The 142813-nt window shown below is 49.6% G+C and overlaps 4 protein-coding genes across 10 annotated transcripts; 1 reads left to right on the forward strand and 3 right to left on the reverse strand.

Annotated features, from left to right (window-relative positions):
• Positions 1-3201: 3201 nt before the first annotated feature.
• Positions 3202-42512, reverse strand: prrg2 (proline rich Gla (G-carboxyglutamic acid) 2). Of its 6 annotated transcripts, none has more exons than XM_063062553.1 (8): positions 42405-42495; positions 24040-24249; positions 21841-21985; positions 20751-20914; positions 14215-14248; positions 9486-9612; positions 8996-9166; positions 3202-5641 (listed from the first exon to the last, which is right to left on the reverse strand). In XM_063062553.1, the coding sequence occupies exons 3-8, from the start codon at positions 21947-21949 to the stop codon at positions 5611-5613; spliced, it is 636 nt and encodes a 211-aa protein (XP_062918623.1). In that variant the 5' UTR covers positions 21950-21985; positions 24040-24249; positions 42405-42495; the 3' UTR covers positions 3202-5610. The 6 variants fall into 6 exon arrangements, with proteins under 6 accessions (XP_062918623.1, XP_062918626.1, XP_062918625.1 ...); XM_063062556.1 differs by lacking the exon at positions 42405-42495 and adding an exon at positions 42272-42391; XM_063062555.1 differs by lacking the exon at positions 42405-42495 and adding an exon at positions 30646-30757.
• A 6123-nt stretch (positions 42513-48635) lies between these two features.
• On the reverse strand, positions 48636-86757 carry LOC134353960 (hornerin-like). 2 transcript variants are annotated; one of them, XM_063062560.1, is made up of 3 exons: positions 86628-86757; positions 74571-74666; positions 48636-59629 (listed from the first exon to the last, which is right to left on the reverse strand). In XM_063062560.1, the coding sequence occupies exons 2-3, from the start codon at positions 74610-74612 to the stop codon at positions 49253-49255; spliced, it is 10419 nt and encodes a 3472-aa protein (XP_062918630.1). In that variant the 5' UTR covers positions 74613-74666; positions 86628-86757; the 3' UTR covers positions 48636-49252. The 2 variants fall into 2 exon arrangements, with proteins under 2 accessions (XP_062918630.1, XP_062918631.1); XM_063062561.1 differs by having other exon boundaries at positions 74571-74663; positions 86628-86751.
• A 13542-nt stretch (positions 86758-100299) lies between these two features.
• On the reverse strand, positions 100300-102695 carry cldni (claudin i). Its single transcript, XM_063063298.1, has 2 exons — positions 102375-102695; positions 100300-101032 (listed from the first exon to the last, which is right to left on the reverse strand). Exon 2 carries the CDS (start codon positions 101026-101028, stop codon positions 100366-100368), a length of 663 nt encoding a protein of 220 aa, XP_062919368.1. The 5' UTR covers positions 101029-101032; positions 102375-102695; the 3' UTR covers positions 100300-100365.
• Positions 102696-108713: 6018 nt separating this feature from the next.
• Positions 108714-139902, forward strand: pelo (pelota mRNA surveillance and ribosome rescue factor). Its single transcript, XM_063062562.1, has 13 exons — positions 108714-108801; positions 110516-110608; positions 112458-112608; positions 115392-115482; positions 122156-122319; positions 122703-122763; positions 123356-123517; positions 125326-125372; positions 126360-126433; positions 130618-130689; positions 132092-132166; positions 139055-139086; positions 139613-139902. The coding sequence occupies exons 1-13, from the start codon at positions 108761-108763 to the stop codon at positions 139705-139707; spliced, it is 1158 nt and encodes a 385-aa protein (XP_062918632.1). The 5' UTR covers positions 108714-108760; the 3' UTR covers positions 139708-139902.
• Positions 139903-142813: the final 2911 nt, after the last annotated feature.

Consider the following 142813-nt stretch of genomic DNA (forward strand, 5'->3'; position numbering starts at 1 on the left):
TTAAAGGGCTGAAGAAGGAATCTGATAGGAGAGGAGAGTGGACCATGGGAGAAATGGAACGAGGAGGGGACTCAGAGGGAAACGATGAGTAGGTGAGAAGAGAAAGGGTGAAGGGAGGACCAGAAAAGACAAGAGAGGCTGGAGAAATGACTGGAAGTTCAATAAATCAGTGTTCATGCCATCAGGTTGGAGGCTACCCAGACAGAATATGAAGTGCTGCTCCAACCGAAGCGTGGCTTCATCGTGGCAATAGAGGAAATCATGGACTGACATGTCGGAATGGGAATAGGAAGTGGAATTAAAATGGGGAGGTGGGGGGGGTCACTGGGAAAGTTCATCTTTTGTGGGGGATACAGCAAAGCTGTTCCGTCTTCCACAAGAAACCCATCTGTGGAGTTTACTGATCAGACTGGCCCACACAATCCCCAGCTGGAAGGTCAGCTAACACTGCTCTCACATTGGTTTTGTGTCCTTAGCTCTTGGTATGTCAACGAGGAGACCCCCACCCGCCCGACCAATAGTTATGGGTGGAGACGTCACGCACTTCCTTATCCATCTCTCAGAAGCCTGATGTATATTATCAGAAAGATTTTAAAGATAAAGATTTATTTGTCACATACACATCGAAACACAAGACTGAGGGGCATTGCTTGTGTCAAAAAAAATTGCACTGGGGCAGCCCAAAAGTGTCACCAACATGTCGTGTTATAGCGCACTAAACCGAACTCACGTGACTTTGGAACGTGGGAGGAAACCGGAGCACCCGGAGGAAGACTTTGCGGTCGGGGGAGAACGCACAAACTCCTTCCGGATGACTGGTGGGAGTCAACCGCGACTGGCGGTCGCTGGCGTTGTAATCTCTGAAGTGTATTGATAATGGATGGGGTCACCAGTCTTGTAAAGTCATTGTGCAGAAGGAGGCAATGGAAAACCAGTTCTGTAGAAAATAATTTGCCAAGAACAATCATGTTAAGACCATGATCGCCCATGTCACAGGACACAGCATAGTGATGATGATAAATTTATTATAACCCGGATTTCCCTGAAGTCAGTCAAGGCCTCACTGCCAAATACTGGATTGATAAGGTGTTTAGAGGGAGTGTGTGGGTGGGGGTAGCTATTAGAGGAGGCTTGAGGTGGGGAGGACCCCAGTTCACTTTGCTTCTGTTCTCCTACATCACGAGCCCAAATGCTTCAGTGGCTGCCCCTGGTTTAATCATGTCCTCAGCAACAATGGCAGTGAGGGTCAGAGAACAGGGAAACAGGCCCTTCGGCCATCAAATCCATGCATGCTGATTACCAACCTCCCATTGATCATGTGGATAGCCAGAGGTTTGACCCAGGGCTGAAGTGGCTAACGTGAGGAAGCAAAGCTTGGAAGCAGGTACAAGGGGGACGTCACAGTTAAGTTTTTCCACACAGAGAGTGGTGGGTGCCTGGAATGTACTGCCAGCAAAGGTGGTAGAGGTGGATACGATAGGGTCTTTTAAGAGACTCTTAGATAGGTATATGGAGCTTAGAAAAATAGAGGGTTATGCGGTATTGCAAGTCTAGGCAGTTTCTAGAGTTGTTTACATGGCACAACATCGTGGGCTGAAGGGCCTGTAATGTGCTGTAGATTTCTATGTTCCATGATTTACACTTATCTCATTTTATTCTCTCCACTTTCTCCTCAACTCCTAACTCCACAGATTTTACCCTCCCCCCTGCCCGAGATGCACTTTACTGTGCTCAATGAATTGGCCAATTAACCAGAGCAACTGAGAAAACCCCATGTACGTCCACACAGAACAAGCAATCTCCACATACACGGGAGGTCAAGATCCAACCCAGGTCTCTGGAGCAGGGGCAGCAGCTCTACTCACTGTGTCACTGTTCCTCCCTAATGGAAACTATTTCAGAAATGCCTGATCTCATTCCCTTCAAACAATGGGCTACCCAACACTCCAATCGGCAATGCAACTCAAGGGGCAGCTGTCCAGCAGAACAGGTTGTGAAGCATCCTTTGTTTTAGGGACTCGACATCAACCCAGGAACAACAGTACGCATGGTGTGTGTGTGTGTGTGTGTGGGGGGGGGGGGGGGTGGTCACAATTACCCATGCCAGGCAGGGATCCCAGTCTAAAGCACGTTCTGATGAAACATAAAACACACGAAATTCTGCAGATGCTGGAAATCCAGAGCAGCACACTCAAAATGGTGGAGGAACTCAGCAGGTCAGGCAGCATCTATGGAATCCTGAGGATGGGTCTCGGCTCGAAACGTCGACTGTTTATTCATTTCCATAGATGCCGAGTCCTGTTAAAATATCTGGGAATGGCTCAGAATGGGCTAATCCTGCTTGAATAATCTATCTGGGATGGATGACAGTCACACAGCATGTACCGGCCCACTAAGTACGCGCCAACCATCAAGAATGCGTCTACACTGATCTCCCCACATTCCCTTGATCTGCCCTCCCCACCCATCCACAAATACTGGGGGCAAACTACAGAAACCAATTAACCCACCGAAGACCCTCAGGTCTTAGGAATGTAGCAGGAAACTGGAGCTCCCCGGGGAAACACACACACTCACAGGGAGAACGTCGGACTCCACATAGACAGCACTCAAGGTCGGGACTGTACTGGATCACAGGATTGGCGAGGAAGGGGTACCACTGTGTCCTGGTCTTGATCAGTAGCAGCATAGGTGAGGCAAGGCTATTCTGATGCTTATCCACAAGTCGTTATTATTGTAAGGATTTATTAACTATGCTGACAAAAAAAAGGAATCTCAGGATTGTGTATGGTGACATGTATGTAGTTTGATAATAACTTTACTTTTGAACTTTGAAGTGCTTCAGGGTTGAATTAGCCATGAAGAAAAATTTAAGTCCTCACCCGGGTCAGGTCCTGGCTGGTTGCAGTTGGGTCAGGTTTTAAGTGTCGGCAAATAAGACTAGCATAGGTGCACATCGTGGTCAGAGTCTGCAAAGCTCTGCAAGTCCACTAGTGAGGTGGAAGCCCAACTGGAAGTCTGAGAGTCCAAGTCCACCAGAGGATGGAGGCCCAAGATGACGATCTGGCTTGGGGTTAGAGGGGTTAGAGGGGTGAGAGAGGGGTGGGAGAGGGGGAGAGGGGGAGAGGGGGAGAGGGGAGAGGGGGAGAGGGGGAGAGGGGGAGAGGGGGAGAGGGGGAGAGGGGGAGAGGGGGAGAGGGGGAGAGGGGGAGAGGGGGAGAGGGGGAGAGGGGGAGAGAGAGAGAACGAGAACGCAGCGGGGATTGTTTTGTCATTGTTGTTTTGTTGCTTGCTGTGTTCTGTTTTGTTTTGCCGAGCATGGTGGGCATGTTACGTTGGTACCTGAACGTGTGGCGACACTCGCGGGCTGCCCACAGCACACCCTCAGGTGTGTTGGTTGTTAATGCAAACACCACACTTCACAGTCTGTTTCGATGTACATGTAATAAACAAATTTGTATTAGACTGGACAAGTTGGGCCAAAATGTCTGCTTCCTATCGGTATTTGACTAAGTGACGTCTACCAGAGTACGATTGTATCCTATGAGGAAGTAATCCTCTTCCAGAGTAACAGGAGTCCACACTCCCAAGACACTCTGTCCAGTTAAATCAGACCATACCCAATGCTCCCTTTACTCAATGCTCACAGAGATTACTAACCCACAATGTTCCCTCTTCCCACTCACAATTCATCCTCATCTTCAACACCAAATCTCAGTGTATTTTTCCCTCCTATTTGAATGATTATCCAATTATCCATACGACTCTTCTCCCCCTCCCGCATCCAACTACAGCCTATTTTTAGAAAAAAAAGGCACCCAGCGCCCGCCTCATTTCACGTGAGCACCCAGGATCAGCCGGAGTAGATTGGGAAGGGATGAGTGCAGTCACAGGCCAAGGCCCGGATACCATAGAAATCCTGGAGGTCTCATGCTGCTGTGGTTTCTGGTACAATCTGTATAGGAGGTTCCTCCTTCCATTGGCTGATAGACTGGGTGGTCACAGGATATGCAGGGAAATCCTGTCTGAATCACAGGCTCTTGGCTGAGAATTAAAATCCAGCATCAAAGAAGTTCTGGCAATTTGAATTCTATCTGCAGGGAATTATTCCATTAAAGCGTGGATTTAGCTGAAGCCCTCTGGTAGACACGAGGTTTGGGTTGCACTTACACCCCATTCAACTCTTTCTCAAACAGGTATTGACATAGAAATAAATCTACGAGAAAACTCCAGCCCCTAATTCACACCTCACCCAGGATCTTTTGATTTTATTTTCCTATACTATTAAGTCATTTAGCAGGAATCAGAAATGTAACCTTCAAACACACTAAGAATATTCACAAAGGAAAGATAGGTGTGGTACCAGGCTTAATCTTGGTTTACTCCAGATGTAGCCAATGAAGGACATTGTGAACCGCAGTCACACCGTACAGAGTGTGGTAGCAAGTTCCCCATCCACTAGCTCTCTGGTTGGGTTAAACATTGGTTATGGACCCAAACCCTCCCCCCCCACCCTCCCCCAACCCATTTCAAGGGTGTGGTGTACATCTTCCGGCCCAGGGAGGAGATTGTGAGCAGAAGAGGCAGAGGAAAGAAGATCAGCTCCCCAGAAATTCGTACACATTAGATAGGTGTTAAGAACAAATAAGGTTACAGGCCGTCCCAGGGTTACAATTGACTGATGTGGGACACGGGCCCGAACCGGGAGCACCGAGAGGACCTCCCTCACTCCGACCCAGCACCCCTTCTTTGTCACCCATCACAACCGTCTCTGGCACCCTCTCCTGTCTGCCCGATTGCGACGCCTGACGTGGGAACGGTTTCTGAGGTACGCACGGTTCTCAGGGACTGGGCCCAGCCGTAACCCGGGGGATTGCCTGTGTTGGCGAGGTGGACTGTTGGGTCCATCCGGTGAGGTTTGGAGAATCAGTAGTGAAACGCACCCAGCCTCTCCCATCAGTGGCATGCCCCCACCTGCACAACCCCCCACCTCAATATCTGCTCAACGGGAGCTCTGTAAAAAGGACATCACCATCGACCTATTTATCTACCTCACCTGCTGGAGTGGTGCTGTCATTACAACAGTTTCACAGGTCTCCCTCTCCACCTCCACCCCTCTCCAAAGTTTCTTGATGGAACGAGAGTCTATTAACTTGCCTCTTGCCACGCTGGAGGACATCAGAAGACCCAATTCAGGCAGAGTGCTCTCAAACGTGACCCGAATGTTCCTTAACAGGTGCTTCCCCCGACGACATGGAGAATGGGGAAAATTGTTCAATCGGCGATTGAATCAGTGGAAAGTAACGTTCAGCTTTGGATGATAATCACCCACAGAGCCCAAAGGATGGAAGTGCTCGCACTGGGGAAAATCCGAGGGTTTGCTGGTTCCTGATGATTCTCCGAGAGAAATACTTAGAAGGACACACCCCAGAAATCCCAAAGACTTTTTCAGGAACTCCCACCCCTTCCCTCACCCTCCCCCCACCCCCCAAATCTTGTCTCGTGATTCTTCAAATACTCTCTGGTACCTTTTCTTCTCCACGTTACAGGACTTTTCCAGTGGATGTAAAAAAAAAACATTCAGGAAAAGTTCCAGTGGAATTCCAAGTTTCAGCTGGGTTGTTGTTCCCGCATGGACCCCCTGTAGAGGTGAGAAGACAGGTTAGAGCACGAGAAAACGGGAAAAGAACTCTCGAGCCTCCCTCACCATTCAGTTTGCCAGTGGCTGATCTAGCCCAACCCTCAACCTTTCTCACGCATATACAAAGACTAAAAGACTAGTAAGTTGAACCACAGCTAATATGAAACTGTGCCTCAGCCACGCTTGGAGTACTGCATGGAGTTCTGGTCTTCCATTACAAGAACGATGTGAAGGCACTGGACAGGGTTCGCCATGATCCTGCCCGGATTAGAGAGCACGAGCTACACGGAGAGACTGGACAAATCTGGGTTGTTTTCTCTGGAGTGTTGGAGGCTGAGGAGAGACCTGATAGAGGCTTATAAAATTATGAGAGGCAGCGAGAGGGTGGGCAGATCCTTCTTCTCAGGGTGGAAATGTCTAGTTCGAGCGGGCATGCATTTACGTTGAGAGGGGAAAGTTCAAAGGAGCTGTGTGGGACAAGGTTTTATTTTTTTTAAAACACACTGAAAGTGGTAGGTGCCTGGAATGAGCTAATGGGAGGCGTAGTGGAAGCCGATACAATACAGTCATCAAGGTTGTCAGTCAGAATCATTCTGCCAGGGTAGAGATGTCCAACACCAGAGGACGTGCAATTCAGAGTGAGAGGAGAAAAATGTACAGGGGGTATGTGGGGCCCAACACACGGAGTGGTGGGGGCCTGGAACAGACTGTCAGGGGTAGTGGAGGGAGCAGACATGACAGCATATTTAGATTTTTAAAACAGGCACGTCAATGTGCAGGGAATGAAGGGATATGCATCATCTTCAGGCAGAAGAGATTTAGTTTCATTCAGTATTGTGTCCAGCACAGATATTGTGGGCTGAAGGGCCTCGTTCTCTACTGTTCTATGTTCCAAGCTCCCTTCAGTCTTGTGAGCTTTGAAGGATTTATCCATTCATTTCCTCGTGACGTGGCCTTCACTCCCCTCCAGGGTAGGCAGGGACAAGGCCACCTTAACTTCCACCTCAGGATAAAACGCAGGAGCTCTCTCAATGACCAACCTGCAAATATTAGTATGCTACGGGAGCCATGGTAACATAGCTATTAGCCCCACGCCATTGTGGCACAGGGCAATGGGAGTTCGATTCCGACATCATCTGTAAGGAGTCTGTACATGGGTTTCCTCCGGGTGCCCCGCTTTCCTCCCACAGTGCCAGTTAGTCGGTTAATTGGTCATTGTAAATTGTCCTGTGATTAGGCTGGGTTGAAACCGAGGGATTGCTGGGCAGCATGACCGGAAGATAGGGTTGCCAACTGTCCCGTATTAGCCGGGACATCCCATATATTGGGCTAAATTGGTTTGTCCCATACGGGACCGCCCTTGTCCCGATCTCCCCCACTAAGGTACAGCGTTCCTATGAAACCGCTCATAAGCCGAAATGGCATAAAGCAAAGAAGCAATTACTATTAATTTATATGGGAAAAATTTTTGAGCATTCCCAGACCCAAAAAATAACCTACCAAATCATACCAATAACACATAAAACCTAACACTAACATATAGTAAAAGCAGGAATGATGTGATAAATACACAGCCTATATAAAGTAGAAATAATGTTATGTACAGTGTAGTCAGGAAGATTAAGCCAAAACCGATTTGTTGAAAAAAATTGGCACGTACACGCATGCACACACAGGTGCCCGCGCAAGGCTTCATGGTCATGGTAGTCTTTCTCGGGGTAAACACAAGTGTCCCGTATTTGACTGCTACTTTTGGGAGTGAGAAAGTTGGCAACTCTACCGGAGGGGCCTATTCCGTACTGTATCTCTAAATAAAATAATATAAAAACAAACAGTTTGGTGGGTAGAAAATGGGAGCTAGGTTAATGTACAGTTACTTAGCCTCCTCATTAATCAATGTGAAGATTTCTCAACCTTACCATCTAAAGGAAAAAGATGAAAGATTATTAGCTTTATTTGTCACATGTACATCAAAACATATAGTGAAACGTGCCGTTTGCATCAACAACCAACACACTCCGAGGATGTGCTGGGGGCAGCCGGCAAGTGTCACCACACTTCCACTGCCCACAACTTACTAACCCTAACTGTACGACTTTGGAATGCGGGAAGAAAGCAGAGCACCCAGAGGAAACCCACGTGGTCACAGGGAGAACGCACAAATTCCTTACAGACAGTGGCAGGAATTGTACCCTGATCACTGATGCTGTAAAGCATTACACCAACTCCTCTGTGGATTTCTGGGATTGAGTTCCCATCATTTCCTACTCACTCTCCCACACTGGTAATCCATCGTTGGTCAGCGGCCCCACCCTCCCAGTACCAGCAACACAGCCGACTTCAGCCAACCAGTGATCAGAGTCCAGACCCAAGGTCATTGCCATGGCAACTATGAATCTGATTGGACACTGAACCTAGACCTTTTAGAAAACTTGCAGTCTCCAAATAATGACCAAAGGTCCATTGAGTCATAGACCAAAACAGCACAGAAACAGGCCCTTCGGCCCAATTCATCCATGCTGACCATTATGCCCGTCTAAGTCACATTGCACATTTAGCTAGAGATGCAACAAAGATTTTTACTCCTCATGTATGTGAAGGATGTAAAAAAAAATGAAGTCAATTCAATTCAATTCTCTGGGGAAAAAAAGATCAACTATATCCACTTTATCTCTGTTCCTCATGATTTTATACACCTCAGTCAGATCATCCCTTACACTCCTACACACTAAGGAATAAAGTCCCAGCCTGTCCAATTTCTCCCTATAACTCAGGCCTTCTAGTCCTGGCAACATCCTTGTAAACCTTCTTTGCATTCTTTCCAGTAATGACATCTTTATTGTAACAGGGTGACCAAAACTATACACAATACTCCAGGTGTGGCCTCACCAATGTCTTATACAACTAGAAAATGTATAAAATGGTAAAAGAGAAACTCTGTTTAATTTTATTTTCTTTGTGCAGATTGCTTATTAAAGTATCTGAGATGGGAATAAAAAATGTTTGATTGACAATCACAATAATATTCTCCACGTGAGTAATAAGCAATTCACTGTGTGTGTGTGTTTCTCTGCATTTTCAGCACCTGCAGAATCTCCTGTGAACAATTCACTCACTTCCTGATTGCCTGTGGGAAGTCATGTTGATTGGCATGTTGAGTGACCAATAGCACAAGGGGGAAGGGTCATGTGACAACACTTCTGGAAATGCCGGCCACAGAGCTGGCTATCCAACAATGTGAGGGGATCACTGTGCCCTTAAGTCACCAGGGAGTGAGGAGGCCTGTGGATTCTCCCAGCTGTACAAAACTTTGTTCAAATTAATGATGGCTTTAAAACAAATGACTGTACAGACCCAGCATACGGAGGGGGTGGGGCATCGTATTGGCCCGATCTCCTCAGAGCCTCCTCGTAGGAAGGCAGCCCAGGGGCTCTGGCCTCCAGTGTGTTCAGGGGCACCACCTCGCTCGGTCTCAGGGCTGGTTGGCTGGCCGTGTTTGGGACTTGCCCTCGGTACTCCGGCGGTCTGGCGGAGAAAACAGCAAGGTGTTAGAAATAGTGCAGCAGTGATCGAGGATATTCTGCCCCTTAGTCGCACTTCCGTTCACTTTTCACCCCCTGCCACCCGCCTCCCCGCACCCATGAGAGCAGGGAGGGGGTGCAAATACATTCAGGAAAGTCAGCCAAACAACTATTTCCACCAGATCAGACGTTACTGAACTGAAAGGGCCTCACCCCACGCCGATCCCACCCGTCTCATCGTCCACTCAAGGGCGCCTTTCAAACGCACAAAGTTCTCATCCAGCCCACTCTCGCTCTGTGGGGGTTTGACGTCTGACACTAACCTCTCCCGCTTCCCACTCTGCTTGAAGAAGTAGGCCACAAGGAGTCCAATCAGGATGAGGAGGATGAAGGCAGTGATGAGGCCTGCCACCAGGCCGGCGACATCAAACTTGTGGGCAGTGGGGCCTCCTAAAGTGGTGGCAAGAGTTACCAGAGAGTTATAGTGGGAATCAGCTCCATTGGCCCATCGAACTTCGAACCATGCCACCCATTAATCTCCCAGCAACCCGAATCCCATTTTAATTCTTCCCACATCCCTATCAAATATCTCCCAGGGTCAGACCTGGTCGTAATATATTGAAGCAGCTATAAAAGCAAGACAGCGGCTACATTTCATTAGGAGATGGAGGTGATTTGGTTTATCACCGAAAACATTTGAAAACTTCTATGGGTGTACCATGCAGAGCTTTCTGACTGGCTGCATCACGGTCTGGTACGGGAGGGAGGACGACTGCACAGTTGCAGAAAGTTGTAAAGTTAGTCAGCTCCATCATGGGCGCTAGTCTCCATAGTATCCAAAACATCTTCAAGGAGCGGTGCCTCAGGAAGGCAGCGTCCATCATTAAGGACCCCCACCACCCAGGACATGCCCTCTTCTCGTTGTTATCGTCAGGAAGGAGGTACAGAAGCCTGAAGGCACACATTCAGTGCTTCGGGAACAGCTTCTTCCCCTCTGCCATACAATTCCTAAATGGACGTTGAACCCATAACACTATCTCACAACATTTTTAAAAATTTAATTTCTGTTCTTGCACTTCTCATTTTAACTTAACTATTTAATATACATATATAATTACTGTAATTCCATTTCTTTTCTATATTTATCAAGTATTGCATTGTACTGCTGCCGCAAAATTAACAAATTTCACAACATATGCTGGTGATATTAAACCTGATTCTGAACTACCAACCCCCACCCCCGCCACAGATGCCCCTCCCCGACACACTAGTGGCTAATGAACCCACTGACTGGCAAGATTTTGAGATGAGGGAGGAAACCAGAGCTCCGGGGGGGAATCCCGTGCTGCCACAAGAAGAATGGGCAAATTCCAGACACGCAGTGGGACTGAACCTGCATTGGCTGGAGGTCGGAAGCAACAGTTCTTCCAGTGCTGCGTCAGCAGAACGGTAACAGCGACGGGGTAATTCCTAAATCCCAAATTATGGCTCCAGGGCCCGAGAGGAATGATCTGAGGTTTGTACGAGTTAAGCAACATGCCAGATCAAAAAGGTCAGGGTGTTGGTGGGGTAGGTTTTAGCTCTCTGTTCTGCAGGGTTTACTCATCTCTGTGCTGAATTGAGGCTGTGGCCTGCAACTGACGGGCTTCTGAATCAGCTGTGACTGCCTTCATGGCTGTGGACTCACCTTCATGAACTTCAGTTCTGAATGCTATTTGCCTACTTTTATGTTTATATAATTTGCTCTTTTCTCCCCGCACATTGGGTGTTTGATGGTCTTTTTTTTTCGATGGGTTCTATTAGATTTCTTTGTTTTGGGGCTGCCTGTAAGGAGACGAATCTCAAAGTTGTATATAGTAAACATACTTTGATAATACATGTACTTTGAACTTTTGATCTGGAATTGGAGTACTGGATTGCTTTTTTAAAAATAAATTCTGGTCCAGAGATTGATCTGAGCTATCTCCTTCATTATCACTGCCTCCCTAACAACGTTGTGAGTTTACCCACACCTCGAGAACCAACATGGTTAAAGAGGCGACTCACCATCACACCTTGAAGGGCAATTAAAGATTAGCTTTACTTGCCACACGTGCACAGAAATGCGACGTTTGCCATCAACGCCGAGCACAGTCTGGGGATGTGCTGGGGGCAGCCTGCAAATGTCGCCATGATGTTCTGGTGTCGACAGAGCCTGCTCACAACTCACTATCTGCACACGTAAACACCAGAGATCCTGCAGATGCTGGAAATCCAGCGCAACACACACACCAAATGCTGGCAGAATGCAGCATCTAGTCAATGTTTCGGGCTGCGACACTTCTTCAGGAATGGAAAGGAAAGGGCGGGTGGGGAAGATGCCAGAATGAAATGGTGGTGGGGGAGGGGAAGGAGGATAGCTAGAAGTTGATTGGTGAAGCCAAGTGGGTGGGAAAGGTGAAGGGCTGCAGAGGAATTAATCTGATAGGGGAGGAGAGTGGACCATGGGTAAAAGGGAAGAAGGCCCTGGCCACAAGGTTTGCTGGAGTTATTTGGGAGAGTTTACACTAGTTTTGCAGGGGGCTGGGAACTGGAACCTCCAGGTCAGTAAGGGAAGATCCAGACTGGATGGCAGATGTCAGGAAAAGTATTGAAGTACAAACAAGAGAAAATCTGCAGATGCTGAAAAGTATTGAAGTGTGTATTTTTTAATACTACGAGTATTATAGGTAAGGGTGATGAACTTAGAGCACGGATCAGTACATGGAACTTTCATGTTGTAGCCATTACTGAAACTTGGTTGAGAGAGGGGGAGGAATAGGTGATTAATTTAACAGGTTTTTGAGGTATGTAATGAGTACTTTGCTTCAGTGTTTACCAAGGAAAAGAACCAGGAGATCAGTGCCTAGTGGATAAATACCTTAGGATGTTTACAGGTCAAAGAGGAGGAAGTGTTGGGCCTCCTAATGAGGATTAAGGTGGATAAGACCCCAGAGCTTGATGGGATTTACCCCAAGTTATTGAAGGAGGCAAGAGATGAGGTTGCTGGGCCCTTGACCAGTATCTTTGTGTCCTCTCTAGCCACAGGTGATGTCCTGGAGGACTGGTGAGTAGCTAATGTTGTACCTCGATTTAAGAAGGGAACAAAGGAAAATGCTGGAGACTACAGACTGCTGAGTCTCACATCAGTTGTAAGGAAATTGCTGGAGAAAATTCTTGGGGATGGGATATATGAGCATTTGGAAACCCTTGGGCTAATTAGGGGGAGCCAGCATGACTTTGTGCGGGGCAGGTCAGGTCTTGTGAAGTTGATTGAGCTTTTGACACGATGATGAGAGGGATTGATGAGGGTAGGGCAGCGAATGCTGTCGACATGGCATTTGACGAAGTCCCTTATGGGAGGATAATCCGGAAGATTAAGATGCGTGGGGTCCACACATCTCAGCTGTTTGGAATCAGAAATGGCTTGCCCACAGAAGTCAGAGGCTGGTAGTTGAAGGGATTTATTTGAGTTGAGGTCTGTAATTAGTGGTGTTCCGCAGGGATCTATGCTGGGACCTCTGCTGTTTGTGATGTGTATAAAATGATCTGGATGAACATGTAGATGGGTGGGTTTAAAAGTTTACAGATGATACCAAGACTGATGGGGGTGTGTGTAGTGCAGAGGACTAGCAAAGAGTAAAGTGAAATGGAGAACAGTAGCAGATATGGGCAGAGAAATGGCAGATGGAGTTTACCCCAGATAAATGAGGTGTTGCACCTTGGCAGGGCAAATGCAAGGAGACAGTACACTGTTGAGGACAAGGTCCTCAAGTGTTGCTGAGCAGAGAGATCTTGGGACCCAAGTTCACAGCTCCTTGAAAGTGGCTACACAGGTCGATAAGGTGGTTAAGAAGGCTTATGGAATGCTTGTACTAGTTGAGGCACTGAGTTCAAAAGTCAAGAGGTTATGTTGCAACTTTATAAAACTCTGGTTAGGCCACATCTGGAGTTTTGTGTACAGTTCTGGTCACCCCACTGTAGGAAGGATATTGAGGCTTTGGAGAGGGTGCAGAAGAGGCTTACCAGGATGCTGCCTGGTTTAGAGAGCATGTGCTATCATGAGAGGCTGGACAAACTTTGGTTGTTTTCTCTGGAGCAGTGGAGGCTGAGGGGAGATCTGATAGCAGTTTACAAGATTATGACAGGTATCGATAGAGTGGACAGAGAGTATCGTTTCCCCAGAGCTGAAATGTCTAATACCAGAGGGCATGCTCTGAAGGTGAGAGGGTAGGTTCAAGGGGGATGTGAGGGGTAAATTTTTTACTCAGAGTGATGGATGCCTGGAATGCACTACCTGGTATGGTGGTAGAGGCAAATACATTAGAGGCTTTTAAGAGACGTTTGGATAGGCACATGGATGCAAGGAAAATGGAGGGACATGGGCATGGTGTAGGTAGGAGGGATTAGTGTTTGGGTGTTATTGGTTTGCTTTTTAGCTAGTTCGGCAAAACACTGTGGGCCAAGTGGCATGTTCCTGTGCTGTACTGTTCTATATTCTATGTCCTAAAGAGGGGACCCGGGGGAGGTGACAGGCAGGTGAGAAAAGGTAAAGAGGCTAGAGTGGGGAATAGGAGAGAACAGCGATTTTTTTTTAAACTGGAAGGAGAAATTGATGTTCATGCCATCAAGTTGGAGGATACCCAGACATAATATGAGGTATCGCTCCTCCACCGTGAGGGTGGCCTCATTGTGGGAGCAGAGGCAGCCATGGACCGACATGTCAGAAGGTGCATAGGAATCAGATTTAAAGTGTTTGGCCACCGGGACATTCTGCTTTTGGTGGCGGATGGTCATTTTGGGCCGAAGGGCCTATACTGTTCTACGTTCCGAAACTCCTGAAAGGTGAATGGAAGGACTCAGAGGACGGACATATTGGAAAAACCACAGGGATCTACAAAGCCTCAAAATTTGGTCAAAGGGGCAAACGTTTGTCCCAGCAGGGGAAATGTTCACATTGAATGGTGCGTTCACAGGCTCAGTAGCTTTACACTGAAATCAGGCACTAGGTGATCACACGGCACAGTCACTTACCCGGCTTCTGCTTGTACTCATTCCAGAATTGAAGCTGGAGGAAGGAAGCACACACACACACTCAGAATTACTCCGAATAATAAGACAGAAAACATAACTGAGGTTAGAGCTAGGTAGATCAGGAGTTGGATTTAGATTTATCATGTGTACATCGAAACATACAGTGAAATGCGCCATTTGTGTTAGCACCCTACACTATGCAGGTGTCACCATACATTCCAGCACCAACATAGCATTCCTTTCAGACTCAGGATGAACTACAGAGGACGGGGAGGAGGTCTGGCCCTGCACTTGCAGCACACAGGCCCACTGGCACGTGGACACGCCCTGGTGCTCGTGTACCAGATCCCCAGCTATGGGTAAGTAGCCCCACTGCCTTGTGGGCAGCCTCGGGAGAGACGAAGGCTACGGGAGTAAACCCAGACAGCAAATCCGGAGTGGAGACCCTAAGGCGGCTGGACGTCATTGAACATCCTTCCGGCAGCTCCTGCACCCAAGCTGGTGCCAAACGTATTGCTTCATAAGCTCTCCTTTGGAGTACAGTGGTGAGGCCGAGAGGGGGGTCTTGATGACTGGGCATCTCAGGGTCTCCATACCTTCCACCCAGGCTTGTGATGATGATCAGCATCACCCACTGTCCTTCGAGACAGACGGATGCCAACCAACCGTTCAATAAAAGTTAATTTCTTGTTTCTCCAAATTCCTACACAATACAAGTAGTCTGATATTGATATTAAAACTTGTGTTCAGCTTCAGTCTATCATAAACAAAAATAAAATTCTGAGAAAGCAACACTTCCGAAAGAAATTTTTGTCCAGTATAATTGCTGACAAAGTGACTCTTAGTAAGAATCCAAACATTGAACATGTGACGATCAACTGCAATTCATCACCTACCCCTCCTAAAGGCATTTTTAAAGTACATCACAATAAAGAGCGCAACTTAGATAAGAGAGAGGTGACTCATTTTGGACAGTCAACCCGGGGTAGGAGTAATACAGTGAACAGCAGAGCACTGACAAGCCGATCAGAAGTACCTGGGAGAACAAATGGCCGCCTAAATAGGCAGGGTGATGAAGACAGCATTTAGCGTATCGACCTTCTGCAGTCTGGACATCCAGCTTAGGAGTAGAGACATTATGCTGCAGTTGTGTTGGTGAGACCTCGCTGGAAGTACCGTGTCCAGTTCTGGTCACCCTCTTACAGGAAAGAGGCATCGCCCAGCTAGACAGTGCAGAAGAGATTTGAGGGCCTGAGTTATAGGGAAAGGTTGTCCATGCTGGGTCTCTATTCCTTGGAGTGTAAAAGCAGTGAAGCTTTTAAAACAGTGGGGGGAGGTGTCTGGAGGTGTCTGGATGGGCTAGACAGTCATTGATTTTTCACCAGGGTGGTGGTGTCCAAAACCAGAGGGCACTGATACAAGATAAAAGGGCAAGTTAAAAAAGACCAGAGACACAACTTCTTTACAGAGAGATGCAGCAGACACTTACAGCAAGGTGGCAGAGGAAGTGACCAATTGAGACATTTGGATAGTTGCACGGAGGGGAAAGGGCTTGGAAGACTACGGGCTGAAAGCAGGCACTCAGGATGAAGGAGGCTACATTTTAGTAGGAGCTTTGAGGAGATTTGGTATGTCAACAAAGACTCAGGCAAATTTCTACAGATGAACGGTGGAGAGCATTCTGACTAGTTGCAACACCGTCTGGTACGGAAGGAGGATGCTGCAGTCAGCATAGGCCAGATGGGCTGAAAGGCTTGTTCCCATGCTGGATGACTCTATGAGTCCATAGTGTGGGCACGTGAATAACATTTGAAATGGAACTACCCAGTTATTTGCAGGTAACCCAGAGCAGGCTGAGAGGAGGAGGGAGCTCAGAGCTGGTAGAAAGGATTAAAACTTGTGGATGTGTATCAAGATAACCTTATCGTGGTGCACAGTCATGGTGCATCTGTCTCATACCAGTGCCCAAGGAGAGCAGGGTGAGCTGCCTCAAAGACCATCACCCAGTGGCGTTCACTTCTACAGCGATGAAGCCCTTTGAGAGGTTGGTCATGATTAGAATCAACTCCTCCCTAAGCAAAGACCAGGACCTGCTGCATTTTGCCTGTCACCACAATAGATCTACAGCAGATGCAATCTCACCGGCTCACTGAATCACCTGGACAATAACAAGACCTACACCAGGCTGCTGTTTACTGACTGCAGCTCAGCGTTCAACACAATCATACCCTCAGTTCCAATCAAAAAGCTCCAAAACTTGGGCCTCTGTATTTCTCTCTACAACTGGATCATTGGGAGACCACTGTCTGTGCAGTTTGAAAATAACCTTGCTGATAATCAACACTGTCACACCTCAAGGATGTGCGTGTAAGCCCTGGTTAAGATCTTACTGCTAATGTTGCAGGGCATTTCATTTTAGATTTAGATTATGAGGACACGCAGTCCTCTTTTATGGTCATTTAGTAATGCATGCATTAAGAAATGATACAAAATTTAATGGCTTTCCGCAGAAGCAGTTTGTTCTACTGGTAGTGTCTGGGTTACCATTAAAGATAAGGGGTTGTGATGTTCATGCTTAGGATTGCCATGTCATCCAATCAGGATGGTGGAGTTGGGAGAAGGTTCTAGAGCACGCTGTGGGAGGAGTTTTGTGATGGACACTGAGGTGGATCGAGGGCTTTTTCAGTGGGAGGGAGAGAGAAGAAACTTGAGGGAACCAGCTGTAGGACTTGATCCGTCTGGAAAGCACAAGAGGAAATTCTACTGGTGAAAGGGAGTTGGCGTGTGAGTACATCGGACACATCAGCTTTTGCAGGAGTTCAGCTCCAACCTCTGCACATTTGACTGTTTTAATAATGATGGGCCCTTTTGTTTTTTTTTCTTTACTCACAGTTTGGTTAAGTTAACATTCATAAATGTACTTTCTTTATAATTGATTGCATCATGGCCTGGTATGGAAACACTAAATGCTCAGGAATGGAAAAGACTGTACATTTCCAAGGGCCCTGCCACAAGAAAGCAGCATCCATCATCAAGTTCACCCCACCATCCTGTCATCTTGGTGTTGCCACTGGGCAGGAGGTATAGGAGCCTCGGGGCACCATACTACCAAGTTCAGGAACAGTTATTACCCAACAACCATCAGGTTCCTGAACCAGCGTGGATAACTTCACTCACCTAAACACTGAACTGATCCACAACCTACAGGCTCATCTTCAAGGACTCTCACAACTCGTTCTCAGCATTATTTACTTTTTACTTGCACAATATGTCTTCTTTTGCACGTTGGTTGTTTTGTCAGTCTTTTTCATAGATTTTATAGTATTTACCTGTTTCCTGTAAATGTTTGCAAGAAGATGCATCTCGAGGTAGCATATAGCAATTTTGATAATAAATTGCCTTTGAACTCTATCTCTGTCCTCTAGTTTTACCTCCTTCTGATATTGGAGGAAGGTTTCCTACAATCTATCTTATCTATACCTCTCATAATTTTGCATACTCAATCACATTCCCTCCGAACACCCTTCATTCCGGGAGAAACAGAGCCAGCCTCTCCTCATAACTCAAATGTGCTATCCAGGGCAACACCCTAGCGAATCTCCTCACAGCCCTTCCCAGCTCCATCACATACTTTAAGCCCAAATACAAGAGATTCTGCAGATGCTGGAAATCCAGAGCACCACACCCACAAAATGCTGGGAGAACTCAGCAGGTCAGGCAGCACCCATGGAGGGAAACAAACAGCTGGCGTTTGGGGACGAAATATTTCATCAAACTGCTCACCTGGCCTCAGCTATCGCCTGCCAGCTCATATTTATTCCCCTCACCCTCACCACCTTTTTCTGGCTTCTGCCTCCTTCTTTTCCAGTCCTGATGCAGGTGGGGCTGGAGTACAAACTGGTAGGCGAAACTAGGTGAGCGGATGGGGGAAGGGTGAAGTAAGATGTTGGGAGATGATTGGTAGAAGGGGTGAAGGAGGAATCTGACAGGAGAGAAGAGCAGACCATGAAGACAGGTAGGAAGGAGGGGTGTCAGAGGGAGGTGATGAGCAGTTGAGGAGAAGGGGAGTAAGGGTAACTAGAATGGGGAACGTAATGAGAGACTCTCCCAGTATGTCCACTCTACCTAAGCCTTTCAATCTTACTCTCACTCAGAAGTGCCCTCTCCCTCTCCTGCTGTCACACGGGAGGACGGATAGAGGGTGACAGGTTGGAACTTGCAGGATGTAGTCCAATCCGAGTTGGCCACACGGCTGCCAGGACCTCGTTCCCCCCGTCCCCCCACAGAGCAGAGGAGTGGGTAGGTCAGCTTAGGCAGCAGGGATCGGATGACCCTGGGGACCTTGTGAGAGGAACTTTGGGGACGGCATGGTATTACAGTGTCAGTGACCCAGGTTCAATTCTGCTGCTGTCCGTAAGGTGTCCGTATGCTCTCCCCGTGACTGTGTGGGTCTCCTCTGGGTGCTCCTCCTCATATCAAGACAGCAAATGCTGTCACCTTCACTGCCTCAGTCCCAAGCTCTGCAATTCTCTTCAAATCCTCTTCTTCACTTCTCTTCATTAAACCTACTCATGTGACGAAGATTTGGTCAGCTACCTTTGCAGCTCTTCCACCGCAACATTCCTGGGAAGTTCCTTGGAATCTATTATAAAGCACTTCCTACATGGCTGCTGGTGTTACTTTCACTATGGGATGAGCATAAGACCATAAGAGGTCATTCAGCCCATCTAGTCTCCTCCGCCATTCCACCTTGGCTGATTTAGTTTCCTTCTAAACCCCATTCTCCTGCCTTCTCCATAAGACCATAAGACATGGGAGCAGAATTAGGCCATCTGGCCCATCAAGTCTGCTCCGCCATTCAATCATGGCTAATCCTTTTCTTTTCCCCCCTCCTCCAGTTCCCGGCCTTCTCCCTGTAACCTTTGATGTCATGTCTTATCAAGAACCTATCAATCTCTGCCTTAAATACACCCAACGACCTGGCCTCCACAGCTGCATGTGGCAACAAATTCCACAAGTTCACCACCCTTTGGCTAAATAAGTTTCTCTGCATCTCTGTTTTGAAAGGGCAACCCCCCTACCCTGGGGCTGGGCACTCTTGTCCTAGACTCACCAAGAATGGGAAACATCCTTTCCACATCTACTCTGTCTAGGCCTTTCAACATTCAAAAGAATTGAATGAGATGCCCCCTCATCCTTCCGAATTCCAGCAAGTACAGACCCAGAGCCATCAAACGTTCCTCGTATGATAACCCTTTCATTCCCGGAATCATCCTTGTGAACCTCCTCTGGACACTCTCCAACGTCAACACATCTTTTCTAAGATGAGGGGCCCAAAACTGTTCACAATACTTAAGGAGAGGCCTCAGCGTCACATCCTAGTTCTTGTATTCTACACCTCTGAAATGAATGCTAGCATTGCATTTGCCTTCCTCACCACCGGCTCAACCTGCAAGTTAACCTTTAGGGTATTCTGCACAAGAACTCCCATGTCCCTTTGCATCTCAAATTTTTAGATTTTCTTCCTGCTTAGAAAATAGTCCACATATTTATTTCTACTACCAAAGTGAATGACCATGCGTTTTCCAACATTGTATTTCATTTACTACTTTGCTTGTCCATTCTCCTAATCCGTCCAAGTCCTTCTGCATCCTACCCATTTCCTCAATACCACCTGCCCCTCCACCAATCTTCAAATCACCTGTACACCTGGCAACAAAGCCATCTATTCCATCATCTAAATCATTTATATACAGCATAAAAAAGAAGTGGTCCCAACACTGGCCCCTGCGGAACACCACTAGTCACAGGCAGCCAACCAGAAAAGGATCCTTTTATTCCCACTCGCTGCCTCCTACCAATCAGCCAATGCTCTAACCATGTTAGTAACTTTCCTGTAATACCATGGACTCTTAACTTGGTAAGCAGCCTCATGTGTGGCACCTTGTTAAAGGCCTTCTCCCCATAACTGTTGCCACCCTAATAATCAAGAATCTATTAATGTCCACTTTAAATACATCTTCCAGAGCCATCTTTGGCAATGAATTCCATAGATCTACCATCCTCTGGCTACAGAAATTGCCCCTCACCTCTGTTCTACAGTGACGTCCTTCTATTCCGAGTCTGCGTCCTCTGGTCCTAGACTCTCACACTATTGGAAACATCCTCTGCACGTCCACTCTATCTCAGCCTGTTTCAATGAGATACCCCCTTATTCTTTTAAACTTTAGGCCCAGAGCCACCAAACATTCATGTTAACCCTTTCATCCCTGGGATCATTCTCGTGAAACTCCTCTGGATCCTCCCCAATGCCAGCACATCCTTTCTTAGATAAGGGGCCCAATATTATTCACAATAGTCCAAGTGCAGTCACTACCTTATAAATCCTCAGCATTACATTTTTGCTTTTATATTCTAGTCCTATCAAAATTAATGCTAACATTGCATTTGCCTTCCTTACCACCGACTCAGCCTGCATGTTAACCTTTAAGGTGTCCTACATTCCTGAAAGCAGATCAAACTGGGAGGATCCCTACCGTCTTATCATCGTCCTCAAAGACTTCACGTGCCTCCTCGTAATTGCACACTTCTTCACAGCATTCGCGTTCAATATTTCCTGGAGTTAAGAGCTCAAAATCCCAGCTGTTGTAGAGCAGCTTCCGGTTTAAGAAGGTAGTCGCTTCACGTTCATCCATAAACACTAAAAGCAATTTTAAAAGGTTTTAATAATCACAACACACATCTGTCCCCACTGTCTCTCCAAAAAAACTCTCTGTTCCTCTGTATCCATGCTTGGGTCACACATTCTCCCCTCAACTGTCTCTCTCTCAAAAAAAGAATATGCTCATGTGCGCCTCAAAATGTCTGACCCCGTCACTCCTTCAATAAAATTTCTGTCACCTTCTCTCTCACTTTTCCTCTTCCCTTTCCAAAGATCTGTGTAAAGCCCTTAAAGTGAAAAGGTTATAAAGGATTCTACTGGATTCTCAGCAGGGGTTTATCAGTGAGCATCCTGTACTTTGGTCTCGTTTAGCAGCAGAAATACTTCCCCTGCACACACTGGTGGAAGCAGCCCGGTCTGTAGTCCTTCTCCACCGAGCCCTCGCGGTGACTGCACCAAGCTTCAGGGCGTCCCTCAGCACACTCCTCCGCAGGCTAGAATATGCCAGCCAGCAGCTTTCCACCACGGACCTCTCGACGTGCTGGTAGACCGACAAGTTTCGAAAAAACTCTGATGATCTTCCATGCCTGTCTCGATGTGTGCCCTTGGGAACAGCCCAGGAGATCGGAGAGACCTCTGATACACAGCTGCCTGGGCAGAGAGGGGCTGAGTCAGAGGGGGAACACCCCCCCCCCACCAAACAACAGGAGATTTAGTGAGTTGTGGGCATGCTATGTTGGCGCCAGAGATGTGGCGACACTTGCGGGCTGCCCCTCCAGCACTATTGGTCTTGATCTGCTTTGACCCAAACGACGCATCTCAGTGTCGGCTTCCATGCTTCAGCGTATGTGTGACAAATAAAACTAATCTTCAATCTTTTCCCAATTTGTGCCCCATTAGACCGCCTCTCCAATGATGTAGTCAAACCTCTCTGGGAGGCATCTTTTTCCAGAGAGTCTACCTACCTTTCTGTCCGGCATCTCCTTGATGGGTCAGTGCACGTGCATCGGTACAGTGAGTATTGGCCAGCACCCACAACAGAAACACGCCGTGCAGGAAGCAGTGGGTGACCATGTTGGCTTGACGTGGTACCAAACAGCACAACGCAACCTAGAAACGAAAACAAAATTCAGTCATCCCCTGTTGGATGCAACTCTTCTCTGTCACTTTTTTAAAGTTGCATTTAGAGACACAGCACAGTAAAAGGCCCTTCCAGCCTAACAAGCCTGTACTGGCCAATTACACCATGTGACTGATTAACCCACATCTTTGGAATGTGGGAGGAAACCAGAGCACCCAGAGGAACACACATAAAAGTTGCTGGTGAACGCAGCAGGCCAGGCAGCATCTCTAGGAAGAGGTGCAGTCGACGTTTCAGGCCGAGACCCTTCGTCAGGACTAACTGAAGGAAGAGTGAGTAAGGGATTTGAAAGTCGGAGGAATCAAATCCCTTACTCACTCTTCCTTCAGTTAGTCCTGACGAAGGGTCTCGGCCTGAAACGTCGACTGTACCTCTTCCTAGAGATGCTGCCTGGCCTGCTGCGTTCACCAGCAACTTTGATGTGTGTTGCTTGAATTTCCAGCATCTGCGGAATTCCTGTTGTGTGCACCCAGAGGAAACCCATGCAGTCATGGGGAGAATGTGCAAACTCCTTACAGACAGCAGAATTGAATCCGGATCAACTATTACGGTAATAATTTTACCCTAACCACGCCGCACCAAAGTTCCTCTCTCAAAGTCTGCAAGGTCAACCGATCCCTCCTACCCAAGCTGACCAATCCACACTTCTGTTCTGTGTGTGTTGGGGGGCAAGCTCCTGGCAGCTGTGTAGCCAATTCTGATTGGATAAATTGTGAGAGAAGATGGCGGCGCGACACAGCTCGCAGCGGCCACTGCGGTGGTGTTGTCTGTTATTTGTCAAGTAGGGGGCCGTGCACAATCCTGATTTGATGGAGACGGATGTGAGAGCACGGAGGAACATCTGGTGAAACTTCTGAAATGCCTGCTTCGCTGCTGCTGCCACTGTGTGGTCCAGAATCTCCGGAGGGGAAGGCCCCGAGTCCTCGGCTTTGCTTGTTGCTCGGCGGCTGGGGCAGGGTCGAAGCGCTCAGCAGAGGATGGTGCTCGGAGAGGCTGTGTCGGAGGGGCTGGTCAGAGGCTTGAAGTTTTCGGACGGACTCAGAGTCTGCTGCCATCGGGTGCTTCCAACGGTACTGCATCGGCAAGTTCGCAGCGCTTGGAGGTTCATGGCGGGGAGTGTTTCTCCCTTCTGCCGCCTGCGTGAGATGATGAGTCTATCGGGACCTTGAGACTTTTTTTTTACCGTGCCCATGGTCTGCTCTTTATCAAATTATGGTATTGCTTTGCACTGTGTAACTATATGTTATAATTATGTGGTTTTGTCAGTTTTAGTCTTGGTTTGTCCTGTGTTTTCTTGTGATATCATTCTGGAGGAATGTTGTATCATTTTTTAATTCATGCATATCTAAATGACAATCAATGAGGACTGAGTGTCCTCATAATCTAAATTAAATCCTGTAAGTTCCAACCTGTCACCTTCTATCCATCCTCCCATGTGACAGCGGGAGAGGGGAGAGCACTTCTCAGCGAACGCAAGATTGAAAGGCCTAGATAGAGTGGATGCACAGAAGATGATTCCAACAGGGAAAGAATTTAGGACCAGAGGGCACAGCTTCAGAACACAAGGACGTCCCTTTAGAACAGAGATGAGGAGGAGTTTCTTCAGTCAGCGGGTGGCAAATCTGAGGAATTCACCGCCACAGACAGTGGCGTGACGCCAAGTGACGTGGAGGCTACGTCACTTGAAATATTTAAAGTGCAAGTTGATGGGTTCTTCATTAGTAAAGGTAAAGGTTATGAGATGTAGGCAGCATAATGGGATTAAGAGGGAAAAATAAATCGGCCATGATTGAACGGTGTAGCAGACTTGATGAGCCAAGTGGCCTCTAATTCTGCTCCTGTGTCTTATGGTCTGATGTAACAGAGAGGAATAACACAATCTCATTTCTAGCCCTGAAGAAGGATCTTGGCCCAAAATGTCGACCGTTTTTATATTTTATCTAGAGATACAGCATGGCAACAGGCCCTGCTGGCCCAGTAAGTCTGTGCCCAATTGCACCCACTGACCAATTAACCTACTTACCTGTACGTTGCTGCAAAGTGGGAGGAAACCGGAGCAGTTGGAGGAAACCCTCAGGGAGAATGTAGGGAGTCACTTCCTTCTGGGATAATGCTCTGTGCTTCCATTATTGCCTTCGATGGATGCTGCTCGACTTTCTGAGTTCCTCTATTGCAACACCTCTTTGCACCACAGACCGATTTAATATTGACAATATTCTTGCAGACCGGCCGACTGCGGGGAGGGGGTGTTAATCACAACCGGAATATAGGTGATAAGTCAACTATAAGTCACTTATAAGTGGCTAATACACTCAATTTTGTTTCTAAAATGGTTTATCTAACAAATTTAATATTAAACACACAGTGCATGAATATAGTGATAAGTCAATTATAAGTCAATAGCATCATAACATTTTAAGTAACGTTTGGATATTACACATAGAGCACATATTTTCCCCGTATGAACATATAAAATCATTGCAACACAGCAATATCGCTGAATCAGTGGGAGCCCTGGGCTTGTTTCCCTGCAAAGAGATGGTCCCATCGAGAGGTGATAGGAGACAGCGATACTCGAATGGGTTCCTTATGTCCAGTCTATTCCGCAATTTAGTTTTCGTTGCATTCATTGCAGAAAACCCCACTTCGCAGAGATATGATGTTGGAAATGGAAGCAACGTTTTCAGTGCTTTCGTGGCCATATTTTATGTACAACTCGTCGTATTTTCTGTCGAAGGACGCTTTCTTTTTTTTTTAAAACAGTCGCAGCCTCAGCTGTCTCTGCGCTATCATCATCATTAGGCCTTTTAAGTCCCCTACCACCTCTTCCAAAGAAACTCTCAAGCGATGTTTGTTTTTTCCTCATCGAGTAGCTGTAGGTTAATGACCAACTGATGACCTTGTGTGAGTAATAACCTCGCGTGCGTTCAAGTTCAACAGTGGGCGTGACAGGGAATGAGGAAAGGTGCGGCTGACTCATATCGTTTCATATCGCCAAATCATATCGTTTCGTCACGGCCTGGTAACCCATGCTTTGCGGCCCAGTGGTTGGGGACCGCTGCTCTATTGTGTCTTATGCCTCTGTTACCCATTTCTAGGGCTTCCTGGTCAAGCTCAGAGACCCGCGACACTTTACAGCTCGTGGTGATATTGGTGTAATTATGGTTATAATAGAACCGGGACAGGAAGATCACAGACACAGCACCAGATGATAGGACTAGGACTGCCAGACTGGGTAACAGCTTCTTCCCTCAGGCAGAGAATAATGAATACCCTGCCACCACCGAGATCTCAGCATCAGGACAGCGCACTAATGCAGTTTGAATTATATTTTATTAACTTACTTGTGGTAATATTTTGTTTTATGCGCTGTGTGTGATACATGTTGTGTATGATATATGCTTTATAGGTGCTCCATAATCCGGATGAACCTTGCTTCGTTTAGTTCCACACATGTACAGTCAGATGAATAAACTTGAACTTTACATCAAGTTATTTTTTTAATTTATTTAGAGATGTGTCACAGTAACAGGTCCTTCAGCCCAATGATCCTGTGCTGCCCAATTGCACCCATGTGACCAACTAACCCCGACATCTTTGGACTGCAGGAGGAAACCCACACGGTCACGGGGAGAAGGTACAAACTCCTTACTGGCAGTGGTGGGAATTGAACCCAAGCCGCTGGCGTTGTACAGCATTATGCTAACCACTACGCTACCGCGCCAAGGGATGTCAAAATAGACAAGAGAAAATCTGCAGAAGCTGGAAATCCAAGCAACACACACACACACACACACACACACACAAATTGCTAGAGGAACTCAGCAGGCCAGGCAGCATCTATGAAAAAGACTACAGTCAGGGCCGGCTGGTGGCACAACGACATCGTTGCCGGACCCGGGAGCGGAGGCTCCTGGGTTCGAAACTAGTTGGGTCCGCCCCCAAGTACGTTTTCCATCCGTGCCGGGTTGAGTGTCAGGAATGCAACTCGACCTCATAAAACACAGGGAAATTACTGCAAAAAATGTCTGTGTGAGGAGTGAGCCACACCGTCTCTCTCTCTTGCTCTGTGCCTTGTAAAAGCCATGAAAAAGACATCATCACGGACGCACGCACGGACACGCAGACACACACACAGACGCGCACGCACACGCCAAAAAAAAGAAAAATAGTACAGTCCACGTTTCGACCCAGACCCTTCATCAGGACTGGAGGGGGAGAAAAAAAAAATGAGCAGTCAGAGTGAGAAAGTGGGGGAAGACAGGTGAAACCGGGAGGGGTGAAGTAAAGAGCTAGAAAGTTGATCGGTGAAAGAGATACAGGAGGGGGAATCTGATAGGAGAGGACAGAAGGCCATGGAAGAAAGAAAAGGGGCAAGTAAGGAGATGAGGTGAGAGGGGGAAATGGGAATGGGGAACAGTGAAGGGGGGGTATTACTGTAAGTTCGAGAAATTGTTGTTCGGGCAATCAGGTTGGAGGCTATCCAGATGGAATAGGTGTTGTTCCTCCAACCTGAGTGTGTTCTCATCACAACAGGAGGCCATGGACTGATATGTTGGAATGGGAATGGGAAGTGGAATTAAAATGGGTGGCCACGGGGAGATCCCGCATTTTCTGACAGATAGAGTGGAAATGTTCGGTGAAACAGTCTCTCCCGGTCTATATAGGGTCTCATCAATATACAGGAGGCCTCACCGGAAGCACCCGATACAGTAGATGACCCCAACAGACTCACAGGTGAAGTGTCGCCTCACCTGGAGGGACTGTTTAGGGCCCTGAATGGTAGTGAGGGAGGAGGTGTGGCACTTGTTCCGCTTGCAAGGAGAAGTGCCAGGAGGGAGATCAGTAGGGAGGGACGGATAGACAAGGGAATTGCGCAGGAAAGCAGAAAGTGGAGGGAGGGAAAGACGTGCTTGGTGGTGAGATCCTGTTGGAGTTGGGATAGGCTTGGTTTAATCTGGCATCATGCCAGACACCGGGGATCAAAGGGCTTGTTTCCGAGCGGCAGTATTCTACGTTCTTTGAAGCACAGGAAGCTGCAAAAGAGGAGCAAACTTAGAATTATCTTCGCCAGTGATAAATTACAGCACAAGACACAAGAGCTTAATGGGCTCCCCGAACAGCCGGATCTCTGTTGAGACTTCCTTCACTGATACACACTTAGTGGAATCTAATAGCGGGACCACAGATACAGAATTAAAATTGAAATACACCACCACTTCCTTCCTACCATACCAGCACACTCGCTCTGGAGGCCTGCAAACCATTCGCTCACTCCTTTTGCCGCACACTGCACAGTTACACGGAAACTTCTGCCCGGGGTTCCACTCTTAACGCCACATGAAACTGGTGCCCATGTTGCCAACATAAAACGTGGGACTGCCCCACCTCAGGATTCGCATTGCTCTTTCGAGGGATGGTGAACATCACTGTCAAAGCCAGCGTTTATCACCCGCCTCTCATCATCTTTGAGAAAAGGTGTGGGTGGGGGTGGGGGGAGGGAGGTGTGTGAACGGCCTACCTGAACCATCTGGTGATGGATGAAACTGTCTGGTGACCTTGAATGATGATGAAACCAGGATGACGCGGGACTCAGGTATGGATCAGGGTGGGGGAGGGGAGAAACATCTCAAATTCAGTAACAAAACACGGAAACGTATTAAAACAAAAAGACAATGCTGAAGCTTTATAAGACACTAGTCAGGCCACACTTGGAGTATTATCAATTGGGCCCCATATCTCAGAAAGGGTGTGCTGTCATCAGAGAGAGTCCAAAGGAGGTTCTTGAAGATGATTCTGGGAATAAAGGGGTTAACATATGAGCAGCATTTGTCAGCTTTGGGCCTGTACTCTCTGGAATTTAGAAGAATGCGTGGGGATCTCATTGAAACCTACCGAATGTTGAAAGGACTTAGATAAGGAGGGTGTGGAGAGGGTGTTTCCTCTGGTGGGGGTATCTAGAACTAGAGTGCACAGCCTCAAAATTGAGGGGCGACCTTTTTGAACAGAAATAAGGAGGATTTTTTTTAGCCAAAGAGTGGTGAATCTGTGGATTGCCTTGCAACAGACTGCATCTGAGGCCAAGTCTGTGGGTATATTCAAAGTGAAGGTTGAAAGTTTCCCGATTGGTCGGGCATAAAAAGGATATGGTGAGAGGGCAGGTGCATGATGTGGAGTGGGATCCGGGATCAGCCATGATGGAATAGTAGAGAAGATTCGACAGGCTGAATGGCCTAATTCTGCTCCTATGCCTTACGGAGGGGCTGCCAGGATTCTGACAAAAATGTTGTTACACGCTCACTGGCTGCTTAAGCAGTCACAGGTCCAAGGGTTAAGCCAGACAGACCATCAACATCTCAACCAACTTCCTGACTCCTACAGAAAAGGCATCCACAAGCTGGAGAAGGCGCAGGTGAGATTTGAGAGCCTATTTCTAGAAGAGGGTGGCTATGCTAGATCTTTATTCCCTGAAGCTTGGGAGATAGAGGGGTCACCTCACAGAAGTTTACATACCCATGAGGGGTCTGGATAAAGCGGACAGTCATAGTCTTTTCCCCAGGGTTGGTGAGTTCAAAATTAGAGAGCCCAAACAAAAGGGAAAATTGCAAAACGTGAAAAACTAAACATTCATAAACTAAAATATCAGCTGTTCAAAAGTATTCATCCCTCAGTTTGCTCAGTACTTAGTTGCACCACCTCTCGCAGCAGCTATTACAGCAGTGGTCTTTTTGAATAAGTCCGTTATTGTTGCACAACATGATGGAGCGAGATTTGCCCATTCTTCCTTGCAAAATTGCTCAAGCTGTGCCAGGTTAGTTGGGGAGCGGCAGTGGACAGCAATCTTGAGGTCTTGACAGAGATGTTCGATTGAGTTAATGTCAGGACTCTGACTGGGCCACTCAAGTACCCTCTGGCGATGTGCTTTGCGTCATTGTCCTGCTGAAAGACAAACTTCCTTGCCAGTTTAAGCTTTGTGGCAGAGGCCAACAGGTTTTTATCCGGGATCTCTCTGTATTTAGCAGCATTCATCTTCCCATCAATCCTGACTAGATTTCCAGTCCCTGCTGCCAAAAGCATCCCCATAGAATGATGCTACCTCACCATACTTTACAGTAGGGATGGTGTTACCTGGCTGATGAGCAGTATTAGATTTACACCACATGTACCACTAAAAAACAAAACATCCTTGAGCAGAAAGACTTTGCAAAGCATCACAAAGACAATGAAAAGATGTGAAAGAAGCTCTTGTGGTCGAATGAGTCTAAAATGGAATTTTTTGGCCTCAATGCTAAGCAGTAAGTGTGGCATAAATCTAATACACTGTGCATTAGCTGGGCTGGGGGCTGGATACTTCAAGGCACTGTGCATCAGTCAGGGGTTCCAGATTAGGAGGAAGTACATCATGTTGCAATTATATATGTCACTAGCGAGACTGCACTAGTAGTATTGTGTACAGTTTTGGTCACCTTGTTATAGGAAGACACTGTCAAGCTGAAGAGGTGCCCTAGAGGGCCGACTGGTGGCGCAATGACATCAGCGCCGGACCCAGGAGCGGAGGTTCCCGGGTTCGAAACCAATTGGGTCTGCTCCTGAGTACACTTTCCATCCGTGCCAGGTTGAGTGTCAAGATCGCAACTCGACCTCGTAAAACAAAGGGAAAACTACTGCGAAAATGTCCGTGTGAGGAGGGGCTCGTCACACGGTCTCCCTTTCGCTCCGCGCCTTGTGAAAAGCATGAAAAAGGCATCATCACGGATGCACGCACGCGTATGCAGACGCACCGACTCGCACGCACACAGGCACACGCCAAAAAAAAGAGGTGCCCTAGAGGTGTGAACATGCTTCTTGGGCTAAAGGTCCTGAGTTATAGGAGAGGCTGACCATGCTGGGTCTTCATTTCTTGGAGAACGGGAGGTTATCTCATTGAAGTTCATAAAACCATGAAGGGTCTGGATGGGGTAGTCTTCTCCCCCCCGCCCCCAGAGCTGCCCGCAGGACAGTCTGATTCCCCCCCAGGGTTGGGCAATCCAAAACTAGAGAGCATAAGTACGAGATAAGAGGGAAGAGATTGAAAAGAGACCAGGTAATTCCTCTCACAGAGGACCTGGATCGAGTTGCCAGACAACGTGGTCGAGGTGGGTACAACTGTGACATTTAAGAAGCAGTTGGACAGGTGCATGAAGGAGAGGAGTTTGGAGGGTTACAGGCCAAACGAGGGTGACCTGGACCAGCAGGGAGGATGCTGTGGTCGGCACAGACCAGGGCCTGTTTCCATTCCGTAATACTCTAAAGTTAGGCTTTGCAAGAAATTTGAACTCAAGAAGTTGCAAACAGTGTGATGTGGCTAATCAGTAAACCGACAGGATGTTGGTTGCAACACCAAAACGTAAAAAATGATTTCAGAGCTCATAACAATCAACCTGGGGATCTCCTGTGCAAGGAGACAGCTTCTAGTTTGTGCTGAATGAGAAAGAAACCTCAGATTTACAACACACATCACGTGACGTCAAGGCAGCCCAGAGTATTTTTGACATTTGGCCACGCTTGTACAGGAGAAAAGGAGACGAACAAACGCCCTCAAGTGACAGTGACTGTCGGGTAAAACATTGCCTTTGCCACAGTAACTCACCAGTTCTATTAAACAGCATTCAGATGGGGTGTAGGGTCAACGTCTCCACTGAAGGACAACTCTTCAAATACTTGCTCAGCGGCCCCCCCCCCACCCCCAAGCGGTGATCTAGACTTTGTGCTCAAGTCTCTGGAGTGGGACTTCAGTCGAGGAGCTGCTGACTCAGGAAATGCCGGAACTCACTGAGTCATCCATTAGCTACCAAGAAAGACTCCAGACCAACAGTAACCCTTTATTGCTGAAGGGCTGACAACAGGTCAAAAGGGTGCCTTAAAGGAACACTACCCATAAACTGGAGACACAAGGGACTGCTGATCGAAACACACAAAAAGCTGGAGGAACTCAGCAGGTTAGACAGCATCTACGGAGGAGAATAAGTGACATTTTTGGCTGAGACACTTCATCAGAACTGGAAAGGAAAGGGCGGAAGCCAATATAAGAATGTTGCTCCAATCTGATAACGTAAACATCAATTTCTCTAACTTATAGTAATTTATAGCTTCTCCATCTTTCTCTTTTTCCATTCCTCATTCTTGTTAAGACATGACACAAAACAAAAGAATGATTCTTGCTCCCACCTCTTCTCCTCGCTGCTCATCACCTTCCCCCGGTGCCCCTCCTCCTTCCCTTTCTTCCATGGTCCACTCTCCTCTCCTATCAGAATCCTTCTTCTTCAACCCTTTCCCTCTTCCACCTATCACCTCCCAGCTTCTTATTTCATCCTCCCACCCCACCCACCTTTCCCCTCACCATCATCTGCCAGCTTGACCTCTTTCCCACCTTCTTATTCCGTCTTCTGCCCCCTTGCTTTCTAGTCGTGCTGAAGAGTCTCTGCCTGATATGCCAGCTGTTTATTCCCCATCCTAGTTGCTGCCTGACCTGCTAAGTTACGAGACCATGACCGCAAGGCAAAGGAGCAGATTTAGGCCACTTGGCCCATCAGGTCTGCTCCACCATGCCATCATCGCTGACTTACTATCCTTCCTGCATTCTCTGCATTCCTACAACGCCTGCATTCTCCCCATAACCTTTGACACCCTGACTAAGTAAGAACCTATTAATCTCTGCTTTAAACATACCCAACAACTTGACCCCCACAGCCGTCTGCGGCAATGAATTCCACAGATTCACCACCCTCTGTCTAAAGAGATTCCTCTGCATATCTGCTCTATATGATGTCTCCCTATTTCGAGGCTGTGCCCTCTGGACTTAAGACTCACCAAACATCCTCCCCACATCCACCCTATCGAATACTGAAAGGCCGAGATGACTGTGAATAAGATCATTCCTCATCCTTCTGAACTCCACCGAGAACAAGTCCAGAACCACCAAATGCTCCTTGTATGTTAGCCCTTTCACTCCCAGAATCATTCTCATGAACCTCATCTGCACCCATACCAATGTCAGCACTTCTTTTCTTAGATAATGGGCCCAAAACTGCTCACAATACTCCAAGAATGGTCTGACCAGTGCCTTATAAAGCCTCAGCATTACATCCTTGCTTTTATATTCTGATCCTCTCAAAATGAATGCTAACATTGTATTTGCCTTCCTTAACTCCAACTAAACCCGCAAGGCAATATTTAGGGAATCCAGTACAAAGTATCCCAAGACCCTTTGAACCTCTGATTTTTTAATTTCCTTCAATCTCTTCAGCTACCTCTTTCAGAGCCCTGAGGTGTAGTCCATCTGGTCCGCATGATTTGTCTACCTTCTGATCTTTCAGCTTCTCAAGCACCTACTCCTTAGTAATATCAACTGCACTCAGTTCTGCCCCCCAACACTCTTGAACTTCTGGCATACCCCTATTTCCTTCCCCAGTGAAGACTGATGCAAAATACTCAACAACTTCATCTGCCATTTCTTTGTCCCCATTACTACCTCTCCAGTGTCACTTTTCAGCAGTCAGATATCCACTCTCATCTCTTTTACTCTTTATAGATCTGAAAAAATCTTTCGATATCCTCCATTATATTATTGGTTAGCTTACCTTCATATTTAATATTTTCTTTCCTATAGTGACAATTTTTGTTGCTTTCTATTGATTTTTAAACTTCCCAATCCTCTAACTTCCCACTAATTTTTGCTATATTATGTGTCCTCTCTTTTGGTTTTATGCTGTCTTTAACTTCCCTCGTCAGCCACGGTTGCCTCCGCCTCCTCCCTTTAGGATACTCTGTCATCTTTGAGCTGCACCTATCCCATGCCTTCTGAATTGCTCCCAGAAACCCCAGCCATTGCTGTCCTACTGCAATCCCTGCTAGTATCCTCTTCCAATTAACTTCGGCCAGCTCATGCCCCTGTAATTCCCTTTACTCCACTGCAATACAAGTACATCTGACTTTATCTTCTCCCTCTCAAACTGCAGGGTGAATTCTATCATATTATCATCACTGCCTCCTTAGTGCTCCTTTACCTTAAACTCCCTAATCAAATCTGGTTCATAGCACAACACCCAATCCAAAATTACCTTTCTCCTAGTGGGCTCAACCACAAGCTGCTCTAAAAAGCTATCTCATAGGCATTCCACAAATTCCCTCTCTTGGGGTCCAACACCAACCTGATTTTCCCAATCTACCTGCGTATTGAAATCCCCCATGACTATCACAACATTGCCCTTTTTATACGACTTTTCTATCTCTCATTGCAAGCTGTATCCTACAACTTGATTTCTGTTTGGAGGTCTGTTTATAACTCCCAGGGTCTTGTTACCCTTGCAGTTTCTTAATTCTATCCACAGGGGTTCTACATCTTTCGATCTACGCCATCTCTTGATCTAATTATTTTACCAACAGAGCCACCCACCCCTCTCCTATCCCTTCAATACAAAGTATATGTTAAGCTCCCAGCTGTGATCATATTTCAGCCATGGTTCAGTGCTGCTCGCAACTTCAAACTTGCCCATCTCTAACTGTGCTACAAGATCATCTGTCTTAGTCCGCATACTGCGTGCATCCAAATGTAACCCCTCCGGTCCTGTATTCATCATCCTTTTCAATTTTGCCTCCATGTTAAACTTCAACTCGTGCCATTGACTGTAATTTTGCCCTGCAATCTGCCTGAACTTCCTCACAGACTCACTACACACTGTGTACCAGCTGCCCCAACCTCAGCCCTATCACTCTGGTTCCCATCCCCCTGCCAAATTAGCTTAAACAGTCCCCAACAGCTCTAACAAACCCGCCCACAAGGACATTAGTCCCCTCAGATTCAAGTGCAATCCAACATTTTTGTGCAGGTCATACCTTCCCCAAAAGAGAGCCAACGATCCCGAAGTCTGAAGCCATGTCCCCTGCACCAATTCATCAGCCACGCATTCACCTGCCAAATCATCCTATTCTCACCCTCACTGGAACGTGGCACAGGCAGCAATCTAGAGATTACTACCTCGGAGGTCCTGCTTTTCAGCATTATACCCAGCTCCCTATATTCTCTCTTCAGGACCTCCTCCCTTTGCCTACCTATGTCACTCGTACCAATACGTCCCACGACTTCCGGCTGTTCACCCTCCCCCTTCAAAATGCTGTGGACTCGATCCGAAGCGTCCCTGATCCTGGCATCTAGGAGGCGACATACCACCCAGATGCCTCTTTCATGTCCTCAAAAATCTCCTGTCTGCTCCAAATATGGAATCCCCTATCACTACTGCACTGGTGACCCAGAGCCAGATCAGTGCCAGAGATCCAGTCACTGCTGCTTCCCCTTGGTAGGTCGTACACCCCACCCCCCAACAGTGCGCAAAGCATTATACAGCGGATTCCAGTTAACTGGGCCATCGGTTAATCAGAGCAGACGCTTACTTAGACAACTTTTAAAGAACAAAAACTAACTGAGGAAATAGCAGTGATTCCCTTCACTTATTTGGGACACTATGCTGCTTATCTGGGACAGGAGACTGTTGCCGAACAATTTCAAACTAGTGTCAGCTGTGTGTACTGTGTGGCTGTTAGATACTACACTGTGCTTTGAGTGAACAACTTTTAAATAGCAACACACATAAAAGTTGCTAGTGAACGCAGCAGGCCAGGCAGCATCTCTAGGAAGAGGTACAGTCGACATTTCAGGCCAAGACCCTTCGTCAGGACTTCGGTTAGTCCTCTTTCAGTTAGTCGACTGTACCTCTTCCTAGAGATGCTGCCTGGCCTGCTGTGTTCGCCAGCAACTTTTATGTGTGTTGCTTGAAATTCCAGCATCTGCAGATTTCCTCGTGTTTGAACTTTTAAATAGTGTCAATTGCATGTTTAAAAAAATACTAGTTGTTGATAGTTGGCGAGAAATAAGTGGTTAGACAATTCAGAACTGTTTTGCTCACTGCAGTTTCAAGCAAACAGGCTTGGAGATGCCAGAAATGGCTGGGAGTCACAAAAGAAACAATTTCATGACCTCAGCAAGTTAGGAACTACAAAGAATTTGAAAGTATTGGCAAACATCATGAATGTTACAATGAAAATTTAGATTTTGAGGACACAATCGTCAAAAGCATTGTATGAAGACATTCCATTATCTGCACTAGGTCTGCACTGATTTTGTTCCTTTACAGTCAAAGTAACATGGCAGTGTACACTGGGTGAATTCCTCTGTTGATAACTTTTAGGAACTAATACACAGTTTTATAGTGCTGTAGAAGTATTGATAGTGTTCTAATTTGTTCTGTGTTTCATTTAAGTACTTAATCTGTTACTGAGTTAAACAGTAGGTTTTTTTTTATACCTTTTTAACTATTTCCATGAAATTTCAGGTAATTGGGGCAGCCGCTTAATTGGGTCAAAACATACCAGTCCTGATGTGTCCCAATTAACCAGAATCCACTGTACTTATTATTGAGGGGAATGGCCACAGGGTTACTCTCCTCTGACTGCCCAGTTCCTTTCCCTCTCCTAACAGTCACCCAGGTACCTGCCTCCTGTAATTTAAGGCGTCTACCTCCCTGTAGCTCCTAACTATCGCTTGCTCATTCTTCTGTACCAGTCTAAAGGTCATCGAGATACAGCTCCATTTCCTTAACACGGTCTCCGAGGAGCTGCAGCTCGATGCACTTCAGGTGAATGTAGTTATTAGGGAGACTGGAGGTCTCCCAAAGTTCCCACATCGCACACAAAGAACCTACCACTAACTCTGGACCCATTCTCAACACAGTGGCTATATACAAACGTTTGTACAATGGGGGGGGGGGTGGAAAACTTACTTAGAAGCTTTGCATGTGCTTGCCCAAGCCTGTTGGGGCAAAGCCTCCCTCTCTAACGCTGGTCCACTCCAACAAAGACCTACAACACACAAAGAGTAGGAAGAACTCAGTGGGTCAAGCAGCAGCTGTGGGCAAAGTATCTCAACCTGAACTGTGGACTGCTTATTTCCCTTCACAGATGCTGCCTGACCTGCTGAGTTTTCTCCAGCATTTTGAGGGCTAATGCCCATCACAGCGATTATAGTAAGTGGAACTCAGGACCTGCATTGACAGAGCTCCTTTCACATCCCTTTTGGAACAACTATACAGCCAATGAAGTACTTTTGAACTGTAACTGCCTTTGTGATGGAGTAAGTGTGGTCATCATTTTATGCACACCTTTCAACGGACAGAGAGCTCCATTGATCTCCCTCTCTGCTGCCAGCCAAGTAGATACCAGGGCAGAGAATGGTCACAAAGCTCCCCATCCAGTAACTACTCATATGCCAGGATCAAAAGTTTTGCTAAAACCGTGGTGAATGTCAGGGTCGAGCACTTATTATAGCAGGGGGTGAGTCGGGTATGGATATGACCAAGACTGGTCTGCTTGTCTGCACATGCTCTCTCTCAAACACACCCATCCCTTGCAACAAAGTTCATCACTCAGAGTAAATTTATTATCAAAGTACATATATGTTATCTCTGCTTTATTATCTTGTACATTATTATTCTGTATTTTATTATTACTCAAGTCTGCACACGGTTAAGTGTGTTTTTAAATGTTGCTCCTGTAACGAAAGAATTTCCTACTCAGGATCAATATTATTATATACTACCTTCAGATTCATTTTCTTGCAGACAATTACAGGGGAAAAAACTAAAAGAATTTACAAAAAACTACATATAAACAAAGACTGTAACGAACAACTTATGTTCAAAAGACAAACTGTGCAAATAAAACATACGACACACAAAATGCTGGAGGAACTCAGCAGTTCAGACAGCATCTAAGGAAATGAATGAACAAACAGTCCATATTTCAGGCTGAAAACCTTCTTCAGATCTGAAAAGGATGGGAAAAGATGCCAGAATAAAAAGGTGGGGGGGGGGTGAGAAAAGGGAAAGGAGGCTAGCTAGAAGGTGATAGGTGAAGCCAGGAGGGTGAGAAAGGTAAAGGGCTGGAGAGGAAGGAATCTGATAGCAGAGGTGACCATCAGAGAAAGGGGAGGAAGAGGGGACCCAGGGGGAGGTGATAAGCGGGAGAGAAGAGGTAAGAGACCATACTGGGGAATAGAAGAGGGGAGGGGGAGGGAATTTTTTTTTAAACCAGAAGGAGAAATCCATATTCATGCCAAGTTGGAGAGTATCTAGGTCGAACACAAGGTGTTGCTCCTCTGCCCCGAGTGTGGCCTCATCTTGGCACAAGAGGCAGCCCACGGACCAACATGTCAGAAAGCATGTGTTGTAAGAAGTCTCCAGTCATAGGGTGAGTTCAGAGCTGAGGTGAGTGAAGTTATCCACAATGGTTCAGGAACCTGATGGATGAAGGGTAATGACTGTTCCTGAACCTGGTGGTGTGGGATGCAAGATCATGTACCTCCCTCATGGCCGTCTGATTGGTTCACTTACACACAATCCAGACACATCACTCTGTACACAAGCAGATGGGACTAGACTGGGTTTCAAAGTATAGGCAGCGTTTCCAAGCCGTGGACTCACAGGACTGTGCTAAAGCCTTAGGCACCCGAGATTTTTTTAATATGGTTTCAAATGGTATGGCCTTCACAGAGCCTTGATCACAGCATGATCGTCTACATCATACAACGCAGCACATAACGATGATGACGACCAGCCCTATGCTGTCTGGCCCACTGTCTCTCTCTAATCCCACCAGTCACTGGGTCGCTGGCCCCACAGGTCTGTCCATGTTCAGGGACTGCTTCACTGTGATTAAGGTTCCTGATGCTGTGCTCTTTTCTTTTGGGGCAAGTAAGTATCTCCTCTTTACTGTAGGTAAGGAATAGAATCTTTTGGAAACCAAATGGATATTGCTATCCTGTGAAGGTCCCACCAGGAGGGAACTGTCATATTCAGCGCACAATGGTGACCTGATGAAGGGTCGCGGCCCAAAGTGTCGTCTGTTTACTTCCATCATAGATGCTGCCTGACCTGCTGAGTTAATCCAGCATTGGCCTCCTCTACTGTCGCAATGAGGCCACACTCAGATTGGAGGAGCAACACCTTATATTCCGTCTGGGTAGCCTCCAACATCGATTTCTTGAACTTCCGGTAATGCTGCCCCTTCACCATTACCCATCCCCCTTTCCCTCTTTCACCTTTTCTCCTTGTCTACCGATCACCTCCCTCTGGTGCACCTCCCCCTTTCTTCGATAGCCTTCTGTCCTCTCCGATCAGACTCTCCCCTTCTCCAGCCTGTATCTCTTTCACCAACTTCCCAGCTCTTTACTTCATCCCTCCCCCTCCTGATTTCACCCATCACCTTGTGCTTCTCTCTCTCCTCCCCCACCTTTTAAATCTATTCCTCATCTTTTTGTCTCCAGTCCCGCTGAAGGATCTCGGCCTGAAACATCGACTCTGTACTCTTTTCCATAGACGCTGCCTGGCCTGCTCAATTCCTCCAGCATTTTGTTTGTGTTGCTCGGATTTCCAGCTCTGCAGACTTTCATTTTTTGTGTGTATTGAACTGATGGTTTTATTGGCATTGATCACGGGTAATACTGGCCCAACCTCTGGGGAGAACAAAGAGGTTCTCCGCTCTCTGGGGAGAGCAGAGGCGATAGGGACACTCACAAGGTTTTCAGGTTGGTTTGTGAGTGCACAGGGAACAGAGGTATGGATCACACACAGGTGGAGGTTTAATTCAGCACCATGTTAAACACAGACATTGTGTTCCAAAAGGCCTGTTCTTGCGCCGTACTAACCCGAGAGCCCCTTGTTTATCATCTCCTCCACCTGACAGGGACTCGCCCTCAGTCCTGCCTGCCTTGCAGTCCGACTCCTGAGCTGAGATAGTTGAACTTCAACCTGCACCCTCTTGTAATCAGGAGCCAGCACTTCCTTCCTGTTCCCAACCCACCCAGACACCCGATTCCCATTTCCTTCAAAAACTGATTGCAAAATTAGGAAAAAGGAGTCTATAATGTCATGTTTTAGAGTGTGAAGTTGTATTGCTCTGGGCGGCAAGCTAATCTGAAGACCTCAAGAGCAGCTTCAGGCTGGGCGACGGAATCTGCACCCAGAGCGAGTTGCTGGACTCCGTGATCTCGGCCCGGGGCCTTTCGCAGCAGGTGCGAGGTACAATACGCTGTTCCGACAATTTAAACACCAGCCCACATCACAGGCCAGAACCGATTTCGCTCACTCTCCGTGATCTTCACTCCTCTCTCCAGAGCCCCCCGGAGCCTTTCACTGTTCCATCATTGGGTCAATTCAAAGTCTGGCTCAGAAAGACTGAAAAGACAGCGTGTCAGCCGGGATGAGAGCCGATTTCACTCACTCTCCGCGATGGTCATCATGACGCTGAGGCTGCGAAGACTGCCCTGGCGGCTGTGCTCCGTGCCCGCTAACATGATGAACTGATAATTGAGGCTTTGGGCCGCAGATCTGAAGGCTCAATTTTGATCCAGATTGTTCGCTTCAATTGTTTGCATGATTTTTTCTTTTCTTTCTCTTGCACATCGAGCGTGTCTTTTATTTTTATTCTTTTCTTTAAAATTGGGTTGTTTTGGGTTTCCTGCTTTGTGGCTACCAGTGAGCAAGCAAATCTCAAAGCTGTATAATTCACACATTCTTTGAAAATAAATGAAACTTGAATCTTTTAAATTAAAGTCATTAGAGCACAGAAACAGGCCCTTCAGCCCAACTGGTCCATACTAACCAGGATATCTATCTGAGCTAGTTCCATGTTCCTCTAAACCAGGCTTTCCCAACCTGCGGTCCATGGACCCCTCAATTAATGGTAGGGGTCCATGGCATAAAAAAAGTTGGGGCCCCTTTTAATCTTTTCTATCCACATACCTGTCCAAGGATTTTTCAAATACAGTAATTGTACCTGCCTCTACAAGCTCGTTCCATATACTTTATTGTCGCCAAACAATTGATACTAGAAAGTACAATCGTCACAGCAATATTTGATTCTGCGCTTCCCGCTCCCTGGATTACAAATCGATAGTAAATATTCAAAATTTAAATTATAAATCATAAATAGAAAATAGAAAACTGGAAAGTAAGGTAGTGCAAAAAAAAAACCGAGAGGCAGGTCCGGATATTTGGAGGGTACGGCCCAGATCCAGGTCAGGATCCATTCAGCAGTCTTATCACAATTGGAAAGAAGCTGTTCCCAGATCTGGCCGTACGAGTCTTCAAGCTCCTGAGCCATCTCCCGGAGGGAAGAGGGACGAAAAGTGTGTTGGCTGGGTGGGTCGTGTCTGGGAGCACTGCTCCGACAGCGTGTGGTGTAAAGTGAGTCCAAGGACGGAAGATTGGTTTGTGTGATGTGCTGCGCCATGTTCACGATCTTCTGCAGCTTCTTCCAGTCTTGGACAGGACAACTTCCATACCAGGTTGTGATGCACCCTAGAAGAATGCTTTCTATGGTGCATCTATAAAAATTAGTGAGGGTTTTAAGGGACAGGCCAAATTTCTTTAGTTTTCTCAGGAAGTAAAGGTACTGGTGGGCCTTCTTGGCAGTGGAATCTGCTTGGTTGGACCGTCAGGTCATTTGCGATATTGACCCCAAGGATCTTAAAGCTTTTGACCTGTGTGAAAATGGTTGCCTTCCGATCTCCTTTTAAAGGTTTTTAATTTAGAGCTATTTATCATATGTATACTGAAACATACAGTGAAATGCGCCATAAGCGTCGAGAACCAACACAGCCCAACGATGTACCTGGGGTAGCCACACATTCTGGTTCCAACACAGCATGCCTACAATGCTCGTCAGAACCACAGGGAACACAACAAGCAAGGGAACACAACAAGCAATGAAACAACAACAGTGAAACAAGACACACCCAAACACAAAAACACACTGAGTTCTCTAACCCCAGGGCAGGCCCTCTTCAGCCTCCAGCCGACTCATGGATTCACAAGACACCAGGCCCGAACTTCCCCAGCAGACTCAGTCTCCCTCAAACCTGTAACCTGTGCCCTCCAGTTTAAGATCCTCTACCCCAGGGTAAAGGCTTCATCTTATTTCTGGCCCTCATGTTTCGATGAGGGTCATCTCTCAGTCCCCTACGCTCCGGGGTAAAAAAAAGTCGCAGCCTAGATAGCCCCTGAAGTGCCAATAATATCCTCCTAAATATTTTCCTGCACCCTGTCCACCTTAGACTGCAGGACAGAGGACACTTTCCAATAGCTAAGGGATACATTTGGGAATAAGGTGAACAAAGATGCTTTGGAATGGGATTTTAAAGACAAAAATCCTCCAATACTTTACAGGAACAATTCGACACGAGTGGTGGTAGATTTTTAGAATAGTCCCCCCTCAAGGAATCGGTTATTTTAATCCTTCCCCCCTTTTTATTTAACCTTTGACCAGAGTGTTTGATGGGTCTGGGCCTATACCTGCCGGAGTTTAGAAAGGGCGGGGAAATCTCACATAACCTACAGAATATTGAAAGGCTTAGATAGAGTGGACGTGGAGAGGATGTTTCCTGTTGTGGGTGAGTCTAGGACCAGAGGGCACCATCTCAGAATAGAAGGCCATTCCTTGGAAACAGAGATGAGAAACAATTCCTTCAACCAGAGAGCGGTAAATCTGTGGAATTCATTACCACAGACGAACGTGGAGGCCAAGTCATTGGGAATATTTAAAAGCGGCGGCTGATAGCTCTTCATTAGTCGGGGCGTCAAAGACTGAAGGAGGTTGGGGCTGAGAGGGAAAATAAAGCGGCCATGATGGAATGGCGGAACGGACTCGACGGGCCGAGCGACCTGATTCTGCTCCGATATCTTATCGACTTCCCCCCCAAACGCCAGGGGACCTCCGAGATAAATAAAAAAAAGTCCTGAGTTTAGATAGAAACGCCCAAGGAAATGAGCATCAGAAGAAACGAAAACTCGCTGGGAGTTCAACATAAACTGTGGTGGTGTTTTTGGTCTGGAAAACACAGGGTCTCCTCTCTCTGACAATCCCGAAAATAAAAATCCACAAGCTTCACGCCGAGATGATCGAATTCAGCGGGGCATCACCAGCCCGTCCACAGAAAACAAACAAGCCTCTGCCATCATCACCCCCACCGCCAGCCGGGAACGACGATGTCGCAACTCCAGCCGAGATATACACACATAAAAATCGTTAAACCTGAAAATCTGGTTTAATACTAGCTTCATTTCACCCGGACAGGCACTTTCCCCCACTCTTTCACTCCTAATCCCCCCACCTCACCCCACACTCGTTTACTCAAACTTGCTTTCAATTGCAAGTTAAAATTTTACCTTTTTTTTCACGCAGGATTCGAGTGTTGGGAGAGAGAGAGACGGGGGGGTGGTGGTGTTTTTTCCCCGATCCGAGTCTTTTTAAATAAAGCAATACCGGGGGAAAGAACTGTCTCAGGAGTACACAACTCACCAGAAGTCGAGTGGTGGCGAATCCCGGATCAGGGATGAGAAACGGGTCGACTCCCAGCGCACTGTAAATCACTCTATTTCCTTCCTTTTTCGGGGAGGTCAGGTGGACAGGGAGGGAGGGAGGGAGGGATGAGAGAGAGACGAGCTCGCTGAGTGGATTCAACAAGTAAACTCAGCCGTCACGTGTGTGCTCTGCTTGCAGGTGGAGTTTCTCTTACAGCGCAAAGCGACCCGAATCACTCACTCACTCACTCTCACACACCCTGAATTTTTTTAAACCTCGGATCTATGGATCGCCTGGACAATAGCAAGACCAACTTCAGGCTGCTGTTTATTGATTACCGCTCGTCATTCACCCGGCTGGTGGCGTAATGGCATCAGCATCGGACTTCGGGACGAAAGGTCTCATGTTCGAATCCAGCCAGCCGGCTCCCCTGCACACTTTCCATCCGTGCTGGGTTACGAGCTGGTGATCTCTTTGGAAACTCATCGTGCAGAGGCACGGAGGGAAATCGTCCGCTAACCAGAGAAACTCCTGATGCGACATACCTTTCCTTCCTTCCTTCAGTCCAACACCAGCATACCCTCAGCTCCAAAACCTGGGTCAAACTCCCAAACTGGATCCTTGGGTTCCCTCACCGGGAGACCACAGTCTATGTGAATCGGAAATAACGTCTCCTCCTCGCTGACAAACAACACTAGTGCACCTCGGTGATGGGTGCTTAGCCTACTGGTCTTCTGTCTTTACACCTAGAATTTCTGTCTTTACACCTAGAACTCAAACGCCACACAGCTATTGTTGGCAGTATTTCAGACGGAGACGAGGAGGCATAGAGGAACAAGATAGATCAGCTGTTGAGTGGTGCTGCAGAACAACCTTGCACTCAACGTCAGTAAGTCCAAGGGAAACTGATAGTGGATTTCAGAAAGGAGAAGTTAAGGGAACGTACACCCGTCCTGATCGAGAGATCAGCAGTGGAAAGGGTGAGCAGTTTCAAGTTCCTGAGTGTCAATATCTCCAAGGATCTGTCCTGGGCCCAACGTATTGATGCAGTTACAAAGAAGGCATGACACCAACGATATTTCATTAGGAGTTTGAGGAGATTTGGTACGTCAGCAAAGTCACTCATAGTCATAGTCATACTTTACTGATCCCGGGGGAAATTGGTTTTTGTTACAGTTGCACCATAAATAATTAAATAGTAATAAAACCATAAATAATTAAATAGTAATATGTAAACTATGCCAGGAAATAAGTCCAGGACCAGCCTATTGGCTCAGGATGTCTGACCCTCCAAGGGAGGAGTTGTAAAGTTTGATGGCCAAGGCAGGAAGGACTTCCTATGATGCTCTGTGTTGCATCTCGGTGGAATAAGTCTCTGGCTGAATGTACTCCTGTGCCCAACCAGTACATTATGTAGTGGATGGGAGACATTGTCCAAGATGGCATGCAACTTGGACAGCATCCTCTTTTCAGACACCACCGTCAGAGAGTCCAGTTCCATCCCCACAACATCACTGGCCTTATGAATGAGTTTGTTGATTCTGTTGGTGTCTGCTACCCTCAGCCTGCTGCCCCAGCACACAACAGCAAACATGATCGCACTGGCCACCACAGACTTGTAGAATATCCTCAGCATCGTCCGGCAGATGTTAAAGGACCTCAGTCTCCTCAGGAAATAGAGATGGCTCTGACCCTTCTTGTAGACAGCCTCAGTGTTCTTTGATCAGTCTATTGTCAATTCGTATCCCTAGGTATTTGTAATCCTCCACCATGTCCACACTGACCTCCCGGATGGAAACAGGGGTCAGCGGTACCTTAGCTCTCCTCAGGTCTACCACCAGCTCCTTAGTCTTTTTCACATTAAGCTGCAGATAATTCTGCTCACACCATGTGACAAAGTTTCCTGCCGTAGCCCTGTACTCAGCCTCATCTCCCTTGCTGATGCATCCAACTATGGCAGAGTCATTAGAAAACTTCTGAAGATGACAAGACTCTGTGCAGTAGTTGAAGTTCAAGGTGTAAATGGTGAAGAGGAAGGGAGACAAGACCGTCCCCTGTGGAGTCCCAGTGCTGCTGATCACTCTGTCGGACACAGTGTTGCAAGCACAAGTACTGTGGTCTGCCAGTCAGGTAATCAAGAATCCATGACACCAGGAAAGCATCCACTTGCATCGCTGTCAGCTTCTCCCCCAGCAGAGCAGGGTGGATGGTGTTGAACGCACTGGAGAAGTCAAAAACATGACCCTCACAGTGCTCGCTGGCCTGTACTGGTGGGCGTAGACACGGTTCAGCAGGTAGATGATGGCATCCTCAACTCCTAGTCGGGGCTGGTAGACAAACTGGAGGGGATCTAAGTGTGGCCTGACCATAAATTTGTGACCTCACAAATTTCTACATACTGGTATGGGGAGGGGGGGGGGCCACAGCACGGGATCAGTAAAAGCTGTAGGAAGTTGTAAACTCAACCTGCTCCACCATGGCCACCAGCCTCCCAAAAATCCTGGACACCTTCAGAAGGTGAACCCTCAAAAATGCGGCATCCATCATTAAGGACCCCCATTACCCAAGACGTGGCCTCTTTTCATTGCTACCATTAAGGAGTCTGAAGGCACACGCTCAATGTTTTGGGAACAACTTCTTCCCCCCAACCTCCCCACCGCCATCAGATTTGTGAACAGACAATGTACCCATGTACACTACCTCACTATTTTTTCTTCTCCTTTTGTGCTACTTATTTAACTTATTTTGAAATTATTTCTCCTTTGAGACGTAGAGTCAGTATGGATAGAACTGAGAAATTCTAAGGGTAGAAAGACCCTAATGGGAGTTATCTACAGGCCCCCAAACGGTAGTCTGGATGTAGGGTGTATGTTGAATCAAGAGTTAAAATTGGCATGTCGCAGAGGTAATGCTACAGTTGTTATGGGGGATTTCAACATGCAGGTAGACTGGAGGAATCAGGTTGGTACTGGACCCCAAGAAAGGGAGTTTGTGGAGTCCCTCCGAGATGGATTCAGCACAGCTTGTACTGGAGCCTACCAGAGAGAAGGCAATTCTAGATTTAGTGTTGTGCAATGAACCGGATTTGATCAGGGACCTCGAGGTAGAGGAGCCATTAGAAGGTAGTGACCATAATATGATAAGTTTTAATCTACAATTTGAGTGGGAGAAGGGAAACTCAGAAGTGTCAATACTACAGTTGAACAAAGGGAATTATGGTGCTATGAGGGAGGAGCTGGCCAAAGTTCAACAATACCCTAGCAGGGATGACAGTGGAACAGCAGTGGCAAGTGTTTCTGGGAATAATGCGGAAGGTGCAGGATCAGTTCGTTCCAAAGAGGAAGAAAGATCCTAAGGGGAGTAAGGGGAGGTCGTGGCTGACAAGAGAAGTAATGGACAGTATAAAAATAAAAGAGAAGAAGTATAACATAGCAAAGATGAGTGGGAAGCCGGAGGATTGGGAAACTTTTAAAGAGCAACAGAAGGTAACTGAAAAGGCAATACACCGAGAAAAAATGGGGTAAGAAGGTAAACTAGCCAAGAATATAAAGGAGGATAGTAAAAGCTTCTTTAGGTATGTGAAAAGGAAAAAAATTATTAAGACTAAAATTGGACCCTTGAAGACAGAAACGGGTGAATTTATTATGGGGAACAAGGAAATGGCAGACGAGTTGAACGGGTACTTTGAATCTGTCTTCACTAGGGAAGACACAAACAATCTCCCAGATATAATAATGGCCAAAGGACCTAGGGTAATGGATGAACTGAAGGAAATTTATATTAGGCAGGAAATGGTGTTGAATAGACTGTTGGGTCTAAAGGCTGATAAGTCCCCGAAACCTGATGGTCTGCATCCCAGGGTACTTAAGGAGGTGGCTTTAGAAATCGTGGATGCATTGGTAATCATTTTCCAATGCTCTATAGATTCAGGATCAGTTCCTGTGGATTGGAGGGTGGCTAATGTTGTCCCTCTTTTCAAGAAGGGAGGAAGAGAGAAAACAGGGAATTATAGACTGGTTAGCCTGACGTCAGTGGTGGGAAAGATGGTGGAGTCAATTATAAAAGATGGAATTACGACACATCTGGATAGCAGAAACAGGATCGGTCCAAGTCAACATGGATCTACGAAGGGGAAATTGTGCTTGACTAATCTTCCAGAATTTTTTGGGGATGTAACTATGAAAATGGACAAGGGAGAGCCAGTGGATGTAGTGTACCTGGACTTTCAGAAAGCCTTTGATAAAGTCCCACATAGGAGATTAGTGGGCAAAATTAGGGCACATGGTATTGGGGGCAGAGTACTGACATGGATTGAAAATCGGCTGGCTGATAGAAAACAAAGAGTAGCGATTAATGGGTCCCTTTCGGAATGGGAGGCGGTGACCAGTGGGGTACCTCAGGGTTCAGTGCTGGGACCGCAGCTGTTTACAATATATATTAATGATTTAGATGAGGAAATTAAAAGTAACATTAGCAAATTTGCAGATGACACAAAGCTGGGTGGCAGTGTGAAATGTGAGGAGGATGTTATGAGAATGCAGGGTGACTTGGACAGGCTGGGTGAGTGGGCAGATGAATGGCAGATGCAGTTTAATGTGGATAAATGTGTGGTTATCCACTCTGGTGGTAAGAACAGGAAGGCAGATTATTATCTAAATGGAGTCAAGTTAGGAAAAGGGGAAGCACAACGAGATCTAGGTGTTCTTGTACGTCAGTCACTGAAAGCAAGCATGCAAATACAGCAGGCAGTGAAGAAAGCTAATGGCATGCTGGCCTTCATAACAAGGGGAATTGAGTATAAGAGCAAAGAGGTCCTTCTGCAGCTGTACAGGGCCCTGGTGAGACCACACCTGGAGTACTGTGTGCAGTTTTGGTCTCCAAATTTGAGGAACGACATTCTTGCTATTGAGGAAGTACAGCATAGGTTCACAAGGCTAATTCCCGGGATGGCAGGACTGTCATATGTCAAAAGATTGGAGCGACTGGGCTTGTATACTCAGGAATTTACAAGGCTGAGAGGTGATCTTATTGAAACATATAAGATTATTAAGGGATTGGACACACTGGAGGCGGGAAGCATGTTCCAGCTGATGGGTGAGTCCAGAACCAGAGGCCACAGTTTAAGAATAAGGGGTAGGCCATTTAGAACGGAGTCGAGGAAAAACTTTTTCACCCAGAGAGTGGTGGATATGTGGAATGCTCTGCCCCAGAAGGCTGTGGAGGCCAAGTCTCTGGATGCTTTCAAGAAAGAGATGGATAGAGCTCTTAAAGATAGTGGAATCAAAGGTTATGGGGATAAGGCGGGAACTGGATACTGATTGTGGATGATCAGCCATGATCACAGTGAATGGCAGTGCTGGCTGGACGGGCCCAAATGGCCTACTCCTGCACCTATTGTCTATTGTCTATTCTTGTAATTTATAGATTTTTATTCAATATACCGCTGCCTCAAAACAACAAATTTCACAATGTATGCCAGTGATATTAAACCTAATTCCGATTCTAATTCTGGTTTGAGTTCGAGAGCTGCAAGGTCTTGTTGGAGCTCCATAAGACTCTGGTTAGACCACACTTAAAATAATCGTGTTCAGCTTCAATATAGGAAGGATGAGGACACTTTAGAGAAGATTCAGACAAGATTTACCAGGATGCTGCCTGGATTAAAGAGCGTGGCTTACGAGGATAGGTTGAGTGAGCTCAGGCTTTTCTCCTTCGAGCAAAGGACGATAAGAGGTGATTCGATAGAGGTGTATAAGATGACAAAAGGTATACTGTAGATCACCAGAGACACAAGAAAATCCAGTGAAGGGTCTCGGCCCGAAACATCGATTGTGTACTCTTTTCCATAGATGCTGCCTGGCCTGCTGAGTTCCTCCAGTATTTTGTGTGCATTGCTACAGTAACCAGAAACCTTTTCCAAGGGTGGAAATGGCTAATACAAGGGGGCATTATTTCAAGGAGGAAAGTACAGTGTGTATGTCGGAGGTAAGTTCTTTACACAGAGAGTAGTGGGTGCATTGAACATGCTGCCGGGGTGGTAGAGGTAGATAACTTAGGAACATTTAACTAACTTTTGGATAGGCACATGGATGGTAGAAAAGTTGGGTTGGGGGGTATATAGGAGGGAAGTGTTAGATTGATCTTAAAGTAGGTTAAAAAGTCAACACAACATTGTGGGCTGTATTGTAAATTCGATGTTCTGTGTTTATACTATCTGTGGCTCTGATAGTTCTAGATCAAGAGGTACAGGAACAGAATCACATCTTCTTTAAAGTTTACCCCACTCACTTTAAACAAATGTCCTCTAGACATCTCTACCCTGAGAGAAACATTCTGACTCGGAACAGAGGGACCTTGGCATATGAGGATAGGACACACACACATTGAATAGTGGGGAGTGTCGAGGAGCAGAGGGACCTCAGCGTTCAAGAATAGGACACACACTGTAAATGGTGGAAAATGTTGAGTGGTCAGAGGAACCTCAGTGTACAAGGGTAGGACACACCGTGAATGGTGGGGAATATTGAGAAAGAGAGGAACCTCGGTGTACGAGAGTAGGACACACACCGTGAATGGTGGGGTGGGTGTATTGAGGAACAGAGGGAACTCGGTGTACAAGGGTCAGAGACACCCTACAATCATAGTGAGGACAGTTTACTGAGTGTAGACTGACCCCTTTTCCTCAGATCCCTCCCTTTCTGTGTGCAGATAAGAATATGAAGACACAGCCGGCTAGGTGGACAATCGTTTAATGTAAGAGGAAGGGGGTGTGGGGATGAGGAGGAGATGTGGAGGGGGGGTGGGGTCAAGGTTCCCAAGATGAGTCCCTTCACTGCCAGGCAGGGTCAGCGTGGGGCTCCCTGTGCCCGGAGCCCCCTCTGTTTCAGGAGGTCTCGGGCCCTCCCTACCCCTGCAAAATAGAGGGTTGCCCAGAAGTGCCTGTCATCCTGGGGGACCCGCATCAGCTCGCTGTCTGTCACTTCCCTCCGTTGCCCCCGACCCATCTGCGGGTGGAGGATGCCAAAGAGAACATCCTCAGGGTCCGGGGGCAAACGGGGCACCTGTCTCTGTGGGTCCTCTGTGCCTGTCACCAGCACCTGTTCCCTTGTAGGTTCTTTGCTTGTGGTGATGGCCTCTGCATTGTAAACATCTCTGCCCATAGCCACACCTTCTTTGGTTAGAGACTCTTTGCCTGTAGCTGAAACCTGTTCATAAGATGGTTCTTTGCCTGTAGTGAGAATTTTTGCATAATAGATGTCTTCACTTGTAGGCAGTGATAGTTCATCAGGGGAATCTCTGCCTGTAGCTGTATCCTGTCCAGTTAGAAACTTTTCACCTGTAAATACACCCTGTTTGGTATCAGATTCTTTGCTTGCAGCTGAAGTCCATTCATAAGGCAATTCTTTGCTTGTAGCTACATCCTGTTCAATTATAAACTCTTTACCTGTAGCTTGAGCCTGTTCATAAGGGGATTCTTTGCCTGCAGATGCATCCAGATGATTTAGAAACTCTTCACCTGTAACTGTACTTTGTTCAGAAGTGGAGTCTCCATGTGTAGCCACATCATGTTCATTCAGAGATTCTTCGCCTGTAGATGATGCCTGTTCATAAGTCAAGTCTCCACTTTTAGCCACATCTTGTTCAGTTAGAGACTCTTTGCTTGTAACTGTAGTTTGTTCATAAGTGGATTCTCCACCTGTAGCTACATCCTGTTCCATTAGAGTCTCTTCACCTGCAGCTGATGTCTGTTCATTAGTAGAGTCTCCACCTGTATCTGCATCCATGTTAATTAGAGACTCTTTGCCTGTAGTTGATGCCTGTTCATAAGTCAAGTCTTCACCTGTAGCTAGTGTCTGTTCATAAATGGAGTCTCCACCTGTAGCTACATCCTGTTCAGTTAAAGCCTCTTCGGCTGTAGCCGATGCCTGTTCATAAATGGAGTCTCCACCTGTAGCTACATCCTGTTCAGTTAAAGCCTCTTCGGCTGTAGCCGATGCCTGTTCATAAATGGAGTCTCCACCTGTAGCTTTATCCTGTTCAGTTAGAGATCCTTCACCTGAAACTGTAGTTTGTTCATAAGTGGATTCTCCTTCTGCAGCTAGTGTCTGTTCATAAATTGAGTCTTCACCTGTAGCTACATCCTGTTCAGTTAAAGCCTCTTCGGCTGTAGCCGATGCCTGTTCATAAATGGAGTCTCCACCTGTAGCTTTATCCTGTTCAGTTAGAGATCCTTCACCTGAAACTGTAGTTTGTTCATAAGTGGATTCTCCTTCTGCAGCTAGTGTCTGTTCATAAATTGAGTCTTCACCTGTAGCTACATCCTGTTCAGTTAGAGACTCTTCAGCTGTAGCTGATGCCTGATCATAAGTCAAATCTCCACCTGTAGCTAGTGTCTGTTCATAAATGGAGTCTCCACCTATAGCTACATCCTGTTCAGTTAGAGACTCTTCGGCTGCAGCTGATACCTGTTCATAAGTGGAGTCTCCACCTGTAGCTTTATCCTGCTCAGTTAGAGATTCTTCATCTGTAACTGTAGTTTGTTCATCAGTGGATTCTCCACCTGCAGCTAGTGTCTGTTCATAAATGGAGTCTCCACCTGTAGCTACATCCTGTTCAGTTAGAGACTCTTCACCTGTAGCTGATGCCTGATCATAAGTCAAATCTCCACCCCTAGCTTTATCCTGTTCAGTTAGAGATTCTTCACCTATAACTGCAGTTTGTCCATAAGTGGATTCTCCATCTGTAGCTAGTGTCTGTTCATAAGTGGAGTCTCCACCTGTAGCTATATCATGTCCAATTAGAAGCTCTTCACCTGTAGCTGCTGGCTGTTCATAAGTGGATTCTCCACCTGTAGCTGCATCCTGTTCAGTTACAGACTCTTTGACTGTTGTTGCTGCCTGTTCATAAGTGGAGTCTCCACCTGTAGCTACATCCTGTTCAGTTAGAGTCTCTTCTACAGTTGCTGATAGCTGTTCGTAAGTGTATTCTCCACCTGTAGCTACATCCTGTTCTGTTAGAGACTCTTCACTTGTAGCGAGTGTCTGTTCATAAGTGTATTCTCCACCTGTGTCCACAATCTGTTCAGTTAGAGATGCTTCACCTGTATCAGAAGCCAGCTCATTAAGAGATTCTTCACCTGTTTTAATATCCTGTTCAGTTAGAGACTCTTTGCCTGTACCTAAAACCTGTCCATATGAGGAATTTTCACCTATAGTCAGGATCTCTGCATAATCAGTTTCCTTGCCTGTAAGTGTTGATTGTTCATAAAGGGAATTTCCAGCTGGAGCTGGAGGCTGTTCAGTTGGAGATTCCCCACCTGAGGTCAGGTCCTTTTCATCTGAGGATTCTTTGCTTGTAGTCAGAATCTCTGCATAAAAAGCACCTTTGTCTGTGGTCAGGGCCTGTTCACTTGTGGAAATTTCACCAGTAGCTAGAGCCTGTTTATATGGGAATTCTTCACCTGCATAACTGAAATCTTCATCTGCAGTCAGGGCCTGTTCAGATGGAGGTTCTCCACCAGAATTCTGGATCTCTGCGTAAGATGTGTCTTCACCTATACTCAGAGTCTGTTCACCTGTGGGTTCTTCACCTGAATATATTGTCTGTTCTTCTGTAAATTCTTCACTTGAAGGTATGGCCTGTTCATCTACAAATTCATCGCCTGAAGATATGGCCTGTCCACCTTTAAGTTCTTCACTTGGAAATATGGCCTGTTTGCCTATAGATCCTTCACCTGAAAATATGGTCTGTTCACCTGTGGGTTCTTCACCTGAAGATATGGTCTGTTCAACTGTTGATCCTGCACCTGAAGATATGGTTTGTTCAACTGTTGATCCTTCATCTGAAGATATGGTTTGTTCATGTATGTTGATAGATTCATCACCTGAAGATCCATCATGTTCATCTGTGTATTCTTCACCTGAAGATATGGCCTGTTCACCTGTAAGTTCTTCACCTGAAGATACATCATGTTCACCTATAGGTCCTTCACCTGAAGATGTGTTCTGTTCACCTGTAGGTTCTTCACCTGAAGATATGGTCTGTTCAACTGTTGATCCTTCACCTGAAGATATAGTCTGTTCAACTGTGGGTTCCTCAACTGAAGATATGGTCTGTTCAACTGTTGATCCTTCATCTGAAGATATGGTCTGTTCTCCTGTAGATTCTCCACCTGAAGATAAGGTCTGTTCACCTGTAGGTTCTTCACCTGAAGATATGGTCTGTTCACCTGTGGGTTCTTCACCTGAAGATATGGTCTGTTCACCTGTGGGTTCTTCACCCAAAGATATGGTCTGTTCACCTGTGGGTTCTTCACCCAAAGGTATGGTCTGTTCTCCTGTGGGTTCTTCACCTGAAGATATGTTCTGTTCAACTGTTGATCCTTCATCTGAAGATATGGTTTGTTCATGTATGTTGGTAGATTCATCACTTGAGGATCTATCATGTTCATCTGTGTATTCTTCACCCGAAGATATGGCCTGTTCACCTGTAGGTTCTTCACCTGAAGATACATCATGTTCGGCTATAGGTCCTTCTCCTGAAGATATGGTCTGTTCACCTGTGGGTTCTTCACCTGAAGATATGGTCTGTTCAACTGTCGATCCTTCATCTGAAGATATGGTCTGTTCACCTGTAGGTTCTTCACCTGAAGATATGGTCTGTTCACCTGTAGGTTCTTCACCCGAAGATATGGTCTGTTCACCTGTAGGTTCTTCACCTGAAGATAGGGTATGTTTACCTGTAGGTTCTTCACCTGAAGATATGGTCTGTTCACCTGTAGGTTCTTCACCTGAAGATATGGTCTGTTCAACTGTCAATCCTTCAGCTGAAGATATGGTCTGTTCACCTCTAGGTTCTTCACCTGAAGATATGGTCTGTTCAACTGTCGATCCTTCACCTGAAGTTATGGTTTGTTCAACTGTCGATCCTTCATCTGACGATATGGTCTGTTCTCCTGTAGATTCTACACCTGAAGATATGGTCTGTTCACCTGTAGGTTCTTCACCTGTAGATATGATCTGTTCAATTGTTGATCCTTCAGCTGAAGATATGTTCTGTTCAACTGTCGATCCTTCACCTGAAGATATGGTCTGTTCATGTTTGCTGGTAGATTCATCACCTGAAGATCCATCATGTTCATCTGTGTATTCTTCACCTAAAGATATGGCCTGTTCACCTGTGGATACTTCACCTGAAGATATGGTCTGTTCACCTGTGGGTTCTTCACCCAAAGATATGGTCTGTTCACCTGTGGGTTCTTCACCTGAAGATATGGTCTGTTCAACTGTCGATCCTTCACCTGAAGATATGGTCTGTTCATCTGTGGGCTCTTCATCTGAAGATATGGTCTGTTCAACTGTCAATCCCTCACCTGAAGATATGGTCTGTTCAACTGTCGATCCTTCACCTGAAGATATGGTCTGTTCAACTGTCGATCCTACACCTGAAGATATAGTCTGTTCAACTGTCGATCCTTCACCTGAAGATATGTGTTGTTCTCCTGTAGATTCTCCACCTGAAGATACGGTCTGTTCACCTGTAGGTTCTTCACCTGAAGATATGGTTTGTTCAACTGTCGATCCTTCAGCTGAAGATAGGGTATGTTCACCTGTAGGTTCTTCACCTGAAGATATGGTCTGTTCACCTGTGGGTTCTTCACCTGAAGATATGGTCTGTTCAACTGTCGATCCTACACCTGAAGATATGGTCTGTTCAACTGTCGATCCTTCACCTGAAGATATAGTTTGTTCCACCGTCGATCCTTCACCTGAAGATATGGTCTGTTCTCCTGTAGATTCTCCACCTGAAGATATGGTCTGTTCACCTGTAGATTCTTCACCTGAAGATATGGTCTGTTCACCTGTAGGTTCTTCACCTGAAGATATGGTCTGTTCAACTGTCGATCCTTCAGCTGAAGATAGGGTCTGTTCACCTGTAGGTTCTTCACCTGAAGATATGGTTTGTTCAACTGTCGATCCTTCATCTGACGATATGGTCTGTTCTCCTGTAGATTCTACACCTGAAGATATGGTCTGTTCACCTGTAGGTTCTTCAACTGAAGATATGATCTGTTCAACTGTTGATCCTTCAGCTGAAGATATGTTCTGTTCAACTGTCGATCCTTCACCTGAAGATATTGTCTGTTCATGTTTGCTGGTAGATTCATCACCTGAAGATATGGTCTGTTCACCTGTGGGTTCTTCACCCAAAGATATGGTCTGTTCACCTGTGGGTTCTTCACCTGAAGATATGGTCTGTTCAATTGTCGATCCTTCACCTGAAGATATAGTTTGTTCAACTGTTGATCCTTCACTTGAATATGTGGTCTGTTGAACTGTCAATCCCTCACCTGAAGATATGGTCTGTTCAACTGTCGATCCTTCATCAGAAGATATGGTCTGTTCACCTGTAGGTTCTTCACCTGAAGATATGGTCTGTTCAACTGTTGATCCTTCACCTGAAGATATGGTCTGTTCAACTGTTGATTCTACACCTGAAGATATAGTCTGTTCAACTGTCGATCCTTCACCTGAAGATATGTGTTGTTCTCCTGTAGATTCTCCACCTGAAGATACGGTCTGTTCACCTGTAGGTTCTTCATCTGAAGATACAGTCTGTTCACCTGAAGATATGGTTTGTTCAACTGTCGATCCTTCAGCTGAAGATAGGGTATGTTCACCTGTAGGTTCTTCACCTGAATGTATGGTCTGTTCACCTGTAGGTTCTTCATCTGAAGATAGGGTCTGTTCACCTGTAGGTTCTTCATCTGAAGATATGGTCTGTTCACCTGTAGGTTCTTCACCTGAAGATATGGTCTGTTCACCTGTAGGTTCTTCACCTGAAGATATGCTCTGTTCAACTGTCGATCCTTCACCTGAAGATATGGTTTGTTCAACTGTCGATCCTTCATCTGAAGATATGGTCTGTTCTCCTGTGGATTTTCCACCTGAAGATATGGTCTGTTCACCTATAGGTTCTTCACCTAAAGATATGATCTGTTCAACTGTTGATCCTTCAGCTGAAGATATGGTCTGTTCATGTTTGCTAGTAGATTCGTCACCTGAAGATCCATCATGTTCATCTGTGTATTCTTCACCTAAAGATATGGCCTGTTCACCTGTAGGTTCTTCACCTGAAGATACGGTCTTTTCAACTGTAGTTTCTTCACTTGAAGATACAGTCTGTTCGCCAGGAGACTTCTTGCCCCTTGCCATTGCCTGCTTGGCTGCAGATTCTTGGCCCAAAAATAGGGGCTGTTGGGTTGAAGATACCTTCTCTGTAGCTAGGATCAATGATCCTATAGACTCATTACCTGTAGTCATGGTCTGCTCTGTCAATTCCTCACCTGGTGTCAGTGCCTGTTTGCCACTAGATTCTTTGCCTGAAGACACAACCTGTTCACCCAAAGGTTCTTCATCTGCAGTCAGGAAATGGTCAAACGGAAAGATAAGAGCTGTAGTGAAAGGGTGGTCAAGTGGATACTTCATGCCTATAGCCAGTGATGGTTCTGAAGGAAATACTTTGCCTGTAGTCACAGCCTGTTCAAGAGACAGCTGACCTGTAGTTAGAGGCTGTTCAAGAGATTCCTCACCTGTACTCAAAGCATCTACTTTGGGAATCTTTTTGCCTGTACTCAGGCCCTGTTCTGAGAGAGATTTCTCACCTGCAATCAGGAAGTGGCCCACTGTGATGCCCTTGTCTGTACCTTGGGACTGTGTGGGCTGTGATTCTGCACCTGTAGGTGATACCTGTGGCTCAGTTGTGACTGAGATAACTTCGCAGAGAGCGTCCTCCACTGTGGTCACTGACCCAGGTGCAGACACACCACTGAAAATCAGGGATGGTGGCAAAGGACTTTGTTTGCCTGTAGTTACATTGTGTTCAAATACAGGTTCCACATCCATTGGTAATAAAGATACATCACCTGTAGCCAGTGCCTGTTCAAGAGATTCCTCACCTGTAGTCAGAGTTTGTTCATTTGATTCCTCACCTGAATCCAGGAAATGGCCAAGTGGGAAATTAAGGACTGTAGTGGGAGGGCGGTTGGGTGGATACTCCTTGCTTGTAGCCTGTGACTGTTCCAAAGGAGATATTTTGCCTGTAGTCGGCACCTGTTCAAGAGATTTATGGCTTGTAGTTAGGAAATGGTTAGATGGGAAGTCAACAGCTGCAGGGCGGTCCAAAGGATACTGTATGCCTGTAGCCAGTGATGATTCCAATGGAGATTCTTTACCTGTCGTCAGAGCCTGAGCAAGAGATTCCTCATCTGTAGTCAGTGCCTGTTCAATTAATTCCCCAACTGTAGCCTGAGCAAGAGACTCCTCGTCTGTAGTCAGTGCCTGTTCAATTGATTCCCCAACCATAGCCTGTGCAAGAGATTCTTCGTCTGTAGTCAGTGGCTGTTCAATTGATTCCCCAGCTGTAGCCTGTGCAAGAGATTCCTCGTCTGTAGTCAGCGCCTGTTCAATTGATTCCCTAGCTGTAGCCTGTGCAAGAGATTCTTCGTCTGTAGTCAGCGCCTGTTCAATTGATTCCTCACCTGTCGTTATCACCTGTTCAAGAGGTTCCCTGCCTGAATCCAGGAAATGATCAAATGGGAAGTCAGATGCTGTACTGGGAGGGCGATCAAGTGGATATTTCACTCCTGTAGCTAACGACTGTTCTAAAGGAGATTCTTTGTCTGTAGCCAGCAATTGTTCAAGAGGTTTCTCACCTGTAGCTAGCACCTGTTGAAGAGATTCTTCACCCGTAGTCAGCACCTGTTCAAGTGTCTCCTCACCCGTACTCAGGCCCTGTTCTGTGAGAGATTCCTTGCCTGCAATTGGGATGTGGCCCACTGCCATTTCTTTGCCTGTATTTTGGAGTTTTGTGGGGTGAGAGTGTGTACCTGCAGGTGAGACCTGTGGTTTGGTTGTGACTGAGATAACTTCACAAGGAGCATCCTCGACTGTGGTCACAGATTCAGGTGCAGAAACACCACCCACAATCAGATATGGCAGAGAAGGAGTTTGCACCCCTGTAGACTCATTTTGTTTGACTGTAAGTTCTAAGCCCGTTGGTAGCATTTGTTGCAATCGAAATTTTCCACCTGTAGGAAGTGCCTCTTCCAAAGATTTCTCACCTTTAGCAAGTGTCTGCTCAAAAAATTCCTCACCTGTAATCAGCGCTTGTTCAATGGATTCCTCGCCTGTAGACCAAATGTAGTCAAATGGGAAGTCAAATGCTGTAATGAGAGGGCGGTCGAGTGGATAGTGCATGCCTGTAGCCGGTGACGGTTCCAAAAGTGATTCTTTGCCTGTAGTTAAGGCCTGTTGAAGAGATTCCTCGCCTGTAGTCAGCACCTGTTCAAGAGATTCCCCAGTTGTAGTCAACACCTGTTCAAAAGTTTCGTTCCCTGAGGGCAGTGTCTGTTCAGTTGATTCCTCACCTGTCATTAGCACCTGTTCAAGAGATTGCTCGCCTGTAGGTAGGGTCTGTCCAATTGATTCCTCACCTGTAGTCAGCACCTGTTCAATTGATTCCTCACCTGTCATTATCACCTGTTCAAGGCGTTTCTCACCTGAATCCAGGAAATGGTCAAATGGGAAGTCAAGTGCTGCAGTGAGAGGGCGATCGAGTGGATATTCCACACCTGTAGCCAACGACTGTTCCAAAGGAGATTCTTCACTTGTAATCAGTGCCTGTTCATGAGATTCATTGCCCGTAGGGGACACCACTTCAAGAGCTTCCTCGCCTGTACTCAACGCTTGCTGCTGTGGAAATTTTTCATTTACAACTAGGCCCTTCTCAAGTGGGAGCTCCCTGCTTGTCGTCAAGAAGTGATCAAATTGGAAGCCAGAGACTGCAGGTTGTTGCTTTCTGCCTGTAGGGCCCTGCACACCATCTGAAGGGGTCTGTTGTTTGACTGCAGGACTCTGAACACCTGTAGGGCCCTGAAGTTGTCTGACTGCAGAATCCTGAACTCCACGTGTAGGTGGCTGTTGCCTGCCTACAGGACCACCATCTCCATCTGCAGATGTCTCCTGGGGCCCAGCAAGAGGCTGTGAGTGGGAGCCCACCTCAGAGGTGAGGGAGGTCCGGGACCGGGACCCCCACCCCTCACCCAGCCCCTCTGAGCCATCTGTCCTCAGGCTGTGGCCCTCCTCGCTGTCCAGGTGGGAGTTGTCCAGGCTGGAGAAAGATGAGACCCTCCGCAGGGCACGGCCCTCCCAGGCGTCAGCCCCTGATTCCACCCTGCCCTGACTCCCGCTGGGGTCTTCAATTGCCCCCTCTGCCCCCCACAACCCCTTTTCCTCCCACCACCGCCGCCCTCTCTCCGTCTCCTGGCCTGGCGTTTCGATGGATGGAGTGTCAGGGGCCCCGAGCGACAGGGAGCCCCAGCGCGGTCCAAACAGGAGTCGGACTTCCCAGCCCTCTGCTTCCTCCTCCTCCCCCCTCAACACCCCAGAGTCCAGCAAGGGGGCAGGGACCGTTTCCCTGGAGATGGGGCTTAGGGTGGAGGCTTCGGCGGATCCAGGCCCTGTCTCCCGCTCCTTATGGCCCAGGAGGTTGTCCTGTAGGCCTCTGTCCTGTCCAGGGCCAGGCGGTGGGGTGACAATGATTTCCCCAGCAACAGGGTTTAGAGCAGAGGTTTCAGCAGAACCCGGCCCCTTTAGGCCCCCATCCTGTAGGCCTATGACCAGTTCTGGGCCCTGTGAGGGGGCAGGTCCTGATTCCACAGGTACAGAGGCTTTAGGAGATCCAGGCTCCTTCTCCATCACCTTGGGCCCTGAGAGGCCAGTCCTTAGACCTCTGTCCTCTCCTGGGCCTGGAAAGGAGACAGTCTCTGTTCCCACAGCAACGAGTCCTCTGGATCCCCCAGCATGGGGGACAGGCCTTGGGATGGGAAGGGGCCTGGCGAGTGGTGGCGAGGGGCGGTGGGGGCCAGGGGAGGTCCGGGGGTCCCAGGGTGGGGAGGGGAGGTGGGGTGGAAGGACTGCAGGGGCATGAGGAGGGGTGGCCTCCAGGCGGGGGCTGGCCGAGGGAGGGTGCTGAAACACCCAGGATTCTGAACTGTCCATCTCCTCCCTGCCCTGCGTCCCCCCTCCCGCTCTCTCCCCCTCCTTGTCCCGCATCCTGGCCCGGATGTGGTAGTAGCTGTCCGACAGCCAGTCGTTCTGAGGGAGCGTGGGGGCGAGATGCCCCTTCTTCGCCTCGGCCCGCTGAGTCCGGTGGTCCGAGCTCTGTGGGTGGGTAGGTGGGGAAGGAATGAGAAAGAGAAGATGTGGTGAGAAGACGACCACTGTCATGTCCTATCACCTCCCCTCAACTTTGCGATAGGACATTCCTCTGTCATTTCCGAGAAAGAGGCAACAAAGCCTCCCCAGTTGCTCCAGTGTCGTTCAAGGCCTCATTCCTGTTGCCTTCTTGTCTGTCCCTCACCTGTATACTATCCCAATCCCGACCCGAAAAGCCTTGATCCCAAACCTAGATGAGTCCCCATTGGGATGGAAGTGCAGAGGAAGGGAGTGAGTCTAAAGGTGTTGTAGAGGTCAATGTCGCAGGAACGGGGAAGAAAAATAGGTGGAGGGGTAGGTAGTGTTGAGGAAGCAGGAAGCCTGGACCAGGAAACTGGGCAAAGATGTGACAGATGAATTACAGTGTACGGTCATGCACGCCCTTAGGTAGAAGGAATAAAAACATAGACTATTTCCAAAATGGAGGTGCAAAGGGACTTGGGAGCCCTAAAAATTCTTGCAGATTGAGTAGGTAGTAAGGAAGACAAACACAATGTTAGCATTCATTTGAAGAGGACTGGAACATAAAAGCAAGGATGTAATACTGAGACTTCGTAAGATATTGGTCAGGCCACATTTGGAGCATTGTGAGCAGTTTTGGGCAAGAAAGGATGTGCTGGCATTGGAGAGGGTCCAGAGGAGGTTCACAAGAATGATCCCGGGAATGAAAGAGTTAACGTACGAAGGACGTTTGATGGCTTTGGGCCTGTACTCGTTGGTGTACAGAAGAATGGGGGGGGCGCAGTGCAGATCTAATTGATACCTATTAACCATTGAAAGGCCAGGATATAGTGGACATCGGGAGGGTGTTTCCATTTGCAGATGACACCAAGGTTGGGGGCCACAGTGAACGGTGAGGAAGGCTATCAACGTTTGCAGCGGAATCTGGCCCCGCTGGAAAAATGGCAGATGGAATTTAATGCAGGCAAGTGTGAGGTGTTGTACTTTGAGAGGGCAATCTGGAGTAGGACCTACACAGTAAATGACAGGGCAATGAGGTGTTCGATAGAATACAGATCCGTAATTCCTTGAAAGTGGCATACCAGGTAGATAGGAATATAAAGAGAAGTCCCAGTACCTCAGCCTTCATTTTTTAAAAAAAGTATTGATTACAGGAGATGGGATGTTACGTTGAAGTTGCATAAGATGTTGGTGAGGACTAATTTGGAGTATCCTGTGCAGATCTGGCCAATTACCTACAGGAAAAGCATCAATAAGATTGAAAGAGTGCAGAGAAAATTTACAAGGATGTTGCCTGGATCTGCATTACAGAGAAATGCTGGATGGGTTATTCCCTGGAGCATAGGAGAATGAGGGAGATTTGCTGCAGGCATACAACATTATGAGGGGTATAGATAGAGGAAACACAAGCAGGCTTTTTCCACTGAGGTTGGGTGAAACCAGAACTAGAGGTCATAGGTTAAAGGTGAAAGGTGAAACATATGAGGGGGACCTTTTTCATTCGGAGGTTGGTGAGAGAATGGAATGAACTGCAAGTGGAAGTGCTGGATATGGGTTCGGTTTCAGCACCGAAGAGAAATGGATGGGAGAGGTATGGAGGACAGTGGTTCAGCTGCAGGTCAATGGGACTATGCAGAATAATAGTTTAGCGCAGACTAGATGGGCCTGTTTCTGTGCTGTAGTGCTCTAAGAATCTATTACAACTGGAGAAACAAGGACCAGAGTTCAGAGGAATGAGGGGGACTTTAATTGAAACTTACTGAATATTGAAAGGCCTAGAATCAATTTGGAGAGGACGCTTCCAAGGGTGAGATAGTCTAGGACCAGAGGGAACAGCCTCAGATAGAAGGACATTCATTTAGAACAGAGATGAGGAGAAATTTCTTTGGGAGGGGGCGGTGAATCTGTGGAATTCATTGCCACAGACGACAGTGGAGGCCAAGTCATTGGGTATATTTAAAGTGAAGGTTGATAGGCTCTTGGTTAATAAGGGTGTCAAAGGATATGGGGAGAAGGCAGGAGAATGGGGTCGAGAGGGGTAATAAATCAGCCATGATGGAATGGCAGAGCGGACTTGATGGGTTCAATGGCCCTAATTCAGCTCCTGTGTCTTATGGTCTTGTGGAATGTAGAACATCAGAAGTCCATAGCTTTGGGTGAGGTGCCAGAACACTGGAGGGGAGCAAGAGCTGTGTCTTTATTCAAGAAGGGAGGGCAGAGGAAACTCAGGGAACCTCTGACCAGTGAGTTTAACATCTGCCCTGAGGAAGTTATTGGGGTGGTTCTGAGGGATAAGGTTTCTGAGCATCTGCAAAGATGGGAGTTGATTAAGGGGAGTTAGCATGGGCTTTCTCAAAGGCTCAAAGGAAGGTTATTATCCAAGTGTATATATATATATATATCACCTGGGATTCCATTTCCTTGTGGGCATACTCAATAAGTCCCTAACAGAATAATTACCGCAATAGAATCAACGAAAAACCGCACCAACTGTGCATTCAACCAGTGTGCAAAAGACAACAAACTGTGCAAAGACAAAAATAAATAAACAAACAAACAAACAAACAAACCAATAAATAAATAAACAATGAATATCGAGAAGGTGAGATGGAGATGTTGCGGGAACAGTTCAGTGATGTGGCGAGTGAAGTTATCCCCTTTGGTTCCAGAGTCAAGGGGTAATAACTGTTCCTGAACCTGGTGGTGTGGGTCCTGAGGCTCCTGTACCTTCTTCCTGATGGCAGCAGCGAGAAGAGAGCATGTCCTGGATGGTGGGGGTCCCTGGTGATGGTTTGCGTGAGAGATCACATCCCAGGTTTTTCTAAGAATTGAGCCAGAAGGCCAACAGGGGGAGGGTAGTAGATGAGACCTACGTAGATTTCAGTAAGGTCTGCGATAAAGTTCCACGTGGCAGGTTGCAAGGTTAGATCTCATGGGATCCAGGAAGAATTCACGAACTGGACACACGGTTGGATGGCAGGAAGTGAAGGTGAGGGTGGACTGTTGTTTGTCAGACTGGAGACCTGAGACCAATGGTCCCCCCCCCCCCACCACAGTGTTGGGACGTTTGCTGTTTGTCACCTGTCTCGATGATTTGCGTGAGAATGTACAAAGCATAGTTCGTAAATTTGCAGAAGACATTAAAATCAGTGTTGTGAACAGTGAAGATGGTTATCGGGAATTACAGGGGGTTTTTGATCAGCAGAGTGAGTGGGCCGAGGAATGGCAAATGAAGTTTAGTTCGGATAAACGTGAGGTGTTGCACTTTGGGAGAGTTGGGTAGCGAGGTTGCAGGTGACTACAGCGTGAGGAAGTGTGAGAATGATGTACTTTGGAATGAAGGATAGAGGTGTAGGGAGGGAATTCAGGAATCTCATTTCCAATAGGACACAAAACACTGCAGGAACTCAGCAGGCATAGAGGGACTAAACGGTTGACATATTGGGCCAATACCCTTCATCAGGACTGGAAAGGAAGAAATCCCAGTTTAGAATTCCCTCAAGGTTAACGTGCAGGTTGAGTCAGTAAAAATGAAGGGAAATGCAATGCAAGTTTTCATTTGAAGAGCATATAACAGCGAGAATGTAATGCTGAGGCTTTATAAGGCATAAGTCAGACCACATTTGTATAGAACCAAGAACAGTACAGCACAAGAAAAGGCCATTCGGCCCACAATGTTATGCTGAACTAATTAAACTAGTAATTAAATATCTAACTAAACTAATCCATTCTGCCTACACAATGTCCGCAGCCTACCATTCCTTTATTTAGAGGGAAATGCCTCTATTGTATTTTCCTCCAAAACCACCCCTGGCTGCACGTTCCAGGAATGCACCCCTCCTGTGTGAAATACGTCCTGCACCCCTCCTTTGAACTTTCTGCCTCTCACTTTAAACACACCTCCTCCAGTTTTTAATTTTACCTATAAGCCACATTTTCATCTGGGAATCCTTTATGCACCAAGAGGTCACATTTTTTTTAAGCATGTCGTACCAGACATCACGTGATTAACCGGGTCACGTTATGAACGTTCCTGACTCGCCCCTTGTATTTTTTATGAGGCCGAGTGGCTAGCTCGACACTCAACCTGGCACGGATGGAAAGCGCGCTCGGGGGTGGCCCGACCTGGATTCGAACTCGGGAACCTTCGCTCCGGAGTCCGGCGCTGATCTCACTGCGCCACCAGCCGGCCTAGAGGTCACATTATAGCTGCACAAGACGTCAGAGAGGCCACATTGGAGGGACTGTGTGCAGTTCTGGTCACCAAGCTATAGAAAGTGTGGGATTCAGCTGGAGGAGGTACAGGAAAGATTCGTCAGGACGTTCCCGGGATCGGAGGGCTTGAATGATAAGGAGAGACTGATCAGGGCTGGAACTGGCTTCCCCGGAGCGAAGGAGACTGAGAGAGTGACCTGACATAGGTTTTTACAATCTCGGAAGCGGATGGTCACGGTTCCTCTCACCCGGGGAGGGGAGTCTAGACCCAGAGGGCACAGATTTAAGGTGAGAGGGGCGAGGTTTAAAGGGGCAGGCTTTCCCACGCAGAGGGTGGTGGGGATCTGGATTGAGCTGCCGGAGGAAGTGGGAGAGGTGGTTACAATGAAGACACTCGGACAGGTACATGGATAGGGAAGGTTCAGAGGGATACGGGCCTAACATGGAGAGATGGGACCAATTCATGAAGAGATTTTGATACACTAATGAGTTGGGTGGCTCCTTAAGATTGACACAGCCAAGTGGGTGAGGGGGGCAGGAAGTGGGGATAAGTTCCCACTACCTATTAAATGCTCCCAATGGCGTGCATCTTAAATAGCCTCTGACAGTCAAGTCCAGCTCCCGGCCTTCACATGTGGCTTAGCTACTAAGCCCGGCGGAACCGTTTCTACTGGCAGGAGAGGGGGCAAAGGCGGGTTACTGGCACCTTAAAACCAGTCGCTTCGGGCAGATGGGGCTCGTCAGTAATGGTTGGCAGCTCATCTTGGAGAAGGAAAACTCTGATCTCAAGCCTTCAGTGCCTTGCGGCTACACCCACTCATGGGGAAGGCTTCGGGAGTAAACCCTGAGGGAAAAGACCGGAGCTGGAGGCTGGAGTCCCCAAGGCAGACCTACAGCGAGTTCACCGCTGACTGGCAACTCCTGCGACGCCGGTCTGTAGGGGTCTCAGCTGTTCCTTTGGATTCATCCGCTGCACGGGGGTGGGGGGGCAGGGGGGAGCCTGCCGCGTGGGCAACAACTTCCTCTCCAAACCGCGCTACCCTGACTTGTGTAGACAGGCGGGATGCAACATCCATGATTGTCCCCGACCGAGAGGGCCTCAATGGGTCGGGTGAAAGGGCCCGTTTCTGTGCTGTCCGACGCCCTGTATCTGTGTAACGGAGGTGGTGGCGTGGCTGGGATGGGGGCAGTGGAGATTAAGCTGGACAGGGTGTGGGAAAGATTCACCCGGGTGCTCCCAGGACTGTTGGGCTTGAGCTATAAGGAAAGACTGGGCAGGCTGGGACTGTTTTCCCTGCAGAATCCCGAGTGGTGACCTGACAGTTTATAAAATCACCAGGGGTGTAGATAGGATGGATGGTCATGGTTTCTCCCCCCCGGGGAGGGGAGTCTAAACCCAGAGAGCACAGGTTTAAGGTGAGAGGGGAACGGTTTAAAAGGGCAGGTTATCCCACACAGAGGGTGGTGGGGATCTGGATCGAGCTGCCGGAGGAAGTGGGAGAGGTGGCTACAATGAAGACACCCAGACAGGTACGTGGATAGGGAAGGATCAGAGGGATTCCAGCCCAACGCAGACCAGCTCACAAAGGGATTTTTATAATGAGCTGGGTGATTCCTGAAGATTTTTGCTGACAGGGAGGATGTGGGGATAATCTCCCAATACCTATTAAATGCTCCCAATGGTGTGTGTCCCAGATAGCCTCTGACCACCAAGTCCAGGCCCTGGCCTTCACGTGGGGCTTAGCTACGAAGCCTGGCGGAACCGTTTCCGCTGACGGGAAAAGGGGCAAAGGCGGGATACCAGTGTCTTAAAGCCAGCAGATTCAGGTAGATGGGGCTTGTCAGCTGTGATTAGCAACTCATGTTGGAGACGGAAAACTCTGATCTCAAACCTCCGCTGCCTTGTGGCTACACCCACTCACGGGGAAGGTTTCGGGAGAAAATCCCAAGAAAATATCTGGAGCTGGAGTCCCTAAGGCAGTCCTACTTTGAGTTCATCACTGACTGGCAACTTCTGCAATGCCCCTGGTGCCAAACTGTATGGGTCTCTGCTTTTCCTTTGGATTCATCAGCTGTGTGGAGAGGGGGAGCCTGTTGCATGGGCAACAGCTTGCTCACCATATCGTACTGCCCTGGCTTGTGTATCTTGTAGAAAGTTCATTCACAATATGCATGGTGGATCCTGACCAACAGAGGGCCTCAAAGAGTTGGGTGCCTGTTTTGTGTCTGTGTATGTATGTATGTCTGTGTGTGAGACACAGGGGGGCGGAGAGAGAGGGAGAGAGAGAGAAACAAACAACAAAATAACCCTGTACCAACATCCTCTCCAAACCTCAACCCCATCTCTCCCCCCCCCCAAAATATCTCTGTCCTAGGACCAAGGATCCAGTGAGGAGAGTTCCAAAGACTCCGTACCCTCTACAGAAAGAAAGTTCTCCCCAAATCCATTCCCAAAGGGAATCTCCACTCCACAGTTGATTGGGATTTGCAGATCTCAAAAATTGGTGGAGAGTGTGGAAACTTGTCAAAGGATAGATCAGTGGGTTGGAGATGTGGGTGGAGAAATGGCAGATGCAGTTTAAGTTAGATCAGTGTGAGATGTTACACTTTGGAAGGTTAAAGCAGGGTAGGATTTACACAGTGAGCGGTAGGACACTAAGGAATGTGGTAGAACAGAGGGATCTGGGAATCTGGGATCTGGGAACAGGTCCATAATTCCTTGAAAGTGGTGTCATAAGTAGATAGGTCATAAAGAGAGCTTTCGACACATTGGCTTTCATAAATCAGGGCATTGGTATTGGTTCATTATTGTCACTTGTACCAAGATACAGTGTAAAGCTTGTCTTGTTTGTATAGATCAAATCATTACACAGTGCATTGAGATACAATAGGGTCAATCAATAACAATGCAGAAGTTGGGTTGTTATGTTGACGTATAAGATGTTGGTGGGGCCAGATTTAGAGTACTGTGTGCAGTTCTGATCGCCTACCTACAGGAAAGGTATCGATAAGTTTAAAAGAGTACAGAGAAAACTTACACAGATGTTGCCTGGACTTGAGGACCTGAGTTATCGAGAAAGGTTGAATAGGTTAGGACTTTAATCCCTGGAGTGTAGGAGAATGAGGGGAGATTTGATTGAGGTATACAAAATTATGAGGGGTATCGATAAAGTTGGGTGTCAGGGTGGAGATTGTCTCTACCAAAGGAGGTGTAAGGCACTCCTTCCCTCCACTAGCCTGCAGGTCACCCTTGGACAAGTTGTAGCACCAGCTTATCTCCTGATCAAGGTCACGTGAAGCCATGGGGGCTGGGAGTGGATGGTCGTATGAGCAGCTGATGCACATCACAAGTCCTGGTTATGCGACCACTGATGCCAGGGGGACAATCTCCAAAGAGTATTGGTAAAGAAGGCAATAGTAAACCACTTATGCAGAATGAACCAAAAACAATCATGGTCATAGACCATGATCGCCCACGTCATACGACACGGCACATAATGATGATGATAGGGTGAGTGAAAGCAGGCTTTCTGCCCTCCGTGAGATGACAACTAGAGGTCATGGGTTCAGGGTAAAAGGTGAAATATTTAAGGAAAACCTGATGGGGGAGCTTCTTCACTCAGAGAGCGTGGAACGAGCTGTCAGTAGAAGAGACGGTTGAGGATTCAATCGTAACATTTCAGAAAAGTTTGGATAGGTACGTGGATGGGAGGGGTTTGGAGAGATATGGTCCGCATGCAGGTAGATGGGACTAGGCAGAAGAGCCGGTTAGCACAGACTAGATGGGCCAAAGGGACTTTTTCTGTGCTAAAATGCTCTATGACTCTGTCTCTCAATGTAAGATGGAAGCACATGGCTAACGGTGGGACCGCTAGCAGCCTTTATTCACCGGGGTGTGAAGCACAAGAGTGGGGAGGTGAAGCCCCCCAGTGTTACAACCCATGGGTCAGAACCCAGCCCGAGCACTGGGTGAAGTTCAGTTCCCTGCACCACCGGGAGAGGGTGATGGCGCTGGAGAGGAGCGCAGAGGCAATACCCCAGCACTGTCTCAGGTACAAGGGTAGAGGCTGGGTCCGCTCTCCCTGGAATGGAGGAGGATGAGGGAGGTGTACACAATGGCTAACCCTTCATCTCTGGAATCAACCTGGTGAACCTATTCTGCACCAGTTCCAAATAAATCTTTCCTCAAGTAAGGAGACCAGAACTGCTCGCAGTACCCCAGGTGCGGCCTCACCAGTACCCTGCACAGTTGAGGCATAACCTCCCTGCTCTTAAATTCGATCCCTCTAGCAACAAAGGCCAACATCCCATTTGCTCTCTTGATAACTTGTGGCCACTGATGTGCCTGTTTCATCTCGTTCATACTTTTTTTGTGCAGGGGAGGGGGATTTGGAGGTCAGCGTGCCTGTTCGGATTTATTCGTCTTTTTGTGCAGGAGGAGTGATTTGGGGGTCGATATGCCTGTTCTGTTTTGTTTGTTTTGTTTTTTTCCGCGGGGTGGGGTGGTGGATTGGGCACTGATGAGCGTGCTGCCTTCCTTGCCTTGGGTTTTATGGCTACCCGGAGAAGAAGAATTTCAGAGTTGTATACTGTGATAATAAATGGACCCTTGACCTTTGACCTGCGAACCAGCCTTGTCCCTCTACGTCCATACCCTCTGTTCCCTGCACATCTGTGTGTCTAAGAGCCTCATAAACATGTCTATCGTACCTGCCTCCACCACCACCCCTGGTAGCACGTTGCAATCACCCACCCCTCTCGGTGTAAAAACTTGCCCCGGATATCTCCTTTGAACCTACCCCCTCTCACCTTCAATGAATGCCCACTGGATATTAGGCATCTAAACCCTGAGGAAAAGATCTGGCTGTCTACTCTATCTATGTCTCTCATAATCTTATAAACCTCTGTCAGATCTCCCCTCAATCTCCGCCACTCCAGGGAGGGCAACCCAAATTTGTCCTACCCCTCCTGCCCCCTAATCCAGGCAGCATCCTGGTGAGTCTCTTCTGCCCCCTCCCCAAAGCCCCCCTCCCACACCCTTCCTGTAATGGGGTGACCAGAACAGAATGCAGTTCTCCAGATGGGAACTAGCTTCCCCTCTCCGAGACCGGGGTTTGGATTGCCGGGGCAGGGGAGGGGACACGGTGGAGGTTCTAGGATGTCGGCAAGCTGGGGCTGTTACGCCGCTCACCAACCCCATCAGCCTCCGGGTTTGAGCTGTTCCGACTCTCCGGATGGTGGGTAGCTGATGCAGTCCCATTAAAGGCTCAGGCCCACCCATACTAATTGGCGGCCATGTTTTGGCGACAGAATTTTAATATTTAAAGATCACCTAATCCGAGGTTCAGTGCTCAATCATCAGCTGCACTTTGGACTCTTGTCTTGCTTCTGGTTTAGAAACCTGTCTTCATTTCAGTTTCATATCCTGCCTTGATTCTAGTCTCAGATACTCCAGCACTGGGGTCCTATCCATCCTCACCTAGGTCTCTCGTCTAAGAGACGTGGTGGTGAAGGGGCGAGGGAGATGATGCAAAGGTCAGAGGTGGGACATTGGGCAGGGGGAGATGATGCAAAGGTCAATGATGGGACACTGGGCAGGGGGAGATGATACAAAGGTCAATGATGGGACTCTGGGCAGGGGGAGATGATGTGAAGGTCAGGGATGGGACTCTGGGCAGGGGGAGATGATGTGAAGGTCAGGGTTGGGACTCTGGGCAGGGGGAGATGATGCAAAGGTCAGAGGTGGAACACTGGGCAGGGGGAGATGATGTGAAGGTCAGGGATGGGACTCTGGGCAGGGGGAGATGATGTGAAGGTCAGGGATGGGACTCTGGGCAGGGGGAGATGATGTGAAGGTCAGGGATGGGATTCTGGGCAGGGGGAGATGATGTGAAGGTCAGGGATAGGACACTGGGCAGGGGGAGATGATGCAAAGGTCAATGATGGGATACTGGGTGGGGGAGATGATACAAACGTCAGCGATGGGACATTGGGCAGGGGGAGATGATGCAAAGGTCAGCGATGGGACACTGGGTGGGGGGAGATATACAAAGGTCAGGGGTGGGACACTGGGTGGGGGGAGATGATGTGAAGGTCAGGGATGGGACTCTGGGTGGGGGGAGATGATGTGAAGGTCAGGGATGGGACTCTGGGTCAGGGGAGATGATACAAAGGTCAGGGATGGGACTCTGGGCAGGGGGAGATGATACAAAGGTCAGGGATGGGACAGTGGGTGGGGGGAGATGATACAAAGGTCAGGGATGGGACACTGGGTGGGGGGAGATGATGTGAAGGTCAGGGATGTGACACTGGATGGGGAGAGATGATGTGAAGGTCAGGGATGGGACACTGGGTGGGGGGAGATGATGTGAAGGTCAGGGATGGGACACTGGGCAGGGGGAGATGATGTGAAGGTCAAGGATGGGTCACTGGGTGGGGGGGGTGATGATGTGAAGGTCAGGGATGGGACACTGGGCAGGGGGAGATGATGTGAAGGTCAGGGATGGGACATTGGGCAGGGGGAGATGATACAAAGGTCAGGGATGGGACTCTGGGTGGGGGGAGATGATGTGAAGGTCAGGGATAGGACACTGGGTGGGGGGAGATGATGTGAAGGTCAGGGATAGGACACTGGGTGGGGGGAGATGATGTGAAGGTCAGGGATGGGACACTGGGCAGAGGGAGATGATGTGAAGGTCAGGGATGGGACACTGGGCAGGGGGAGATGATGTGAAGGTCAGGGATGGGACACTGGGCAGGGGGAGATGATGTGAAGGTCAGGGATGGGACACTGGGCAGGGGGAAATGATGCGAAGGTCAGGGATGGGACACTGGGCAGGGGGAGACGATACAAAGGTCAGTGATGGGACTCTGGGTGGGGGAGATGATGTGAAGGTCAGCGATGGGACTCTGGGTGGGGAGAGATGATACAAAGGTCAGCGATGGGACACTGGGTGGGGGGAGATGATGTGAAGGTCAGCGATGGGACACTGGGTGGGGGGAGATGATGTGAAGGTCAGGGATGGGACACTGGGTTGGGGGAGATGATGCACTGGGCAGGGGGAGATGATGTGAAGGTCAGGGATGGGACACTGGGCAGGGGGAGATGATGTGAAGGTCAGCGGTGGGACACTGGGCAGGGGGAGATGATACAAAGGTCAGCGGTGGGACACTGGGCAGGGGGAGATGATGTGAAGGTCAGCGGTGGGACACTGGGTGGGGGGAGATGATACAAAGGTCAGAGGTGGGGCACTGGGCAGGGGGGGATGATGTGAAGGTCAGCGGTGAGACACTGGGTGGGGGGAGATGATACAAAGGTCAGAGGTGGGGCACTGGGTGGGGGGAAATGATGTGAAGGTCAGTGGTGGGACACTGGGTGGGGGGAGATGATACAAAGGTCAGAGGTGGGGCACTGGGCAGGGGGAGATGATGTGAAGGTCAGTGGTGGGAGATGATACAATGGTCAGAGGTGGGGCACTGGGTGGGGGGAGATGATACAAAGGTCAGAGGTGGGGCACTGGGCAGGGGGAGATGATGTGAAGGTCAGCGGTGGGACACTGGGTGGGGGGAGATGATACAAAGGTCAGAGGTGGGGCACTGGGCAGGGGGAGATGATGTGAAGGTCAGTGGTGGGAGATGATACAATGGTCAGAGGTGGGGCACTGGGTGGGGGGAGATGATACAAAGGTCAGAGGTGGGGCACTGGGCAGGGGGAGATGATGTGAAGGTCAGCGGTGGGACACTGGGTGGGGGGAGATGATACAAAGGTCAGAGGTGGGGCACTGGGCAGGGGGAGATGATGTGAAGGTCAGTGGTGGGACACTGGGTGGGGGGAGATGATACAAAGGTCAGAGGTGGGGCACTGGGTGGGGGGAGATGATACAAAGGTCAGAGGTGGGGCACTGGGCAGGGGGAGATGATGTGAAGGTCAGCAGTGGGACACTGGGTGGGGGGAGATGATACAAAGGTCAGAGGTGGGGCACTGGGCAGGGGGAGATGATACAAAGGTCAGAGGTGGGGCACTGGGTGGGGGGAGATGATACAAAGGTCAGAGGTGGGGCACTGGGCAGGGGGAGATGATGTGAAGGTCAGTGGTGGGACACTGGGTGGGGGGAGATGATACAAAGGTCAGAGGTGGGCCACTGGGTGGGGGGAGATGATACAAAGGTCAGAGGTGGGGCACTGGGTGGGGGGAGATGATACAAAGGTCAGAGGTGGGGCAATGGGCAGGGGGAGATGATGTGAAGGTCAGCGGTGGGACACTGGGTGGGGGGAGATGATACAAAGGTCAGAGGTGGGGCACTGGGTGGGGGGAGGTGATACAAAGGTCAGAGGTGGGGCACTGGGCAGGGGGAGATGATACAAAGGTCAGAGGTGGGGCACTGGGCAGGGGGAGATGATACAAAGGTCAGAGGTGGGGCACTGGGTGGGGGGAGATGATACAAAGGTCAGAGGTGGGACTCTGGGTGGGGGAGATGATACAAAGGTCAGAGGTGGGGCACTGGGTGGGGGGAGATGATACAAAGGTCAGAGGTGGGACTCTGGGTGGGGGAGATGATACAAAGGTCAGTGGTGGGACACTGGGTGGGGGGAGATGATACAAAGGTCAGAGGTGGGGCACTGGGTTGGGGGAGATGATACAAAGGTCAGAGGTGGGGCACTGGGTGGGGGAGATGATACAAAGGTCAGAGGTGGGGCACTGGGCAGGGGGAGATGATGTGAAGGTCAGTGGTGGGACTCTGGGTGGGGGGAGATGATACAAAGGTCAGAGGTGGGGCACTGGGTGGGGGGAGATGATACAAAGGTCAGAGGTGGGGCACTGGGCAGGGGGAGATGATGTGAAGGTCAGTGGTGGGACACTGGGTGGGGGGAGATGATACAAAGGTCAGAGGTGGGGCACTGGGTGGGGGGAGATGATACAAAGGTCAGAGGTGGGGCACTGGGCAGGGGGAGATGATGTGAAGGTCAGCAGTGGGACACTGGGTGGGGGGTGATGATACAAAGGTCAGAGGTGGGGCACTGGGCAGGGGGAGATGATACAAAGGTCAGAGGTGGGGCACTGGGTGGGGGGAGATGATACAAAGGTCAGAGGTGGGGCACTGGGCAGGGGGAGATGATGTGAAGGTCAGTGGTGGGACACTGGGTGGGGGGAGATGATAGAAAGGTCAGAGGTGGGGCACTGGGTGGGGGGAGATGATACAAAGGTCAGAGGTGGGGCACTGGGCAGGGGGAGATGATGTGAAGGTCAGCGGTGGGACTCTGGGTGGGGGGAGATGATACAAAGGTCAGAGGTGGGGCACTGGGTGGGGGAGATGATACAAAGGTCAGAGGTGGGGCACTGGGCAGGGGGAGATGATACAAAGGTCAGAGGTGGGGCACTGGGCAGGGGGAGATGATACAAAGGTCAGAGGTGGGGCACTGGGTGGTGGGAGATGATACAAAGGTCAGAGTTGGGGCACTGGGCGGGGGGAGATGATACAAAGGTCAGAGGTGGGGCACTGGGCGGGGGGAGATGATACAAAGGTCAGAGGTGGGGCACTGGGTGGGGGGAGATGATACAAAGGTCAGAGGTGGGACTCTGGGTGGGGGAGATGATACAAAGGTCAGAGGTGGGGCACTGGGTGGGGGGAGATGATACAAAGGTCAGAGGTGGGACTCTGGGTGGGGGAGATGATACAAAGGTCAGAGGTGGGGCACTGGGTGGGGGGAGATGATACAAAGGTCAGAGGTGGGACTCTGGGTGCGGGAGATGATACAAAGGTCAGTGGTGGGACACTGGGTGGGGGGAGATGATACAAAGGTCAGAGGTGGGGCACTGGGTGGGGGAGATGATACAAAGGTCAGAGGTTGGGCACTGGGTGGGGGAGATGATACAAAGGTCAGAGGTGGGGCACTGGGTGGGGGGAGATGATACAAAGGTCAGAGGTGGGACTCTGGGTGGGGGGAGATGATACAAAGGTCAGAGGTGGGGCATTGGGCGGGGGGAGATGATACAAAGGTCAGAGGTGGGGCACTGGGTGGGGGAGATGATACAAAGGTCAGAGGTGGGGCACTGGGTGGGGGAGATGATACAAAGGTCAGAGGTGGGGCACTGGGTGGGGGAGATGATACAAAGGTCAGAGGTGGGGCACTGGGTGGGGGGAGATGATACAAAGGTCAGAGCTGGGGCACTGGGTGGGGGAGATGATACAAAGGTCAGAGGTGGGGCACTGGGTGGGGGAGATGATACAAAGGTCAGAGGTGGGGCACTGGGTGGGGGAGATGATACAAAGGTCAGAGGTGGGGCACTGGGTGGGGGGAGATGATACAAAGGTCAGAGCTGGGGCACTGGGTGGGGGAGATGATACAAAGGTCAGAGGTGGGGCACTGGGTGGGGGAGATGATACAAAGGTCAGAGGTGGGGCACTGGGTGGGGGGAGATGATACAAAGGTCAGAGGTGGGGCACTGGGTGGGGGGAGATGATACAAAGGTCAGAGGTGGGGCACTGGGTGGGGGGAGATGATACAAAGGTCAGAGGTGGGGCACTGGGTGGGGGAGATGATACAAAGGTCAGAGGTGGGGCACTGGGTGGGGGAGATGATACAAAGGTCAGAGGTGGGGCACTGGGTGGGGGAGATGATACAAAGGTCAGAGGTGGGGCACTGGGTGGGGGAGATGATACAAAGGTCAGAGGTGGGGCACTGGGTGCGACGGGAACACCCTCAAACTCACCTTTGAGGAGCCTGAGCAGCACAAGAGCTTCCTCACTGACATGAGATCAGACGGCAGACAAAATTCCTGGGAATCCCAATAATCCCGTTCTATCTGCTGAAGAAGAGGAAGAGAGCAGGTCAAGGTGGGAGTGTGATTGCTGGGCGAGATGGTCAGACAGGTTCAGTAGGATCGGGAGGGGCTGTCGTCGGTGACTTGGTCGTTTGTATTCATAATTAGCATGTCCAGGTAACAGGGTGGGATGGTGGAGGGGTGTGAACCCGGGGTCAGACACAGAGTGAAACTCCCTCTACACCGTCCCGTCACACACTCCCAGAGTCAGGCACAGAGTGAAACTCCCTCCACACCGTCCCGTCACGCACTCCCAGGGTCAGACACAGAGTGAAGCTCCCTCCACACCGTCCCATCACACACTCCCAGAGTCAGTCACAGAGTGAAGCTCCCTCCACACCGTCCCGTCACACACTCCCAGGGTCAGTCACAGAGTGAAGCTCCCTCCACACCGTCCCGTCACACACTCCCAGGGTCAGGCACAGAGTGAAGCTCCCTCCGCACCGTCCCGTCACACACTCCCAGGGTCAGGCACAGAGTGAATCTCCCTCCGCACCGTCCCGTCACACACTCCCAGAGTCAGGCACAGAGTGAATCTCCCTCCGCACCGTCCCGTCACACACTCCCAGAGTCAGGCACAGAGTGAAGCTCCCTCCGCACCGTCCCGTCACACACTCCCAGAGTCAGGCACAGAGTGAAGCTCCCTCCACACCGTCCCGTCACACACTCCCAGGGTCAGGCACAGAGTGAATCTCCCTCCGCACCGTCCCGTCACACACTCCCAGAGTCAGGCACAGAGTGAATCTCCCTCCGCACCGTCCCGTCACACACTCCCAGAGTCAGGCACAGAGTGAAGCTCCCTCCGCACCGTCCCGTCACACACTCCCAGAGTCAGGCACAGAGTGAAGCTCCCTCCGCACCGTCTCGTCACACACTCCCAGGGTCAGGCACAGAGTGAAGCTCCCTCCACACTGTCCTATCACACAACCCCAGGGTCAGACACAGAGTGAATCTCCCTCCACACCGTCCCATCACACACTCCCAGGGTCAGGCACAGAGTGAATCTCCCTCCACAGTATCCCAGCACACATTCCCAGGGTCAGACACAGAGTGCATCTCCCTCCACACCGTCCCATCACACACTCCCAGGATCAGACACAGAGTGAAGCTTCCTCCACAGTGTCCCATCACACACTCCCAGGGTCAGGCACAGAGTGAAGCTCCCTCCACACTGTCCCATCACACACTCCCCGGGTCAGGCACAGAGTGAAACTCCCTCCACACGGTCCCGTCACACACCCCCGGGGTCAGACACAGAGTGAATCTCCCTCCACACCGTCCCATCACACACTCCCAGGGTCAGGCACAGAGTGAAGCTCCCTCCACACCGTCCCATCACACACTCCCGGAGTCAGGCACAGAGTGAAGCTCCCTCCACACCGTCCCATCACACACTCCCGGGGTCAGACACAGAGTGAAGCTCCCTCCACACGGTCCCGTCACACACCCCCGGGGTCAGGCACAGAGTGAAGCTCCCTCCACACCGTCCCATCACACACTCCCAGGGTCAGGCACAGAGTGAAGCTCCCTCCACACGGTCCCGTCACACACCCCCGGGGTCAGACACAGAGTGAATCTCCCTCCACACCGTCCCATCACACACTCCCAGGGTCAGGCACAGAGTGAAGCTCCCTCCACACCGTCCCATCACACACTCCCGGAGTCAGGCACAGAGTGAAGCTCCCTCCACACCGTCCCATCACACACTCCCGGGGTCAGACACAGAGTGAAGCTCCCTCCACGCTGTCCTATCACACACCCCCGGGGTCAGGCACAGAGTGAATCTCCCTCCACACTGTCCCATCACACACTCCCAGGGTCAGACACAGAGTGAATCTCCCTCCACACTGTCCCATCACATACTCCCAGTGTCAGGCACAGAGTGAAGCTCCCTCCACAGTGTCCCATCACACACTCCCAGGGTCAGACACAGAGTGCATCTCCCTCCACAGTGTCCCATCACATACTCCCAGTGTCAGGCACAGAGTGAAGCTCCCTCCACAGTGTCCCATCACACACTCCCGGGGTCAGGCACAGAGTGAAGCTCCACATACCTCAACACTGCCATGAAGCCCGTCACTGGGAAGGCTGTCCCATGGTTATTGCTGGGACCCAGAAAACTTCATGTGGGCTGTGAGGGAGACACTTGCAGGATTTTGTGTGTGTGTGCACGTGTGTGAGTGTGTGTTTGTATGAGTGTGTGCGTGTGGGTGAGTGTGCACACGTACCAGTATTTGTGGGTTCCTTTGTGTGCCTCTCAGTGTGTGTATACCTCCTACTGTCCCAAGCACAGAGCCCCATGTTGTAACCTCTGACCTCATTATGACTCTGGCCCCATTGTTGGGACTAAGCCACCAGCCCTCTCACTGCCCAAGTTGTGGGGGAGGGTCCAGTGGTAGGCCAGTCTCAATGTAGCCCACATCCCTGCCCCAGGCCTCATGGAGGCAAAGGGTGAGGGAAGGAGCGGAGATTCACAGTTTGAACTGGTCACTATATACGGAGATTGTTGCCATTTTACCTGCCACGGGCAGTTCAGTGAACATTTTGGTAGCAGTGTACAATCTACCAAAGGCTAATGTCAAACTGGCTCGAGATGAACTGAGCGACAGGCATGAAACAGCACAGCCTGACAATTCCACCATCATTTTTGGAGATTTTAACCAGCCAGCTTGAAAATGTCACTAAATAATTATCATCAACAAATCACTTGTGGCACCAGAGGAAACAACACACTGGATCACTGTTCCACCACCATCAGGAATACCTACCGTGCTAGTCCACGCCCTCACTTCAGGCAATCTGATCACCTGGCTGTACTTCTACTCCCTGAGTATAGGCAGAGACTGAAGAATGCAGCACCAGCAGCGAGGACCAAGAAGGTTTGGACAAGGGAAGCACAGGAGCTTTGAATCTGTGGACTGGACTGTATTCATCTTCGAGTCTGGATGAGTATGCTACAGTTGTCACCAACTTCATTAAAACCTGTGTGGATGAGTGTGTGCCTATGAAAACTTGCTGTACATTCCCAGACCAAAAGCTGAGGTTTGTTACTCGATCTGTGGCACTTAAGGCTGGAGACCCAGGCCTGTACGAGGAAACCAGCGTGACTTGCGGAGGGCTATTTCAAGAGCAAAGAGCGAGGCTGGGGCGACATCGGATGCGCGGCAACCCACTTTGAAAGGGAGAATACAACTACAGCGGTGACCCTGTGATCTCTGTCTCGGAGGCTGACGTCAGGCTTTCCTTGACCCCAACGGAGTTCCTGGTGAGGCTCGGAAAACTTGTGCCAACCAGCTGATGGGGGTTATTCAAAGACAGTTTCAATCTCTCACTGCTACAGTCGGAGGTTCCCACCCAATTCAAAAGGGCAACAATTATACCAGTGCCCAAGAAGAGCAGAGTGAGCTGCCGCAGCGACTATTGTCCAGGAGCTCACCTCTACGGTGATGAAGCTGCTCACGGCCAGAGCAAGGACCTGGACCCACTGCTATTTGCCTATCGCCACAATAGGTGTACAGCAGACACGATCTCAATGGCTCCCCTTGTGGCCTTGGATCACCTGGACAATGCAAATGCCTGTCAGGATGCTGTTTATTGACTACAGCTCAGCGTTCAACCCCATCATTCCCAGTGCCCTGATCAAAAAGCTACAGAACCTGGGCCTCCGTACCCCCCTCTGCAACTGGATCCTCAACTTCCTAACAAGAAGACCACAATCGGTGTGGATTGGCTCCTCACCTCCATCTCGCTGACGATCAACGCTGGTGCACCTCAAGGGTGTGTGCTACTCTCTGTATACCCTGGACTGTGCGGCTAGGCACAGCTCAAATACCATCTATAAATTTGCTGATGATACAACCATTGTTGACAGAATCTCAGGTGGTGACGAGAGGGCATTCAGGAGCGAGATATGCCAACTAATGGAGTGGTGTCACAGCAACAACCTGGCACTCAACGTCAGTAAGATGAAAGAGCTGATTGTGGACTTCAGGAAGGGTAAGACGAAGGAACACATACCAATCCTCATAGAGGGATCAGAAGTGGAGAGAGTGAGCAGTTTCACGTTCCTGGGTGTCAAGATCTCTGAGGATCTAACCTGGGCCCAATATATCAATGCAGCTATAAAGAAGGCAAGACAGTGGCTATATTTCTTTAGGAGTTTCAGGAGATTTGGTTTGTCAACTAAAACACTCGAAAACTTTTACAGAGGTACTGTGGAGAGCATTCTGACTGGCTGCATCACCATCTGGTATGGGATGGGGGGGGGGGGCTACTGCACAGGATCAAGATAAACTGCAGAAACTTGTAAAATTAGTCAGCTCCATCATGAGTACCAGCCTCTGTAGTATCAAGGAGCGGTGCCTCAGAAAAGGGGCGTCCATCATTAAGGACCACCACCACCCAGGGCAGGCCCTTTTCTCACTGTTACCATCAGGGAGGAGGTACAGGAGCCTGAAGACACACACTCAGCGATTCAGGAACAGCCTCTTCCCCTCTGCCATCCGATTCCTAAATGGACATTGAACCCGTGAACAAAACCTCACTACTTTTTTTTTAAGTTTCTGTTTTTGCGTTGCTTATTTCAATTTAACTACTTAAAGTACGTATTTATGCACTTACTGCAATTGATTTTTTCCCTGTACTTATCAATGTACTGCTGCCACAAAGTTAACAAATTTCACGACACATGCCGGCGATTTTAAACCAGAGTTTGATTCTGCTGTTGCCACAGGTGCGATGAAAAACTTCCCCACAGCAACATCACAGGCACAGAGCGTCAGAGACACGGGGTTCACAACAGAAGCAGCAATGAATGTAAACTGAGGATCTTATGTGTCTTGTTTTCAGTTTATAAATTTCAAACTCTGGTCAGACCGCATCTGGATTACTGTATTCGGTCCTGGTCGCCCTGTTGCAGGAAGGGTGTGGGGGCTTTGGAGAGGGTGCAGAAGGAATTCACCCGGATTAGAGGACATGAGGCTGTAAGGAGAGGTTTTATCTGGAGCAGCGGAGGTTGAGGGGAGACCTCATGGAGGTCTAAAAGATTATGCGAGGCATGATAGAGTAGAGAGCCAGTATCTTTTTTTTCCCTCTCGGGGCATGTACTTACAGTGAAAGGGGGTAAATTTAAGGAGCTCTGCGGGTCAAGTGTGTTTTTCACATAGAGAGTGATGGATGCCTGCAACGCGGCACCAGGGGTGGTGGTGGAGGCAAGTACATCAGGTAGGGGCATGGTTGTAGAGGGAATGGAGGGTAATGGACATTGTGGTTGCAACACTGTGTGTCCGACAGAGTGATCAGCAGCACTGGGGCTCCACAGGGGACTGTCTTGTCTCCCTTTCTCTTCACCATTTACACCTCGGACTTCAACTACTGCACAGAGTCTTGTCATCTTCAGAAGTTTTCGGATGACTCTGCCATAGTTGGATGCATCAGCAAGGGAGATGAGGCTGAGTACAGGGCTACGGCAGGAAACTTTGTCACATGGTGTGAGCAGAATTATCTGCAGCTTAATGTGAAAAAGACTAAGGAGCTGGTGGTAGACCTGAGGAGAGCTAAGGTACCCGTGACCCCTGTTTCCATCCAGGGGGTCAGTGTGGACATGGTGGAGGATTACAAATACCTGGGGATACAAATTGACAATAAACTGGACTGGTCAATGAACACTGAGGCTGTCTACAAGAAGGGTCAGAGCCGTCTCTATTTCCTGAGGAGACTGATGTCCTTTAACATCTGTCGGACGATGCTGAGGATGTTCTACGAGTCTGTGGTGGCCAGTGTGATCATGTTTGCTGTTGTGTGCTGGGGCAGCAGGCTGAGGGTAGCAGACACCAACAGAATCAACAAACTCATTCGTAAGGCCAGTGATGTTGTGGGGATGGAACTGGACTCTCTGACGGTGGTGTCTGAAAAGAGGATGCTGTCCAAGTTGCATGCCATCTTGGACAATGTCTCCCATCCACTACATAATGTACTGGTTGGGCACAGGAGTACATTCAGCCAGAGACTCATTCCACCGAGATGCAACACTGAGCATCATAGGAAGTCATTCCTGCCTGTGGCCATCAAACTTTACAACTCCTCCCTTGGAGGGTCAGACACCCTGAGCCAATAGGCTGGTCCTGAACTTATTTCCTGGCATAATTTACATATATTATTTAATAATTTATGGTTTTATATTGCTATATTTATACTATGTTGTTGGTTGGTGCAACTGTAATGAAACCAAATTTCTCTCGGGATCAATAAAGTATGACTATGACTATGTGTAGGCAGAAGGGATTAGTTTTTCCTACTGGATTAATTAGTTGAGCACAACATCGTGGGAGAAAGGGCCCGTTCCTGTGTTGAGCTGTTCAGTGTTCTAATTTCTACAAGAACGAAATAGGAATAAAACCAACGCCACTGTTAGTACGGAGGGGTCACACCTTTGCTGCGTTGAGGCTGTGATCGGGGATGTGCTGATTGGCTCGGGAGCCGAATGGTGGAAGGGATTCGGCCGTTTCTGGACCTGGTGGTGTGGGACTACTGGCAGCGGTACCGCCCGATGGGATCTGAGAGAAAGTCGCAGGACCCAAACGGTGGGGATCTCTGTTGATGAGTTTTGAGGCAAAACCTCCTGTAGGTATTTGAGCTGGTTGGGGAGGGATGTGGCCATGATGTAACGGGCTGAGTCCGCTACGCTCTGCGGCTTCTAACGTTCCTGCGCATTCAGATTGCTGTAGCAGACCGTGACGCAACCCGTCAGGGCACTTCCAACGGTGTATCTGTAGAAGTTTGTTAGTGCTCGGTGACAAACTGAGCCTCCTCAGTAAAGAAGGCGTACAATACGCTCGCCTTTATTTGCAGGTGCACTGAGTGCAAGAGTCAGGAAATTGTTCTGCAACTTTACAAAAGCCTGGCCAAGCCACATCTGGAGTTTTACATTCGGCCTGGTCACCCCATCAGAGGAAGGGTGTTGGGGGGTGTGTTCGCTTTTGGAGAGGGCACAGAAGAGATTCACCAGGATGCTGCCTGGGTTAGAGGGTATGAGCTCTACAGAGAGGCTGGACAAACTTGGGTTGTTTTCTCTGGAGCAGCGGAGGCTGAGGAGAGATCTGATCGAGGTCTGTAAGATTATGAGAGGCACAGCTAGAGCGAACAGCCGAGGCTGATTATCCAGCACAGGAGGAAGAAGCCAGACTTCCACCAGCCAGTCCTCATTAGGGGACTGGATGTGAAGTGCATCAATAACTTTAACTTCCTTGGCCTTATCTCAGAGGGTCTGTCCTGGGACCAGCATGTAAGGGGCATCACAAAGACAGTCTCAGAAGCTTGTGTGGACTTGGAATGTCACCAAAAAACTTTGACAAACTTCTACAGACGCACACTGGAGAGTTTCCTGATTGGTTGTATCATGGCCTGGCATGACTACGCCGGGAATAGAAACAACTACAGAAAGTAGTGGATACAGCCTGGTCCATCACAGGCAGAGTCCCACCACTGTACACGTTTGCACAGAGGGCTTCCACAAGAACGAATCGTCCATTATCAAGGTGTTTTTCTTGCTACGGCCATTGGACAGGAGGTACAAGGGCCTTAGGTCCCACACCACCAGATCAGGAACAGTTATCACTCCTGCAACCATCAGGCTGCTGAACTGACATGGATAATTTCACTCACCTCAACTGTGAACTGATTCCACAACCTACAGACTCACTTTCAAAGGCTCTTTACAACTCATGTTCTCAATATTACTTTTTTATTTGCACAGTTTGGCTTCTTTTGCACATTAGTTGTTTGTATAGTTCTTCCGTAAATTCTATTGTATTTCTTTATTTTCTTGTAAAGCCCTGCAAGAAAATGAGTCTCAAGCAAGCACTGTATACGATAATTTAATTTGAACTTCGGCATGATAAGACGGACTCTAGACCTCACAATCTACCTTGTTATGGTCTTGCCCCTCATTATTCTCTGCTTGCTTTGCCTTTCTTGGTAGCTGTTACACTTTATTCTGCATTCTGATATTGTTTTACCTTGTACTACCTCAATGCACTGTGTAATCGTTTGATCTGTCTGTAGGCGAGAACGGCTTTTCACTGTATCTCAGCACATGTAGCAAAAATAAACCAATTTCAAATCATCACACACTCCCAGGGTCAGATACGGGTGGAGTTACCTCTACACCATCCCATCACACACTCCCAGGGTCAGATCTGGGGCAGAGCTCTCTCTGTACCATCCTGTCACACATTCCCAGGTTCAGATACAAGATGGAACTCAGTTCAGCTACAACAGTGGTCCCCAACCACCGGGCCTCAAAGCATGTGCTACTGGGCCGTGAGGAAACAATATGATTTGGCGATATGAAACAATATGAGTCAGCTGCACCTTTCCTCATTCCCTGTCACGCCCACTGTTGAACTTGAACGCACACGAGGTATCAGTGACCCAAGACGCAATTGACTCAAGTTGTGCAAGGAATGGGTCTTGTGAATGTTTCTGGTGAATTTTCCATGTCAGTGCAGGAAAAAGATGAACACCTCGAGCTTGCAAGTGACGGTGGGCTGAAAAGTATGTTTGACATAACATCTCTGCCGGCATTCTGGATCAAAGTCAAGGCTAAATATCCTGAGATAGCCACGAAAGCACTGAAAACGTTGCTTCCATTTCCAACATATCTCTGCGAAGTGGGGTTTTCTGCAATGAAAACTAAATTGCGGAATAGACTGGACATAAGGAACCCCCTTCGAGTATCGCTGTCTCCCATCACCCCTCGATGGGACCATCTTGTTGCAGGGAAACAAGCCCAGGGCTCCCACTGATTCAGCGATATTGGTGTGTTGGAATGATTTTATATGTTCATACGGGGAAAATATGTGTTTAATATACAAATGTTACTTATAATGTTATGATGCTATTGACTTATAATTCAGTGGTCCCCAACCTCCTGGCTGCGAAGAACGCAGGGGTACTGCGGTAGCCAGAACGCACCCGGCACATCTTTAAGAAAAAGCCCGAAATAAACAAGCTAATTGATTAGGTACCGCCCGACACGTAAATGTTGGCCCAGATTGGAGGCCCAGATCCGATTGTGTCGCCTCTGATCTGGGCCAACATTTACATGTCGAGTGGCATCAAATCAATTAGCTTGTTTATGTTGGCTTTTTTCTTAAAGGTGTGCTGGGTGTGTTGGGACTACCGCTATATCGCTGCATTCTTCACGGGAATGTATCAGCCCGCGGCCCAGAGGTTGGGAACCACTGTTATAATTGACTTATCACTACATTCATGCTAAGAAAATATGCGTTGTGTGTTTAATATTAAATTCGTTAGATAAACCCCTTTAAAAACGAAATTGAGTGTATTTGCCACTTATAAGTGACTTATCACCTATTTTCCGGTCGTGATTAACACCCACCCTGCCCCCCGCACCTCCCCACGGTCAGCCAGTCTGCAAGAATATTGTCAATATTAAACCAGTCCGCAGTGGAAAAAAGGTTGGGGACCCCTGAGCTTACAAGGTGGAGCTCCCTCCACACCATTGTATCATACACTCCCAGATTCAGCCACAAGGTGGAGCTCCCTCCACACCATTGTATCATACACTCCCAGATTCAGCCACAAGGTGGAGCTCCCTCCACACCATTGTATCATACACTCCCAGATTCAGCCACAAGGTGGAGCTCCCTCCACACCATTGTACCATACACTCCCAGATTCAGCCACAAGGTGGAGCTCCCTCCACACCATTGTATCATACACTCCCAGGTTCAGCCACAAGGTGGAGCTCCCTCCACACCATTGTATCATACACTCCAGGTTCAGCCACAAGATGGAGCTCCCTCCACACCATTGTATCATACATTCCCAGGTTCAGCCCCAAGAGCACTTCCCGTTTTTACCTCCTACCCAAGATCCACAAACCTGCCTGTCCAGATAGTCCCATTGTCTCAGCTTTCTCCTGCCCCACTGAACACATTTCTGCATACATCAACACTGTTTTATCCCCCCATATGGCCCTTGTGGCTACAGGGGTCGGGGGTATGGAGGGAAGGCTGAGGTGGGGTTCTGAGTTGGATGATCAGCCATGATCATAATAAATGGCGGTGCAGGCTCGAAGGGCCGAATGGCCTACTCCTGCACCTATTTTCTATGTTTCTATGTTTCTATGTTCAATCCCTTCCTACCTATATTCGTGACACTTCTCACGCTCTGAAACTTTTCGATGATTTTAAGTTCCCTGGCCCCCACCGCTTTATTTTCACCATGGACGTCCAGTCCCTATATACTTCCATCACCCACCAGGAAGGTCTCAAAGCTCTCTGCCTCTTTTTGGATTCTAGACCTAACCAGTTCCCCTCTCCCACCACTTTGCTCCGTCTTAGCGGTTAGTCCTTACTCTTAATAATTTCTCCTTTGGCACTTCCCATTTCTTCCAAACTAAAGGTGTAGCTATAGGCACCCATTTGGGTCCTAGCTATGCCTGTCTTTTTGTTGGCTTTGTGGAACAATCTACGTTCCAAACCTACTCTGGTATCTGTCCCCCACTTTTCCTTCGCTACATCGACGACTGCATTGGCGCTGCTTCCTGCACGCATGATGAGCTAGTTGACTTCATTAACTTTGCCTCCAACTTTCACCCTGCCCTCAAGTTTACCTGGTCCATTTCCAACACTTCCCTCCCCTTTCGAGATCTTTCTGTCTCTATCTCTGGAGACGGCTTATCTATTAATGTCTACTATAAGCCTACTGACTCTCACAGCTAGCTGGACTATTCCTCTTCTCACCCTGTCTTTTGCAAAAATGCCATCCCCTTCTCGCAATTCCTCCGTCTCCCCCGCATCTGCTCTCAAGATGAGGCTTTTCATTCCAGGACAAAGGAGATGTCCTCCTTTTTTAAAGAAAAGGGCTTCCCCTCCTCCACCATCAACTCTGCTCTCAAACGCATCTCCCCCATTTCACACACATCTGCTCTCACTCCATCCTCCCGCTGCCCCACTAGGAATAGGCTTCCCCTGGTCCTCACCTACCACCCCACCAGCCTTTGGGTCCAACATATAATTCTCCGTAACTTCCGCCATTTCCAAGGGATCCCACCACTAAGCACATCTTTACCTCCCCCCACCCCCCACTTTCCACAGGGATCACTCCCTATGCGACTCCCTTGTCCATTCGTCCCCCCCATCCCTCCCCACTGATCTCCCTCCTGGCACTTATCCGTGTAAGCGGAACAAGTGCTACACATGCCCTTACACTTCCTCCCTCACCACCATTCAGGGCCCCAGACAGTCCTTCCAGGTGAGGCAACACTTCACCTGTGAGTTGGCTGAGGTGATATACTGCATCCGGTGCTCCCGATGTGGCCTTCTATATGTTGGCGAGACCCAACGCAGACTGGGAGACTGTTTCGCTGAACATCTACGCTCTGTCCGCCAGAGAAAGCAGGATCTCCCAGTGGCCACACATTATAATTCCACATCCCATTCCCATTCTGACATGTCCGTCCACGGCCTCCTCTACTGTAAAGATGAAGCCACACTCAGGTTGGAGGAACAACACCTTATATTCAATCTGGGTAGCCTCCAACCTGATGGCATGAATATTGACTTCTCAAACTTCCGCTAATGTCCCACCTCCCCCTCGTACCCCATCCGTTATTTATTTATATACACACATTCTTTTTCTCTCTCTCCTTTTTCTCCCTCTGTCCCTCTCACTATACCCCTTGCCCATCCTCTGGGCTTTTTCCCCCTCCCCCTTTTCCTTCTCCTTGGGCCTCCTGTCCCATGATCCTCTCATATCCCTTTTGCCAATCACCTGTCCAGCTCTTGGCTCCATCCCTCCCTCTCCTGTCTTCTCCTATCATTTCGGATCTCCCCCTCCCCCTCCTACTTCTAAATCTCTTACTAGCTCTTCCTTCAGTTAGTCGTGACGAAGGGTCTCGGCCCGAAATGTCGACTGTACCTCTTCCTAGAGATGCTGCCTGGCCTGCTGCGTTCACCAGCAACTTTTATGTGTGTTGCTTGAATTTCCAGCATCTGCAGACTTCCTCGTGTTGGAGCTCCCTCTGTCCCGGGTTCAGACACGAGTTGGGGCTGCTCTGATTGAGCTGGAATAAATTGAGGAAATCTGTTGTATAAAGTTTGCAGGAGGTACAGAGAGCTCCTGAACCTCTGAGTGAGTGGCTGTCTTAGTCTTGGAGTTTATCCGCCTGCTTGGACTGTATCCGTTTGCGGCTGCTAACTGTGCATCTTCTAGCTGCGGCCGCTGGCAACTCACCAAGAAGCTGTTTTGTTCCATAAGCAAGGGAGACACCATTGTCCCCCTGTATCACCATGTTTCTCAGTCAGTGTGGGTGCCAGAGTGTTTGAGACGCCTCGCCCCTTCGCGACCTGGTCCTTCTTTAACACCGATGGAGCCTTTCCTGGCGTTGGAACTTCTGGCGCCGTGCCTAGAGGGACTGTCGAGTGCTGGGTGTTTTTCTACTGCACCAACAACAGAAGTTTCCTCTTCCTCTGGGCTGTTTAAGCAGCACAGGCTGGTCTGGACCGTCTGCAACATGCTCCAGCTCTTCTCAGGATCCCAGGACGTACCGACGGCCACACCGACGGGATCTGCGGACTGCAGGAAGTTCCAGACTCTTCCATCCAGGAACACAACTTGCTCCCGGGCTTTTTCAGCAGACACTGCTGCTCATATTTTAGTAGTGATCAGTCTATTTGTTTCTTCTTTCGGACGGCAGTGCCGCCACACTAGACCGGTCTCCGGGGAACTATGTAGGGGCAGCTGCCTCTGCACCCTCAGACAGCACCCTGTCTCAGACAGTGGAGGACGAACATCGGGCTCAATGCATTTTCTGCTCCGGAGCTCAAAGGCCAATGGAGGACCTGGTTGGGTAGGTGGTACCTGGGCCACCGAGAAAGAGTTCGGGAAGGTGGTGCTCTATCTGAGGTTTGGCGAGTTGAGCACCGGGCTCTCGGTAGAGGGATCACGGTCAGAGACACACTTTTACAGATGTAGCTCCCATGCAGCGGATCGTCCTTGGGCATATCATACCCAGATCACTGCCATCAGACATACGTTTAAGAGACGCACCCTCCGCAGCATAGTCTCTTCCCAGCGCCAGCTCTTTATGTATGTGTCATGGGAGGAGGAGTTTACAAAGGGGTAAACTACCAGATGTACTGGGGCACCCAGCGCCCGCAGTGCCATGTGTGTGGGGAGGTGGGGCACTTGCGGAGGGACTGTCCGAAATCCCGGCCAAAGGAGTCCCACCTCTGGCACCACCGACCCCCACAACGACATGTCAATTAAATAAAAAGCACGCACACGGGACATGGTTTTAACTGGTGTGTTCACATTGCAGCGAGAGAGAGAGAACAATGTGAATGCGTAGACAACAGATCAATACGTAGTGATAAGGGCGGGGTCATTTCTCTAAAAGAAATAAATCCATACATTACATTTCCTCCCCCTTTAGATTAATACAACGTAAAACTGTACATGTACAAAGCATTCAATTTCCTTTTCATAAACCTATATTCCAAATAAACCTCCTTTCACAATAACAGTCCATAAATAACTTCACAGTTCTAAAGGTTCAGTCTTTTGGGTTGCACTTTGTTTCTTTCAAGATAACGCCTCTGGACCTGTGGAGTGGAATCAGGTTTGGCAGGTGTCTTGTCTAAGACAATGTTCTTGGTTTCTGGTGTCAGATTGCTGTCAGTGGCATCATCACTGAGAGGTAAATCCTGTGATTGAAATGTGTCCGTCTTGTTGGACGCAGTCAGCTCAGGTGTGTTCTTCAGCTGAGCATCCAGTATCTGGTCCACATGACGTCTCCATGTCTGATCTCCAACATCCACTGTGTGCATCAGTGGTCCAGTTCTCGTAGCTGTCCTACCGGGTGTCCACTTGGTAATCACGCGCTTGGAGCTCCTGTCCAATCTCGAAGTTCCTTGCGGCTTCATTTTGCAACTGGCTGAACTTCCCACCGTAGATCTGGTTTCAGGTCTATGCAAGATCTCAAATTCCTGTTCATGAACAACATTGCAGGTGTTTGATTTGTCTTCGCATGAACAGAGTTCCGATACACAAAAAGGAAGTTGTCCACCTTGTGCTGTAGAGAAATCCCCTCCTTATCCATCGCTTCTTGAAGGTTTGGATAAACCTTTCAGCTAACTCGTTCACAGCTGGGTGGCGTGGACGATGTCTGATGCCACTTTTTTTTCCACGAACGCTCTGAATTCTTCTGACTTGTATTGTGGTTCATTGTCACTGACGATTGGTTCTGGCGAGCTGTTTCTGGCGAGGGTAGTCCTCAGAGCGGAGACAGTCTTTGCTGAGGTGGTTGACTTCATTGGTATAACCTCCAGCCACTTCGAATGAGCATCCACATGGAGTCCATAAATGGCCCAGCAAACACTTTGCCATGGTGCCATGGTGACTCCCAGGGGTGGATCAGTGCCTGTGGGGGTGCATCTTGAACCTTTTGGCATCCTGAACAGTTTTTGGCCGAGTTCTCAATCTGTTCATCTATTCCCGGCCACCACACATGGCCCCAGGCAAGACTCTTCATCTTGACTATACCCAAGTGTCCAATATGCAAATTTTCCAAGGCTTTTAGGAACAGAGCTCAACGTTGTAACTGGGTAGCGGTCATCCCTGGAATTCCCTTCCCGGAATTGAAAGTGGGCACAAGGGGCTGGTGGTCTGTCACTAGCGTAAGCTTTTGTCTGTGGAGGTAGTGGTGGAACTTCTTTATTCCCCATGCTAGACTAAGGGCCTCTCAGTCGATCTGTGTGTAGCTGCATTCTGCACTCGTCAGTGATCTTGGAGCAGATCCATAGCCTGTGACAAAACAGCTCCAATGCCATAAGGGGACGCGTCACACACCGGTCTGATGGGCAGGGATGGGTCATAATGGGTGAACAGTTCATCAGATGTTACTAGTCTCTTTCTTTCCTTGAATCCTCATTTCTTCCTGACCATTTCCACTTTGCTCCTGTCTGTAACAGTGTGTTCAATGGATGCAGCACCGTAGCAACGTCTGGGAGAAACAGGAGGTAGAGGTTTACAAGGCCCAAGTATGACCTGAGTTGTGACACATTTTCCAGTTTGAGTGCCCGTAGCACTGCTTCAATCTTCTCTTGAGACTTACGTCACAATATGAGATTTATTTCTTGAAAAACTCACATTTCTCTCTCTCTGCACACGGGCCACACTCACTCAGCCTGCTAAGCACTTTATCAGGTGCCCTTCATCATTCCTGCCAGTCACGATGATGTCATCAAGGTAACACCGTGTTCCTGGGATATCTTGGAGCACTTGATCCATTGCTCTTTGCCAAATTGCTGGAGCTGATGCGATGCCAAAGACAAGACACTGGAAGGTACTGGAACAGTCCCTCACGAGTGTTGATTGTGAGGAACTTACTACTTGACTCCTCAATCTCCATTTGCAGGTAGGTTTGTGACAAGTCAGTCTTTGAAAACCTCCCCCTGCCTGCCAAAGATGCAAAAATGTCTTTGATTCATGGCAGGGGACACTGCACAGTACATAGCACTGGGTTGATGCTCACTGTGAAATCCCCACATATGTGAACGGCTCTGGCCTTCTCTTCCTTGATCACTAGGACAATGGGCATGGCCCAATCCCTCCACTCTACCTTGGAGAGAATTTCAGATGCCTTCAAGCTCTGCAGTTCAGCATCCATTTTAGGACATAGTGCGTAAGGTACTGGACATGCTTTATGGAATCTTGGTGTTGTTGTTTCATCCAGTTCAATCCTGGCCTCCATGCTTTAGAGTTTACCAATCTCCTTCTCAAACACCTTCTCATTAGCATTAAGCTGCTGTGCCAGTCTCTGGTTAGTGCTACCATTGGGGTGGCCGTTGCCTGTCGATGTCACACTGACAGCTTTGACAGCCGGTCTAGTTGGATTTTTCTCAACCATTCACATCCAGAAAGTGCTGGCCCTCCACTTTTCCATTCATAAAGGTCTAACTGCTGTGTTTGGCCTCCAGACGTCACATTCACTTTCAGTTTGCCTTTGGGAGACAGCTTTTCACCTGCATTAAGTCCTTAGCATCACTGAGGTCTTCTCTAATGGTAGCTTAGAAAACAGTCTGTTGTAGTCAGCCTAGGAAATTACAGACAAAGCTGACCGTGTATCCAGCTCCATTTACAGTTTTACACCAGACACTTCTATTGTGATCCAAATGATTTTGTGATCTGCTTCAGTTATAGACATGACAGGTCACCTTTGTCAGACTCTATGTTGTCTGATTCTGGTTCACATTCAGTAACTTTATGCATTTGCTTATTTTTGTGTTTGAAACTTATCAGTCAGTTGCGCAATTAACTTGTCAGTCTTGCACACTCAGTGCACAACGACATATCAATTAAATAAAAGCATGCATGCCGGAGATGGCTTTATCTGGTGAGAAAGAGAGAGAGATAGAGAGAGAGAGGGAGAGAGAAACAATCTGCATGTTCAAACTGGGGGGAGTTGCTCTAAAAGAAATAGATCCACACATTATTGCCCTTACCCCTGTCCCTGCTCCAGCCCCTGTGATTCGGGTGGGAGAACCTGAGGCAATGTGTAGCGAGGGTGTGGCAAAGGATGGGAGAGGAGAGCTGTGACGGGAAGGTGAATAACAAGTCCAAACACCCGAGGAAGCTGGCCCCTGAGAACGCAGATCTGACGCCCGACCCGGTGTCTTGTCCAGAGGAATCCGGTTGCAATGAGATTCAACGGGAGGCCGAGGGAAGTGCGCGGATGGATGGGGTGATGGAAGTGGAGGGTGTCGGTGGTCCCTGTACCTGCGTGCTCATCCGGCCTGAGGAGATGGAGCTCTTCTCCCATTGGGGGAGAGAGCATAGACGTGAAGGTCGGACCCAAAGCTGAACTCCTAGATGTGGCTCAACCCCTGTGGTGGGTGAGTGTGTGTACAGGAAGGTGCTGTGGCCCTGATCTGGCCATGAGAACTCTGCACCCAGTACTCGTTAGTTAGTGTCTCCTTAGAGGTGAGTACACTGAGTAAAGATGGCAAAGCAGTGACCAGCCCCTCTCACTCTCAGGATCCAGTTCCTGTGGATTCCGAGAACTAGAGCTGTCAGGGTCCACTTTGGGCCTGGTCCTTGAGGTGAGGGATGTATTCACCATGCTGACCCCATCAACCTTTGTTTCACAAGGAATTCCCGGGCATGATCCCTCCTGGGGGTAGGGCTGAGGTGAGGCTGGAGCTGGCTGGTGTGAGTGAGGTGTGGGTTGGAAGTGCTTTCATCTGCTGGTACATTCTGGAGGAAGATGGGGGCTCTGGGTGCAGTGAGGGGGTGGAGGGAGACTCATTTGATAGTGAGTCAATGGATATCCTCACCCCTCCCGAGAAGTCCCCGCTGATACCCGTGGAGGAAGTCAGAGATTTATTCTCACCTCCGGCCGAAACCGGTCTAGCATGCCGAGTTTGGTGAAATCTTTGCCTGTCTTGCTCAGACGGAAGGGCAAGGGGAAAGGGAATGCTTTGTCTGGGAATGGCAGGCGACAGCTAAAAACCTTCCTGGATGACCTGGCGGGAAGCAGCCTCGATCCTTCGAGCGATAGCAGGTCACGAGGTGGCGTTGGCACTACTCGAGTCAGGGGCACTCTTGCTGTTTTTAGTGGGTGATGGGTAGAGGGAGGCATCGCTCTCGCCGGGAAGGGTAACGGCGCAGAGGCCCAGTGTACTCCGGGCAGGAAGCTCACTGCAGCTATCCTCAATGTGAACGGCAGCAGAGTTTCTCTCCGCCGATTTCATAATCTTTCAGTCGTTGGGGATGGGAGATAAGCGGTGGGTTTCCTGCAGGAAACCGATACCACCCCTCACCCCAGGGGATGAGTTCACTTCGCTCCTGGAGTGGCGGGGAGTGTCTAAATGAGCCACTTCAGTTCCATCTCTGGAGGGGGGGGTGGCGATCTTGTTGACCCCCAGCCTTCCGGCCGGAGACCGGAATATCGTTCCCGGCCGGAGATCAGGATGTTGTTCCCGGCTGGAGATCGGGATGTCGTTCCCGGCCGTGCGCCTGGGCGGTGTGCCCCGAGGCGCGGTGTTGCAGCCCCGCCAGTTCCCTCAGGTGTCCACGCTGCTCGACCCTAGGGACGGCGCCACCCTCGAGGGAGACTTCAACCGAACCCTCAGAGTGGAGGACCCGTCTGGTGTCCGGTGCGACCCAGCATCCGTAAAGGAGTTAAAAGGGCTAGTCGGCTCCTTTGACTTGGAGGGCCCCTGGCGGAACCTTCACCCTGACTCTAGCGCCTTCTCGAGAAGGTCGGGGAGGGGGGTCCTGCATAGACCGTCTCTGCATCTCCCCCATGAAGGCATCTTCCATGCGGCCGGTGACCATCTCTTCGTGTGGATGGAGTTTGCTGCCCCTGTACTCTCGGGTGGGATCCCGGCACTGGCACTTTAACAACCGGCTGCTGGGAGACAGCTGATTCTGGGATTCGTTCCGAGCATTCTGGGCCATCTGGAGGAAGAGACGGAGTGGTGGGGGAGGTTTGTTCCCAGCGGCTATGGTGGGATCCGGTTTTCATGTCGGGAGTACACTAGGAGATCGACAAAGAGGCGGGGCTCTGAGACTGAGCGGCTTGAGAGAGCGTTGCTTGACCTAGAGTCCCACCTTGATCTGACCACTGGGGACCAACAGTTATGGCCGGAAGAGGAGAAGTTGTGACTGAGGTTGTGACCCCTCAGCTGAATACCCCAGGTCCCTCCACAAGACAAGGAGGGGCCCACGGAGGAGGGGGGAGCGGGGGTCAAGAGGAGGAATGGCGGGTGCTGAAGAGGAAGAAGTCCCGGAAGACACCACTGCCGTGGGCAGAAGGAACAGGAGGAAGAGGGCAGGGCAACAGACAAATGCCAGCTACCTCTCCTCATCAGAGGATGAAGCAAGCCCGAGAAACCGACGCCGCAGGCAAAGGTAGCGTCGAACCGGAGAGGAAAGAGTAGAAAGAAGCAACAGGCAATTATGGACGGGGAAGGAATTCGGCCCCGGAGACTAGTAGCAGCATAGTGACTGTCAGCGCTTAGCTCCAGGAGACTGGGATCAGCACCGCACCCAAATGAAACCAGCTCCGAGAACCCGGAAGTTATAGACCAGTGAGTCTTACTTCAGTGGTTGGTAAGTTGATGGAGAGGATCCTGAGAGGCAGGATTTATGAACATTTGGAGAGGCATAATATGATTAGGAATAGTTAGCATGGCTTTGTCAAAGACAGGCCGTGCCTTACGAGCCTGATTGAATTTTTTGAGGATGTGACTAAACACATTGATGAAGGTAGAGCAGTATATATAGTGTATATGGATTTCAGCAAGGCATTTGATAGGGTACCCCATGCCAGGCTTATTGAGAAAGTAAGGAGGCATGGGATCCAAGGGGACATTGCTTTGTGGATCCAGAACTGGCTTGCCCACAGCAAGCAAAGAGTGGTTGTAGACGGGTCATATTCTGCATGGAGGTCAGTGACCAGTGATGTGCCTCAGGGGTCTGTTCTGGGACCCCTACTCTTTGTGATTTTTATAAATGACCTGGATGAGGAAGTGGAGGGATGGGTTAGTAAATTTGCTGATGACACAAAGATTGATAGTGTGGAGGGCTGTCAGAGGCTATAGCAGGACATTGATAGGATGCAAAACTGGGCTGAGAAGTGGTAGATGGAGTTCAACCCAGATAAGTGTGAAGGTCAAATATGATGGCAGAATATAGCATTAATGGTAAGACTCTTGGCAGTCTGGAGGATGAGAGGGATCTTGGGGTCCGAGTCCATAGGACTCTCAAAGCTGCTGTACAGGTTGATTCTGGTTAAGAAGGCATATGGTGCATTGGCCTTCATCAATTGTGGGATTGAGTTTAAAAGCCGAGACGTAATGTAACAGCTTTATAGGACCCTAGTCAGACCCCACTTGGAGTACTGTGCTCATTTCTGGTTGCCTCACTACAGGAAGGACGTGAAAACCATAGAAAGGGCGCAGAGGAGATTTACAAGGATGTTGCCTAGATTGGGGAGCATGCTTTATGAGAATAGGTTGAGTGAACTCGGCCTTTTCTCCTTGGAGCATTGGAGGATGAGATGTGATCTGATAGAGGTGTACAAGATGTGAGAGATATTGGTCGTGTGGATAGTCAGAGGATTTTCCCTAGGGCTAAAATGGTTAGCATGAGAGGGCATAGTTTTAAGGTGCTTGGAAGTAGGTACAGAGGAGATATCGGGGTAAGTTTTTTACACAGAGAGTGGTGAGTGCGTGGAATGGGCTGCCAGCGGCGGCGATGGAGACGGAAATAAGAGACATCAGGATAGATACACGGAGCTTAGAAAAATAGAGGGCTATGGGTAAGTCTAGGTAGTTCTAAGGTAAGGACATGTTTGGCACAGCTTTGTGGGCCGAAGGGCCTGTATTGTGCTGTAGGTTTTCTATGTTTCTAAGACTCCCGGAAGCGACGGCTTACCGGCTGAGTTGTACTCGGCTCTGTGGAACTGGATGGGCCCAGACCTGCTGGAAGTGTACAATGCTATGCTTCTGGCCGGCAGTATGTCTGAGTCCATGAGGAAGGGCATCATCACCCTCATCTACAAGCAGAAGGGGGAAAGAGAGGACATTAGAAATTGGAGACCCATCTCTCTCCTGAATGTGGACTACAAGATCCTGTCCAAGGCTATCGCCAACAGGGTCAAGTCTGCTCTGGGACAGGTGATCCACCCAGACCAAACCTGTGCTGTACCAGGCAGGAAGATCTCAGACAGCCTCGCGCTGCTGAGGGACACCATCGCCTACGTGCAGGACAGGAGGGTGGACGCCTGCCTGGTCAGCTTGGACCAGGAGAAAGCCTTCGACAGGATATCGCACACGTACATGGCGGATGTGCTTTCCAAAATGGGATTTGGGGAGGGAATCCGGAATTGGATCAGACTGCTCTACACAGACATCCATAGTGCAGTCCAGGTCAACGGGTGGGAAACAGACAGCTTCCCCATCAGGTCTGGAGTCAGGCAGGGCTGTCCCCTCTCCCCTGTCTTGTTTGTCTGCTGCATCGAACCCTTTGCGGAAGCCATCAGGAGGGATGAGGGCATAAGAGGGGTGACGCTGCCAGGCAGTGGAGGGACCCAAGTGAAAACCTCCCTGTACATGGACGACGTCACCGTCTTCTGCTCTGATCCGAGGTCAGTTCGCAGGTTGATTGGCACCTGCGAACAGTTCGAGCTGGCGTCGGGGGCCAGGGTCAACCGCACGAAGAGCGAAGCCATGCTCTTCGGCAACTGGCCAGACCGATCCAGCGTCCCCTTCACCATCAGGTCTGACCACGTGAAGGTGTTGGGGATCTGGTTCGGAGGGGCGGAGGCGTGCAACAAGAACTGGCAGGAGCGGACTGCCAAGGTGAAACAGAAACTGGGACTGTGGGGAGGGCGCTCCCTGTCGATAACGGGCAAGAACCTGGTCATCAGGTGTGAGATGCTCTCAGGGCTGCTGTACTTGGCGCAGGTCTGGCCCGTCCCCCGCTCCTACAGCTCGGAAATCACCCGGGCTGTCTTCAGATTCGTCTGGGGATCCAAGATGGAGCGGGTGAGATGGACCGCCATGCACAAGTCCCTGGACAACGGGGGCAAGAACGTCCCCAATGTCGCCCTCACCCTGATGGCCAGCTTCGTATGTGGCTGCATCAGGTTGTGTGTAGAACCCAGGTATGTGGGCACCAAGTAGCACTATGTGCCCAGGTTCTACCTGTCGCCCTGGCTACGAAGGATGGGTCTGGCCCCACTCCCGCGCAACGCCCCAGTCAGCTGGTCGTTGCCGGCATACCTGTCCTACGTAGCAAAGTTCTTCCAGGAGAACGCCTTTGACCACAGGGCCATCAGGCAGTGGTCGGCACGTAGTGTCCTGCAGGCACTGCAGGAGAAGGACGTGACGGACACAGTGGGGTGGTTCCCTGAGCAGACCGTCCAGTTCATCTGGCAAAATGCCTCATCGCCAGATCTCACCAACAGGCACCAAGACCTCGCCTGGCTGGCGGTGAGAGGGGCCCTCCCAGTCAGAACCCTCCTGTACACCGGAACGTCGTCTCCGCACCCCACTGCCCACGGGAGGACTGCAGTGAGGAGGAGTCTGTGACCCACCTCTTTGCACACTGCCAGTTCGCAGAGAGGCTGTGGAGGAGGATGGACGGGCTAGTGTCACGTTTTATCCCCAGCAGCTGTGTAACAGAGGACTCTCTGATCTCCGGGCTGTTCCCGGGGACACACACGGAGACCAACGTCCGGTGCTGCTGGCAGATCATCAACTCGGTGAAAGATGCTATTTGGTCGGCCCGAAACTTGATGATCTACCAGCACATGGAGATGTCCGTGGGAGAATGCTGCCGACTGGCACATTCTCGACTGCAGGAGTACGTGCTGAGGGACGCACTGAAACTGGGTGCAGCCACCGCAAGGGCCCGGTGGGGAAGGACCACGGTTTAGGGTTCTTCTCCGCTGGAGAGGTGGTGAATGGGGTTGCACATTGGATTGGGAAGCCCCTCAACTATTATGGTGGTGTACCACCGCGGGGAGCACGTCATGGCAACAATCCCATTGGATTTTAAGAAATAATGTCATAGAACTCTGGACTATGAACGTAAGAATGAAAAAAAACATCGCACATTTTATTTTTGTAAATTTTTTTATTGAATAAAGTTTATTTTCATTTAGTTTTTAAATTGCTTCCTTGTCATGTGCTCCGCGTGGACCAGCTGCGCCCGTTCCACTATCACTGCGTGTTCCAATGCCGGCTCTGCCTCCGGCGAGACCCCACGACCACGGGACGGACACGGCCAGATGCTCCCGTTTGCTCCGATGACGACCTTTTCCGATCGCTGTCATTCACCGCGGCCTGAAATGCTACCTGCAGCCCCGCACGCCACGCTCGAGGGTTGCGCAGAGGCCATCGGCCATCGGCCGACGAGGTGGCCGGGAAGGCGGCGTTCTCCCCGAGTACCTCGGGCTGGTGGAATGAGCGCTGAGGACGGGGATCACGATGCGCGGGACTTTTCTACTGGCGCTACTGCTGAACGAGGGTTGAAATAAATTTGTTTCTCAAGACCATCCCATCACAGTCTCCTGAGGTCAGACGCTGAGGGAAATTCCCTCCGCACCGTTCCGTCGCTTTCTCTCGGTCACTCCTCTTCCTCAAGTAAGTAAGCGTCTCTCTCCCATCCCATCGGGCGGAAGATAGAAACGCCTGAAAACACACCCCATCCCGCTGTCAACAGACCTCGGTCTCACATTCCATCTCGTTGTGTTCTGGTTACCCTGCTGGGGCAACTACCGTTCCTACGGGTAGCCCCTTCCACTCTTACACCACCCTGAGTCAAGTCCTATCTCCTCAAATTCCCCTTCAATATATCACCTTTCCCCTCGCCCTTCCTCCCAACCCCCCATAAATTCTCTCTCTCTCCCCCTCCCTTTCTACTTTTCTCTCCCCTCTCCTGCACCTCAGGGTCCCAGCAGGATTTTCACCCCCAACTCCATAGGAGAAGCCGTGCAGCCAGTTTCAACCCCGAATGCCCTGATACACCTCGCCGCTTCTCCTCCTTCACTCCCCTCCCCTCTATCTCTCCCTCCCCCTTATCCCGCAACCTCCATGCCTCCCTCCCACTTCACTCCCCGTGACCAAAGGGCGAGGCATTTCCCCGAGACGCATTCTGCCGCTCCTGGAGTCTGAGCGAAAATCCAGTCTCCACGCACAGCGTAAGTAAAGAGACCAGTGAGTCCACGGCCGGGGAACAGGCCTTCCGGCCCATCGTGTCTATGATGGTGTCTACGTTGCATTGTTTCTGTGTCTGTCCTGGGCTGCCAGCTCCCATCCCTACTCTCCCAGCCGAGAATCACCCACAAAGCTAGATCGGCCACAGTTCGCCCGTTGTTTGAAGTGAGCATGGACCGTGGGAGGGTGAGGAGCGAGGCTGGGATTGGACCCGATTTCCCAGGGTGGATCGCTTCCCCTTGGGAGGGAGCATCCCCATTTCAAGACTGGGATGTTCCAGCCTAACAACCTGTTCCGTCCATTTGATCTCCTCTCCAACCCCTCTCTCCTCCCCCACACCGCCTCTTCCCGTTCCCCCTCCACTCTCTCTTCCACTACACACTCCCCTTCCCTCCTCCACCTCCCCTACACCCTCCCTTTCCCTCCTCCCCTCCACTACACACTCCCCTTCCCTACAACCACTCCCCTACACCAGTGGTCCCCAACTACCGGGCTGCGGACCGGTACAGGGCCCACAAGGCATGTGCTACCGGGCCGTGAGAAAACGATATGAATTAGCTGCACCTTTCCTCATTCCCTGTCACACCCTGTTGAACTTGAACATAGGGTTGCCAACTGTCCCATATTTGTTGGGACATCCCGTATATTGGGCAAAATTGGTTTGTCCCATATGGGACCGCCCTTGTCCCGTATTTCCCCCGCTAAGGTAGTGCGTTCCTATAAAACCTTTTGTGCCGAAATAGCGAAAATCGAAGAAGCAATTACCATTAATTTATATGGGAAAAATTTTTGAGCCCTCCCAGACCCAAAAAATAACCTATCAAATAACACATAAAGCTGAAAATAACACTAACATATAGTAAAAGCAGGAATGATATGATAAATACACAGCCTATATAAAGTAGAAATAATGTATGTACAGTGTAGTCGGGAAGATTAAGCCAAAACCGATTTGTGGGGGAAAAAAATCGGCACGTACACCCACGTGCACACAGGTGCCCGCGCAAGGCTTCATGGTCATTGTAGTCTTTCCTGGGGTAAACACAAGTGTCCCGGGATTTGACTGCTAATTTGTCCCTTATTTGGGAGTGAGAAAGTTGGCAACCCTAACTGTAAAAGACATGTTGAGTTGAGTTTAACCCTACTTGAACACCCTCCCCCCCCCCCCAGTCGACTGGTCCACAAGAATATTGTCAATATTAAACCAGTCTGCGGTGCAAAAAAAGTTGGGGACACCTGCCCTACACCCCCCCTTCCCTCCTCCACCTCCTCTACACCCTCCCCTTCCCTCAACCCCACACCCTCTTTCCCTCCCCTTCCTGTCCCCAACACCTCTAATTTCCCTCCTCCCCTTACATCCTCCACTTCCCTTCCTCGCCTGTTCCCTACACCCTTTCCCTCCACCCCTCCCCCTCCCCTTCCCATCCCCCAATACTGCCCATTTCCCTCCTCCCCTTCCCCTCCTCTCCTCCTACCCCTCCCCTTCCCCTCCTCTCCCCTACAACCTCCCCTTCCCTTCCTCGCCCATTCCCTACACCCTCTCTTTCCCTCCTCCCCTACCCCAATCCCTATACCTTCCCCCTCTCTCATGCCAGGGGTTAGTGGACTGGAGAAGGCAGCTGAGATGGTGGACATACTGGGTTAATGTCGATTTATTTATTGTTATAACGCGCGGTCGAAGCCGTAAGTATTCAGTGACCCCACCTTCCCTCACCGGTGGAGCTCCCTCCCTCTGCCCCCTCAGATTAATTTATTACCCTGTCCACGCTCCAGTCGCCCTCCCTCCCTCCCTCTCCCACACAGACCCCTAACCCTCTCCCTCTCTCTCCCTCAGATGGTTATCGCCCCTTGCCCTTCCTACACCTCACTCCAACCCCGTCCTCTCCCCACTCCCCTCAGCTGATTACCACCCTACCCCCTCTCCTCCTTCAGAGGAAGTTACTCCCCGCGTCGTCACTCCACTTGCCTCCCTTCCTCCCTCCGTGGCTGCTCGCTGCCGCAGCCGACCCGCCGGCCCGGCAGCCCCAGCAGCCGAGCAGCATCCCGGCCAGCAGCAGCACCGCGCCGTTCGCCCAGCCCAGGTAGATGCAGGGCCCCAGCGACACCTCCAGCTGCTCGGAGAGCAGCGGGTGCTGGTACTCAGTGGCCAGCTGGAAGGCGGGCCAGGAGACGGCCAGCAGTATGGACAGGGAGGCCACCAGGTAGAGGAAGGCAGTCGCCGCCAGCAGCCGAGGCCGGTGGACGGGTGATGGGCCCCAGCGGAGGCAGCCCGAGCCCAGGCAGTGCAGGATCAGGGCGAGCAGGCCAAGCAGCAGGCTGGTCAGGGTGAGCAGGCGGGAGGCATAGACGTCGAGCGGGATTTCGCCGCCGTGCGCTGTCAACATCTGCCGGCAGTTGGCCTTGCCGGGGCTCGGCAGCACACAGCTGGCCCAGAGCCCCTCCACCGTCCACTGACGTAGCAGCAGGCCCCGGCCAGAGGCCACGGTGCGCCGCCAGAACGGCAGGCCGCAGCAGGCCAGCACCCCCAGCTCGCCCAGCAGGCCCAGCAGCAGAGTCACCACCTGGAAAGCGGCCGGCGGTGGGGGCGGCATCCGGCTGGTGGGAAGAGGAATGGGAGGGAGGCAGTAGGGAAGGGAGAGGGGAGGAAATCAGAGGAGGATTGGGGGAGGAGGGGCAGGGGAGAGAGCAGAGGGAAGGGAAAGAAGAAGGAGAGAGGAGGTGGAGAACATGGAGGGAGGGGGTGGAGGAGATGGGGAGAAAGTGGGGGGTTTGAGGAAGGAAGAATGCGAAGAGTATAGATGGAGAACAAAGTGGGGATGAGGAGGGAGGGAAAGGGAGTAATGGTGGAGGAGAGTGTGAGGTAAGGACGAGGGAGGGAATGGGAGTAAGGGTGGAGGAGAGTGTGAGGTAAGGACGAGGGTGAGGTAAGGACGAGGGAGGGAATGGGAAGGAAGGGAGACAGGTGGAGAAGAGACAGGAAAGATGTTGGACAGGAAGAAGGGAAGGGGAATGAGAGGGTTGGAGAGAAGAAGGGGTGGGGAAGGAGGGAAGGAGAGAGAGAGAGAGACAAGGTTAATTGTGCACACTCCGACAGGACGTTCATTTACTAACACACTGTGGCATCTTTCCTCTGAATCAGTCATTCCTGTCCGAGACCCAAGGGAGGGAAGAGCCGGATTAGAGGAGGGATGGCTGTAGGAGAGGGGGAGTGCCCCACCATACCACTGCTCCCAGCGCGAGTCCCCTCCCCCTCTCCCAACTAAATCGCAACCCCCCCCCCCCCGCTTCATCCTTACTGGGATTAATTCCAGAAATTCCTGGGATTTGAAAAAGACGTCCCTCATCAGCAAACAGGAACTCACTTTCGGGACTAATTAGCAAAGATGCAAGTGTTGATATACTTCGTCATATTCTAATGGATTCAGTACTTACAACAGCTGATAAAAATCATGAAATCGCCCCTAATTGCCTTCCTGTTAGGACTACTCACTGGCACAAGTCATCCTGAGTCACTCCCACATGAGAAAGTTATTTAGAAGTTAAGCAAACAAAAGTTTGGAGAGTATTTTGGAACCAACTGCTGATGCCCTGAAAAACAAGTCCCATCCTTTCCCACTTCATTAAACGAAAGAGTAAGCATTCAGCAAATTCAGAGGTTAGGTTAATAATTTTCAAAAAAGCAGGTGGTGAACAAAGTGAAGTCCCATCCGCACTGTCCCGTCACACACAGAGTGAAGCTTCCTCAACACCAGCCCCCATCACACATTCCCGGAGTCAGATATATAGCGAGTCTCACTTCACAACTTTGTGGTCAGATACAGAGTGAAGCTTCCTTCATACTGCCCTGTCACACCGTCCTGCGGTCAGACCCAGAGTGAAGTTCCCACCAGTCCGCCCTGTCACACACTCCCAGAGTCAGACGTAGAGGTACACCTACCTAGGTACTATTAGTGCCTCAGGGAAGTCTGGTCCTGTCCTCGGTCTTCTTGAACTCTCGGTCCTTCTCGTCCCCCTGGAGCCTCGCACGGGGTCCGAAAGGCAGGGCTAGAGAGCTGATCTTGTGCAGCTGGTCCCCAGCAGATTGAAGCAGGGCAGGGCAGGGCAAGGGGGCGGGAGGCCAGGAGGGAGGGAGTGACCAGCTATGATTGGACCAGCAACTGAAGGACAGGCTGTCCCTATCTCAGGAGAGGTGAGACAGGACAATGGTATCTGTGAATCCCTACCCTCTCCCCCTGTCTCTTTCTCCCGTTCTCCCCCTCCCCACCACTCTCCCTCACCCCTCCCTTCCTATTTCTCTCCATATCGCAATCCCCTCCCTCTTCTCTCTCTTCCTCTCATTTTCCTCCTCTTTCCCTCGCCCCTTCCTCCCTCTCCCCTTCACTCTCTGCCCTCCTCCATCTCCTGCTTCCCCCCACCGCATCTACCACTCCAGATTCTACTGTACCCCCATGTGCCCCTGATGCAGCCCTTCTTGTCTCCCACCCCTCCACCCCTTCCTCTCCTCACCGCCACATTGAGCGAGGCTGGACAAGAAGGCGGGTGGGAGAAAGGGGGGAGGGAAAGGAAGAGGCGGGTAAGAAGGAGTGGGGGAAGAAGGGACTGAGATTGAGAGGCTGGGAATGAGGGAGGGTGGAGGAAGGGGTGGGGAGGGAGGGTGAAGGAAAGATGGGGAGGGAGGGGTAGGGTGGCGAAAGACAACACAGCGAAAGGGGGAGAGGAAGGGGGTGGGAGAGAAGGGGGGTAATGAGTGGCTGAAAGAGAGGAAGGGGAGAGAGATTCCAGAAATGTGAAGAGAGGGAGGGAGAGGTAAGAGAGCGATGGGGAGGGAAAGAGGGATGTAGAAGAGAAATGGCAAAAGGGGGAGGAAGAGAAATTGGGAGGGAGAGAGAGGGGGTGGGGGAAAGGGGGGAGATTGGAGAGAGGGAGATGGGAGAGAGAACTGAAGAGGAGGAGGGAGGGTGTAGAAGTGAAAGATAGGGAAGGACAGAGAGAGGAGGTGGGAGAGGGGAGATGTTAAGAGTGGGAGAGAGAACTGAGGAGAGAGGGAGGGGGTAGAAATGAGAGATGGGGAAGGACAATGAGAGGGGGGATGTTAGAGTGGGAGAGAGAGAACTAAGGGGGGGGGGTTAGGGGAAGCAAGAGATGGAGATGGACAGAGAGACGGATGGAGAGATGGTAGAGTGGGCGAGGGAGAACTGTGGAGGGAAGGAGGTGTACACAAGCAGTGGGCGGGTGTCCCAGGAGGACACTAATTACCATGCCGTGACTGAGCCAGGAAAACACCCTGGTGTTTGTGCACCACGCTGATGGGCTTGCTGATAAGAGCTGAGCGGCAGGAGGGAGGAATGGGCTCGTGGGGGGGGGGTGGTTGTACGGGCACTGGGCTGGTCCAGGGTCTGGGGCCACGCTTGGGTCCCTCAATGAGGGACTCTGGTCCAGCCTAGGGAGGCAGGTCAGGGACTGCACCTGGTGACGGAGAGGCCAGGAGAGGGAGGGGGAAGAGGAAAGAGGGCAATGGTAGCAGTGGGAGGGTAGGGGAAAGAGGTGTAGGGAAGGGAAATAGGGGAGAAAAGGAGGTGGGAAGAGGAGGGGAGAATTAGGAGGTCGGGGAGGAAAGGGAGCTAGAGAGGGAAAGGGAAGATGGGGGAAGAGAAGGAGGGAGAGAAACTAAGAAAAATGAAAAAGGGCGAAGAGGGCAATGTGTGGGCAGAGGGAAGTGGAAGAGAGGGAGGGGAGAGGAATAGGACAGAGAAAGTGAAGGGATGGTGAGGGGAAGATGGACAGGGATGAATAGAGGGAGAGGGGGATGGTAGAGAGAGGGAGGGGGATGTGGGGAGAAAAGAATGGGGTAGAATGGGAGAGAGATTGGGCTGGGATGGGGAGAGGGGGAGGTGGAGAGAGGGGGCAGGAATGATTAGAGAGGGTAAGATAAGGGCTGAGAAGAAAGAGAGTGGGGGGAGAGAGAGGAAGAAGGGGGAGGGCGAGGAGAGGGAGAGAGCAGGGTTAGAGTTAGACAAAAGAGGACCAGAAACAGGGAGAGGGGAAACTGGGTGGAGGAGAGGGTGGAGAATGAAAAAGTGGGGGAAAGATGCAGAGGGATGAGGAGGGAGGGCAAGGAGGCAGGCGAGAGAAGGCAGAGAGAGCAGAAGAGAGTGGAGTAGCCGTATTTTAATCTGAGTATACTCACTGTCTTGTATATGTGATGTAAGTAAACTGTTACAGTTTTGTAGAGAAAAAGGGAGCGGAAAGGAGTAAACAAGGAAAGCGGAGGGAAGGAAACAGGCAAAAGAGTGAATCAGCCTCTAATCTATCTTGGCAAGCCGTGTGTGTTTACAGAGTGCACTGGGAGATAAGAGAGGCGATCTCATGAGTCTCCCCAGCGTGGGATAGGATAGCCACACTCACACTGTGTCCCCGCTTCCCTCAATGACTTCATCCACAGGACTTCAACACAGCCTGTGACATCCCCAGCGCTGCACTCCCACACGAGGCGAAAATCCAACCATCGCCACCTCAAAGAGCTCCCCAGAGAGCCAGCCCTTGAGAGAGTCGGGCGGGGGGTGGGGGAGGGAGGGGGAGAGAGAGAGAGAGAGAGAGACAGACAGACAGACAGACAGACAAACGGTGAGAAAGGGAGATTCAATATTCTCCCCTTGCTAAAGAGGGAGACTCTTCCACCATTGGGGACTTCAGTGACCGAAAGAGTCTCAGCCCATTACCCCTGGTACAGGGGGAGTCTCTCCCCATTACCCCCAGTACAGGGAGAGTCTCTCCCCATTACCCCCGGTACAGGGGGAGTCTCAGCCCCATTACCCCCGGTACAGGGGGAGTCTCTCCCAATTACTTGTGTCATAGAGGGAGCCGACACCCCTTTTATAAAAGAAGTTGCTACCCAATTACCTATCACTGAGGAAAGACTCTTCCCCATTACACCTGTTAAAGAGGGTCTCTCTCCCCATTACCCCTGTTACAGAGAGAGTGTCTCCCTGCTAACCTCTGTTACAGGAGACTCTCCCCCATTACCCATCATAGACAGAGTCTCTCCCTTTGCATTTATTACAGCGGGAGTCTCTTCCCCAATCGGAGACCCCCATTACCCCTGTTACGGGGGTGTCTCTCCCCCATTACAGAGGGAGTCACTTGCCCAATCTGGGACCCCTGTTACCGAGGAGGTTGCTTCTCCATCAGCGATCCCTATTACCGAGGGAGTCTTTCAGCCAGCAATAACACCCATCACAAAGGGTGTCCCTCTTCCCACCTAGTACTTATCATACCAGGGAACTGTTCAACAGTCCTATAACTGTGCGGTAGAAAGGTCAAAGTTCAAAATAATTTTATCACAACAATTACAAGAAACACAATAGAGTAAGTGAAAGAGTGCCCCCAACAGGACGGACAAACAAACTGTGCCAAAGACAGCAAACTCTGCAAATACAAAAGGAAATAATAATTGTAATAAATAAGGAATAAGTATTGAGAACATGAGATGAGGGAGTCCTTGAAAGTGTGTCCATACGTTATGGGAACAGTTCAGTGATGGGGCAAGTGAAGTTATCCCCTCTGGTTCAAGGCTAATAACTGTTTCTGAACCAGGTGGTGTGTGTCTTGAAGCTCCTGTACCTTCTCCCTGATTGCAACAGCGAGAGGAGAGGTGTCTTTGAGCCCAGTGGGACTTGTTTTCAGATATTTGTATCTTCTGCACAATGGGGGGGGGGGGGAAGCAAGAGTATGCAGGGTCAAGGTAACAACTGTCCACTACCTGCCCTCTAATCCAGGAGGATCAGCCATGATTGAATGGTGGAGCAGACTCGATGGGCTGAATGGCCTGATTCTGCCCCTGGTGAAGCTTTTCTGTGCCCTCTCCAGGTCTGTCTGCTGAGGATGGGTCGTCAGCAGGGAAACCAAAACGCGGCTGAGGATGAACCAGGAAACTGGCTCTGCTAGTTCAACTCCTCTTCCTGGCTCCCTCTACCACCAGCCCCTCCTCCCACAACCTCAACACCTCTCCTCCTCGCTTCCACCCCCCCCACCCCTGACAAATCAGTACCCTCCCTCTCCTCCACCCCTCAAGCATCCACCCACTCCCTCCCTCTACCTACCCCTTCCCTCACCCCAGATTCAGATTTACTTGTCATACCACGGTGGGGGAGCCTAGGACAAGAAGGCACAGCCTATGCATAGAGGGGCGTCCATTCAAAACAGATGCAGAGAAATTTTAGCCAGAGGGTGGTGAATTTGGGGAATTTATTACCACAGGCAGTCGTGGAGGCTAGGTCGTTGAGTGTATTTAAGGCGGAAATTGATAGGTTCTTGACTGGATATCGCATCAAATGTTACGGGGAGAAGGCCGGCCGGGGAGTGGGGCTGAGAGGGGGAAAACAGGATTAGTCGTGATTGGAGTCTTCAGCCTCTCAGCCACCCTGAGTATAGAAGCAACAGAAGAAAATCAGAAACCCATCTTCATATTCCAAGGTAGGAAAGAAAAACTCAGTGTCTGGCCTTTTTTTTTACAAAATACATTTATTACAAATTCATACCACTGCAGTGCTGTTGTACAATCACATTGCAAACAAAACTCAGAGAAATCATGACGAACACAGACTAAACTAACACATTCCCATGTTCATCAGGGATGGAATTTATCTCCTGTGGTGCTCAACGCTTTTGAAACACCTTTACGTTACCTGTGGATGCTGCGTGTTCTTGTTCCACAGCTACCCAGGTACAGGCATGTTCCCTGAACAGTGCCAGGCAGTTAGCCTGGGCAGAACCCTCCGCTGCCCATCTCCAGGACCCACAGATAACTATCCTAGCCAGCCCCAGAAGCAAGTTAACTAGGACATCCTCCTCCCTCCTGGATGACCAAAGGTGAAGAGGGTGGGGCTAAAGTGCAGCCAGAAGGCGAGAAATAGCCCCCCCCAGATGTGCAGATAGAGGCTGCAGTCTGATGGCATGAGTGTCAATTTTTCAAACTTCTGGCAATGCTCCCCTTTTCCCCCATTCCCTCTCTCACCTTGTCTCCTTGCCCACCCATCACCTCCCTCTGGTGCTCCTCCTCCCTTTTCATGGCCTCTGTCCTCTCTATCAAACTCTCCCCTTCTCCAGCCCTGTATCTCTTTCACCAATCAACTTCCAAGCTCTTCATCCCTCTCCCTCCAGGTTTCACCTATCACCTTGTGCTTCTCTCTCCTCTCCTTTCCCCCACCTTTTAAATCATCTACTCAGCATTTTTTCTCCAGTCCTGCCGAAGGGTCTCGGTTCAAAACGTTGACTGTACTCTTCTCCATTGATGCTGCCTGGCCTGCTGAGTTCCTCCAGCATTTTGTGTGTGTTGCTTCTGACTCCTCCCCCTGCTTTCAGACTCCCTGACATTTTTCCAACAAGTAGAAGGGTGAGTCATGGTGCAAATCCTGCAGCATTTGGATCTGTGACCTCACAGAAGTACCTTGGAAGTGCCGGAGCTGCAGATCGTTCAGTGCGTCCTTCTCCTGGTATTCCTGCCATAGCTGAGGGTGCCGGATGGTGGGCTCAAGACGGGACTCTTAAGTCGAGCAACTCTCTCTCGTGCTGTTTGATCTCAGAGTTCCGCCTCTTGTCAAACCTGTAGTGTATTTGTGTGGGCACGTGGCCAGCTGGTTAAGGCATTGGACTAGTGACCTGAAGATCGTGAGTTCGAGCCCCAGCCGAGGCAACGTGTTGTGTCCTTGAGCGGTGTCCTCTGTGACGACACTGCTGCCAAGCTGCATGGGTTCTAATGCCCTTCCCTTGTACAACATTGGTCTCGTAGAGAGGGGGAGACTTGCAGCATGGGCAACTGCTAGTCTTCCATACTGTGCCTGTGGCCTGGAGAGTGAAGCCTTTCCAGGTGCAGATCCATGGTCTTGCAAGACTAACGGATGCCTTAAGAGTAGTGGAGCAGACTTGAGGGGCCAGATAGCCTAATTCTGCTCCTACGTCTTATGTGCGTAGAAACATATACCAAAACGTGTTGTTTGTGTTAATAAACAATGTAATCTGAGCAGAATTAGCTCATTCGGCCCATCAAACCTGTTCTCCCATTTGATCAGGCTGGCTTCCTTCCTAATCACATACTCACGAACATATTAATCTCCGTTTTAAATATAAGCAGGACCACCAACAACAAAACCAGCAAAGCCCACAACCTCCCGCACCCTTCTACCCCACTCCGAATTTCACATGCCCCTCTCCCGGTGCAGCCAGTACTAAAGATGGCGGCGGCCGAATCTGGGGTTGCCAGTATCCGTGACGTCAGGCAGGCCGCGGCGCGTGCCTGGCCGGGTGTCCGGGAGCCGGAGGTCCACCATGAAGCTCCTCAGCAAAATGATCGAGCGGGACAACTCGGGGTGAGGCGCGGCGGTTACCGAGCAACAGGGTGGGGCTGGGGAGGAGGGGGGTGGCTGTATCGGTCTAGTGACCTCCGCCCTCGGTCCGGCGTGGTGTAATTTCCCCTGAATGACGTTCCACAGTCTCCACCGGGCAGAAGATACTCCCTGGTTCCCTGCTCCCTCTTTAGGTTTTCCCGGGGATCCCTTCTGCCCCACTTCCAGTTTTCCCAGTTTACCTGGGTTCTACCTACTCCACTTCCATTTTCCCTGAATTTTCCTACCCCGCTTCTGGTTTACTTATCCTGCTTCCGGTTTTCCTACGTTTTCTGTTGCCCCACTTCCGGTTTTCATGTTTCACCCCTCCTGACCCACTTGCCCCTCTTCCAACCCCCCCCCCTTTCCCTCTCCTGTGTCCTGGGTTTCGCAGTTTTCACATGCCCTACTTTCCAGTTCCCACTGTCCCACTTCCTATTTTCCACAGCCCACTTCCAGGTTTCCCTGCTCAGCTTTCCAGTTTTTCCAGCTCTGGCCTCCAGTTTTCCTCGTTCCCAGTCTTGCCTGCATTTTGACCCTGGCCCTTCTGATTTTTGCCAGGCTCTCCCCACTGATTCCTCTGCCCCCTCACTCCCCCCCCCCCACAAACTATCTGCTCCCTCCCTCTTGACCCCAGCAAGGGGGAGATTGGTGATGGACACGTTCTTGCTCTTGTCCACATCAATGGCACTGAAGCTGAGAGTGTAGGGAGCTTCAAGTTCCCAAGTGAACATCTCCAACAACATCCCCAGATCCAACCATGTTGATGCCATAACCAAACAAAAACACACCAATGCCTCCATTTCCTGAGGAGGCTAAAGACATTTGACATTTTTTGCTATCAGCCCTCACCAATTTTTATCAATGCACCGCAGAAAGCATCCTGTCAGGGTGCGGCAGAGCTGGGTATGGCAACAGCTCAGAGATTCGTGGACACAACTCGGCACACCATGCCTCCCCTCCTCAGTAAAGCAGCCAGCACAATCAAAGATCCCACCCACTCTGGGCATTCTCTCTTCTCTCCCCTCCCACTGGGCAGGAGATACGAAAGCCTGAAAGTACATCCCGCTAGCTTTTACTCTGTCGTTATGGACCATTCAGAAATCTGATGGCAGAGGGGAGGAAGCTCAAAAGTTCAAACTAAATTTATTATCAAGGTCACCATATACTGCCCTGCGATTCGCTTTCATGCAGGCATTCACAGTAGAGAAATAGAGTCAAGGAAGAGCTACACACTAACAAAGACTGTTCCTCAAACGATGAGTGTGGTTCTCCAGGCTGCTGTACCTCCACCATGATGGTGGTAGTGAGAAGAGAGGATGTCCCAGATGGTGACAGTCCTTGATAATGGATCCCTTCTTGAGGCACTACTTGGAGGTGTCCTCGATGGTGGGACTGTTTGTGCTGGTGATGGATCCAGCTGAGTCTACAGTCCTCTGCAGCCTCTTGCGATCCTGTGATTTGGAGCCAACATAGAGGTGGAGATGCAGCCAGCTGGAATGCCCTCCACCACCCATTTGATGAGCCTTTGGTGAGCTCCAGAATCTGCTCAGACTCCTAATGAGGTATGGCCGCCAGCCTGCCTTCTTCATGATTCCATCGCTGTGTTCAGACCAGGATAGATCCTGTGAGCTGTTGATGCCCTGAACTGTACCTCAGTACGTGTGACAGTAACAGCCAATTTCTTTCCCCCCGTTAGCCAGGTGACTCTGATGCCAGAGGAGGCTGAGGACATGTGGCACACCTACAATCTCCTCAACGTGAACGACAGCTTGAGGGCTTCCACCATCAGGTGCGCAAAGCGTCTGGGAGTGAGGGGAGGCTGTGCTGAGGAGGTGGGCGTTACTCTGCCGGAATTGATGCAGGTGTATAGGGTGATAAGAATCATAGATCAAGCAGACAGCCAGAGACCTTTTTCCAGGCTGTCAGGGGCTCATAGGACAGGGCATAACTTTAAGGTGATTGGAGGAAGGTATAAGGTGGTATGTTTTGTTTTTACACAGAGAGTGTTGAGGGTGTGGAACGTGCTCCCAGGGATGGTGGTAGAGGCCAATACATTAGGGACACTTAAGGCTCAAATTCAAGTTTCATTGTCTTTTCCATGGGAAACAGCCAACTAAATGAAACAGGGTTAGTCCGGAGCCAAAGTACCAACAGTCATACACAACACAAGGCACATATAGCACATAGAAGCTAGCAGTAAAAATATGGTCCAAGTCCCTGAGTCCGTGAATGTTGCAACAGTCTGCAATTGAACACAGTACAGATTGTCTTCTGCCGAGCGAACACTGGAGGGCAGCACTGACGCCAGCTTGGTCGCTGTGCCACACCTCTGCCAGCACCGACACAGACTCCCCTCTCCTGGCGGGTGCAAACGGGTGACACCGTGGCTTGAGGTCTCGTCCTCACCAGAACCGAGGCCACGCAGCTTCCCCCGCCGTGAATTGGGCTTGCAGCATTCCACATTACCACTGCGATCACAAGAAAAGCGACTAAGACGATCACCTGCTGCTAGAATGCACACTGCCTTCGCGCATCGACTCCAACGTCTCTCTGTAGCCGGCGGCAACACTGTCCACACAAGTGCAGCTCGCTGATGGGGTAGACCCGCAGTCCAGAGGCAGCACCATCTTGCCAGAAAACAGGCACGTGAATGAAAGTAAAATGGAGGGCTACGTGGTAGGGAAGCATTAGATTGGGTTTGAAGTTGGCTTAAAGGTCGATACAACTTTATAATCCTGCACTGTTCTGTGTTCCATGTTCACTCTTCACAAGGTCAGACCGTATTTGGAGTAGTGTGAGCCCTATATCCAAGGAAGGATCTGTGAACCCTGGAGAGAGTCCAGAGGAACTTCACAGGAATGATCCCAGGGATGAAAGAGTTAATGTTTGAGGAGCGTTTGATGTATGTTACAGAGTTCGGAAGGATAAAGGGAGGGGGAATTCTTCTGAAACCTCCCGGATGTTGAAAGGCCTGGGTAGAGTGGGCGTCTCCATCAGAGGGAGAATCTGGGATCCGAGGGCGCAGCTTCGGAACGGGGGGACATCCATTTAGAACGGGGATGAGGGTGAACTACTTCAGCCAGAGGGTGCTCCATCTGTGGAATTTGTTGCCACAAGGGGTGGGGGACTCCGAGTCACTGGGTGTATTTAAAGCGGCAGTTGATAGGTTTTTGACTAGTAAAGGTGGTGGGGTGACGGTTAAGCATTATGGGAAGAAGGTGGGAGAATGGGTTCTCCAGTCATTATTGAATGGGGGAGCAGACTCGACAAGCCAAATGGTCTAATTCTGCTCCTGTGTTTTATGATCCTTTCCCTAATGTCTGCCACTGATATTTAACCAGATGAGTTCTCTCTCTGAGCCCACTGTCCGGGACACCGCAGAACAATACAGCCACTTTCCTCCTCCCCACAATTGAAGACATCTTCAAGAGATTTGTATACGAATTCAGTAGGGAGCTCCTCCCGCACTGTCCCATCATGATCTTCTGGGAAGATGGGAAGAAAGAGAATGGTGGGGTGAAAGACAGGACTAATGCCACTGACTCTCCAGTCCTCTGGGTCTTCGCCTGAGGGTCAAGAGGGCAGAACTGGAGCCTGTGACTGACCCGCACGGTCTCATTAAATCCCCCCTCCCCCAGGAAGGTGCAGACGGAATCGGCGACGGGCAGCGTAGGCAGTAATCGCGTCCGCACGACCCTCACCATCTGCGTGGAGAACATCGACTTTGACGTCCAGGCATGCATGCTGAGAGTGAAAGGGACCAACATCCAGGAGAACGAGTACGTGAAGGTGAGTGGGCACTGGGATCACGGGCTCCCCGGAATGAGCTGCAACATTGGATTTGATCTGGGGTGGGGGTGATAAATAGAATGATAGATAGTGAGTTACAAGCTGGGATCTAATCCAGGGGTTCGGAGATTTATATATAGAATAACAGATTCCTGGGAGTGGGTTATAGGCTGGGATTTATTCCAGAAGTTTGGGGGGGGCGGGGAGTTACATGTAAAATAACATCCCTGGGGGAGGGTTATAGGGTGTGTGCGCACGCGCGCAATTCGGTGAAGGGATTTAGAATGTATGTCTAGTGCACATTCTGGAGCAGAGGGTGGCAGTAATGCACCATTAAGCTGGATGCCAACCGCCGTAAAACGAGATACAGACAGACAGACAGGGTTATAGGCTGAGATCTAATCCAGGGGTTTGGGGTTGGTTTATAAATAGAATAACAGATCCCTGGGAGTGGGTTAAAGACTGGGATCTGATCCAGGGGTTGGGGGATTTATATATAGAACAACAAACAGATCCCTGGGAGTAGATTACAGGCTGGGATCTAATCCAGAGATTTGAGGGTGGTTTATAGAGTGCCTATAAAAAGTATTCACCCTCCTTAGAAGTTTTCATGTTTTATTGTTTTACAACATCAAATCACAGTGGCTTTTTGACAGTAATCAACGGGGGGAAAGAACTCTTTCATGACAAAGTGAAAGCAAATTTCTGCAAATTGGTCTAAATTTATTACAATTATTAAACACAAAATAATTGATTGTATAATTACTCAACCCCTTCAAGTCAGTGTTTAATAGATACTTTGGCAGCAATGACAGCCTCGAGTTTGTGTGGATAGGTTTCTATCAGCTTTGCACCCTGCAATTTACCTCATTCTTCTTTACAAAACTGCTCATGCTCTGTCAGATTGCATGGGGATAGTGAATGAACAGCCTTTTTCAAGTCCAGACACAAATTCTCAATTGGATTGAGTCCTGGACTCTGACTTGGCCACTCCAGGACATTAACTTTGTTGTTTTTAAGCCATTCCTGTGTAGCATGGGGGTCATTGTTTTGCTAGAAAACAAATCTCCCAAGTTGCAGTTTTCTTGCAGACTGCATCAGGTTTTCCTCCAGGATTTCCCGGTATTTTGTTGCATTCATTTTGCCCTCTACCTTCACAAGCCTTCCAGGGCCTGCTGCAGTGAAGCATCCCCACAGCATGATGCAGCATACTTCAGGGTAAGAATGCTGTGTTTTTGACGATGTGCTGTGTTTTTACGCCAAACATAGTGGATAGTCTGATGGTCAAAAAGTTCAGTTTTGGTTTTACCAGACCATAAGAACCTTCTTCCAACTGACTTAGTCTCTCACATGCCTTCTTGCAAACTCTAGCCGAGATTTCATGTGAGGTTTTTTTCAACAGTGGCTTTCTTCTTGCCACTCTGCCATAAAGCTGTAACTGGTGAAGCACCTGGGCAACAATTGTTGTGTGTGCAGTCTCTCCCATCTCAGCCACTGAAGCTTGTAACTCCGCTAGAGTTGTCATAGGTCTCTTGGTGGCCTCCCTCACTAGTCCCCTTCTTGCACGAGCACTCAGTTTTTGAGAACAGCCTGCTGTAGGCAGATTTATAGCTGGGCCAATTTCCTTCCATTTCTTGATGATTGACTTAACTGCAAAGGATATTCAGTGACTTGGAATTTTTCTTGTATCCATCTCCTAACTTGTGCTTTTCAATAACCTTTTTCCAGAGTTGCTTTGTCTTTGCGGTGTAGTTTTTGTCAGGATAATCTCACCAACATTTGAACCTTCTAGCTACAGGTGTATTTTTACTACAGTCAATTGAAACACCTTGACTGCATACAGGTGATCTCCATTTACCTAATTAAGTGACTTCTAAAACCAATTGGCTGCACCAGTGATGATTTGGAGTGTCATATTAAAGGAGGTGAATACTTAAGCATTCAATTATTTTGTGTTTTATACAGGTTTCCCCCACTATCCGAAGGTAGAGCGTTCCTATGAAACCGTTCGTAAGCCGAAATGGCGTAAAGCGAAGAAGCAATTACCATTAATTTATATGGGATCATTTTTTGAGCGTTTCCAGACCCAAAAAAATAACCTACCAAATCATTACCAAATAGCACATAAAACCTAAAATAACACTAACATATAGTAAAAGTAGGAATGATATGATAAATGCACAGTCTATATAAAGTAGAAATAATGTATGTACAGTGTAGTTTCACTTAACAGAATCCGGAAGATTGAGCCAAAACCGAGTTGTAGAAAAAAATCAGCACGTACACGCATGCGCACGTCATGTATGTGCACATGACGCATGCGCACACACCTGCCCGCAAAAGGCTTCACGGTCATGGTAGTCTTTCTCAGGATAAACACAAGTTTAAAGCAGGCGTCTTTTTTCATAAAAGCAAAAATCTTCTTTCGGTTAGCGAAAACAGGGACTAATGTAGGTCTTTCGTAAAAGCGAAGTGGCGTAAAGTGAACATTCGTAAAGCAGGGGACACCTGTATTTGTAATTAATTTAGATCACTTTGTAAAGATCTGTTTTCACTTTGACACTAAAGAGTCTTTTTCTGTTGATCAGTGTCAATAAAGGCCAAATCAAATCCACAGTGACTCAATGTTGTTAAACAATAAAATATGAAAACTTGCGGCGGGGTGGGGGGGGGTGGAGGCAGGTTGAAAACCTTTTATAGACACCGTATATAGGTTAACAGATCTGAGTTGCAGCTGACTTGAATGAGTGTGTACCTTCCCCTTCCTCCCCACCCACACACAGATGGGTGCCTACCACACCATCGAGCTGGAGATGAACCGGAAGTTCACGCTGGCCAAGAAGCAGTGGGACAGTGTGGTTTTGGAGCGGATTGGTGAGTCAGCTGTGAGGCAGCTGGGGATGGGGGTTCCTGCAGTCATTCCCACTGGCAGTTCGGCAGTGCCAATGTCCTCACTTACTCTTTGCACTTTGAGACAGACCCCATGCTTTCTCTTCTCCACCTCCCTGCCACTCCCTCACTCCTCCTTCCACACTCCCCCCCCTTGCTCCATCTCCCAACATTGCTGCTCCCTTTATCCTCTCTCCCTCTCAACTCTCTCACCCTCCCCCTCCCTCTAACCTGTGCCTCCTCTCTCTTGGTCCACCGTACTTTCTTTCTGACTTATCTCTTTCTATCTCTCATCCAACCCACTCACTCCCTCTATTCCACTCTGTCTCTCAATCATCCCTTCTCTCCCTCCCTCTCTCTATAGTTCACACCCCTCTGTCATGCTCACCCCTCCTCCCTCTCTCTTGCTCACCTCCCCCACTTCTCCCTCTTGCTCACCCTACCCCCCTCTCTTCCTTCCTCCCCGTCATCCCCTCTCACTTTCTGCTTCTCCCCTTCCTTTGGGGACATTCCACTACAGCGTGTTTCTCTTGATCTGGGACATCGGAGACTTGGGGAACTGTGGACTTTTGTTCTCCTGAGTTGTGAGATATGCTGGGGCCTGAGTGTGCACGTCTTAAGGTTACGACTGTATGGGGTGTTGGAAAGCAAAGTGGAGTTTACTGTCATTTGCACGTGTCTGTGTGTGCACAGGTGCCATGAGAAACTTACTTTCCACAGCATCACAATCACAGAGCATCAGACTCTGTCTCCACTTCTCAATAAAGCAGTCAGTATTGTCAAAGACCCCATTCACCCCAAACATTCTCTCTTCTCCCCCCCCCCCACCATCGGGGCGAGGATACAAAAACTTGAAAGCACTACCAGCAGGTTCAAGGTAGCTTCGACCCCGCTGTTAGAAGTCCTTTGGACGGTTCCCTAGACAGATACGACTTTTGACCTCACCGTGGCTCTTGTACTGGTGCCAGTGAACCACAGCGATGCTGTGTGGGTTGTGGACAATATGTCTACCTACCCTTCAATATATACCTCTTTTGAATTACTGTCCCTGCAATGTGCCTCTGAGCAATGTGCTTTAAAATCAACTTAATGATCTACAGATTTCATGAAAGTCTCAGCAGACCAGGCAAGCACAGCACTTTTAAATGGACACAGGTTCACCGCCATGGCTGGCGGGGGGGTGGAGGGTGGGGGGGAAGGACTCCGAACTGGGCTGAAACGCAGAGGAATGAGGTCCCCTGGATCCAGCATCTCAGCAAATGTGTAGTCGCTGGAGAACAAAACTGAGGACCTGATGGCAAGATTGCTGCGTCGGAGGGAAATGAGAGACTGTTGTATTCTGTGTCTGAGTGATTCATGGCTATCTCCTAGCACACCAGGTTCAGCGATCAAACTAGGAGGCTTGTCGATTTTCCATATGGACTGCAATGCTGATTCGGAAAAGGTAAAAGGTGGAGGTGTGTGCTCCGATGTGGTGGTTTTGTCGAACACCTAACGGTCAAATGCTGTCTATTCTATTTACCCTGGGAGTTCTCCTCCATAATCCTGACCGCTGTTGACATACCACCAGTGGCTGACTATAATCAAGTGCGTGATGCATCTCCAAACGAGAAACAGTCCATCCCTACACATTTCAAATCATAGTCAGGGACTTCAGCCGGATCCCTGCCCAGTCACCATCAGCATATAACCTATAGCACACACTAGATCACTGTTATACTAAGATACAGAATGCCTACCTTTCCATGCCCAGACTGCATTTCGGTAAATTGGATCACTTGGTTGTCCTTCTACCTGCATATAGGCAGTCGCTAAAGAGCAAGGCTCTGGGGATCAGGACGAGGAAGAGGTGGTCATGAGAGGCCGAGGAGCAACTAGGGATTGTTTCGAGTCGGTGGACAGGGCCGTGTTGAAGGACTCACCTGTCGATCTGAATGAATGCACCATGGTTGTAATGGACTTCTATTAAAACAGTTGTAGATGAGTGTGCCCCCACAATATCGTTCAGCATCTACCCCAATCAAAAGTCCTGGAGGAACTATGAGATGCACAATCTGCTGAGGGTCAGATCAGAGACATTCGAGTAAGATGACCAAGAAAGTTATAAGAGGTCCAGGTATGATCTCCAGAAAGCCATCTCAAGGGCAAAGTGGCAATTTCGGACTGAACCTGAATCAACAAAGGATGCTCAACAGTTGTACCGGGGCTTGAATGCTATCATCTCTTATAAAGTTAAGTCAAGTGATATAGATGATGGCTGGCCTTCGTTTCCAGATGAGCTCAATGCCTTTGACTGTCAAAACATGGATGAACCATCACAAGGTCCCGCAGCCCCCAATAATCCTATGATTTCAGTCTCAGGACTCAGGAGAGTGAACCCATGGGAGGCATCCAGCCCAGGCGGGATAACCGGCCAAGTACTCAAGACCTACACTGATAACTGACTGGAGTGTTCACTGAGATCTTTAACCTCTCGCTTTGATGGTCTGAGGTACTCATCTGCTTCAAGCAGGCTTCAGTTACACTGGTGCCCAAGAGGAACGTCACTTACATCCACAGTGACGGAAGTGTTTTGAGAGGTTGGTAATGAAACTTATCAACCCCTGCCTGAAAAATGACTGAGATCTGCTCCAATTTCCCTATCGAGCAACAGGTCCACAGCAGATACCATCTCGTTTGTTCTTCACCCAAGTCTAGAACATCTGGACAAAAAAGATAATACATCGGGATGCTGTTATCGACTACAGCTCAGCATTCAATATCATCATCCCCTCAAAATTATTCATTTAGCTTCTAGACCTTGGACTCAATTTCTCCTTGTGCAGTTGGATTCTGGATTTCCTCACTTGCAGAAACCAGTCAGTTCAGATTGGCAACACTATCTCCTCCACGATCTCCATCAGCACAGGTGTAACACAAGGCTCTGTGCTTAGCCCCCTGCTCTGTTCACTTTAAACTGTCTAGCTCAGCACAGCTCCAGTGCTGTATTTAAGTTTGCTGACAACACCACTGTTGTAGACCGAATCAAAGGTGGTGATGAATCAGCATATAGGAAGGAGATTGAAAATCTGGCTGAGTGGTGCCATGACAGCAACCTCTCACTCAATGTCAGCAAGACCAAGGAGCTGATTATTGACTTCAGGAGGAGGAATCCAGAGGTCCATGAGCCAGTCCTCATCAGAGGTGGAAAGAGTTAGCACCTTTAAATTCCTTGGTATTATTTTGGAGGAACTGTCCTGGGCCCAGCACATAAGAGTAATTATGAGAAAGCACGGCAGAACCTCTACTTTAAGAGTTTGCAAAGATTCAGCATGACATCTACAACTTCGGCAAACTTTTATGGATGAGTAGTGGAGAGTGTTGGCGCGTGGCCAAGTGGTTAAGGCATTCGTCTAGTGATTTGAAGGTCGCTAGTTCGAGCCTAGGCTGAGGCAGCGTGTTGTGTCCTTGAGCAAGGCACTTAACCACACACTGCTCTGTGACAACACCTGTGCCAAGCTGTATGGGTCCTAATGCCCTTCCCTTGGACAACATCGGCGGTGTGGAGAGGGGAGACTTGCAGCATGGGCAACTGCTGGTCTTCCATACAACCTTGCCCAGGCCTGCGCCCTGGAAACCTTCCAAGGCACAAATCCATGGTCTCACGAGACTAATGGATGCCTATATAAAGTGGAGAGTATATTGATTGGCTGCATCACCTGATATAGAAACACCAATACTCTTGAATGGAAAAATCTTACAAAAAGTAGTGGATACGGCCCAGTCCATCATGGGTAAAGCTCTCCCCACCATTGAACACATCTACGTGAAACACTATCGCAGGAAAGCAGCATCCATCATCAGGGACCCCCACCACCCAGGACATGCTCTCTTCTTGCTGTTGCCATCAGAAAGAAGGTACAGGAGCCTCAGGACTCACACCAGTGGTGCAGGAACAGTTATTACCCCTCACCATCAGGCTCTTGAACCAAAGGGGATAACTTCACTCACCCCCATCATTGAAATGTTCCTACAACCTACAGACTCACTTTCAAGGACTCTTCATCTTATGTTCTTGATTTTAATTTTTTATTTCTTCTTCTTATTGTTTGTTTCTTTTTTATATCTACACAGTCTGTTGTCTCTTGCCACTGTTTGAACACTCAAGTTGGTGCAGTCTTTCATTGATTCTGTTGTGGTTATTATTCTATAGATTTATTGAGTTTGCCCATAAGAAAACAAATCTCAGGGTTGTATATGGTGACAAATATGTACTTTGATAATAAATTTACTTTGAACTTATTGTTTATCTGCACCTCACTTTCTCTGTAGCTGTTCAATTTATTCTGTATTGTTATGGTTTCTGACGAAGGGTCTCAGCCCGAAACGTCGACTGTACCTCTTCCTAGAGATGCTGCCTGGCCTGCTGCGTTCACCAGCAACTTTGATGTGTGTTGCTTGAATTTCCAGCATCTGCAGAATTCCTCGTGTTTGTGTTTTTAAATTATACATAAATTAGTTTGCATATCATAGAGGGCTCAACTAGTTAAATGCCTCACTAAGCTAATCCCTTCACCCTCCACAATGTCCATACAAATCAAGGTAATAAAATGGAAAACTATTTAACAGTTGCAGAGAGGGAGCACAGTACAGGCAGACAATAAGGTGCAAGGACCACAGTGAGGTAGATTGTGAAGTGAAAAGTCCGTCTTATCGTAACTAGCAGATCATTCAATAAAATATAACTGCGGAGTAAAAATGAAAGTAAGTTTAAATTTATTATTAATGCTTATGCCACCATACTCACTGGAATTTAGAAGAATGAGGAGAGATCTCACTGAAACCTATCGAATATTGGAAGGTGTAGATAGAGTGGATGTGGAGAGGATGTTTCCTACGCTGGGGGAGTCTAGGACCAGAGGGCACAGCTGCAGAAAAGAGGGACATCCATTTAGAACAGAGATGATGAGGAATTTCTTTAGCTAGAGGGTGGTGAATCTGTGGAACTCTTTACCACAGGCACTGTGGAGGCCAGGTCATTGGGTGTATTGAAGGCAGGGGTTGATAGGTTCTTGATTAGTCAGGGCTTTGAAGGTTATGGGGAGAAGGCAGTAGAATGGGGTTGATAGGGAAATGGTGGAGCAGACTCGATGGGCTGAATGGCCTAATTCTGCTTCTATGTCCTGTGGTCTTATATGCTACCTTGAGATTCATTTTCTTGCAAGCATGTAGAGGAAAGTAAAGAAAAACAATAGAACTTGTGAAAAACTGTGCATAACAAAGACAGAGACAATGTGCAAAAGAAGACAAATCATGAAAATAGTAAAAAGTAAATGAATAATGTTGAGAATGAGTCACAGAGTCTTTGAAAGTGAATCCATTGGAGTCTGTAGGTTGTGAAGTAGAGGTGAGTGAAGTTATCCACGCTGGTTCAGGATCCTGATGGTTGTGGGGTAATAACTGTTACTGAACCTGGCAGTGTGTGACCTAAGACTCTTGAATCTCTTGCCCAGTGGTAGAAGCTATCCTTAAGCATGCCGGGATGTGCTTTCAGGCGTTTTTATCTTCTGCCCAGTGGGAGGGAGAAGGGAGAGTGTCCGGACTGGGAGGAATCATTGATTCTGCTGACTGCTTCATCGAGGCAGTGGGAAGTGTAGACAGGGTCCACTGTGTCTGCCACCCTCTGCAGTTTCTTTTGGTGACTGGCAGAAGAGTTACTGTACCAAGTCCTGATACATCTGAGTAGGAGCTTTCTGTAGTGCACCGATTTAAAAATCGGTAAGGGTCAAAGAGGACATGCCAATTTTTATCTAGGTGTCCATGTGCGTCTATGGTATCTGTCTCCACCACCCCCACCACCCTTGGAGCTCATTCCAGGTACCTGCCACTCTCTGTGTAAAAAAAAAAGTTCTCCAAGCACCTCCTTTGAACTTATCCCCTTCACACCTTAAACGGATGCTCTCAGTTATTAGACATTTCAAACCTGGGAAAGAGATACCAGACAACTACTCTATCTGCACTTCTCAATCATCTCATAAACTTTTATTTTCTACACAAAGAACACAGTTAGATCAAAGGCAAAGTCCATGATAGCACACAATAGTGTTGGTTTACTGCGGTGGTGATCAGGGTTGTGATTGGGGTCAAGAACCTGCTGGTTGAAGGGAAGTTGCTGATCCTGAACCTGGTGGTGTGGAACTTCAGGCTTCTGTACCTTCTGCCCAGTGGGAGCTGTAGGGAGATGACAAGGCCCGAACGTTGGAGACCTTTGATGGTAGATGTTGCCTTTTTGAGGCAGTACCTCCTGAAGATACTACCGATGGTTAGGGAGGGATGTGGTCCTCTACTCCCTGTGCTTCTAACGTTCCTGCACATTCAGATTGCCATACCAGACCATGATGCAACCAGTGAGGGCACTTCCAACAGTGTATCTGTAGAAGTTTGTTTGTGTTCGGTGACAAACCAAATCTCCTTGAGCTCCTAACCTTAGGACAACCTCACTAGGGGAACTTCCCAGAGTTCTGATCTCGGAATTTCAGGAAGGTGGCAGGGGAAAGTGTTTGACAAATTGGGATGTCCCATGCCGAGCCTCCAGGATGTTCAGAGAGGCAACACTGGGGTGAGGGAGCTGCCTGGGCAATGTGTTCACACCCGTCTCCTCTCTTCTCATTGGCTGCAGAACAGGCATGTGACCCAGCGCAAAATGCAGATGTGGCGGCTGTGGTGATGCAGGAGGGTCTGGCGCACATCTGCTTGGTGACGTCCTGTATGACGGTGCTGAGGGCCAAGGTGGAGAGCACGATCCCCAGGAAACGGAAAGGCAGCTGTTCTCAGCACGACAAGGTGGGGTGGTGGGGTGGTGGGGTGATGGTGGGGGAGGAGAGCGGTGTCTGACACCCAGTCCCAGCAGGAGGGAGGAGGATGGTGTGTCCGGTACGCAGTTCCAGAGGTGGGGAGAGGACGGTGTGGCCAGCACCTGATCCCAGGGGGGTGTGAGAGGGTGGTGTGTCCGATGCCTAGTCCCAAAGGAGTTAGGAAGAGAAAGGTGTGTCTTACACCTGGTTCCGGAGTGGAGGTGGGGAGAGGTCCCAAGTGGGGAGAGGACGGTGTGTTCAATGCCTGGACTTGGAGAAGAGAGGGGAAGGGCGAAGATGGTTTTTGATACCCATGGTGGGCTTGGGGAGTGGACATTCACTCACTGACCTGCTGACCACACTCTGTTCTAGGCCCTGGAGAGGTTCTACGAGTCCGTCATGCAGGGGATCATTCGACACATCAACTTCGATGGTGGGTGTCCTCTCCACCCTCCCTTCCATCACACTCCCCCTCCCCTATTCCCCTCTCTCTCCCCACCCCTGTTCCCCTCTGTCCACCCTCTTCTATCACACTCCCTCTCCTCCATTTCCCTCTCACCCCTATTCCCCTCTCTCCCCCTCCCTCACCCTCTCCTCCCCTCTCTCCCCCACCCTCCCTCTCTCTCTCCCCGTACCCCCTCCTCACTCTCTGTCCCCACCCTTCCCTACTCATTTCCTCTCCCCAGCCTTCTCTCTCTAACCCTCTCTTTCCCCACCTCCCACCACCTCTCCCTCCCCCTATCCCCCACTCTCCCTCTTCTCCTATATCTTCCACTCTCTTCTGTCCCACTCCTCCTCCTTTCCTTATTCTCCTCCCTCTCTCCCCTTTCTCCCTATCTCTCACCCCTCTCCCCCTACCTCTATCCCTTCCCCCTTTCTCACCCCTGCCTCTCCCCTCTTTCTCCCCCGCTTTTCCCCTCTCTCACCCTACCTTCTCTCCTCTTCTCTCTGGCCCCTCTCTCTTCCCCCTTTTCTCTCCCTCCCCAGACTCTGACACGCTGTTCCCTCTCTCCCCCACACCTCAGTGGTGAAGTGCGTGCTGATTGCCAGCCCTGGTTTCGTCAAAGAACACTTCTGCAATTACATGTTTGACCAGGCAGTGAAATCCGATCTCCGGCTCATCCTCGACAACCGCTCCAAGTTCCTACAGGTTCACTCCTCCTCTGGGCACAAGTACGCCCTTAAAGGTGAGCCTCCTAATTGGGGTTAGTCCATGCATTCCACATCAGCCACGTTACCTCTCCCCCATCTACATGTCACTCCCTACTTTCCTGAGTGGGTTTCGTCCATGCACTCCCCATCTGCCACATTACCTCTCCCCCAACTACATGTCACTCCCTACTTTCCTGAGTGGGTTTCGTCCATGCACTCCCCATCTGCCACATTACCTCTCCCCCATCTACATGTTAGGAGTGTGACGGAACACTCCCCTAGGTCCAACAATTCTCAGGAAGCTCGGTGCCGTTCAGGTGCATGCTTGATCGGCTTCCTACCCACCCACCCCCCCCCCCAAAACACCACCTCCCTCCATTGGTTCAACACACTGCGGCCGCTCACCCAAACCTCGTGCCTCTCCTGGCCAGCACCACATGCAGGTTCCCCATACACCCCACAACCCTCTCTCACCGGCTTCACTGTGGCCAGGACTGAATCCTGGATCTCCCTCAACCAACGGCACCATTGGAGCCCCGACACCAGAACAAACAGCAGACAGCCCACACTCAACGTTCCCTTTAACTTTTAGTACAGTTGCGTGGACCCAGCATGGCTCTGAGCAGCACACACAAAATGCTGGTGAGCGCGGCAGGCCAGGCAGCATCTGTAGGAAGAAGTACGGTCGACTTCTTATTTTGTTAATGAAGTCAACGAGCTCAGCATGCGTGCAGGAAGCAGCACCAACGCAGTTGTCGATGTAGCGAAGCAAAAGTGGGGGACGGATGCCAGTATAGGCTTGGAACATGGACTGTTCCACAAAGCCAACAAAAAGGCAGGCGGGAATAGTCCATGTTCCAAGCCTATACTGGCATCCATCCCCCACTTTTCCTTCGCTATCTTAGCAACTGCATTGGCGCTGCTTCCTGCACGCACGCTGAGCTCGTTGACTTCATTAACAGAATAAGAAGTCGACCATACTTCTTCCTATAGATGCTGTTTGGCCTGTCGTGTTCACCAGCATTTTGTGTGTGTTGCTTGAATTTCCAGCATCTGCAGATTTTCTCATGTTATGGCTCCGAGCAGGAAGTTTTTGCCTGAAAATAGTGTGGTGCTATATTTTTGTAATATGCATACTATGAATATTGGATTGAAAATTGAAAAATCGCATACTTTTTATTTTATTTATTATTTGAAGGGTGTAATGGAATACAGTACAACCAAGAAAAGCTTTCACGTTTTGTAAACTTTTACTTGCTGCACGGCAACAAAGGCTAAGTGCACGGGAGCATTTCCGTTACTGAGTGGCCGTGTGCCAGCACAGCTTAGCGGGAACAGTGCTCACATTCACCTTCTCGGAGGTGATTAGGGATGGATGATGAACATAGACAATTTCCCACCTTCGTGAGGGGATGCTTAGGGATGGGTGATAAATGCTGGCAATTTCCAACCTTCCCAAGGGGTTGATTAGGGATGGGCGATAAATGCTGGCAATTTCCAACCTTCCCAAGGGGTTGATTAGGGATGGGCGATAAATGCTGGCAATTTCCATGCCTTCCCAAGGGGGTGATTAGGGATGGGTGATAAATGCTGGCAATTTCCCACCTTCCCAAGGGGGTGATTAGGGATGAGCGATAAATGCTGGGAAGATCCAAATAGCGTCCGATGTGCAGATGGGAACAAAAGGAGCTGAGTCCCCTTGGTAGGGGGGTCTGCGCAGACAGGAGTGGGTATGGGGGTGGGTGGTGGGTGGAGAGGTGAGGTCAACTAATCTTTGGGTGGCATGCGGGGGAGCTGAAAGATTTCAATCAGTGCCTCATATCCTTCCCACTCTGTTTCTCAGAGGTGCTCTGTGATCCCAACGTGACAGGACGACTGGCCAACACGAAGGTGAGGTGTGGGGCTTGGTCTCTGTTATCCTCTCCCTGACTTTGTGAACCCTCCCTCCCCCATTGCCATAAATGCCACCAGTCCTTATGCCCCTCCCTCCTCTACACACCTCCCCATCTCTGACACCCTCCTTCCCCTACACCACTTCCCTTTTCCATGAACCCTACCCACCCCTACACACCTCATCTCTGACACCTTCCTTCCCCTACACACCTCCTCATCTCTGACACCCTCCTTCTCCTACACCCCCCCGTCTCTGTGACCTCTCCCCATCTCTATGAATTCCACCCACCCCTTCACCGTGACTCCTTCCCTCCCCTACTCCCTTGTCGTCTCTGTGATCTCTTACCTCCCCTACACCCCTCCCCATTTCCATCACCCCCTGCCTTACCTAGACCCCTCCCCTCCCCTCCCCCACATCCCTCCCTCACTAACTGATGAGTCCATCCACTTGGAATCAGAGGCTGAAGGATTGTGGAAGTGAAAGTGACAGGAGGGATCATGTGATCGTTGTTTCTAAGGACAGTGTGCGGAAAGGATAGGGAGCAGAGGGGGAAGGAGAGGGAGAATGAGAGAAGGGGTAGAAGGAGGGAGGAGACAACAATGGAGTGGTAGTGGGGGGGAGGGGAGAGGTTGAGAGGAGGAGGAGTGAAGGGAGAAGGAAGGAGCCTGTTAAAAGGGAGGGGTTGAGGAGGGGAGAAAGTAGGGAAGAAGGAGGGAGGGGAAAAAAGGAGAGGGGACTGGAGAGAGAGGGGATTGGAGTGGAACAGAAGGGTGCGAAGGAGGGGAGAGTAGAGAATGAAAGGGGGGAGAAGGAAGGAGGGGTAGGACAGGTAGGGAGGGTGGAGTTCAAGAAGGGGAATAGATGGGGTGGGGAATTGAAGTAGATATCCACCTTGGTTTCCCTTTCCCACACCCCCAGCCCCATTTACATCTATATTCTCTGTACCTACTTAACCTGCCCCTCTCCTTCCCCACCCATAACAGGCAGCTGGGGAAGTGAAAGCGCTGGAAGATTTCTACAAGATGCTGAAACAAGAGCCGGACCGAGCCTTCTACGGGTAGGTGTGGGCGAGAGGAGTCCGTGCGGTGAGGAAGGGGATTCTGTGGGGTGGGTGAGAGACAACTGAGAAGGAGGGCAGAGAAGGGTAAGGGGGGGGGGAATGAAGATAAAGAGAGGAAGGGAGTGTGAGGCAGAAGCTCCCTCCCTCCTCTGCTCCTCCCCCTCCCTCCCCCTCCCTCCCTCTCTCCCCCTCCCTCCCCCCCTCTCCCCCTCCCTCCCCCCCCTCTCTCCCCCTCCCTCCCCCTCCCTCTCTCCCCCTCCCTCCCCCTCTCCCCCTCTCTCCCCCTCTCCCCCTCTCTCCCCCTCTCCCCTCCCTCCCCCTCTCTCCCCCTCTCCCCTCCCTCCCCCTCCCTCCCCCTCTCCCCCTCCCTCTCCCTCTCCCCCTCCCTCCCTCTCCCTCTCCCCCTCCCTCCCCCTCCCTCCCCCTCCCTCCCCCTCCCTCCCCCTCCCTCCCCCTCTCTCCCCCTCCCTCCCCCTCTCTCCCCCTCTCCCCCTCCCTCCCCCTCTCTCCCCCTCTCCCTCTCCCCCTCCCTCCCCCTCTCCCCCTCCCTCCCCCTCTCCCCCTCCTCCCCTCCTCCCTCCCCCTCCCTCCCCCTCCCTCTCTCCCTCCCCCTCCCTCCCTCTCTCCCTCCCCCTCCCTCCCTCTCTCCCTCCCCCTCCCTCTCTCCCTCCCCCTCTCCCTCCCCCTCCCTCCCTCTCTCCCTCCCCCTCCCTCCCCCTCCCTCCCTCTCCCCCTCCCCCCCTCCCTCCCTCTCTCCCTCCCCCCCTCCCTCCCTCTCTCCCTCCCCCCCTCCCTCCCTCTCTCCCTCTCCCCCCCTCCCTCCCTCTCTCCCTCTCCCCCTCTCCCCCTCCCCCCCTCCCTCCCTCTCCCCCTCCCCCTCCCTCCCTCTCCCCCTCCCCCTCCCTCCCTCTCCCCCTCCCCCTCCCTCCCTCCCTCCCTCCCTCCCCCTCCCTCCCTCCCTCTCTCCCTCCCCCTCCCTCCCTCCCTCTCTCCCTCCCCCTCCCTCCCTCCCTCTCTCCCTCCCCCTCCCTCTCTCCCTCCCCCTCCCTCCCTCTCTCCCTCCTCCCTCCCTCCCTCCCTCCCCCTCCCTCCCTCTCTCCCTCTCCCTCCCCCCCTCCCCCTCCCTCCCTCCCTCTCTCCCTCCCCCCCTCCCTCTCTCCCTCCCCCCCTCCCTCTCTCCCTCCCCCTCCCTCCCTCTCTCCCTCCCACTCCCTCCCTCTCTCCCTCACACTCCCTCCCTCTCTCCCTCACACTCCCTCCCTCTCTCCCTCCCTCCCCTCCCTCCCTCCTCCCTCCCTCCCTCCCTCTCTCCCTCCCCCTCCCTCCCTCTCTCCCTCCCCCTCCCCTCTCCCTCCCCCTCTCCCTCCCCCTCCCCTCCCCCCTCCCCCTCCCCCTCCCCCTCCCCCTCCCCCTCCCCCCCTCTCCCCCCTCCTCCCTCTCCCCCCCTCCTCCCTCTCCCTCTCCCTCTCCCCCTCCCCCTCCCCCTCCACCCCCCCTCCCCCTCCCCCTCCCTCCCTCTCTCCCTCCCCCTCCCTCCCTCTCTCCCTCACACTCCCTCCCTCTCTCCCTCACACTCCCTCCCACTCTCCCTCACACTCCCTCCCTCTCTCCCTCACACTCCCTCCCTCTCTCCCTCACACTCCCTCCCTCTCTCCCTCACCCTCCCTCCCTCTCCCTCCCCCTCCCTCCCTCTCCCTCCCTCTCTCCCTCCCTCTCCCTCCCTCTCTCCCTCCCCCTCCCTCTCTCCCTCCCAACTCCCCCTCTTCCTCCCCTTCTCACACCATTTCCCCTCCCCTTCTCTCCCCATTTCCCCTCCCCTTCTCTCCCCATTTCCCCTCCCCTTCTCTCCCCATTCCCCCTTCTCTCCCCACTCCCCCTCCCCTTCTCTCCCCACTCCCCCTCCCCTTCTCTCCCCACTCTCCCTCTCTCTCTCCCCATTCCCTCTCTCCCCCTCCCCCTCTACCCATCCCCCTTCTCTCCCATCCCCCTCTACCCCTACCCTCACTGCCCCCACTCCTCCTCCCCCTCTCCCACCCCCTCCCTCTCTGCCTAAATCACAGCCTCACTGGGCGTGTCTCAGCACAGAATCAGAAGCCCAGGTGTGTTTTCAGAAGTTTGCAACCTCCCAGATACTGGGAAAGAACCAGGGGATTTCTGCCCAGCTGCTTCATTATCGTGGGAGGATCATTAACCCTTTGCTATCAGCCTGATAGGACAATGTGGTGGAAGCTTCACTCCGTCTAACCTCAGGAATGTATGATGGGACAGTATGGAGGCATCTTCACTCTGTGATTGACCCCAGGGAGTGTGTGATGGGATGGTGTGGAGGAACTTCACTCTGTGTTTGACCCAGGAGTGTGTGATGGGACAGTGAGGAGGGAGCTTTGTGTCTGACCCCAGGGAGTGTGTGATGGGATGGTGTGACGGAGCTTCACTCTGTGTCTGTCTCTGTGGGTATGCAATAGGATGGTGAGGAGGGAGCTTCCCTCTGTGATTGATCCTAGGAGTGTGTGATGGGATGGTGTGGAGGAACTTCACTCTGTGTCTGATCCAGGAGTGCGTGATGGGACAGTGAGGAGGGAGCTTCCCTCTGTGGCTATGTCCACACTACGCCGGATAATTTTGAAAACGAAGCTTTTTCTCTTCGTTTTGACCCTCCGTCCACACTGAACCGGCGTTTTTAGCCCCCGAAAACGGAGATTTTCAGAAATGGTCTCCAGAGTGAATAAATCTGAAAACGCCTAATATCTGTTGCAGTGTGTACGGGGTAACCGGAACTTTTTAAAACCACTGTCATGACGTGCCGGAACAAATGGTGGCAGCCCGGCATTTCATTGTTTTCTTCTTCTTATTATTCTTCTTATTATTACTACTTTATTGTCGTCAAAGATTGATACTAGAGTGTACAATCATCACAGCGATATTTGATTCTGTGCTTCGCAGAACCTAACAATTTCAGAACAGACGGCAACGAGACTGAAGCCAGAAGAGTTAGAAATGTACTCACCAAATACTTCGACCCATAGCTTACTGAGTAAATAAGTATACTCACTTTGCCCTGTTTTCTGTCCTTGCTTGTATGAAGGTAAGGACAGAAAACACCCTCCGCCACCTCCAGTTTAAATTCCGTATGGAATATTTTGGAGGATCAAGAACCAAGGTGGTTTACCTATTTATGCAAGTACTGTACTTCTCTGACAATAGATGTGTAACAGCCGAATGTAACATTGTATAGAAATACAAGATAACACTGACGCAGACATGTTTTATACATTTAACAAGGTGCTTTATTAATGCAACAGAGTTAGTCAGTTTTTCAATGTTCATCGTCAGCCGGGTCATACTGCCCGTGAACTCCCTGTCAGTTGCCTCCATACGCTCCAGTCTTTGTTTTTTTTAGTTTTAAATCCTTCTGCGTGAGAGCCAAGAGCAATTCCTTTGAAGTTTTTCTACTTTGTAACTGGACAAACGTGCACCAACTATACCGTTTCCTCTTCGCTTGTTTTCTGTGTGCCCTGCGCATGCCCAGTAGGAGGAGATTTGCCCAAATATCTGTCTAATGTGGACAGAGATATTTTGAAAAACGCTTAGTGTGGACGCCTGTCGTTTTTACTCGAAACCGGCGTTTTCAAAATTATCCGGCGTAGTGTGGACGTAGCCTGTGACTGACCCCAGGAGTGTGTGATGGGACAGTGTGACCTCACCAACCAGGGTTTACTGTTGGTGCAGATGTTAATTTTGGTAATTGCTTCTGTGGTGAAGGGTGTCAAAAGTAACAAAACTAAAACAGTGGTGTTGTGGACCTTGTGGAAGGTAGATGGTCTTTGTAGGTTACAGTGGGGCATTGACAGGACACAGAAGTGGCAGATGGAGTTCAACCTGGAAAAGTGTGAAGTGATTTACCTAGGAAGGTCGAACTTGAGAACAAAGTACAGGTTTAAGGTGAGAAGGGGAAGGTGGAAAAATGCAGGCTTTTCCCATGTAGGAGGCAGTGACATATGGAATGAGCTGCCACAGAAGTGGATAGGCGGCTACAATTAAAAGACACAAAACAAGCACGGACAGGAAAGGTGGGCTAAATACAGGCAGGTGGGAGCAGCTCGGGAGAGCACAGGGGTCAGGAGTTGGCAGAAGGACCTGCTTCCATGGTGTTAATGAATGAATTCTGACCCCTCCCCCAGGGTGAAGCAAGTGGAGAAGGCAAACGAGGCCCTGGCCGTGGAAACCCTCCTCATTTCCGACAGTCTCTTCAGGTGAGTTCACCTGTCACTCCCGTTCCCCTTTCAGTTGCGGGGTTGGGGTGGGTGAGCGTAATTTGCCCAGATCACTCCTGGCCTTCCATGAGAGGGAAAAGAACTTCTCTCACCATGCCGCCTGCACCCCGCCTCTCTCCCCCCACAGCGGACCTGGGGCGAGCGCACAGCAGAATTCCACAAGTGACTGAAGGAGGTGGCTGGTCCCAGGAGAGGAGGGAGGAGTTGTGGAAGGTGAGGTCTTTCTCCTTCCTCCCATCCATCCCACCCTTCCTCTCTTCCCCCTCTCTGAGCCCTCCACAATCCCATTCCCACCATCCCTCCGTCTCTAACCCCTCCTGTCACACCACTGACTCTCCCTTTCCCTCCCTGACACACTCACACTCTCTCTCTCTCTCTCTCACTCTCTGTCTCCCCTTCTCCCCCTCTCCATCACTCCGTCTCTCTCTCCCTTTCTCTGTCTCACACACTCCCTCCTTCCCGTGTCCCAGTCTGCTGAGCTAACCACTGTTGAGTTGTGCTTGTCGGGCCTAGATGAGTACCTTTGATCCCTCTTGCCTTTCATGTCTCCCTGCCAGGGAATTTTCTGTGCCTGGGCTCAAATTGTCTCCCATCCCTCCCCCTTGCGTCCCAGATTTGGAATGAATCCAGATTCCCGGCAACTCTACATAATTGGAATACTCTTCACTAACCCACCAATCCCGCCTTACCCTCCCTGCTCTTTCCCCCCTGCTTGTGTACAGCGAGGTCCCTCCATCCCATTCATGATGTATGTCCTACCCTCTGTCCCTCAACACTCCTCACCATTCACGGTGTGTCCTACCCTCATACACTGAACTCCCTCTGTCCCTCGTTACTCTCCACCATTCAAGGCGTGTCTAACCCTTGTATACCGAGGTCTCTCTGTTTCTCAATAATCCCCACCATTCACTGTGTGTGTCATACCCTTGTATACCGAGGTCTCTGTTCCTCTGTTGTTTGATGTTCTAGTACCAGAACCATGCCGGTGATCCTGCAGTGGGTCTGACCCAGAGGAATACAGAGACAGGAGCTGTACACGGTGATCCCGGTGTGGGTCTGACCCAGGAGAATATGGAGACAGGAACTGCGCCCACATATCCTGGTGGGGGGGGGGTCTGACCCAGAGGAATACAGAGACAGGAACTGTGCATGGTGATTCTGGTGTGGGTCTGACCTGGAGGATACAGGGACAGGAACTGTGCACGGTGATCCCGGTGTGGGTCTGACCCAGGAGATACAGAGACAGGAACTGTGCACGGTGAACCCAGTGTGGGTCTGACCCAGGGGATACTGAGATGGGAAACGTGTGAGCACATGTCTCAGGAGGATACTGAGGCCAGAAACATGAAGACTACTCTTCCTCTTTCTTCCCCTTCAACAGGAGCCAAGACATCGCACAGCGAAATCGCTATGTCAAACTGGTGGACAGCGTGCGTGATAATGGGGGAACTATAAGGTGAGGGAAGCCTGGGCCAAGGCAGGGAGGCTGGGGCAGTCGGGTCCCGGCAGAGGTGGGACGTGTCCCTGTGACCTCGCTGCTGGTCAGATCATCCACTGGCCTTGTATTCATTGGTGTCTTAAAGTTCAAGTTCAAAGTAAATTTATGAGCAAAATACATGTATTTTACCATATACATTGAGATTATTTACCTTTAGACATTTATGTGAAAAAAAGAAATACAATAGATTTTACAAAAATCTATACATAAACAGCTAAAGACCGACAAGCAAATATGCAAAACGAGACAAACTGTGTACAATAAAGTAAAACTGAGAACATGAGGTGTAAAGAGTCTTGAAAAGTGAGTCTGTAAGTTGTAGAATCAGTTCAGGGTAGAGGTGAGTGAAGTTATCCATGCCAGTTCAGGGGACTAATGGTTGGAAGGTTGTCACAGTTCCTGAACCTGGTGGTGTGGGACCAAAGGCTTCTGTATCTCTGACGATGGCAGTAGCAAGAAGAGGACGTGGCCTGGGTGGTGGGGGTCCTTGATGATGGATGCTGCTTTCTTGTGGCTGGGCTCCTTGTAGAGGTATTCAATGGTGGAGAGGACTTTGCCTGTGATGAACTGGACGGTATCCACCACTTAAGAATCATAGAGCCCTACAGCACAGAAACAGGCCCTTTGGCCATCTAGTCCATGTCGAATTGTAATTCTGCTTAGTCCCATCGACCCGGCCTGGACCATAACCCTCCATATCCCTCCCATCCGCGTACTTATCCAAAATTCTTAAATGTTGCAATCAATCCCGCATCCACCACTTCCACTGGCAGCTAATTCCACTCTCTCACCACTTTCTGAGTGACAAGTTCCCCCACAGATTCCTCTTACATATTTCACCTGTCACCTCTAACCTATGACATCTCGTACTAGACTCGTCCAACCTCAGCAGAAAAAGTCTGCTTGGATTTACCCCTATCTATACCCCTCATCATTTTGTGTACCTCTATCACATCTCCCCTCATTCCCCTACACTCCAGGGGATAAATTCCTAATCTGTTCAACTTTTCCCGATAACTCAGGTCCTCAAGTCTTGGCAACATTTTTGCAAATTTTCTCTTTATTATTTCATTCTTATTGACACCTTTCCTGTAGATAGATAACCCGAATTGCTCATAATACTCCAAATTTGACCTCACCAACATCTTATACAACTGCAGTTTAACATCCCAACTCCCTCACTCAGTACCTTGAATTATGAAGGACATGTGCCAAAAGCTCTCTCTACAACCCTATCAACCTGTGATGCCATTTTCAAGGAATTATGTACCTGTATTCCCAGATCCCTCTGTTCTACCCTACCCCTCAGCACCCTACTAATCACTGGTTAAGTCCTAGCCTGGTTTGTCCTCCCAAAGTGCAACATTTCACACTGGTCTGCGTTAAATTCCATCTGCCATTTATCAGCCATTTTTCCAGCTGGTCCCAAGCTTTGGTCGTCTTCCTTGGTGTCCACCACACCCCCAGTCTTGGTGTCATCTGCAAATTTGAATCCAGTTAATCACATTGTTATCCAGATCATTGCTATCGATGACAAACAACAAAGGACTCAGCACCGATCCCTGTGGCACTCCACTAGTCACAGAACTCCAGTCAGAGAGGCAACCATGTATTACCACTCTCTGGTTTCTCTTGTGAAAGCAATATGCAATCCGATTTACTACTCCCATCAGAATGCAAGTGGCTGAGTCCTCAGGACCAGTTCTCACTTGAGGGACTTTGTTAGAGCCTTGCTGAAGTCCATGGAGACTACATCCACTGCCTTACCTTCATCGACTTTCCTGGTAACCTCCTTGAAAATCTCTATAAGATTGGCTAGACACAATCTAAATCATGTTGACTATCCCTAATCAGTCCCTGTCTATCTAAATACTTACGTATCCGGTCTTTTAGAATACTTTCCAGTGACTTACTCATTACTGATGCCAGCCTCACTGGCCTATAATTTCTTGGCTTATTCTTAGAGTCTTTCTTGAACTAGGAAACAGCATTAGCTATCCTCCCATCCTCCAGCACCTCACCTGTTGTTAAGTATGTTTTAAATATCTCTGCCAAGTCCCCCACAATTTCTGTAGTAGCTTCCCACAGGGTCTGAGGAGAGACCTTGTCAGGGCCTGGGGATTTATCCATGCTAAGCACTTCCTCGTCTGTGATCTGTATACAATCCATGACCTCACTATTGTTTTGCCTCAGTTCTATAGACTCTGTGTCCGTCTCCCGAGTGAATGCAGATACAAAAATAAATGATTTAAGATCTCCTCATCCCTTTGGCTCCATGAATAGATGACCACACTGATCTTCGAGTGGACCAATTTTGACCCTTGCAATCCTCTTTACTCTTAATGTATCTGTAGAAGCCCTTGGGATTCTCCTTCACCTTGTCTGGCAGAGCAACCTCATGCTTTCTTTTAATCCTGTTTTCCTTCTTAAGTGTTCTCTTGCATTTCTTAAACTCTTCAAGTGCCTCATTTGTTCCTCCCTGCCCATATTTGCCATGCCCCACCTCCTCCCCCTTAACAAGAGCCTCAGTAGATGAGCACTTCAGTATGTCCTGTTGGAGCACTTCACTGACTAGTAATGCTACCCTCCCTCTTTAATCCCCCTCGCTCTGTCACATCTAACCCTGGAACACCGAGCTGCCAGTTGTGTCCCTCCTGCAACCAGGTCTCACTAATGGCTACACCGTCATAATTCCACATGCTGATCCGTGTTCTTTGTTCATCTGCCTTAGCTACCACACTCCTTGCATTGAAATAAATGTGACTCAGAACATTAGTTTTGATTCCTGTCTTTGTATGTAGGTTTAATATCTACTTCCCCTGCAAACACTCCACTAGCTGCCCTGGCACTCTGGGTCCCATCCCCCTGCAACTCTAGTTTAACCCCCGGAGCAGCACTAACAACCTTTCCTGCAAGGAAATTCTCTGTAGCCTTTGCCATTCCCGCAATGGTGTTTCCATACCAGACTAGGATGCAACAAGTTCAGATACTGTCCACCTTGACTGGTCTGTTATTGTCTGAGATACAACAAAAAGTCTTTGTCTGCATACTGTCTTGACAGACCACTCCATACATCAGCACACTGAAGTTTGGAAACTGGAAAGAGCGCTGAGTTTGGGAGAGAGGCTGCACTTGGACTATTGCTCAAGAGGTTTAGATGGGGCAGAATTTGTTAGGTGCATCCAGGAGGGTATCCTATATCAGTACGTAGATAGCCCAATGAGAGGAAGAACCATACTGAGCCTGGCCAGATGACTGACCTTTCAGTGGGGAAGCAGATAGTGAACAGTGATCATAACTCATTAAGTTTTTATGTATGTAGATGCAGATATGTATGGACTTTGAAAAAGAATATTAAATTGGAACAGGGCAAATTATGTGAGTATTGGACAGGAATTAGGGGAAGTTAATTGGGAACAGCTGCTTTTGGGCAAGTCTTTATCTGACATGTGGAGGGTGGTTTAAAGACCAACTGCACAGAGTACGCGACAGGTGTGTTCCAGTAAGAAGGGAGGACAAGGATGACATGGTAAGAAAACTTCGAATGTCAGAATAGGTGGTGAGTTTAGTCAAAAAGTGAAAAAGGAAGTGTCCATAAGGTTTAGGAAGTCAATATCAAACAGAACCATTTGAGGATTATAAAGAAGCCAAGAAGAGGGAATTAAGAGAAACACACACACACACACTATACTAGAGGAATTCAGCAGGTCAGGCGGCGTATATGGAGGGGAATAAACAGTTGACAACTTGGACCTAGACCCTTCATCAGGACTGCAAAGGAAGGGGGCAGATACTAGAATAAATAGGTGGGGTGGGGAAGAGGAGTACAGCTGGCAAGTGGTAGATGAGTTCGGGGTGGAGGAGGGGGGGAGGTGCACTGGGTGACAGAGGGGGAGATGATGTAAGAAGTTGGGAGTGATGGGTGAAGTGCTAGGAGGAGGGCAGTGAACACATCTACAACTGTGCTGAGATTGAGAGAGCTGAGAGTTTCAAGTTCCGAAGAGTGAACATCACCAACGTCCTTTCCAGGTCTAACCATGTTAATGTCACAGCCAAGGAGGCTCACAAATGCCTCCACTTCCTCAGGAGGCTGAAGGAATTCAGCACGTCCCAGTTGACCCTCACCAATTTTTACAGATGCACCATAAAAAGCATCCTGTTAGGGTGCATCACGGCTTGGTACGACAACTGCTCTGACCGTGAGCACAAGAAACCCTGGAGAGTAGCGGACACAACCCGGCACATCACAGGAACCAACCTCCCCTCCATGAACTCTACCTACACTTCCCACTGCCTCAGTGAAGCCGCCAGACTAATCAAAGACCCCACCCACCCCGGACATTCTCTCTTCGCCTCTCTCCCATCAAGCAGGAGCTACAAAAGCCTAGAAGCACGTCCCACCAGGCTCAAGGACAGCTTCTACCCTGCCATTATCAGACTCTCGAATAGACCTCTTGTACAATGAGATGGACCCTTGGCCTCACAATCTACGTTTGTTATGATTTTGCACCTTGTTTGTTTACCTGCACTGCACTTTCTCTGCAGCTGTAACACTTTATTTTGCAGTGTTACTGTTTTACCTTGTTCTATCCCAGTGCACTCTGTAATGATCTGATCTGTATGAACAGTCTGCAAGACAACATTTTCACTGTATCTCAGTATAGGTGACAAAAATAAACCAATTGCAATAAAGAACCGAAGAAGAAAGAATCTGATCGGAGAGGACAGTGGGCATTAGAATAAAGGGAAGGAGGTGGGAATCAGAAGAAGGTGATGGCCAGGTTGTGAGAACAGAAGAGAGAAAGGAGTGAGAGGGTCACTAGAATGGGTGAAAACAAGAAAAGGTGAGGGGAGAATCTCTTATAATGAGTTCTGCCCCTTCCTTTCCAGTTCTGGTAAGGGGTCTCGGCCTGAAATGTCAACTGCTTATTCCTCTCCGTCGATGTTGCCTGACCTGCTGAGTTCCTTCAGCATTTTGTGTATGCTACTCATGAGTTCCAGCAGCTGCAGAATCTCTTGTGTCCCTGACTTGGGAGTATTATGTTCCCTCCCGTTTGGTCACCCTGGTGTGGAAAAGAAGACATTAAGCTGGAAAGAGTGCAAGGGAGATTTCTGAGGATGTTGCTGGGACTTGAGAGACTGAGTTATACAGAAAGGTTGGGCAGGTTGAGACTTTGTTCCTTGGAGTGCGAGGGTGACATTATAGAGGTGTATAAAGCCATGAGGGGCCAAGGTAGAGCAAATGCACACAAGTCTTTTTCCCTAGGGCTGGGGTGGGGGGGGGGGGAATCAAGAATTAGAGGGCGCAGGTTTAAGGTGAGAGGAGAGACATTTAATAGGAACTTGAGGGACAACCTTTTCATTCAGATGGTGTCGATATGTGGAATGAGCTGCCAGAGAGGATGGTACAGTAACACCATTTAAAAGACACTTGGACAACATGTGGATAGGAAAGGTGTAGAGGGATTTGGCCAGATGTGGACAAATAGGACCAGCTTGGAAGGAAGTCTTGGTTGGCATGGACCAGTTGGGCCAGAGGGCCTGGTTATCTGCTGTGTGACCCTAATCAGTGGTAGGACAGTGGACAGTGTCGGTGGACCTCAAGGATCCTCTGGACAAGTCCCTAGCTCCTTGATAGTGGCTGCACAAGTTACCAAGCTCTTCACCTCCTCCTTGTCCAGGGAGTGGCGGTCCCATTGGGATCTATCCCAAGTCAGATGAGGCAGAGATTGTTCGGAAGGAGGGATGGAGGTCGAGGGAGTATGAGGGTGGGGGGGGGGAGGGATGGACCAGGGTGAGGGTGGGTGGTGGGAGGTCATCAGGGGGAGACACTCACTCTAACCTTTTGTTCCACCCTCTCTGTCCTCATCCCTCTACTTCTCCCCTCCTCTCTCCCTCCCTCATCCCTCCTTCCACCTCTCCTCACCTCTCACCACCTCCTCTTCCCTTCCTGTCCATCTCTTCCTCCTCCATCTCCACTTCCCTCTCCTCCTCTATCTCCACTTCCCTCTCCTCCCCATCTCCCCTTCCCTCTCCTCCTCTCTCTCACCTCCCTCCCCTCCTCCATCTCCCCTTCCCTCTCCTCCTCTCTCTCACCTCCCTCTTCTCCTCCATCTCCCCTTCCCTCTCCTCCTCCATCTCCCCTTCCCTCTCCTCCTCCATCTCCCCTTCCCTCTCCTCCTCTCTCTCACCTCCCTCCCCTCCTCCATCCCCTCTCCTCCTCCATCTCCCCTTCCCTCTCCTCCTCTCTCTCACCTCCCTCCCCTCCTCCATCTCCCCTTCCCTCTCCTCCTCCATCTCCCCTTCCCTCTCCTCCTCCATCTCCCCTTCCCTCTCCTCCTCCATCTCCCCTTCCCTCTCCTCCTCTCTCTCACCTCCCTCCCCTCCTCCATCTCCCCTTCCCTCTCCCCCTCTATCTCCCCTTCCCTCTCCTCCTCCATCTCCCCTTCCCTCTCCCCCTCTCTCTCACCTCCCTCCCCTCCTCGCTCCTTCCTCTCCCCTTCACTCTCTCCACACTTCCCCCTCCCTCCCTGTTCTTCCTCCCCTCTTTCTTCCTTTTCTTCTTCTCCCCCTCTCTCCCCATCCTTCCCTCCCTCATACCCATCCCTCCTTCCTCTACCCACTTCCTTTCCCTCCTTCCCCTTCCTCTCCTCCCTCCCTCCCATCTTTCTCCCCTTCCTTTTCCCACTCCCATCTTCCTCCCGCTCTCCTTTTGTCTCCTTTTCTCTCCCCACCCATCCTCCCTTCCTCTACCCACTCCCTTTCCCTCCTTCCCCCTCCCTTTCCCCATCTTCCCCCTCCCTCTCTCTCCTGCATCCTTACTCCTCCACATTCCGGCCACCACAGGATGTTTTCCAGTCTCCACGTCTCCGGAGAACGTGAGTATATCTTACCTCTGTGTGCACACCCCTGCCTTCCTGCCCCTCCCCAGCTTGATGGGATCTTCCTCTGCTCCCTCCCCACCAGCTGCTCTTGGCCAGTCCGTGGAGTCGGCCCCTTCTGGATCGTAGGACTTTATCCCCAAAACCAGCTCACCAGCCTGTGGGTGGGGCTGTGGGAGGCGGGAGGGGGGGTGTTCCCAAGAGGGGTCCTGACTCAGAGTCTGGACGGGAGAGAACACTAAGATGAATGTGTGTCTCTTCTCCCTCCCTCTTTCCCAAACCTTTCTCTCCCTGCTGCCAACCCTTCCCCCTTCCATGATCTCCTTCTCCCCACTGAGCTCTGCCTCTCCCAATTCTCCCCTTCCCTCTCTTTCTGACCCCCACCTATTTCCCATTCATCCCAATCCCCTCTGCACCTTCTCTTCTCCCTCTCATCTCCCCACCTCTCTCTTCCCCTCTCCCACTTCTATCTCTCCTCCCTCTCTCCTCCACTCTCCCTCTCCTTTCTCCCTTACTCCTCTAGAGCTTAGCCAGCTGACCGGAGTAGCTGCCATTCTCCGATTCCCGGTTCCTGATCTCTCGGACCAAGAAGATGATTCCGGCTCGGATGGCGACTAAAATGTCTGGAAGCTACACCTCCCGTTCAGACAGGCCTCTCTCCTGCCTCGGATTTGGGGCTGCAGGAAGTGGGGACGGAGGGGAGAGAGCTTGGAACCCCCTCCCTCCCCTCGACTGTCTTACTACGATCTCCAGCACAGACTCAAGTTCAGAGGCAGTGGCCTTATGTTGGGACAATGGGGTGGGGTGGGGGGGGCATGTTGGCTAATATTAAAACTAGATGCAGCATTGTTTCTGTTGCTCGAGTTTTGGGGAGCTTTCCAGCATTCATTGCTCATCCCTCATCATCTCTCAAGGAGGCGGGATACTTGCCAGCATTTATCGCCAATCCCTCATCACCCCTCAAAAGGTGAGGCACTTATCGGCATTTATTGTCCATCCCTGATCTCCCCTCGAGAAGGTAGGAGGCTTCCCAGCATTTATTGTCTATCCCTAATCACCCTTTGAGATTGTAGAAATTGCCCGGTATTTATCTCTGAACCCTAATTGACCCTCAAGAGGGTGGCAAGATTCCCACAATACCCTCAGGGGAGGGAGTTCCGGGAATCAAACCCAGCCCCAGTGAAGTGAGGGTGATGTGTGTTCCAGCCGGGACTTGGAGGGGTGTGGAGAGCCCGTGAGTAAAGGTGCTGCCCTTGTCCTTCCTGGCAGGAGAGGTGATGGGATTGGGAGGTGTTTTCAGAATAGTCCACGGTGTGTATCGTCAATGGTCACCATGCATGCTGGTTAAGGGAGGGGTTGTAGGGAGTGGATGGCGGTGTGGCTGATCAAGCAGACTCCTCTCCTGGATAATGTCGAGCTTCCCAAGAGTTGTTGGACTCAGGGATGTGGGGAGTGTCCCTGCCACAGTCCTGACCTGCAGATGAGGAGGTGGAAATGTGGTGGATGTAAAGTGCATGGACTAATTCCACCTGCAGTGGTGGGAGGTCTTGAAGACCGATGGATTCACCCATTCACTCCTTATGTTTTGAGCTTCGACGGGCACTGGAACCAGGCAGGGACTACAGGACAGCAACATGACCTGTCCCATTCTGGGACCAGAAGTTAGACCCACCCTGCCCACTTCCCCATTGATTAGGCTCTTCTCTGTTCCAGGTATTGGGACAGGTCTGTCTCGCTCACTCTCTATCCCTATCTCTATCTTGCCTTCACTTTTTTTTGTGTCCCCCCTCCCGAAAGAGGCAATCATTTAATATTTACATTCAAATCAAGAGGGCAACTAGTGTGAGAGAGAACCACTCAAGGATAAAGGAGAAAACTCAGGCTTAGAGTCAGAGAATGTGGATGAGGTCCTAAATGAGTGCTTTGCATAAGTATTCACCAAGCAGAAGGTTTTGGACAACAATGTGATCATGTGGGGTCAGGCATTTTGGGGTCACAAAGTTGGTAGAACACACACCAGTCCTCATTGAGGGGTCAGTGGTGGAGAGGGTGAGCAGTTTTAAGTTGCTGAGCATCAACATCCCTGGGGCTCTATCCAGAGCCCATCACGATGAAGGCAGACCAACGCTCTGCTTTGTTCGGAGTTTGAAGTGATTTGGGATGTCACCGAAATTTCTACCTATGTATAGTGGAGAGTATTCTGACTGTTCCCATCACCACCTGGTATAGAGGCTCCTGTATACAAGATCACAAGAGACTGTAAATTCAGCCAGCTTCTTCATGGACACCAGCCTCCCCACCATTGGGGACATCTTCAAAAGCCGGTGCCTCAAGACATCCATTATTAAGGACCCTTACCATCTGGGACATGCTTTCTTATTACTACAATCTGGGAGGAGACACACACTCAACAAAACAGAAACATCATCTTCCCCTCCACCATCAGATTTACTGAGCGTTCTTCGACACTGATAATGAAACCTGATCCTGATATCTGGTGGCGCTGGGCCCCTTGAAGAATATCGAGGTGGATAAATCCCCAAGGCCACCGGGGATATGACCCAGGTTCTTGAAAGAGATTGCTGGGGTTTTGACCAAGATCTTTGTGTCCTCTTGAGCCATGATTGAGGTCCAGGTGGACAAGAGTTAGTCAATAAAGGAAATAAGGATTATCCTGGAAATTATAGATCGGTGAGTCTCATGTCATTGGTAGGGAAGTTGTGACGGACAGGCTGAATGCACATTTGGAGGAACGGGGATAACTGGGGACAGTCAGCATGACTTATTAACTTGGTTGAACCTTTTCAGGAGTTGATAAGCATGACTGATTTGGAGTAGAGCAGTGAGCATTGTCTACTTGGATTTTAGTAGGGTCTTTGACAAAGTTCCTCATGGGAGGCTGATCCAGAAGATACAGATGCTTGGAAATCACAGTGACCAGCCTTTTTGATTCAGAATTGATTTGGCCTTAGAAGTTGGAGGGTACTGGTCAATGGAACCTATTCTGGCTGGAGGTCCCTGACTAGTAGTGTTCCACACTGGGACTGGGATCTCCTCTGTTCGTGAGATATATATAAAGAACTTGGACAAAAACACGGATGGATGGGGTAGTAAGTTCACCACCAACTTGAAGTGCTGCTGTGGACAGTGTAGAGGATTGTCAAAGGACTTTCAGGATATAACGAGTGCAGTGGATAGAGGGGAACAGATGGACCTTATTTACTTGGATTTCCAGAAGGCGTTCGATAAGATGCTGCATAAAAGACTTACCATAAGGATGCATAGAGTTAGAGGTGTTCTATTAGTTTGGATTGAGGATTGGTTAACTAATAGAAAGCATAGAGTTGGGATACAGGGGTGTTACTCTGGTTGGCAATCAGTGGTGAGCGGTGTGCCACAGGGGTCGGTGCTGGGCCTGTAACTGTTAACGATATACATTAACAAGGGGACCGAGTGTAGTGTAGCTAAGTTTGCTGATGATACTAAATTGAGTGGAAAAGCAAATTGTGCAGAAGAGATGGAGAGTCTGCAGAGAGATATAGATAGATTAAATGAGCAGACAAGGGACTGGCAGATGGATTACAATGTTGATAAATGCGAGTTCATCCATTTTGGAAAGAAAAATGGAAGAGTAGATTATTATTATTTATACACGTGGCCAAGTGGTTGAGGTGTCGGTCTGGTGATCTGAAGGTCGCTAGTTCGAGCCTTGGCTGAGGCAGCG

This window comes from Mobula hypostoma, chromosome 11 (genome assembly GCF_963921235.1).
Source record: "Mobula hypostoma chromosome 11, sMobHyp1.1, whole genome shotgun sequence".
NCBI classification, from domain to species: Eukaryota; Metazoa; Chordata; class Chondrichthyes; order Myliobatiformes; family Myliobatidae; genus Mobula; species Mobula hypostoma.

Coding starts and splice junctions, on each gene's coding strand:
- cldni (XM_063063298.1), bottom strand. CDS start 101,028: ATGCCGCCCCCACCGCCGGCCGCTTTCCAGGTGGTGACTCTGCTGCTG.
- prrg2 (XM_063062554.1), bottom strand. CDS start 21,949: ATGGTCACCCACTGCTTCCTGCACGGCGTGTTTCTGTTGTGGGTGCTG. Junction 14,249..20,750: donor TTGAGGACGATGATAAGACG/GTAGGGATCCTC, acceptor TCCTTCCTCCAG/CTTCAATTCTGGAATGAGTA. Junction 9,167..9,485: donor CAGAGTGGGAAGCGGGAGAG/GTTAGTGTCAGA, acceptor TTTCTCCGCCAG/ACCGCCGGAGTACCGAGGGC.
- LOC134353960 (XM_063062560.1), bottom strand. CDS start 74,612: ATGTCAGTGAGGAAGCTCTTGTGCTGCTCAGGCTCCTCAAAG. Junction 59,630..74,570: donor GCTGCTCAGGCTCCTCAAAG/GTGAGTTTGAGG, acceptor ACCCACCCACAG/AGCTCGGACCACCGGACTCA.
- pelo (XM_063062562.1), top strand. CDS start 108,761: ATGAAGCTCCTCAGCAAAATGATCGAGCGGGACAACTCGGG. Junction 108,802..110,515: donor ATCGAGCGGGACAACTCGGG/GTGAGGCGCGGC, acceptor TCCCCCCGTTAG/CCAGGTGACTCTGATGCCAG. Junction 123,518..125,325: donor GCACAAGTACGCCCTTAAAG/GTGAGCCTCCTA, acceptor TCTGTTTCTCAG/AGGTGCTCTGTGATCCCAAC.